At 43.9% G+C, this 135750-nt stretch overlaps 10 protein-coding genes and 3 long non-coding RNA genes across 28 annotated transcripts; 5 read left to right on the forward strand and 8 right to left on the reverse strand.

Moving 5' to 3' along the window:
• Nucleotides 4773-7633, forward strand: LOC8064878 (TATA-binding protein 2). Of its 2 annotated transcripts, XM_021451497.1 has the most exons (7): nucleotides 4776-5073; nucleotides 5621-5708; nucleotides 5824-5946; nucleotides 6111-6155; nucleotides 6248-6340; nucleotides 7116-7291; nucleotides 7393-7633. In XM_021451497.1, coding segments are annotated over exons 1-7 (657 nt in total). In that variant the 5' UTR covers nucleotides 4776-4942; the 3' UTR covers nucleotides 7394-7633. The 2 variants fall into 2 exon arrangements, with proteins under 2 accessions (XP_002464584.2, XP_021307172.1); XM_002464539.2 differs by lacking the exon at nucleotides 7393-7633 and having other exon boundaries at nucleotides 4773-5073; nucleotides 7116-7295.
• Nucleotides 27233-29041, reverse strand: LOC110436310. The gene is made up of 2 exons (XR_002454132.1): nucleotides 28805-29041; nucleotides 27233-28720 (listed from the first exon to the last, which is right to left on the reverse strand). It is a non-coding gene; the product is annotated as an uncharacterized LOC110436310 (long non-coding RNA).
• LOC8064879 (probable serine/threonine-protein kinase PBL16) lies at nucleotides 32574-35182 on the forward strand. The gene is made up of 2 exons (XM_002464540.2): nucleotides 32574-33184; nucleotides 33681-35182. The coding sequence occupies exons 1-2, from the start codon at nucleotides 33121-33123 to the stop codon at nucleotides 34766-34768; spliced, it is 1152 nt and encodes a 383-aa protein (XP_002464585.1). The 5' UTR covers nucleotides 32574-33120; the 3' UTR covers nucleotides 34769-35182.
• On the forward strand, nucleotides 42737-43324 carry LOC110431941. Its single transcript, XR_002449414.1, has 2 exons — nucleotides 42737-43039; nucleotides 43110-43324. It is a non-coding gene; the product is annotated as an uncharacterized LOC110431941 (long non-coding RNA).
• Nucleotides 54918-55592, reverse strand: LOC110431701. The gene is made up of 2 exons (XM_021451073.1): nucleotides 55431-55592; nucleotides 54918-55283 (listed from the first exon to the last, which is right to left on the reverse strand). Exons 1-2 carry the CDS (start codon nucleotides 55590-55592, stop codon nucleotides 54918-54920), a joined length of 528 nt encoding a protein of 175 aa, XP_021306748.1.
• On the reverse strand, nucleotides 60731-61988 carry LOC8064880 (transcription repressor OFP12). Its single transcript, XM_002467154.2, has one exon. It carries the CDS (start codon nucleotides 61843-61845, stop codon nucleotides 61096-61098), a length of 750 nt encoding a protein of 249 aa, XP_002467199.1. The 5' UTR covers nucleotides 61846-61988; the 3' UTR covers nucleotides 60731-61095.
• On the reverse strand, nucleotides 65979-67859 carry LOC8059425 (late embryogenesis abundant protein D-34). Its single transcript, XM_002467155.2, has 4 exons — nucleotides 67772-67859; nucleotides 66839-67031; nucleotides 66431-66767; nucleotides 65979-66355 (listed from the first exon to the last, which is right to left on the reverse strand). Exons 1-4 carry the CDS (start codon nucleotides 67857-67859, stop codon nucleotides 66104-66106), a joined length of 870 nt encoding a protein of 289 aa, XP_002467200.2. The 3' UTR covers nucleotides 65979-66103.
• On the reverse strand, nucleotides 68175-77179 carry LOC8059426 (E3 ubiquitin ligase PQT3-like). 4 transcript variants are annotated; one of them, XM_002467156.2, is made up of 15 exons: nucleotides 76159-76619; nucleotides 75170-75269; nucleotides 74887-74965; nucleotides 74589-74749; nucleotides 74229-74308; nucleotides 73898-73957; nucleotides 73666-73822; nucleotides 73417-73565; nucleotides 73061-73228; nucleotides 72697-72987; nucleotides 71820-71864; nucleotides 71469-71721; nucleotides 71046-71174; nucleotides 69741-70014; nucleotides 68175-68956 (listed from the first exon to the last, which is right to left on the reverse strand). In XM_002467156.2, exons 1-15 carry the CDS (start codon nucleotides 76322-76324, stop codon nucleotides 68408-68410), a joined length of 2661 nt encoding a protein of 886 aa, XP_002467201.1. In that variant the 5' UTR covers nucleotides 76325-76619; the 3' UTR covers nucleotides 68175-68407. The 4 variants fall into 4 exon arrangements, with proteins under 4 accessions (XP_002467201.1, XP_021319553.1, XP_021319542.1 ...); XM_021463878.1 differs by having other exon boundaries at nucleotides 71820-71870; XM_021463867.1 differs by lacking the exon at nucleotides 68175-68956 and having other exon boundaries at nucleotides 68985-70014; nucleotides 71820-71870; nucleotides 76159-77179.
• On the reverse strand, nucleotides 77544-78536 carry LOC8059427 (probable LRR receptor-like serine/threonine-protein kinase At1g12460). Its single transcript, XM_002467157.1, has one exon. It carries the CDS (start codon nucleotides 78534-78536, stop codon nucleotides 77544-77546), a length of 993 nt encoding a protein of 330 aa, XP_002467202.1.
• On the forward strand, nucleotides 85765-94199 carry LOC8059428 (serine/threonine-protein kinase EDR1). 9 transcript variants are annotated; one of them, XR_002449632.1, is made up of 13 exons: nucleotides 85765-86261; nucleotides 87972-88388; nucleotides 88847-88950; nucleotides 89111-90327; nucleotides 90560-90600; nucleotides 90728-90800; nucleotides 90915-91015; nucleotides 91427-91505; nucleotides 91583-91681; nucleotides 91772-91840; nucleotides 91943-91992; nucleotides 93261-93437; nucleotides 93580-94199. XR_002449632.1 is itself a non-coding variant. In XM_021452204.1 (13 exons), exons 1-13 carry the CDS (start codon nucleotides 85899-85901, stop codon nucleotides 93689-93691), a joined length of 2898 nt encoding a protein of 965 aa, XP_021307879.1. In that variant the 5' UTR covers nucleotides 85768-85898; the 3' UTR covers nucleotides 93692-94199. The 9 variants fall into 9 exon arrangements, 3 of the variants coding, with proteins under 3 accessions (XP_002464586.2, XP_021307884.1, XP_021307879.1); XR_002449628.1 differs by having other exon boundaries at nucleotides 85766-86261; nucleotides 90728-90796; nucleotides 91947-91992; XR_002449627.1 differs by lacking the exon at nucleotides 93580-94199 and adding an exon at nucleotides 92113-92340 and having other exon boundaries at nucleotides 85766-86261; nucleotides 90728-90796; nucleotides 91947-91992; nucleotides 93261-93398.
• LOC8064881 lies at nucleotides 94700-98339 on the reverse strand. 4 transcript variants are annotated; one of them, XM_021452236.1, is made up of 7 exons: nucleotides 98152-98339; nucleotides 97986-98024; nucleotides 97765-97882; nucleotides 96672-96715; nucleotides 95900-95985; nucleotides 95564-95681; nucleotides 94700-95423 (listed from the first exon to the last, which is right to left on the reverse strand). In XM_021452236.1, the coding sequence occupies exons 1-7, from the start codon at nucleotides 98215-98217 to the stop codon at nucleotides 95253-95255; spliced, it is 642 nt and encodes a 213-aa protein (XP_021307911.1). In that variant the 5' UTR covers nucleotides 98218-98339; the 3' UTR covers nucleotides 94700-95252. The 4 variants fall into 4 exon arrangements, with proteins under 4 accessions (XP_021307911.1, XP_021307905.1, XP_021307903.1 ...); XM_021452230.1 differs by having other exon boundaries at nucleotides 95900-96008; nucleotides 96650-96715; nucleotides 98152-98338; XM_021452228.1 differs by having other exon boundaries at nucleotides 95564-95789; nucleotides 98152-98337.
• On the forward strand, nucleotides 117250-119551 carry LOC110435539 (BTB and MATH domain-containing protein 40-like). The gene is given in 4 exon segments (XM_021461191.1): nucleotides 117250-117518; nucleotides 117670-118934; nucleotides 118936-119064; nucleotides 119230-119551. Coding segments are annotated over 3 exon segments (1617 nt in total). The 5' UTR covers nucleotides 117250-117289; the 3' UTR covers nucleotides 119059-119064; nucleotides 119230-119551.
• On the reverse strand, nucleotides 121333-123038 carry LOC110435541. Its single transcript, XR_002453265.1, has 2 exons — nucleotides 122502-123038; nucleotides 121333-121723 (listed from the first exon to the last, which is right to left on the reverse strand). It is a non-coding gene; the product is annotated as an uncharacterized LOC110435541 (long non-coding RNA).

The raw sequence follows: 135750 nt of genomic DNA on the forward strand, positions 1-135750 counted from the left end.
AATGTGGTTTCTTTAAGTTCTACCTCACAATTCTAACATAAATTACAAAATTATCATTACGGCTATTTTTGCTAAACATTTTCCAAAACGACTTTATCTCCACCAAAAAAAAAGCATTCGACATGAAGAGCACTGCCAAACATGTCCAAGTATATTATGTTGCAACTTGCCTAAGCTCCACAAAAATCTTGGCTCCGTCACTGCAAGGAAGATGGATCGAGTAACTATACAGTTAACAAGATTACCATCTCTATGATCTATTGTACACCTCATGCAAATATGTTGCTATTGAACTATATATATATATATATATATACACACACACACACACACACACACACACACACACACACACACACACACACACACACACACACACACACACACACACACACACACACACACACACACACACACACACACACACACACACACACATTTGAATTCAAACAAAAAGTTGTCAACTATAAAGTTTCATAACTTTTCAAGAACTACAACTTTTATATTGGTAGTTTCTCCATTTGAGGTCATTCTATAAAAAATAAATTTCAAATTTGATGAATTGAAACATATAGTTTTCGATGACAAGATAATTTGAAATGAAAAAATTATCAATTACAAAGTTTAATAACTTTTCGAGATCTACAACTTACATTTTTGGTATTTTTTTATATGAGGCCATTTGAAAAAAATCAATTTCAAATTATTTCTACAGAAGGTTTTCTTAAGAAAACACCACTAGAAATCTGATTTAGTGGTGGTTTCTTAAGAAAACCACTTTTAGAAATACATGATTTCTAGTGGAGATTTTGGTAGAAAAACCGTCCGTGCAAATATATTTTCATTGGTGGTTCACTTAAGAGAACCGCTACTGGAAATGCACCATTTTACCGCTAGTGAAAATGTGTTTCCATTGACGGTTCTTGAGTTGGGCCCGCCGATTTCTTTTCACAGGCGTTTTTTTATTGAAATCGTCTGTAAAAATTATACTCCACTACCAGTGTAGAGCTTTTATGTACTAGTGTGCAGAGCCTAGTCCCCAAATGTTACCCTAAAAAAGCAAAACATTTATTTTAAAATGCTATAACTTATGAACAATGTATCCATTTTTAATTTTGTTTGTACTGGTGTGTTTTATGTGATGAGGTGAATAAAACTAAACAATATTTTTTGAAGAATTTTTATTCTAATAACAATTTATTTGTAGTAAAATATAACATGTAACTTATGACTTATGCCAAAACTTAGAAACACAAAAGGTATGAAACACAACTTATGTACAAAAGTTATTAAACACAAAAGAACGAAGTTATACCAAAACAAAGAAAACAGAAAAATTATTACACACAAAAGGAATGAATTAACTTATAACTTGTACCAAAACTTGAAAACACAAAAGTTATAAAACACAATTTATGTATACAATATTATACTATCAAAGTTATGAATATATTTTTGTACATAAAAGTTCCGTGTATTACTTAGTAACTTTACAAGAAACACTACCGGATAGCAGAGGTTTGCCATGTGTCTGGCGCACACGGCAAAGTTCAAATTACACACGGCGAAGGCTTTGCCGTGTGTTGCTCACGGCAAAGAACACACGACAAACTCTTTCACGGTGAATCCTACTTTTACTCACGGCCAAATTATGGACACACGGCGAAACTTTGCCGTGAGTCAATCTTGACACATGGCAAAAAAAGATAACGAACGGCGGGAGACGGTCTAACGGCAGGGTTTGCCGTGTGTCACCATGCAGACACACGGCAAAGTCTCAATGTTTTCCGTGTGCCAGGGTTGGGCACACGGCAAACCTCAACGAAAAAAATTGAAAGCGTTTCTTTGCTCTTAACCACTGCACCACACTATGACTTGTCGCTTCCTCAAATATTATATCAAATTATGTGTAAATTGGTAATATGAGGTTCTAAATGATTTCCAATTAAAAAGTTATCAACTACAAAGTTTCATAACTTTTTATGATCTACAATTTTCATTCAGGAAGTTTCTCCATCCGAGGTCGTTTACAAAATTTGAATTTCAAAATTGAGAAATTCAAACGTAGTTTTTGCATAACAAGATGATTCCAAAATAAAAAGTTGTCAACTACAAAGTTTCATAACTTTTTGAGATCTACAAAGTTTATTTAGAGAGTTTTTCCATCCGAGGTTATTTAAAAAATTGAAATTTTAAAATTTTCAATTAAAATGCTAAAAATAATTAAGAAATAGTAAACAATTCCGAAAAATCCCAAACTTGGACACGACACAACCTATATGGTGTAGTGCCTATAGAAAAAGTTTTAAAATCAAACTCAAATATAAAAGTCGAATCTACTCCAACTCATGCTTCTTCACTCTTATCTCTGTGGAACTTCTTTTGTATGGTTTCTATACATCATACATGACAACTTGTTCGAAATCTTCCCAAACTTTTTTATGGCCTCTATGTATGATAACATGACATATGTACAAGTTTCAGAATTTATGGAATAAAATAACATTTATTATAATTTTTGAAAAGTACCGACGCACGTTTCGCGTCGTGTCTCCTAACCGCGGCATTCAAAAGTCATTTCTGTTTTGAACGTGTGTTCTCAGATAGGGTTGGGTAACAAGAATATCATTTTTTCGATATTTTTTCCAACTATTTCACCGACTCATAGTTCAAATTTAAACGCAACCGACAAAATGAAAATAAATAATGTTAATTGCAAAAATATAGCAAACATGTTTCAAATTTTATGAAATTAGAGTATGGAGTTACAAATGGTGAATGTGTAGAGAAGAAAAAATTTGGAGAGCAAAAACTAAAAAAAAGACAAATTGTTTGCCGTGTGTCGCACCCCTACCACACGACAAAGTTTGTGTTTGCCGTGTGCCAGCCTCAAGCACACGGCAAACCCAGGCTTTGCCGTGTGCCTAACGGCTGCACACGGCAAACATTGACGGCTGGAGGTGGGTGTTAGCGTGGGTTAGCTTTTGCCGTGTGCCCTGTTTTTGCCGTGTGTTGCTCACGGCAAAAGTTTAAGTTCGTCGTGTGCCTGGTGTTTGCCGTGTGCAACACACGGCAAAGGACAGATATACCGTGTGCCTGGCGTTTGCCGTGTGCGTGGATTAGACACACGACAAACTTGACCTTTGCCGTGTGTTGCTTACGGCAAATGGGCGGACACACAGCAAAGGCCGGCTCTCCGGTAGTGAAAGAAAAGTTAGAAAAAATTTATGAAACATAACTTTATGTGCAAAATGTTGTATTGTCAAAGTTGTGAATATAAGTTGTACGTAACTTATTAATTTTTCAAAAAAAGAATATTGCAGGAAACTTTTTTTTTGCCAAAAATTGAAAGTTGCAGAATTGGTTAATCCTTCATTGGATTTGGATCTAGTGAACGCTCAGAGATTGAAACTGGGCCCGTGCTAGTGTCGCACAACCTCATGGCTGCTGTTGGCACAATGTGCACCGTACCGCCACCACCCTGCGCAGCTGCGCCTCTTATTGCATGCATCTTGCCATGCCTCTTCTACACTGTATGGCTATGGTTTCTTCTCACATATATTTAGCTACTCACGAACTCGATAGAGATGTGGAGAGAGAAAAATGATGACAGATGGCAAGGAAGTAGATTATACGTGAAGCAAAGATGAGGTGTTTTTTGCGTTGTGTGTATAGTGATTTCTCCATATAGTTTTTCATTAGATATTGCCTTAAAGCTAGACGTGAGGGCGTTTAACGCACTACACACCCATGCCCCATCGTGCCCCACCTCTCTCTCCCCCTCTCTCTTAGAAGGCATCTGTCTTCACCGTCCCTCCCTTTTAGATTAATATATACATGGGCTATCAACTCTGGAGAGCTCCCCCTTGATGGCCATGCCCGCAGCCCGCGTGATGCTCGCACTCATCCCCCACCATGCCCGTGCCCTCACCAAAGTCGAAGAAGAAGAAGATGACTGCTAGGGTTCCAGTGAGGAGTTCGCCAGCGTCGGAGACAAGGAGTTCGCCACCATTAGGGTTTCGGTGATATAAGGTCTCCTTCTCCGACAAACTTAGAAGGGATTTTGGGGAGAGGCAGGCTAGCTCAGTTGGTGGGGACGGTGAGAGGGCGACTTTAGGGTCTTGGTAGCGACGGATGCAGCCAGTCCAAGTCAGGGCGCATGGCCATGGGCAGGAGGGGGAAGAAGGAGGCCGCCGTGGGTGCCACAAAGCTTCAGCGAAACCCTAGCACGACATATTTGGGTGACAGGCTGTGGCGGGGTGAGGACAAGGGGCGCCAGAGAGGGAGAAGACAAACGGAAGATGCCACACGTGCAGAAAAGAAGGCGGGGGAAGGGGGCGCAAGGAGGAAGACACCCCGTGCGGCTAGTTCCGCATGCTTGAGCGTGCATTAACCGCGCGCGAGCTTCTTATTAATGTGGCGAGTATGGAAAATAGGAAGTAGTTTCCAAGTTGAAACTGCGCTTAAGTCACTCACCCACACTAATTACCCTAGACCTTGCTGACATGCGCAAGGAACAGGAGCGACGCCGCGTGCTCCAGCTGTTCAGTCCAGCTTAACGGCATCCGGCCGCACCGCGTTTGCATTACTCCAACTCCATCTCTACTCGTCCAGAGTCTTATCGGGTCGAAACGCAACCCGGCCGCACCGTCAAAACCAAACTAGTTCCGCTTTCTCGACCCGTACTCCGACAACATCCCCTCGTCTATATAAACCAGAGACCCGGCTTCGCTTGCGCGTATAAATCCTTCTCCAACCTCGCGAACCAAACCCTAACCCGCCGCTCTCGATCCGCCGCCGCTGCCGTGACCACCACCCAAACCCCCTGCCGCTCGAACGCCTCAACCTCCCATATATAACCGGCCCCGTTTGAAACCTTTCCCCGCTGCAAATCCTCACTCTACTGCGGGGCTCGGGGTTTCGATCGGGGTCGGATCGGGCCATGGCCGCGCTGGGGATGAGCGGAGGCGCGATTGGGGTGGGTGCCGGAGGAGGTGGCGCGGCAGCGGTTGTGGACGCGGCGCGGCCGGTGGACCTCGCCAGGCACCCCTCTGGCATCGTCCCTGCCCTCCAGTGAGTCTTGTCTTGTGTGCCTTGGGCGATCTAAACCTGAACGCGTGCGGTAGGGCCGGTAGCTCCTGAATCGGACGTGTTTTACGGATCTAGGCGCGGTTTGATCAGTTTTATCATGGGCTTGCTGGTGCTTTTATAAAAAAAAAACTATTTGGTGGCACCTGAATCTGATGAGTCGCAGTTTACCGATCTGGACTGTTCGATCGCTCCTGGTTCTTGGTTTAATCTGTTTATATACATACGGGCCTCGCCGGTGTTTGATCTGCTGGTTTTGGTCTATTGGGGATGGTCGCGATTTGCGAGTTTGGAAATTCGTGTCTGATTCGGGCTCAACTTAGGGAAGTTTTAGGGAATGTGCTTGTAAACGGTGTGACAATGACAACGAAACAATTGGTTTGCGGATCGGATGAAGATACAATTCGTAAACGTATCCTGGGATTAAGTTGTTTGGATTTGATTTTAAGAAGAAAAGGAATTTAGACGATTAGTGACGCCTATGTGGCCACTTTTACATAGAGTTCTCACCATCCTTCCTTCGATGTCCAAGGAACATTGTCTCAACAGTCAATTTAGACTGCCAGTTGGATCTGAAAATGATCGCCCTACAGGCGCGTAATGCAGAGTACAATCCAAAGGTATAGTTCTTTGCCGCTGTAAATTTCCAGTTCATTGTAAATGTAAAACATAGAATTCATGTTACTCAAACTCATGTTACTCGAATCTGAAAAAATGCCATGTATTCTTTCACAGCGTTTTGCTGCAGTCATCATGAGGATAAGGGAACCAAAAACAACAGCGCTAGTCTTTGCTTCTGGGAAGATGGTTTGCACTGGAGCAAAGAGCGAGGAACATTCAAAGCTTGCTGCAAGGAAGGTAAAAGCCACTTCCGATACTGTTTCATTGTTACATATGCTTAGCAATGCGGGGCCTATCTATATATTGCGCAGGCAGAAACTGTTGATTGATCCTGTTTTGAGCCTTTTGATGAATTTTGCTATAGAACAATTCTTACCTGTTGTTGTTATTTCCTAGCGCAGTATGCGCGAATTGTCCAGAAGCTTGGATACCCAGCCAAGTTCAAGGTAATGCCTCTGCTACTCAGATTCATCTCAGAGTATAGTCTTCTTCCTGATTTCTCACCTTGACACAATGGATTATTCGTTCTGACAAACAGGATTTCAAGATCCAGAATATGGTTGGCTCGTGTGATGTGAAATTTCCAATTCGTTTGGAGGGCCTTGCTTTTTCTCATGGTGCCTTTTCTAATGTAAGTTGACACGCTTTCACAATCTGCATTATCTGAGGTTCGATTTCTACTGTCCTGTCATCATGTTAGTTGCATAATATATATAAGACCAAAAAAAGAGGCAGATTTATATGAACTTTGAAGCTTCTCTTTTAATTGCTACTGTCAAATCAAGATAGGTTTTGTCTGTCAAATAATTGACTCCTGTTTTTTGCGTCATGGCTCCTCAATCCTCATACACTGATACACTACATTAATGACTACATCTTATTTACTTCTAGATGCTGTTTGGTTCATGTATTTGTAATGTCATTCGATTACACCGATAACGGATAACGTATGATTGTGTTTGTTTCCCATCCGTAATTCGGTCATGCCGATCCCATACCGCCTTGTAGGAATTTATTACCCCTGCCAAAAGAGTCCATCCGTAATTCGGTCATGCCGTAATCTGCCCTATAGGAATTTGTTACCCCTGCCAAAAGAGTGTGAATCGCTACTTGCGCGTTTGTGGCCAGCTTCAGCTCTTCTCCCCTCCACATGTTGTGAGGCGCATGGCTGCATATGCGCCCTCCCTTTCCATTTCCGTTATCGTATGAAAAACAAACATATCAAATGATCTATTATTTTATTAACGTTACCGTTATGCCTGTTATTTTTATCACATTACTGTTTGTATTACAGTTTTTGAACTAAACCTCACCTTAGGTCATGGTGAAAGTGAAGTTCCATTCTGCATTCAAAATTTAACATCATATAGTTCTCTGTTAACCTTTGGGTTTCTTGATATTGGCAGTATGAGCCGGAGCTCTTCCCTGGGCTGATTTACCGTATGAAAAACCCCAAGATTGTGCTCCTCATTTTTGTCTCTGGCAAGATCGTTCTCACTGGAGCCAAGGTGCGGGAAGAGATATATACTGCCTTTGAGAACATTTATCCCGTGCTAACTGAGTACAGAAAGTGTCAGAAATGGTAAGTTCGGCGCCGGCAACAATGGCCATTTACTGTGCATTGAAAAGGCAAACTCAACCCCTCTTCGTTGTATCTGACAAAAATTACTTCTGTATCAACAGAGAGGAGGGAATTCATCAGCCACAGAGAAGGGAGTTCATCAGCCGAAGGGGTCTTCTGCTGCTGGAGCAGATGTACAGAACTGATCTGACTGCCAAAATTGTCATACCTGAGCTGTTGTTCGAGTCATTCTAATTTCCCCTTTGTACTTGAGGTGGTCTATGATATTAAGGCAATGAAAAAACAGACTTCTGAACAATCTGAGCAAAAGATGTGTCTTGAAAAAAAAAACCTTGTGAACAATTGGCAAAAGATGTCTCTTTTTAGCATGAGATCTTCCTGTGACCAGAAATGTTTTGCGAGTAGCTAGTGCTCCCAGATTTCATTTTACATACTGGCTGTGGCAGTGTGACCAGATCGTATGTAGAGCCAGTGAAATTAGGCTGGAAAATGTAGAGCCAGTGAAATTAGGCTGGAAATGTAGGTGGTTTGAATAAGTGTATGGTAATGCTAAGACAGTTTTTGGCAGATCAACTGAAACCGATTAAATTAAATCTCTGTAAATATTAATGATAAATTCTTAATGAGAATAATCAGTGATAAATAATAAGTAAATTGTAACGCAAAAGAAAACAGGTCTTCTACTAGCACATATACACCGTATACACTGCCTTGCTGCATATTGGTGACAGGATCAAAAAATAATAAAGATCAGATGTAACTTGAGGATGACACAGAGAGAGAGAGAGAGCGCATCAGAATGCTAAAGGTTAATAAATAATGTGTGTACTCATGTTCATTCAGCGCAGTGTTCTGATTAGCATAAACAAGATTCACTACTACAGAATGAGGCATTGGTCGATGCTCAAAATGGCCAAAAACCTCGGCCATTTTGCGGCCCGGGGTTAAAGAGCCCTTTAACACCGGTTCGTAACACGAACCGGTGCTAAAGGGTCCTGCCCAACGGCTACTGACAGGTGCTGTCGGGACAGAGACCCTTTAGCACCGGTTCGTATTACAAACCGGTGCTAAAGGGTTCCCTTTAGCACCGGCCAGAGCCACGGTCCGAGGCAAACCCTTTAGCACCGGTTTTTGTTACAAACCGGTGCTAAAGGGTGACCCTTTAGCACCGGTTTTTTCCCTGAACCGGTGCTAAAGTTCCGGTTTATAGACCAGCTCCCTCCTCCCCTCTGCCCATTTGAAACCGAGAGCACCATTGTTGTTCTTGGAGCTTCTTCTTGCTTGTTCTTCATCTCCAACGCCCATCGTTGATCTTCTTCGACTCCGTCATCGTCTCTTCGTGTTTGGAGGTGACTAACTTTTGTCTTTCTTGTCTTTTTATGTTGTTTTTGGCTTGTGATGTTCGCATTATTTTTAGCTCAAATCCACGTTGTTATTTTAATGATGTTGATCAAGCGAATGATCTTTCTATTATAGTTGGGATCGGACGCGAACTAATTATGTTGCTTAAGTGCAATTTAGTTTTGGTTTTTTTAGTGCTAGTTGCGATTGTATTTGTTGTAGCCAAGCTTTCCTAAATTAATCAACTATGTATCTTAGACATGTTGTGCAATAAGATGAGAAAGTATATGTGTGCATGGTTTTCATAATATATATGTTATATTTAATGCAGATGGTAACACGTAATTGGATGTATAATGCCGATCGGCGCTCCGAAGAGTTCATTAATGGCGTGCACTATTTCTTAAGTGTGGCCGAGTCAAATAAGAGGGACGGTTTCATGTGCTGTCCATGTGCCGTGTGCAAGAATTTGATGGAATATTCTAACTCAAGAACTCTTCATTCACACTTATTAAAGTCAGGTTTCGTACCAAACTACATTTGTTGGACCAAACATGGAGAAAGCGGGATTATAATGGATGAAGGTGAAGAAGAAGAAGAAGAAGAATTGGACCATGCCAATATTATTGCTCAGTACGGTCGCTTCAATGATGTTGCAATGGGGGTAGATAATGAAGAAGAGGTGGCGGCAGAAGATGATCGGGGCGATGATGCTTTTGGTGATGCCATCCGTGATGCACAAAGAGAATGTGAAAGTGATAAAGAGAAAGCCAAGTTCGAGCGCATGCTAGAGGACCACAGGAAATCGCTATATCCCACCGCTGAGGAGGGGCAAAAAAAGCTGGGTACCACACTAGAATTGCTGCAATGGAAGGCAAAGAATGGTACATCTGACAAGGCATTTGGGCAGTTATTGAAGATCATAAAAAAGATGCTTCCGAAAGACAACGAATTGCCCACCACAACGTATGAAGCAAAACAGGTTGTCTGTCCTTTGGGATTAGAAATCCAGAAGATACACGCATGTCCTAATGACTGCATCCTCTACCGTGGGGAGGAATACGAGAATTTGGATGCATGTCCTGTATGTAAGGCATCACGGTATAAGATTAGACGAGATGATCCTGGCGATGTTGAGGGTGAAGAACGTCATAGGAAGAAAATTCCAGCCAAGGTTATGTGGTATGCTCCTATAATACCACGATTAAAACGTCTGTTCAAAAATAAGGACAATGCAAAGTTGTTGCGGTGGCATAAAGAAGACCGTAAGATAGACAATATGCTGAGACACCCTGCCGATGGATCCCAGTGGAGAGCGATAGACAGAGAATTCCCAGATTTTGCAGATGATGCTAGAAACTTGCGGTTCGCCTTAAGTACAGATGGTATGAATCCTTTCGGTGAGCAGAGCAGTAGTCACAGCACTTGGCCAGTTACTCTATGTATCTACAACCTTCCTCCATGGCTATGCATGAAGCGGAAGTTTATTATGATGCCGGTGCTTATCCAAGGACCGAAGCAACCTGACAATGACATAGATGTCTACCTTAGGCCATTAGTTGAGGAACTTCAACTTTTATGGAGCAAACCAGGAGTTCGCGTGTGGGATGAGTACAAACAAGAGCACTTTGACCTGCGAGCATTGCTGTTTGTAACAATCAATGATTGGCCAGCTCTGAGTAATCTTTCAGGCCAGTCAAACAAGGGATATAATGCATGCACACATTGTTATGAAGACCTTGACTGTGTATTTTTGAAAAAATGTCGAAAGGTCGTGTACCTTGGCCACCGTCGGTTTCTTCATGTGAACCACCCAGTACGAAAGAAAGGCAAGCATTTTAAAGGGAAGGCAGACCACCGGATCAAACCTCTCAATCGAACCGAGGATGATGTACTCGAAATGGTCAAGGATATAAAAGTGGTATTTGGAAAGGGACGAGGCAGCGAACCTATTCCCAAGGATGCTAAGGGACACGTACCCATGTGGAAGAAGAAATCCATATTTTGGGAGCTACCTTACTGGAATATCCTAGAGGTCCGCAACGCGATCGACGTGATGCACATGACAAAGAATCTTTGTGTGAACTTGATCGGATTCATGGGTGTCTATGGGAAGTCTAAGGATTCACTTGAAGCACGACAAGACTTGCAGCGCATGAAAGAACGAGACAACCTGAATCCAGAAAAGACAGATGATGGACGTCATTACTTAAGCCCTGCTAGCTACACTCTGAGCAAAGAAGAGAAGGAAAGCATGTTTGAATGTCTTAGCAGCATCAAGGTCCCATCTGGATTCTCCTCCAATATCAAGGGAATAATTAATGTGCCAGAGAAGAAATTCCTGAACTTGAAGTCCCATGACTGTCACGTTCTAATGACGCAATTGCTGCCAGTCGTTTTAAGAGGAATTCTACCTCCACACGTACGTCTAGCCACCGTAAAGCTATGTGCATTCCTCAATGCAATTTCTCAGAAGGCAATCAATCCAGAGCAACTAGCTACTCTACAGAATGATGTCGTTCAATCTCTCGTCAGCTTTGAGTTGGTGTTCCCTCCATCCTTCTTCGATATCATGACACACCTCCTAGTTCATCTGGTCAAAGAGATTCGTATTCTCGGTCCTGTGTTCCTACACAACATGTTCCCCTTCGAGAGATTCATGGGTGTCCTAAAGAAATATGTCCATAGTCATTCCCGGCCAGAAGGAAGCATTGCCAAGGGCTACGGAACAGAGGAGGTCATAGAGTTCTGTGTTGACTTTATTCCAGACCTTGACCCAATTGGCATTCCTGAATCTCGACACGAGGGCAGACTCAGCGGAAAGGGAACACTTGGGAAGAAAACATATATTGGTACGGGAGACAGTTACTTCAATAAAGCACACTACATAGTTCTCCAGAACTCCTCATTGGTGGAACCATATGTTGTGGTACACAAAGATTTCCTACGGTCCCAGTGGCCCGGGAAGAATGAAGTTTGGATAATGCGTCAGCATATGGAAACTTTTGGCGATTGGTTGCGTAAAAAATGTCAAGGTGATGAAAACATTGATGAGCAACTTTATTTGTTGGCCAGGCAACCATCATGGCATGTCCTCACATACAAAGGGTACGAGATAAATGGTAACACATTTTACATAGTTGGCCAAGATAAAAGGAGCACCAACCAAAATAGTGGAGTACGCGTGGATGCCACGGATCCAAATGGGAACAGACAAACATATTATGGACGCATAGAAGACATATGAGAACTAGTCTATGCAGCTAATTTTAAAGTTCCTTTGTTCCGGTGCCAATGGGTGAAGATGACCGGAGGTGGGGTAACAGTCGACAAGGAGTATGGGATGACAACCGTGGACCTTAACAATAGTGCGTTCAAAGATGAACCATTCGTCCTTGCTGCAGACGTGAGTCAGGTGTTCTATGTCAAAGATATGTCTACGAAACCAAAGAGAGGAAAAAATGATGACCACTCAATCATCAATGAGCCAAAGCGCCACATTGTCCTTTCTGGGAAAAGAAACATTGTCGGAATTGAGGACAAGTCAGACATGTCAGGCGATTACGAAAGGGATGATCGAATTCCGCCCTTCATAGTCAACAAAGACCCAAGCATTCTGTTAAACAATGAGGATACTCCATGGTTACGGCAGGATCATAACCAAGGGTCATACGTCAAGAAGAAGTTCACTGTTGTGTCGGCTTGACTTTGTATGAAACTATATTTGAGAATTGTGAATTTTGATGTGTGTAACAAACTTTGTATTCATGACTTTTCCAATTGTTAGAGATCATCAAATGCAAAAATTGTCATGACTATATGTGTCAATTATGGATTTTCAACTATAGCTTCCCAAAACTTTGTCAAATGCAAAAATGGTCTATATATGAAATGTAAATTTTGATGAGTGGAACAATATTGGTATTCATGACTTTTCCATTTGGGACAATCTAGGGTTCGGTCAAAGGGTGTGTTTGTAGAAACCAATGCTTTGACTTTGGTCAAACTTGGTCAAATGGCCCATTTGATGACTTCAAATGAAAAAAGTTTGAATACAAAGTTGTTAGAGATCATCAAGATCTATATTTTATATATTGTCCATTTTTCCATTTGGATAATTTTGAGCCAATCCTAATTACATTTCTATAAAATCCAAGACGGGTTTTGGTCAAACTTGGTCAAATGACAAACTAAATTACTTCAAATGAAAAACTTTTGAATACCAAGTTGTTAGATATCATCAAGATCTAAACTTTTTATATACACAACTTTTCCATTTGAGAAAGTCTAAGTTAACAATACCCACCAAATCTTGAATCTCACACAAACTATATGAAACTATATGTGTCAATTGTGGATTTTGAACTACAGCTTCCCAAAACTTTGTCAAATGCAAAAATGGTCTATATATGAAATGTAGATTTTGATGAATGGAACAATATTGGTATTCATGACTTTTCCATTCGAGACCATCTAGGGTTCCGAAACCGCTGTGTGCCTATGAGTTCTATGAAAATTCAAAATTCAGTGGTTCAAACATTTTCAAATGAAAAGTTGACCATTAGACAAAATGTAGAACTTGATGAGTGTTGCAAACTTTGTATTCATGACTTTTCCATTTGGGACAATCTAGGGTTCGGTCAAAGGGTGTGTTCATCAAGATATATATTTTTATATGATTTTTTATTTGTTGAAAATTATACCCAACTAGCATTCCTAGTAATAAATAACAAAAATAAAAAGTTTTACGTCAATATGATGTGAAAAATAAATTTCCATTTCATTGGATAGAGTTTTTGTAAATTTATTGGAATAATATATTTTTACATTAACAAAATACTAAACATTTCTTACAAAATCATTGCAAATTATAAAAATACAATAAGATATTTAAGTTTAAAAATTTTCATGTGTACATTAAAACAAATTACAATATATGTCACTGTTTAAAAACATTATGCAAAATATTTAATTTACTATACAATTTATAATATAAACTGTATATATAAAACAATTGAAAAACCCTAACTAAAAAATGAGCCTTTAGCACCGGCCCATAGTGGGAACCGGTGCTAAAGGGTCGTGAAAATTTCAGGAGCCCGCCCTAGCGCGCGCTGGACCCTTTAGCACCGGTATGTGGCTAGAACCGGTGCTAAAGGGTCCCTTTAACACCGGCTGGTAACACGAGCCGGTGTTAAAGGGTGATCCTTTAGCACCGGCTCGTGTTACCAGCCGGTGCTAAAGACCCTTTAGCACCGGTTCCAGCCACGGACCGGTGCTAAAGGGTCCGCCCCTATATATTTGCGCAGAAGCCCTGGATCTAAACAGTTTCTTCGTCTTCGTCGAGGCCGAGCCCTTCGTCTTCGCCGCCGCCGTTCGTTCGTCGAGCAGAGCGACGCCGCCGCCGTCCACCACCGTCTCCAGCGCCGCCGTTGACCACCGTCGTCTCCAGCGCCGCCGTCGACCACCGTCTGCGCTGCCGCCGCGCGCCGCCGTCCGGCCCCACGTATACACTGCACGCGACACTCTATCTCTCCTAATTGATCATCACTGCATGCGCAGTGTATATATATATATATATATATATATATATATATATATATATATATATATATATATATATATATGGCACTACTAGTACTGCTGCACAGTTTTTTTATATATATATGGGACTCTACAATTTATTTAGTGATTTGCATGTATATATATATATACTAAAAATAATAATAAAATGCTAGTATATTAAGTATATATATACATAAAAATTAGAGTATACATGTAATAGTAAGAGAATGCTAGCTAGTATATGTAATAGTTTTTTAGTATATTATTATAGTATTGTTTTTTAGTATATTATTCTAGTGTATTACTTGGCTTAAAAGATTCTAGTATTAATTTTTAGAGCACTCCATTCTAGCTAGTATACATGTGTAGTGTTTTGAATTGTTATAAATTATAGTATATTTGTAGTATATTAATATTATTCTTGTATTATTTTGTAGTATTATATTTTAGTATATACTTTATGAATTTTAGTATATTATTCTAGTCTATTACTTGGCTTAATATATTCTAGTAGTGTTTACCTACCAAATTTATTCTAGGAGTGTTTTGTATATATTATTATTTGTACTATATAATTCTAGTATTGTTTTTTAGTATATTATTCTAGTGTATTACTTGGCTTAAAAGATTCTAGTATTAATTTTTAGAGCACTCCATTCTAGCTAGTATACATGTGTAGTGTTTTGAATTGTTATAAATTATAGTATATTTGTAGTATATTAATATTATTCTTGTATTATTTTGTAGTATTATATTTTAGTAAATACTTTATGAATTTTAGTATATTATTCTAGTCTAATACTTGGCTTAATATATTCTAGTAGTGTTTACCTACCAAATTTATTCTAGGAGTGTTTTGTATATATTATTATTTGTACTATATAATTCTAATATTGTTTTTTAGTATATTATTTTAGTGTATTACTTGGCTTAAAAGATTCTAGTATTAATTTTTAGAGCACTCCATTCTAGCTAGTATACATGTGTAGTGTTTTGAATTGTTATAAATTGTAGTATATTTGTAGTATATTAATATTATTCTTGTATTATTTTGTAGTATTATATTTTAGTATATACTTTATGAATTCTAGTCTATTACTTGGCTTAATATAATCTAATAGTGTTTACCCACCAAATTCTAGTCTAGTAGGGTTTTGTATATATTATTGTTTGTACTATATATTATTCTAGTATTGTTTTTTATTCTAATGTATTACTTGGCTTAAAAGATCCTAGTATTATTTTTAGAGCACTCCAACACTTTCATTTGTAGTAGTATTGTCTTACATAGAATATATATATATGTATGGTTGCAGACATAGAAATGGCTGACCGTCGTCATGATGATCCTGATTATATGGAAGATGCCATTTTAAATATGATCGACGACGGTAGTCAGTACTTTGTTGATTACCACGACATCATGCAAGGCAATCCTACTGAGCAACAAGAGGGCAATGCCCCTGAGGAACAAGAGGGCAATGCCCCTGAGCAACAACTTGTCATGCAACAAGAAGAAAATACTGGCGAGGTATGTAAATGTAAACATATATAATTAATGCATCTCTTACATTAGGTTCTAGACTTATTACTTGGTTATTAATTTAGTATTTTTGTTTCTATATGTACGTGTAGCCTTCTGGATCGACCTCTACGGGGAGAAGCGTACCTCCACGAGGGCCAAAGAAGCCGTTGGAGGGCCGCTATGTAATCTCTGAGTTTGAGATAGCTACAGGTAGACCACTTGGTGAGCATGCAAACAAATATGTTAGTCACTGTGGATATCTTGTGAGAGATCAAATACCGATCAGTTGTCGTGAATGGAGAGAGAAGCGAGGTGCTCCTGAGATCAGTTTTGTCTCTGATCGTGACAAGGAGTTAGTTTGGAAAGCCGTCACAGACGTTTTCTCCTTCGACACCAACGATGAAGAGTTGAAGGTGCGAATTTATGACTGGACTATGAAGAAGATGGCAGTACTCTTCCAGAATTGGAAGAAGTCTTTGTACAATAAATATGTCAAGAAAAACGAGACTCCAGATTTCAACCTCAAGCAATATGTAAAGCTGAGGGCCTTCTGGGATGACTTTGTGCAGTACAAAACATCAGAAGAGGGCGAGGAACGAGCCAATAGAAACAAAGAGAATGCCAGTAAAAAGACATACCACCATCATATGGGATCAGGTGGTTATAAGAGTGCTGTTCCCAAGTGGGACCGAATGGAACAGGAGATGCTTGCTAGGGGGGTCACACCCGAGACAATAGCAAAGAATTGGAGCGAGCGCTCCAAGCATTGGTTCTACGGTCATGGGAGAAGCGTGGACCCAGACACCGGGGCGCTAGTTTGGGGCCAAGAAATCTCTAGAGCAGCAGAGAGACTAGTCCGTGCACGAGAGGCGGTTCAGTCTGGTGAGTTCAGGCCTAACAGGGAGAAGGATGAACTCACCTATGCGCTTGAAAATCCTGAGCACGGTGGGCGTACGAGAGGCTATGGGGCAGTTCCGTGGCTGCAATCATTCCAAGCCGATCAAGATACGTACAGAAGCCGCCAGAGAAAGAAGGATGACGAGGCAGAGCGGATCCGCCGCCTGGAAGCTTTTGTTCTGCAGTCACAAGAGCGCGAGAAAGCTCGTGAAGAATGGATGCAGGCAGAGATTCAAAGGCAAGTGCAAGCAGCACTTAGTCAAATGACGAAAGGGCAAGGTACATCACAGCCTGAGGTCAATGTTAGCCCCCCAGGCCAGTTGAAAAGCAGCTGCGCATCCACGGAAGTACCAACCATTCAGGATGACACGAAGCTACACTTCCCCGTGGATGATGTCACAGAGGCTTTTACTACCTGTGAGCTGCATGTACCAGATGGGAATGCCACCAAAAAGGTGGCTATCGCTGTTGTCAACCCTATCCACCGAACGAGAACTCCAAGAATCCATAATCTACCAGTACCTGGTGGATATGCTAGCGTCTCGGTTGATAGGGTTGAGAAAGGTTGTGGCAATGTGCCACTAGACATAGAAGGGGGAGACGGAGAGAAGACCTTAGGTGAAGCTGAGAAGACATTTATTTGTTGGCGCAAGCGCTTCATAATTATTCCTCAGCATAGGTTTGTGTGTGATTTTACTTCTTATATTATTTATTATGTATTGAAATTAAAAAAAGTTTGCTCACAAAACTTGTAATTGTTTTCTTTGCAGGGACTCCTCCAACCTAAGTCCAGTTCTCTCCCAGCGCATCATAGTGCTGCGGGCGGTGACAATGCTGGATCTCCACCAACACCAGCGGTGGCCACACCGACCCCGCCACCGCCTCCACCACGGTCTCCACCTCCTCCACCGAGGTCTCCAACTCCTCCACCGAGGTCTCCAACTCCTCCACCGCGTTCTCCAACGCCAAAAAGATCGGCCCCACCACCTCCACCGCCTGCACCGCCCTCTCCAAAGAGTGCACGGTCGGTCCCATCGCCTCCAAAGCGAGGTAGTAAGAAGCGGTCCGCCCAAGAAGGACCGAAGTCATCGGTCCCACCTCCAAAGAAGGCTGCCTCAGCAAAGAGAGCTAAGACGCCAGAAAAGTTACCTTACGAAAAGAGTGAAGAGGAGGTAATTGCTACATCCAAAGCTGAGGTCAAGCAATTTTTTGATAAAATAAAGGAGGATAGGAAACAACGGCTTAACCCAGAGAAGCCGTACTTTTATGTGAAGCCATCGGAACTGAGGCAGAAGGTGGCGGACCATCAAAAGAAGCAACGCGAATCTCAGAAAAAGCCAGCATTTTCGGACTATGAGCGGTCTCTGGTCAAGTCTTCACAGCCTACTAAGAAGAGAGTAGGAAAGGGGGTCCCACAGCTCGGAGAAGTATCAAAACCGGTGCCCCCTTTGATTGTGCCAAATCAATACGGCTCAAATGAAGACTTGATGCCAAAGAAATCCTTAGCGTTGTCTGAGCTAGACTCGCTTGAGCGTTACTTTAGACAGAGCGGTTTAAATATGGAAGAAATTGCCGCCATTCTTGGATGCCAAACATTTGAAAAAGCCGAGGTAGTTGATCAATGGAGGGCAAGATATGAACCGGGCAGGAGTCTATTCGACCCTAAGCGTTTACACGAGCTCGGCACACAAATGTTTGCAATAAACAAATGGTGCATTGAGGCGTCTAAAAGGGGAGATAATTGGATTTCTGTTCGTATTAGATAACATCACTACTTCCGTGGAGATGACCACATATACGTGCAGTTCGAAGAATTGCACCAATTATGCCACCTCGACGCTCTTGACAAATCTCTTGTCAGCTGCTTTTGTCTGTAAGTATTTTTTTCTTTTTATTATACTTCTAACTTCTTTAATTACATGTATATAATCCACAAGTAAGTTCTACTAGCTAACAAACTTTCGCTAACTTTTAGCCTTCTTATTGTCGTGGTCATGAATATTTATATATATATATCATACAGTGGTGTTTAAGACAAGAAGGGGGGAACAATCTTTGTGCATATTACGTGTGCAAATTCATGATGGCACAAGTCAATCAAACACCCATAGAGACGCTCAGAGTACGTTACATGTCTCTTTTCATTATCTCCTAAATTATATTGAATAACTTAGATAACTAATACCTTTTTTATTTATTTCAAATTAAAGACGGAATGGCTGAGGGAAAAGGTCCTACAACAAGACCGAATCAAAGCTATCCAAGAGACGATAGCAGGATTTCTCCGCGAACAAGTGATCAATCCAAACGGCGAGTTTCACTTCAACGGCAACGAAACTCTTGTTCCAAACAACGATGATCATTTGTATCGTTTGTAGACATTGGGAGAAAAAACTCTATGTATATATGTGTTACGAATTTTGTACATATAAAACTATATATATATATAAAGCTTTTTACATATCTATTTAATTTTTCATGTGGTCTATTCATTTTATTATAAGCAAAGCTTAATTATTAAGCTAAGCCTATAATTTCTATTTATATATGCTTAATATGCTTAATATAAATATATTATTGTATTAGAAAAATATGTATTGAAAAACCTGTTATTATATATTATATATAAACAATAAACAGAACCGAAGAAGTGAACCAAAAAAAAAAGAAAAAGAAACCCTAGGGTCCTGCAACGTGGCAGCCCTGGCAGGACCCTTTAACACCGGTTGGTAATGTTGCCCGAACCGGGACTAAAGGGTGGGCCTTTAGTCCCGGAAGGGCAGCACCGGCTCGGGAACCGGGGCAACAGGCCCTTCCCGACCGGTGCTAATGCCCGAACGTGTACCAGTGATTATTGCCAAATCAATTTGGCAACGAAATCAAGATAGTTGTTGGCATTTGTCTTATAATGGTACATTATTACTGCTGTAAATAATCACTTTCGTCTAGTGCTTGCAAGACGAAACATGACCTTTTTTAGATTAGATAGACATAATACAAAGGCGAAACAAGATACTGGTGAATTGTCTCCACCCAACAAAAAGGATTTTTTTTTGAAAAAGCTAGAATACTCACTTGCACAAGTAATAAAATGGTAGTAGTAGGCAACAAAGGGAAGCGCGCGCAAGGGTGTTTGGCATATGGAGGCAGAACGGATCTAGAATTTCATGTTAATGATGTTGCAGTAAACACATCAAATTAATTAATGATCATAACTTATAGTAAACACATAATACATAAAAGTACTTACATAATATAGTAGCACTATATTATAACAGTAGTTAAAGCAACAAAGTGATATAGGAATGAACTAATTTGTATGAACTACATTTAATCCAAAACAACCAATAACTAAACATTGTAGACATCATTATAAGCTGACTTGGAAAGTCAAAGTGAATTATAAAGTAAACTAAAAATAATACATGTTAAAGTTTTTTAATTATTTTTATTTAATAACAATAATACTAAACTAATAAAAAATCTGCGGAGCTAGAGCGCGCACCGTGGCATGGGTGGCCAGCGGGGGCACAATCATGATGGGGTGCGATGAGGTGCGAAAGAGGCGGAGCATGGTGCAGTTAGGAGTGGGGCTGCGGGGGACGAGCATGGCAAAAGAGGGGCATGGTACAACATGGCTAGAGCACGACATGGTTGGGGGAAGACCTCGAAGGAGCAAGAAAGGGGCAATATACTGTGCATTTGGGAAAATTGAAAATAAGTGCTACATGTGTCGATGAAAGAAGAATTATATTATATAATATCTGAGTACATCAAACACGTTACAAGCACTTTGGATTACAATATAGTACTCACGCTGTGTAAAGCACAACTCAAAACCTAACTTGTTAGATGCTTTGCAGTATAGATGATCGCATAGGCAAACACTCGGCAAATGGTCTGAGAACAAATGCCCAACGAACGATGGCCAACATTTCAGTAGGTAGAATTGAGGACCTTCTTCTTTCTGGTGTTGTCCTTCTTCTTCTTTCTGCCATCGAAGAGTGAGGATGACTAATCTGAAAATTATTCTCCCTAGTCCTTCATCGTGGCTAGATCTAACCACAATAAAACAGAGAAGAGATTGGAGAAAATTATTCTATGGCGGCGACATCATCTCCGACTTGATGCCGCCGTCCGGAAACAAAAGTCTCCATGTCGTCATGTCGATGAAGATGCTAACACCGAAGTTGCCGTCCCTATCTTCAATGGAGCCGCCATGGAAGCCGATTCCATCTCTCTCCTTCACCGTCGCCGGAGAGGAGAAAGAGAAGATAAAACTCCAATACCAAAAAATTTGGCATGGAGAGACACTAACCCTAGACTCGATCTACTAAAGAAAAACTTATTAGAAACAATAGATCCTCACTTCCTTCAACCTCCGGCGAGATGCTGGAGGGGAAGGGAGGGGGACCAGCAGCGGCAGCAGCGGCGCTAGGGCAAAAAAACTCTTAACCCCTTTTTCAGTGCTACATGAATAGTTAGTGGTAGTGCTAGGTAATTTTACCAACTCTCCGAGAAGATATAGAACAAGTATTTTCAAAAAAAATCCCTTGAGTAGTTTCATGATATTCATGGATTTGGTCCCTAGATCTAGCTTTTTAAGATCTACATTTCATGGAACTGACGTTTGGGTAGTAATTCATGGATTGGAGCTGTTTTTTTCAGATTTAGAACAAGTGGAACTCTTCCAAACATGGCCTAAAAATCCTTTCAGTCACCTTTAGGCTTCGTTTGGCTGAAGGGGAAAGTAATACAAGCGAGAAATCCCCCACGCAGGGATTGGGTTGATCCCCTCCCACCACCCAATCCCCTCACACCAACGTGATCCAATCCCTTGATTCCCTGGCATCATTTGGATTGTGCGCTAATTAGCTCAGTTTGGCGTTTTATTGTGTTCGTGTACTACTAATGCTCATCAAAGCTAATTCAACGTTGACTTTACTGATTATTTAACCATAATTCAAAATGGTAGTGTTCTAGAATTCAGAACCGAACTATGGGAGAGCACAAAAATCAGAAAAACGAGCTCTAAAATTCAAGAAAATACTAGCAAAATCCATGTCTAAAATTCAAAAATAACAGAAAATGAGCAAGAGAAGCCATTTTTCATCAGTAAAAAATAAAAAATAAATGTATTGGAAGGTGCAGCAACGATTGAAACATTATAAAAAAAATATGTCGAATGTAATCACATCACATGGTCATATACCAGAACATTCTTCACCAAGTTTTGAAGTAGCTCACGGCTAAGTAAGGAAGACGTGACCATCAGCATATTGAACTAGGGCTTGCACATGCATACACAAATTTAGGAAACAAGACATTTGTTTTCAAGATTCTTAAATAAATAAAATATTGCTAACATCCCAGCGGTGCCGAAAGAAGTTGAACTGAAACCACTTAGACTTGCACTTGAAACGAAAGGTGCACTTTCACTTCTATTCCTGCAAGCAAAGTATTCATAAATTTGTGTATGCATGTGCAAGTCACTTGTCAACAAGATTACAGTCGGAAAATTATAGGCATGCAACGCATAGAGGTAGTACATCAGTGTATATATAATTTTTTATAAGAACAGTTATAGACTGCTTTACAATCCAACCCAATCTTATTTCAGAACAATCCATTTGTTAATAGAACTTCATAATCCAACCTAATCTCAGATCAGAACTCTAAAAATGCACAACAAAGAAACTTAGCAAGACAACATAGAGTGGACAGGGAGACCAAGCCAGACCTGATAAAGAAAGTACCCTAGTTGAGATGGTGTTGAGATGTTGGGAGTAGATAGCACCGCAGATCGTGAGCTGAGGAAATAGCAGCGCAGATCCTGGAAACGGTGTCATACGTTCAAACATCCATCCAGTGTCGTACTAGCAGGTTCGAGCAAATCGAGAGGGGGAAGAGAATTGAGAGGAAGAGATCCGCACCTCAGGTCCTGGAGTTGCCACCGTCTTCCTCCAAGCTGGCAGTAACAGATGCCGCCGCCGGGCACCTCCGTGGTGTACTGAAACCCTAACAAGGGGAATGAACTGGCTGAGGAGAAGGGGAGGGAGGAAGGGATGAGGCTGAGGAGGACTGGAGAAGGCGGAGAACATACCCACGAGCGGTGGCGGTGCCATTGACGGCAGACCTGGCGGTGAGTCGAGAGCGGTGGTGGAGTCGCATGCAGAGGGAGCGAGGCTCATGACTCGCGAACACGAGAAGGGAGCGCAGTCCCAGCCTCGGATGAGGATAATTATTTCTCCCTTGGATTGAAGTGGATCGGGCAGGTTTTTCTCCAACCCGGCTTCACCCAAATGCAGTTTCTGTGCATATCCACGTGGATGGAACTCCAGCGTGGGTTTGCTTCCATGAGAGGCCGGGATCCCTTCCGATCCCCGCAGATCCAAGGCTATCCAAACGAAGCCTTCAGGTATTGCAACTCGTGTGGAACAAAATCATGTGGGGGGAATTTTCCATGCAAATGACATCCCGGCACTCCAGTGTTATATTGCCTCTTTTCATTTGGAGCAGATGAGGAGGTGCAGGCGGGAGTAGAGGTGGCAGGCGGACGAGCACTCGAGCGAGCGACGTGGAAAAATTGTCAGGCTTTTTTTTTTATTTCCCCGCGGATCGACGGGGATGGGGAGGAATCGACCGGCCCGGGTTATTCCGCCACGTGATTGGTTCCAAACTGACACCTGGGCTCAGAGGGGGAGCGGATTCGCGCGCGAGGCTCTGTCCACCGGCAGATGAGGCCGGGATACCGGCGGGGTTTGGGGTATCTGAAAGAGCCCTAGCTGCCCATAATCACCGGGGTAACAATGGTTTAGGACATGGTAGCAGCATTCAGAGATGGCATATCGCGTACTGTAACTAGAGTAGGCAACATAAGCTTCACAAACTCCATCATAGAGTAGCTCTACAAAAACTTGAGTTTGTGGAGTACCTCTTTAGGTGCTCTCACAACTCTATATTTTTTCCTCGAACTGAGTGTATGGAGCTGAAACCGTTTAGCTAAAAAATATAGAGCGGAGCTGCAAAACATAGAGCAAACAGTCCCAAACACACCCCGTTAGTGCCGGAAAACCACAAAGTTGATAATTAGTGGAGTATACAGTCAAATGTGGTAACCAGCAGAAGAACAAACACAGTTTCGTGGGAGGAACATTTGTGCCATCATGTAGGGTGCTGTGCAAATTAAAGACAACCTCAATCTTCAAAGCTAGAATGAGTGAATTACTCATTTCGCTTTGCATATATGGCAGCATCATGGCCGCTTATCAAGTCAAAATGTAGACTATCATTTCCTTCAACAGACTACTAGGCATGTCTCCCATTACCCATCATATAACTGTTTATATATAATCCTATCTACTGTCTCCTCTGAATCTAGTTACTCTAGACAAAGTAAGATAATAATAACAAGAACAAACTTTCAACGAAAGTACGAAAGGCTATTCCCATCAACAAAATAAATAGGATGGGCATACGTATCTAGTATAACGAACCTTTTGAGATTTCCCAAAAGGCTAACACTCGACTTTGAGAATGCCTCTATCATTAGGCCTACAGAACCTAATCTGATTAAAACACAAACTGAATTCTTACTACTAGTGCCATGCAGCGCAACAGCATTGATGCTTACAAAGCATCTGATGAAATTAATACCTGGAAAGCATGGTAGGTGGCTCTTGTTTATCAAATGGAAAGGTTCTGATAAAATAAGAACTGGATAAGGCCACACTCATCTTATGAACAGCCTGCACCCCACAGACTTCATGAACTTTTAATCTCTCGCGAAAAGAAAAGAAAACAAAACAAAAAACATCTGCTGATATAATGGGCCATTGACAATATCATGTTGATCTTTAATAAAGAGATAACCAACAACTATTTAGGGCCTGTTCGGTTAGTGTGGAATGAGGCCATAAATTACTCCCGCTGACCAAGGCTATACAAATTAGACCATCATTCTGGCTGGGAATTGTTCCAAGTGACTATCCTGGATAACTGTGGCCCTAATTACTGAGATAAGTAGCTGCTGAGAACATCGTATAACTTCTCCAGAACATGAAGAATTATATTATATGTTGGATAGCATTCTTGAAAATATTTATGTACCATATATTTTTCAGACAATAATGTCAGAGTTCAGAATCCAAAAGAAAATATTAGCAACACAGTGAGAATGGATTTTTTTCCCACAGGAGACTTGTGTAAATTTTCATTAAAGAAAAAGTTTTTTTTTTGTGATGAAAGAAAAATTATATTAAATAATAGCTGGGTACATGAACATGTTACATGCACTCTGAATTACATAATATTCAGAAAAAGATTTTTATCTAAGTTATACCTATACTATAAATAGTTTCAAATCTCAATACCAAACATGTATGACACTCTGCAATATGGATGACCACATAGGCAAACACTCGGCAAAAGGCCCGAGAACTGATACCCAACGATCGACGGCCAACATTCATGTAGGCGGAGTTGAGAAACTTTTTTCTGGTGCCTTATTTCTTCTTTCTGCCACCAAAGAATGAGGAAGATGATCTGAAACTTATTCTCTCTAGTCCTTCATTGTAACCAGATCTAACCACAATAAAATGAAGAAGAGACCAGAGAAAATTATTCCATGGTGGTGACACCATCTCTACCTTGATGTCGCCGTCCGGAAATAAAAGTCACCATATCATCAAATCGGTGAGGATACCGATGGCGTAGTTATTACCTGCATCTTCAACAGAGCCATCATGGAGAAAATGATTTCACCTTACTCTCTTGCCATCGCCAGAATCTCCAAAACAAAAAAAACTTAATATAGAGAAACCTACCCTAAAGACTTGATCTACTAAGAAAACTTATTAAAATCGATGGGATCCCACTTCCTCCGGTCTCCAGCTATATGCCAGAGGAGGGAGGAAGGGGGACCGGTGGTGGTGGAGATGGGAGCGGCGGTGGTGGAGCCGAGTTGGAGACCTAGTGACAGATATGAAGTGTTGGATGTAGAGAACTCTCGTTTGGACTGGCCCTGGCCCTGGCCCTCATTAAAGAAGAAGATGGGACCAAATACATCAGTCAAGTCAAGGACATGCATGCTAGTGAATAAAAAGACCAACCCTAGCACCTGTTTGGCACCAGCAGCACACCACAAAGTTCCTAGCTGTTTTGTTCTAGACTCTGATCTGTTGTATCTCTCTCTGCTAACCCTTGCATCCCTTGATGCTTCTTTTCTTTGTATGTTCTCACATCTCAACCCCTTCTTTAATCAAAAGGCAGCGCTCCTACCATTTGTTTCCAATAAATAAATAAAAAAAATCAGCCCACCAGTTGGTATGAACAGCTGGCACCTGCTCCCGCTAGAGCAAAATGGTTGGCACCAGATGCTCTCTTTGTCAACAACGGCTTTGCTTAACAAGCACTTATTTCTAATCAAGTAGCAAGTGTTGTGTTGCTGACCCTTATATACTTTATTATATATATCATGCATTTCAGGTTCATTTCACTTACCAAGTCCCATTGGCAGAAGCTCGAGATAAACATGCTCAACCCTGAGTTCTAGATTACTGACTTCTGCAGTAATGCGTATGCAATTGCCAACTGGTAATATAACATATATCGGCTGATTCTTGAACCAGGCTTGAAGGACCTTTCCCCCTCTGCTGTAGCACTATGTGCATACAATCCTTGGAAAATCATAGTTACCTAACCTAATCTTAGTGAAAGCAATCTCGGCCTCTTGGGCAATGATAGCAATTAGGCAGAGGACGACTTCTGTTAAAAAAAAAACAAAGGCATATCTATGATTGCAAAGAGATGACGAACCATATTAAAATGGACAAAAGGAGAAGAGAGCAACATGAGAGTAGAACTTTGTCCGACCAAAAGATCTTCCGGAGTCCATTCCACATTTCCACATTGCAAAGTAGCTTTCTATGAAGCAGTAGCTAATATATGTAAAATTAAACGACATGTGTACATTAGTTTATTATTACTCCATTCTGGTCATTATGCGATGAAAGTTAAGTCTGGATTCAGAGAAGCAGCACGAGTATCTTGGAAAGTTTACTTGCATCCCAACCATTTAATAGACCTCTGTTTATCTACACTCTTATACAATAGCAAAATATGTGACCCACAATGGGTTTTGACAGCCATGAAGAACTAAGATACTCAAATTTGATTCTGTTGGTCTGAAATTAAAAGTGCAACCGGGAAAAGCGTAATTTTTAGGCCTGAACAACAGACTGAGTTCAGACCATTCTAACAACAGAAAACAACACATTATGTGTCGCTGACTGGAAGCAGGTGTCAGCTCAGCAAATTAAACTGAAACACTACCTTCAAGTCGAATCAGAATCTGCAGGATGCCATTGACACCACTTTTAATTTTTGTATTATTGAGAGCTAACTGATCTTTCAATTACAAGCTTAACAAATATTTTTCCCTCAAAATTTTTTATCCAGTCTTCAAGCATCATCATGGGTGAATTAAGGTAATCGCCTTTTCAGCGTTTTGCAGTTCCACTAGGACAGACTCAGAGCTCCTGCCACTTACGTTCAAACAAAAACTTTAGCATAGTTTAGCCTTAGACAGCTATGAATGCTAAGTGGAACCCATAGAATAAAAAGAGAATGCAATTGCTGCCTTTATGACCCACCAGAATTGCACAATAAAAGCATCGGAATCTGAAGTCATGACAACTGAACACAGAGTGACAAGTGATGCTTCTACTATACCATGTGAAACATTACAGTTTAGTTGCAAGATTATTGGTTCAATGTGTTGCAATCCTCCAAGACCATATGCAGTTGTTGGCAGTCCTTATCCTAATTAATGGAGTTACGATATTCTGCAACAGGTAATCTCTACATTAGCATGATAAAGACAGCGGCCCTTTGAATGCTTCTCCCGCAGCATATAGTGTGTTGAGTTGAGTGTGACCCAATAGAAGCAATATGCTTAGCCTGCTCCACTGAATGATCAAAACATGCACACCCTACCGCAGCGGTCAACATTTATATGCTGTTAGCAGCCAGGGACATCATTTTCAGTACCTTAAACATCCAAATTCCAAAACACGTACTACATGCTGACTTGACCAAGCACGGCAGTTGGCATATGAATACCGCTTCAACAGGTAGCAGTACTATATATTGAGCTTTTGTCTTTTGGCAACACATCTGAATGCATGGTTCCAGACAAGTGCTGGTTACAAGTCACAGCATCCAGAAATCAGCAATTGTAGCCTCTCAGCTCAGGCACTCAATCAAGCATGTAATGGGCACGTCAAACTCAAGGTGACTCGGCCTCACACAACCGCGCAGAGTAGTTTATAACTGAGGTGAACCGGTTCACACTTTTCCGAATGTAATTTTCTCATGGAGTCCGGCGTCTTTCTCATGGAGCAAACCTTCCATTTCAGCAACCAATTGTAACCACTCAAACGAGGCTGAATCCTTCACCAGCATCACCCTTTTGTTTACCACCTATCAATCTTTACACGGCACAAAAACACGCTTCCATTCATCGAACCGCCCTTGTATTTGTGTTTCTGGCAAATTCTACCCTTGTGGGGGCATGAACACCTAACACCTCCCCCAATAGTGCCATTCTCTATCTCACCAAAGGACAAATCAAAGAATCTGGGTCCAAGTATAACACAGTACTGGGATCACAGAACTCAGAATCTTGCAGGCCTAAGAGCTGCAAACTAATCTGATGGGGTCCATGGAATTGCACCTCACATAGGAGCCCAACAGATGATGCAAATCCTTTGCATGTGAAAAAGGAGGTGTGGCCAGCAGACAGGCAAAGCCACCTTTTATGATCCACCAAACCGGACAAAAGCAAGATCTTTTATTTTCTATATCCAAATACCAATCAGGAAGAGGGGTTGGTGTGGTACTGGTAATGGTGGTATAAGATCGAGTAAGACTGACGCTGGTCCAAGTCACCGTACATGGAGAGACGGAATGGAGTAGTAGCAAAGATCCAAGCAAGTCGCCGTCGCCGTCGCCATCGATCCGGGCAGGGAGGGTTCATGCGAGGATTGCAACAGCGGCCTGGGTCATCTCGATCCGGATCTCGATCTCCTCGCATCAGTTGCCTGGGAGATTAAACGCGAGCGAGAGGATGCTGAAATTTCTGGATCAGACAAGGCGGAGACATGGGTGGGCCGGGGTGACCTTACCTTGTGAGGTGACCTCATGATGGGCTGCAGCCGGAGCCACCCGCACCAGCGCCATCGTTTTCACGGCGCCTGCACAGATCACTGCGGTGAGATGAGACGAGCGCGCCTTCGTTGCAGGTACCAAGTACCAACCTACTATAAGGAGTATAGGGAGCGTCACTAAAAGCTTGCAGATCGAGCTGCTAGGAAGTGAGGTGAGGCGATCAGAATCAGAGACTCCAAAGCTACCAGCCACCACCCAACAGTGGGCAGGGGGTCAAGCCTGTTGGAATTTTTATTTGAAAAGAAAAGGACCTCGAGGCACGCAAAGCCACCAATTCAGACTTGGGTTGACCTGCCAAGACCCAGTACTGCAACCCAATTCATACACACAATTCACATTGTGGGCTTGAGCTTATCAGCTAGAATCAGCAATTACTTCAACAGTATTTTTTTTCTCTCACAATAAATCAGTATTACACCAGTCCAAAAACCATCTAGCGAAGTTTTTTTTTTTGGAAAAAGGGTTCTGAATGATGTTTGTAGCAACAACACTGTTTCATCACTTATAAAGGGAAAATTTGTCGGCGATAAGATTTCGATAAAACCGATAATCCCGTTCATCGCTGAGCTAGTACACCAAAATTCTAATTTTCTCTAGTCCGCCTACATGAAAGTGTGATACTCTAGTATATCAAAACTACCGTGTGCTAGTTTTTTATGTTAAATGCTTTAGAGACAACTTATGTAATTTTCTAGAGAAATTAGGTATTTTTTGTTTTATTTTTGGCCAAGAGATCCGATAAACCCGTTTATCGGTGACCTCTGGTATTTTTTTTTTGCTACCGTAAAGTGAGCTGTTATAATGTCTGCATTTCATACATCAATGAGATTATCACAAAATGAAAATTAGTTTGAGAGTTTTTTTTTGGAAAAAACACCGTTTCTCCCCCTCCCTTTGTTATAATATTCTTTAACAAATAAGTGGCCTACTGTCTTTCCAAACAAAAAAGCTACACACGAAGACGATGCGAGAAGGGTCACAATTAACAAAGGTGCTTGAGATGGATGGTGTGAGTGTAAGCAATGAACGAATGGACAAGGCATGGACATTTGTTGGGATAATAATAAATGGAGAACTTGGAGACTTCGTTATCCATCGGCATGGGCATGGGCTTCACTAGCAAGGCGATCCTCTCTCGCCCATATCATTTATTTTGGTGCCAAGCTACCCTGGAGGATTTCCTATAGCCATTAGTAGTATAACAAGCTCGGCATCGTATCTCCTTCTATGCTAATTGTTTGGTGGTGTTCATGCGGCCAAACGTTAATGGTCTCTCTCCCCCTACTTGCTTGGAAAGTTGGGATCTTTTGGCCGGGTTAGTGCAGTGGTAACATAATAGTGCAAAGAGCTCAGTTACACTTATCCTTGTAACTGACCTAATATGCAGAGGAGGACAAGAGTTGGTGCCTAGCTTCTTTGCATGTGAGATCAAGGACTTCCTTGTACTTGTTTTGATCTACAACATTAAAGATCATGATTGAATTGGCCCCTAACTTTTTTCTAAGCTGTTCCTAAGTGGGTCATCAAGCGGCATATAAAGGGCTGGACCCGACTAGTTTGGATCTTTGACATAAAAAAGGTGCAAGGTCTGGTTCCTACAATACCATTTTCCTTGGTCCCATCCTGTTTGCTCTCCATGGAAGCGAATTTGAAGATCATGGCCTCTTCTTAGTGTAAGTTATTTATTTGGCTACAGTAAATTAAAAACAATCATTATGCCCTATTCACTTGGCTGAAAAGCCATAGCTAAAAGTCTTATTCGCTGATTTATTGTGAGAGAAAAATATTGTTAAATAGCTAGCAAATTTGACAGATAAGTTGTTGCGTTGTTGGCTGCCTGACCAGCTTGCTAAGAGAAGACTGAGCAACCAGGACATCCCCCTTCTGTGATCAATAAGGGAACACTATACAACATGTCAACACCTATTTGTCTCTTGTGTTTTTGCTTGAAAAATATGGTGCATCATCTTGCAGAAAATTGGTTTGGTCACCATTGCACATCAACCGTCTACTGATAGGTTATATCAAGCTAGTGGTACTAGGCAAGACAGATAATGAGGTGGCAAAGAATTATGAGAAGAGGTTCAAGCAATTGGCAATATTAGGTCAGTCTTAGTAACAAGTTTTATGGCATTGTTTTTAAGAATGCCATGTCATATAGAATGAAATAAATATAGATAAGACACACACTCTCAATAGAAAGTTTTATTCTAGGGTTTCATAGACATTTAATTTCATGACTCAAATAGATGCCAAGAGAGTTTCATCCCCATAAAACTCATTTCTTCTTCTCTCTTATTAAAAACATTGCCACATCATAAAAAATACTTATGTTATGTGATAACTTATTAATACAAATAAACTATGATAAAACTCCAACAGAGACTACTCTTAGTAGCTCAGAAAATCTGGAAGCAGTAGAACAACTACTACATCTTTAATTAACGTCTCTAATCCAATCATCATGTCAGTGTTGTGGGCTATGTATGAGAGATAAGTCATGACTAATAAATTTATTGTGAGAAAAAAACACCGCTGAATATTCAACAGATAAGCAACCGAACAAGCTTGTTTGAAGGAGCGCCTGGACTAGAGCTCTAGCCTACGCAGGTGCATCTAACCCTAGCAAATTTTAAAATATACGCCTGGGATTAATGCTTGGACCAAGCAAGATTGCATCGAAGCAGCGCCTATATGGTGTCTACTGACAACGAAACAAACCTTATGTTCGTGGATAAATCGGATTCCCATATATGCATTATTAACATTATTAATATAAGTAAACTATTAGTACTAGTATTTGCGTTATACGCATTAAATCAAAAACATTTTGCATAGAAGAAAAATGGGCGTCCATATGTTTCTTCTTGGGTCCACCCCTGTGACGGCGACACTGGAGATAGCTAAGTTTTTATCCGAGAGAAGGCTGCAAACTATAAAGGTCCCAACAAAGACTCCGTATTAATTATCACAAGACACATTAGGAAAAAAAATAAAATCTAAAATTACAAAAAATCTAAAAGGTCTAACCATTAATTTAGTAGACTTATATCAAAATTAATATAATAATAATAATCATTAGATCTATTTTTTTCTAAATGGTTAATCACCTACGTCATAATAAAAATTAACATAAAGTAACTCTCTAGATTTGGATAAATATTACCAACCTGTACCATTATAATAAGACATAATCCAAAATAAAGCTCTAAATTACTCGCTTGACATTGCGATAGATAATCCAAGTCATGACTCCTTAAATTTGCATCTAAGTTATTGATTTTAATCCAAATTAATTACTAGTGTCTGATGTTATGAAAAATTAAATAACCATAAATTACACTTACATATGTTCTAAATTACCCACTTTTATTATTTAATACATAAAAACAAATTTAAGGAAACATATATTGTTTCCTTGTGCAGACCAATAAATAGATATTTTAAGTTTCAGTAGTCATGAAAAATGTTCTCTTAATGACTGATGAAATATACTAACCCAAGGACCTCAAACAAGCATGGCACAGGAACAGGGTTCCATCTGGCAATTGGGCACATGAGACACATGTGTCCTTATACTTGTACATGCCCTCCCGGTACGTACCACCATACATGCATAATTCCTGGTGTAACGGGCTACCAGCAAAGTGCGGTTGCCTTCCGTATGATAGCTGATATAGTACCGGTGCCTTTGCACATAATTGCGTAGCGTTTAATTAGCTGCTCCTGCATGAGTGTGTTTTTTTTTTGTGTGTGTCATGATGAAAGCTATGATATGACGATGCTGATGCTGATGATAAAGCACGGAAAGTGATGTCCCACTGGAAAAACGTCCTGCTCCGGCTACCTCCTCCTCCGACTCTTCTCCCTCCGGCCGTTGGAAGGGAGGAGGAGGACGACTGCACTGGGGGCTCAAAGCGAAATAGCATCGCCACCAGCTTCCATCTTTCTCCCTCCTCCATCCATCTCCCTCTCTTCCTTCCTCCTGACGGAAGCCGGTTCCGCCGTCCTGCTCTTGCTCACCTCGACAGCTCGGCAACCCCGCGGAAACCGAGAGGAAACCAGCCGTCATCTTCTTGGTTGCTCGGTGGTGCTCTGTCGTTTGTTTCGCTCCTGCAGCAACAGCAGCAGCAGCTGGTGCTGTTCTTGCTTCGGCTTCAGAGAGACAACCAGCGCCCAGCGGATTGGCTTGCCTCCGTTCGTTCTCGGTGCTCGGTGAAGAGAGGGTTGGAGATTGAGATCGGAAGGCACAAGGATTGTTGTTTTGTTTGCCATGGGGAACTGCTTGGGGGGCAGCCCCGCCTACGTCAACAAGGTCTCCTCCACTGCAAAGCCAGGTGAGTGAGTTCCTCTGCCGGTTCTTGCCTTGCTTTTCTCTCCATCCATCCACATGTCCGTATCCTTTGAACTTTGATTGAGCTCTGTGTTGTGTTCTTCCACCAATCCCCTGAATTTGAAGCAAACAAGTAGTAGTTGGAGTAGGAGTATATGCTTGTTGTTGCTTGCTAGGAACTCTGTTTCAGTGTTCCAGGAAACCCAAATCCAGAACCAGAGTCCATCCAGAGGATTAAAAATAGAAGCTTGTGTTACTGATTCTCAAATGAATCAGTAACAAAACTGCACTTTAATCCAATTTCCCCTCATCACATCACAGATAAAACAAGTTAATTACGAGCAAGAAGCTACTAATTAACTAATTGGACTCCCTAATAATTACTAATTAATTAGCCGGAGTTTTTTTTTTTAAAAAAAAATCTCCCGTTCTGAGTTCTGACGACGCTCTTGGTTTGGCGCATGAATTTCCTGTCTCGCGGGGATTCGGGGGGTGAGCAGAGGAGACTCTTCCTAAGGTCCAGAGCCCGTCGGAAGTGGACCGGAGCGACGACCGCAAGCTGCCCTCGAACCCCGGCGAGGTGGAGGCCCTGCGGCGGGGCGCGTCGGCGGCGGCGCGGAACCCGCTGGTGGCCTTCTCCTTCTCCGAGCTCAGGAAGGTGGCCAACGACTTCCGCAAGGAGGCGCTCATCGGCGGCGGCGGGTTCGGCCGTGTCTACAAGGGTTCCTTCGCGCCGCCAGCCGCCACCACCACCACCACCACCCTGCCGGTGGCCATCAAGGTGCACGACGGCGACAACAGCTTCCAGGGCCACCGCGAGTGGCTGGCGGAGGTGATCTTCCTGGGCCAGCTGTCGCACCCGAACCTGGTGAAGCTGGTGGGCTACTGCTGCGAGGGCGACCACCGCGTGCTGGTGTACGAGTACATGGCGCTGGGCAGCGTGGAGTCGCACCTCTTCTCCCGAACGTCGCCGCCGCTCCCCTGGTCGACGCGGATGAAGATCGCGCTGGGCGCCGCCCGGGGCCTCGCGTTCCTCCACGACGCCGAGCCACGCCCCGTGATCTACCGCGACTTCAAGACCTCCAACATCCTGCTCGACGCCGACTTCAACGCCAAGCTCTCCGACTTCGGCCTCGCCAAGGACGGGCCCGTCGGGGAGCAGTCGCACGTGTCCACGCGCGTCATGGGCACCTACGGCTACGCCGCGCCGGAGTACATGATGACGGGACACCTCACGGCGTCCAGCGACGTGTACAGCTACGGCGTCGTCCTGCTCGAGCTGCTCACGGGCCGGCGGTCGCTGGACCGGTCGCGCCCGCCGAGGGAGCAGGCGCTCACCGACTGGGCGCTCCCGGCGCTGCCGCACAAGAAGCGCGTGCAGGGCATCGTGGACCCAAGGCTGGCGGGCGGCGCCGGCGGGTGGGACGACCCGCCGCCCGCAAGGGCCGTGCAGAAGACGGCCATGCTCGCGTACCACTGCCTCAACCGCAACCCCAAGGCGCGGCCGCTCATGCGCGACGTCGTCGCGTCGCTGGAGCCGCTACAGCAGCCACCCGAGGACCCTGCAGACGCGCACGCCGCCGTGTGAGTGTTCTGTCCAGAGGCTTTGTCGATCGGAGAGCCAATGCGAGGTGGTGCTGGCCGGATGCAGCAGGAACGCCGCCGGCCGGTCGGGGCTGTCCTTGTCCTGTCCGGCTGTCCGTGGAACGAACGAAGCAGGGCAACGCCATCATCGATGATGTGACTGATAGATTGGTCGGTAGTACAGTAGCTTATTAGCAGCTAGGCAGCGCTTGATGGGCAGAGACGACGATACATGCATCATTGCTTCTTCATTGTTTCCAGTTAGTTATCGACGCGACCGGTTCCGGTTGCGGCCGGTTGTGCTCAACAACAACTAGCTAAGCTAGCGCTGCTGGTACACCAACACCAAGACCATTGTATGCACGCAAATCTGGAGCTTTTCGTCCATTACATTTCTCGAGCTTGACCCTCTAGCTTAAGACCGACTCCCTCCACCCTCCATCTCAAATTATAAATCATTACAAGAATCTTGAAGAGTCAAAGTATCTTAACTTTGACTAAATTTATATGATAACATAATAACATTTATAATACCAACTACGTATCATTAGTTTCTTCATTACTTATATTTTTATAGTAATATCTATTTGATGTCATAAATCTTTCTAATTTTTTCTATAATGTTAGTCAAACTTAAGATGCTTTGACTCTCCAAGATTTTTAGAATGACTTATAAATTGGGATGAAGGGAGTATTTGTGAATATAGATGTCAGTGGTCGGTGCCATAAGCTATGGTGCCAAGGCAACATGTCTCGGCGTCGACAGGCCATGGCGCTGACCCTGGAGGTTTTGATGACAATGGCATGACAGGGAGCTTAGCGTTCAAGGATCACGGCACCGAACTCAACACCACGATCTTGGCCACGAGCTCTGAGCCATCTCTTATGAAGCCAAGCTTTGAACTTAAGGGCGTGTGGCCAGCCTCTTGCCCGAGCCAACACTCATTTCTTACCCTCTATCTCTCCACAATCCATCTCACCCTCTCCAATCTATATTGGACCTATAGAATTTGGATTTGATCCATAGATCTTCGAGAGCAAGGTAGCCTCCCTCCCCTACTGATTTTTTACGTGTTGATTTGGTGTATGTGATGTATATTTTGCAAACCTTAGTTTGATGAGAGTTTTTTTTTTTGAATGGAATGTACACTACGGATTGCAAATTATTGGATGAAAGCCCTTTATGACCAGTTAGTTTTATGGGTTAGTTATGAGTACTTAATGGTGCATTATTCATGTATGCCATTGTTCAATTATAATTCTAAGTACTTTTTTCATTAGTTGCAATGTAGTTATGCGTTGATACTCAATGATAATGGATTTGATTTGTTAGTAGCCTCTGTTTTTTAGGATGGAGGACATGTGGCGTATAGAGAAGTGGTGAAAGAAATACCGTCCCCAAAGATTTATACCCATACACATCTTGCAAGGATGCACCCTAAGCAACCAGTGCTTAAGTGTGATTGTGATAACCCGGCCCACGTGTTTGAAACGATGCATCCGGAAACTATCGCACGTGCCTTCTACACATGTGACAATTGTCATGTAAGTAATCCTTTGCAAATAACTCATGTTGAGACTCTCCTTTGTTACACAAGTTTCATCTCATGAAACTCATTTTATCGCATGGACCTTTTACTTTAGCTTATCTGATATGCAGTGAACTCTTATGGAACTCCATTGAAACTGGTATAAGGGCCCGTGATGCTGGCATCGTAGTTTAGATTTCAGATTATAACAACTACACTGCAGGTTCAGTGGAAACAGACAATTAACAGCTTGCAAATAGTACTAGGCATAGCTGAATGCGGATCCACCTTTGCCATAGCTAGCAAAAGTTTAAGTTAAGTTTATTTTTCTTATGAAACACAAAAGTTATATATATATATATATAATAACTTATTTTGTAGCCACTTTGAGTTACGACAATTACTATATTAATTTACAAGATTATAGTAACTCCTTACTAAGTGGTTTACTGTAACATTACAGTAAATATCTCCATGTGTTATAGTAATCCAACTATCGTAAATATGTATACATATTATCGTAAATTAGTATATAAAATTATCGTAAATGGAGGTGGCTACAAAATAACATATTTTGTAGCTAGCTACAGAGTATATGCTATAACATTTCCATTTCATAATTTGGATTTCACATTCCTCCTTAGCTTGTCGTCTTTATGTCTGTTTTCACATGAGACAAGTCGCTACTCGCTAGCAGCGAGCCAGGGAACCAATAAAGAGCTATAGAGCTAAAAGTGGCCAAACGTATTCAATTTTACTATTTTAGCTGTGAATGCTTTAGTTGGGTTCGACTAAGATTTTCATCTTCACTAATTATATCGTAAAGCCTTTAACGTATCGTTTACACTTAAAACTTGTACAGCCTTGAGCATGTCTACACAAGCATCCGAAACAAAATAAGTAGATTGATGGGTAAAAGTCTGCAATAAATTAAACTGAAAATCATATAGGAAGATCTATTTGTAGGCAATTGGAAAACCTACTACCTCGCAATCCATCCAAGTATCGTCAACCAAAACCAATGCAAAACCCTCCAAAGAGCTTTGGAACCCAAGAAACGCTCGCTGCAATCCAGCATTATGCTGTCCATATCGCATCCTCAAATCCAGCTCTTCTATCACAGGGTCCACCGCCATGCATCCTCAAATTAGCTTGTTTAGTTCCCAGAAAATTTTGCAAAATTTTTCAGATTCCCTGTCACATCGAATCTTTAGACTCATGCATGGATCATTAAATATAGACAAAAATAAAAACTAATTACACAGTTTGGTCGAAATTGACGAGACGAATCTTTTGAGTCTAATTAGTCCATGTTTGGACAATATTTGTCAAATACAAACGAAAGTGCTACAGTGTCGATTTTGCAAAAAATTTTGAAACTAAACAAGGCCTTGAATGGTCTGTTGCTAAACATGCCCCTCGGTTCCTATGTGCTAAAATTTAATATTTCGATGGATAGTCCATTGCTATAAGTATTTTACTTTTGCGTTGGATCATCTATCGCTATTTTGCACTAACTGAGTTGGATCATCCGTTGCTAAATACTAGTGTCCACTTTTGGCGCACTCCCATAAAAATTTGGCCAAAAAGTCATGTAAACCCTAAGTCCTGCCATACCAAATCACCAAGGCATCATGTCTTGCCTTCTTGTTGAGACATGTATTGTTTGTGTATGTATGTACGCCTACGGGCACAGTAGACGCATGGAGTTTGTGCACGGTCTGCCCGCCCGCTCCCACATGCGTACGTAGTGCGCTGGCTGAGCCGGTTGCCAAGCCTTGCAACCGTGATGTACTCGACATATATTCATTGGAGATGAATATGATTCGTTGTTGGGCTCCCAAATCTATCTCTACATGGTATCAGACGCGCGGGTTCCTTCCTGAAACCGCCTCCTTCCTTTCGCGATCTCGCTCGCACCGCGATCGCCGTGATTCCAGCGCCGCTGCGATCACCGCGCCGTGCCCTTCCATCTCTGCTACCTTCGATCTCCAGACCCCCACCTCCATGGATCGCAACCCTCTCTTCAATCCCGAGGACTCATCCTCCAACTCCGATGGCGAGTCGTACACCGGCGCCGCCGCTGCTGTCCTTCCCCCTCCCCCTGCCGCTGTTCTGCAGATGGTGAACATCAAGTCTGAAAGGTCCTGGCTAGAGGGAGGTGAATAGCCTATTTTAAAAAAACTACAAAGCACTAGAGCAAAGGATTAATATAACAAACAGCGTAAAGCAATTTTGCTCTAGCTCTACAAGAGTTGCAAGCCACCTATTCAATAATTCTAATTACTATGATCTCTAGGCACAAGCAAGGGCTACGTCACTACTCTTTACAACTAGTTACAACTAGCTAAAACTAGGAAATACTAGTTACAACTAATTTGCAAGAAGGTAAAGAGATGAGAGATAATTATACCGATGTGTAGAGGATGAACCAATCACAATGTATATCAATATATTCAGCGGGAGAATATCAATCACAATATTGACACCAATATTTTTCTCCCGAGGTTCACGTGCTTGCCGGCACGTTAGTCCCCGTTGTGTCGACCAACACTTGGTGGTTCGGCGGCTAATAGTTGTTTCACAAACCTAGCCCAACAAATGGGCGCCACAAGAACCTACCCACAAGTGAGGTAGCTCAATGACACGAGCAATTCACTAAAGTGGCTTTTGGCACTCCGCCGGGAAATAAGCCCAAAAACCCCTCACAAATATCACCTCGATTGGGGGCGGACACAATCACCAAATCCCCACACCAATCAACAAATCCACAACCGTCTAGGTGACGGCAATCACCAAGAGTAATAAGAAATCCACAATCACAATAATCACCTAGTGCCACAAGAATATGCAGTTTCAAATGCACCTAGGGTTTCCCTCAATCCTCTCTCAGATGAGCACCAAGCTATGAGAGGGAGAGGAGAGGGAGGAGATGCTCACGAGCTCACTAGATCAATCACACAGGCCTCTCAAAAATCTCTCGTAGGATTAGCACTTTGGAGAGATAGGAGAGGGGAGCTCGAGTTCTCTCTTCTTTGGAAAGAAAGAAGCGAAGCGTTCTGTATTCGCAAGACAGAGAGCAGAGCAAAGAAGGAGAGCGCTCGGCCTATATTTCCTTGGCCAGCCAGCTTTCCAACGGGCAAAACAACAGTGCCGTTTGCCTCAACGGGCAGCACATGCACTGAGTGACCCTCTGCATTTTCTCAGCACTGGGTCCCATCAAATAAATGAGTGAGCAGCAAAGAGAGCGCATGCACTCCTGCTACTCTCCACTCTGAATGGACAGGCAGCTCCTCAAAATAAGTAAGTACCTCCATGTACTTGAGTGGACCACTATAAGAAGAGCAAAAGTCAATGACTGCCTCTTTTTATCAAGGTGTGTTCACATTTGCATGCATGCATGCAAATCACCTTTCTCTTTCTCTCTCTCATTTATTATGACAAGAGCTCCACACCAAGCATCGCATGCAAGCATGGTCCCTGACTGCCATTCATTCTTACGCACGATACAGACAGCAAGCAGCAGCTGTAAATTCTTTCAATTGATTCCAACTAGTTGCAACTACTTTCAGCTCTCTTTCACCTGCCTGCTGTTGGGCTGCACACTGGATTTAACTGGTTGCGACTGGTTGTGACTGCTTCCAGCTTCTTACAATTTTCTTCACTTCCTTGTTGTTGAGCTGTGCATTGATTTTAACTAGTTCCAACTGGTCACAACTGCTTCCAGCTTCTTGCAAAAAGCCTTCACTTGCTTGCTATTAAAACTGTGCACTGCTTTTAACTGATTCCGACTGCTTCTAACTCATTTCAGCAGCTCGTAGTTCTTCAGCAGTTCATCTTCTTTGAATTTTCAGCACCTTTTCAAGTAGCTAATTTTACCAAAATATTCCAAAATAAATTGGACATTTCAATTAGCTTTTCACAAATATTTTTTATAGGCTTTCTCATGCAGCTCACCACGTCACTAAGCGCTAGGTATATGCAAATGAGAAACATACTTAGTGGCACTAGATAACCATTGTAATTAAAGATTTCCCCTCTTTATAGTACGGTTATCTATCCTAAATCCACTCACACCCACTAGGTGTCTTGAGTGGCAAAACAAAATGACCCTATTAAAAATACCTTTGCTTTGAGCCCATTTTGTTTTTCTCATTCTTCTTTTCCAAGTTGGAGCACTTGAATATCATCTTTTGGTCACCTCCATCGCCATGACCATCATCTAGCTCCATCACTTGGTGTGTACCAATCTATCTTTATATTTTACTCATGACAAAGGTTAGTACACATAGGTTTCATCAATTATCCAAAACCAAACTAGGGCTTTCAAAGTCCCATATTCCTGACGTCCTTGCTCTCGCTGACACCAACTACGATGAGTGGCGCTGCTTCATGGATGCCTTTCTCGGCAAATTCAACCTCACCTCCCATGTCTCTGAGCCACCGACCGAACTCCATCGCCGTGATCCTGACTAGAAGGTTGAGGACCAGTGCATCCTCAGCTGGCTTTACATCTCCATCGCCAAAGATGTGTGTGATATCGTGCGCACCCCCAAGGCCACGACGTATGCGATCTGGACCGCCATCCAAGATCAGCTCCGCGACAACCAACTTCATCGCGCCGTGTACCTAGAAGCCGAATTCCGCAACCTCGTCCAAGGCGACATGGACATCACCCAGTACACCGGGCGCCTGAAGCAGCTTGCCGACGCACTCCGTGATGTTGGCCAGCCGGTTCGCGAGACGAGCCAAGTGCTCAACATGCTTTGCGCCCTCAGCTCTTGGTATCGCCATGCCATCCCTGCGATCACGTCGAAGCAGCCTCCTCACACCTTCCTCTCAGCGCGCTCTTATCTTCTTCTAGAGGAGCAGTACGACAAAGAACATGCTAAGACAGCAGCACAACATGCACTGTTTGCCGCCGCTGCACCTCGCAAGTCCACCACTGCCCCGGCAGATGGCAATACCAGCTCTGGTTCCAACTCCAACACCTCAGCGCCCAAGTCCATGACGGGTTCCAGTACCTCTTCCTCAGGCAACGACAATCACCGTGGCCGTGGACGCGGTCGTGGGCGCGGGGGCGCTCCCTATGGCAGTACTGGTGCACCACGACCAGCCATGGGCTGGGTGCCCGGCCATAACCCATGGACGGGCATGGTCCAGGCCTGGCCCATGTCGTTTCGGGCACCCGGCACTGGCGTTCTTGGTCCACGCCCCGACCCTACTCCTCATCAAGCATACTACGCCGGCGGACTACCTCAGTTCACCGCCGGACAGACTTCTTTGCCACCACAGCCACCGATGGATTCGTGGAACCACCAAGCCCTTCTTGCCGCACTGAACACGACACATGCCTCGCCAGCTGGCCCCCAAGCAGCCGAATGGTTCCCGGATACCGGCGCTTCCTCGCACATGTCTTCCAACACTGGTATATTTACCACAGCCTCCACACGCAATGTCGTGATGTGTCGACAAGTTTCAAGATTTTTGGACTTCGTTTGCATTTTATACAATTAAAAAGCTATTAGTTCGCAAGTTTAGGGTTATTTTTCGTGTTCAAGATGTTTAAAAATTCTTAGGTGTTCCTAGATAGGGCTTCAAAATATTCTAAGTAACACGAATATTATTTTTTAAATCATTAAATTCCATTATTCGAGGCACATGCAGTTCAGATATCTTTTTTTAAAAAATGCAATTAAATAAAATAAATTAAAAAATATAGCAAAAACATCAAGAAACGTGTCAAATTTGAACATGCGCTCTAAAATACTGCGTAAATGTAGCATAAAAAGTTTAGAGTAAAAATATTTTTGCATTTTTAAAAGATTTTTAAAATAAAAGAATTAGAGAAAAAAAAGAAAAATCTTTGTCGAGGGCCTCTGATCCAGCAGTCGGCAAAAAAATAAAAAAAATAATCTTTACCCTAGTGTCCCTTATACTCGACAAAGATTTTTTTAGAAAAAATTAATCTTTGCTACATGCTCCTCATTTAGCACTTGGCAAAGAAATAAAAAAAATATATAATCTTTGCTGAGCGTCGAATCGTGGTCACTCGACAAAGACTCCACTTTTACATATAGGGTCTGTTTTGTTTTTTGGCCAACTCCTAGACAGGTCCGACAGAGCTAACATGTGGATGTTTGGTTTGCTGATTTTGCGCCTTAGGCCCTGTTTAGTTTCCCACCTAAAAATTTTTCATCCATCCCATCGAATCTTTAGACATATGCATGGAACATTAAATGTAGATAAAAAATAAACTAATTACACAGTTTAGTTGAGAATCGCGAGACGAATATTTTAAGCCTAGTTACTCCATAATTAGCCTTAAGTGCTACAGTAACCCACATATGCTAATGACAGATTAATTATGCTTAATAAATTTATCTTGCAGTTTCCTGACGAGCTATGTAATTTGTTTTTTTATTAGTTTCTAAAAACTCCTATCGACATTCTTCGGCCCTCCCACCACCGTGTCTGTCGTCCGTTGCTGCACTTTTCATGCCTCGCCGCCGCCCAATGGAGAAGAGCTCCTCACCGTGCGAGATCTCCTGGTGCTCCTCCCTGCCGTAAAGATCCGCTGCTCCTCCCCATCGGAGATCTTCCAAGCACGGAGATCTGCTGCTCCTTCCCGCCAGAGATCTCTTGATGCATCTAGGAAGACGACGTCGGCTTCACGGTCGGTGTTATGGGGGTGGTCCTCTGCGTGCTCGGTCCGCTGAGGTTCTGGGTGCGTAGATGCGGTGGAGGTACGGGCTCCCCTGCCACCAATGCATGCTGCACAGCCTCGCTGTGGCTCGCTGACTGCGTGTGTTGCAGGTAGTGGATGTGCTGCGTCAGTCGGCCAAACTCCGACGGCTGTCGAGTTGCTGCTGATGATGCGCAAGCTCTGCTTCTTCCACACGACAGGTTCCTAGCAGTAGTACTAGATCATGAGCGGCAAAGATTGCAACTTGTATTAAACTAATCCCTTTCTACTGTCGTTGTTACTTGATGGTTTATCTTTTGCTTTGGTGAATTTGCGATGCCGGCCATCTCCCTTGCTTTGATTCACAGAGAAAAGACACTCACCACATGTTTGACGAATTGCTTCAAAGATAGTGAAGTTACGTGGACAAAGGAAAGGTAACTCTATCCGAGCTAAGTCAGCCAACCAAACAAACTACATGTTAGACAGACTTAGATTGCATAGATAACCAAACAAGTATATGTTGGCTTACTGAAGACAGTCTTAAACTAGGCTGGCTTATTTTCTAGCCAGGCTAGCAGGAAGCCGGGTAACCCCATAGTGCACCTTCCTAGCCGTCCGCGTCGTCCGGTTCGCACAAGCCTCCGAGCCCGCACAAGCATCCCGCTGCCGCCGTCCGTGCCGCCCGCCGCGCCCCGCCACCGGCGCAGGCCACGCACCAGTGGCGGATCTAGGATTTTAATTATGGGGGTACGAACGAAAACGATATAGTTCATCGATATGAACATAACATAATTAGAACACTAAACGGTGATAAAATAGTTGTGAATATAGAGTGTTAAGGTTGTTATATAAGCTGAGTAGACTAGCAATTATGTATAACAATGTATTATACATGTATATATTACTCCCTCCGTTCCAAATTATAAGTCATTCCAAGAATCTTGGAGAGTCAAAGCATTTTCAAGTTTGACCAAAAATATAGAGAGAAATATAAAGATTTATGTCATAAAATAGGTACACTATAAAAATATAACTAACAAAGAATCTAACGATACTTGGTTGGTACCAAAAATATTATTATTTTGCTATATAAATTTGGTCAAACTTGAAAAACTTTGACTCTCCAAGATTCTTGGAATGACTTATAATTTGGGACGGAGGGAGTATTAAAGAGTATACATATTAAATATTTTTCAAAAAAAATTGGGGGGACAGCTGTCCCCCCATGCTACTACTCTAGAACCGCCCACGCACGGCCAGCTGCCAGCGCCGCCCCTCCCCGCGCGCGGCGCGCAGTGCCTGGAGGTGGAGGCGGCCATGCGCATGGCAACGCTCACGGAGTGATGCACGCATGCACCACGGGGTGTTCATGGCGTCGTTGCTCGTCGGCGGAAACATCTGCATCAATGCGACAGATGAACATCATGGACATCGACACGTACGCGAAAGCTGACGCTCTTCAGGTTCTCTAGTTGTTTGCCTCTACATAAAAATGTTCAGAATTCCGTTCACTGATTCAGTTTTTCAGACTTGACACTTGAGACATGTCATTGTGTTCCGCACTGCAGATTGCAATTGTAAAGCCACTCAAAAGATGGAGGTTGCACATCCTACAGTTGAGCTCAATCGGCTGAAAGAAGAATTAAGCTCAGTTTAACATTTTTACATTTCAATTCTGTAGGATGTGGATCCAAGTCTGGAAGAGCAGATCGGGAAACTAGCACCAGTACATACATGCTGTGGATGGAAACATAGCTCTCCTTATTTTGTTCAGAGGTGAAGGCAGCTGAATATCTTTCTTTCTTTTCTTTTTTGTGTGTAGCGTTTCTGTTGACGTTATCAAAGGCTGGATAATGTGAATGAGTATAGTGACTTTTTAACCCCAATACCCTTGTAGATTTCGTTCAACAACTTGCCAGATTGATACTAGAAGTTTTTATGCAGACTTCAGTTTCCAAGCTGTTAGCTGTCTAGTTATCCAGTGATCAGACGAACAACCACCCCAATAGCCTTGCAGTTGCAGGTACTTAGGTTCATTCAAGCCCAATAGCCTTGCCTCCCTTTTCTTGTGCCTCTACCTTTTTCTATACTTTTTCATTCATGCGTGTCAAGTGAAACTGAATTGGGACGATACATGAACATTGCAGCATGTTTCTCTCACGCTGCATCGGCCTCGTGTGAAGGTCGTCCATGCATCGCCGACCCTGCCCCCTGGAGCTGCGAATGCGAGATTTGTGGCTGGCCGCTGGACCGAGCAGGGGCCTCTGCTCACTTTGCTCCGTTCCCTGCATTCAGGGATCGACGCCATCTTGGAACGCCTCCACCATCTGCTGCCAGCCATCCCAGTGCAGGGCACCCAGAGCTTGGGAGCTTGGGCATGTTTCGCCATCTCAGGATATGTTTTGCCAGGAAAAGTACAGGATAAGATTTTTTTAAAATCTTTTTTTCTTTGCCAAGTGCCATGCAAAAGGTACTCGGCAAAGATTTTTCAAAAAAAGTATTTTCTTTGCCGAGTGCCATGTGGTAGGCACTCGGCAAAGATTCTTTTTAAAAAAAATTATTTTCTTTGCCGAGTGCTCCACGGGAGACACTCGGCAAAGATTTTAAAATTTTTGTCTTTGCTGAGTGCCTCGTGGGAGGCACTCGGTAAAGATTTTTTTAAAAAAAAATATTTTCTTTGCCGAGTGCCTCACAGGAGACACTCGGCAAAGATTTTTCAAAAAAAAAATATTTTCTTTGCCGAGTGCCTTGCTGGAGGCACTTGGCAAAGATCTTTCAAAAAAAACTTATTATTTTCTTTGTCGAGTGCCCCGCGGGAGACACTCGGCAAAGCCACCGTTAACGGCGGAACCGCCATGACGGTGTCTTTTCTTTATCGAGTGCCCGACAAATAGCACTTGGCAAAGAGGTCTTTGCCAATAATTTTTTTGTCGAGTGCAATTAAGCCTTTGCCAAGTGCCTGGTGCACTAAGGCCTTGTTTAGTTGGCAAAATTTTGGTTTTTTGGCTACTGTAGCACTTTCGTTTTTATTTGACAAACATTATCCAATCACGGAGTAACTAGGCTCAAAAGATTCCTCTCACAAATTTCAGGTAAACTGTGTAATTAGTTTTTATTTTTATCTTTATTTAATGCTCCATGCATGTAACCAAAGATTCGATGTGACGGGAAATCTTGAAAATTTTTGCGAACTAAACAAGGCCAAGCAAAGACCCAGTCTCTAGTAGTGATTTACTTCTGCCCTCCACTTTGATTCATGGTGTAAATTGTTTCATTTTCACTAGCCACCTGTTCTTAGGGGAAAGGAGGTGCCTACAAACATTTGAAGTTTTCTAGACATCTAAAACAGTCATAGCAGCTGTTGTTGATGTTGTTGATAACTAAGGAGTTATTGGTCGAAGGAATTTGTGAAAGGTAAGATTTATTTATTTATCCAGTTTGCGTCATGAATGCCTGATTACCTTGTTCCAAGCTTTTGATGTGCCTTGTTGTTATTCTGTTGTGTGATGATTTAGTGTAAAAAAAATATATAAGAAAGCCTCTTGCTCTCCCCACAAAGGTCCATGGATGAGAATGAGCCTAGGTACAGAAGCTAACAGGAGCCACAAGGGTCATGTATACAATTTGAAATGAGTCAAAAATGTTAACATGCCAAGTCAGTATTGATATAACTGAAACCCATGGACATCTATGCCACACTACATCAATTAAAGTTCTATGACATAGACAAGGTGGCCTTTACATGCAATCAGAATACACAAAATTATATATACTCCTAGCAACTATAACTGCAAAAAAGCATCAAATAGTTAAATCATGATTTCTTTTAACCATACACATTGTATCTTACAAAACAACCTTCAAAAGTTTGTTTATATAGTTAGAGCATCAGAGTGTGTGGATTAAGCCCAAGAGGTCGGTGCATCTAGAACCGGGTTAAATAGGCCAACCGAAGATGGAGAAGTACAAGTAAAATGGTGATGTCACTATGTTGTGGGTAGTTGGAAAATAACTCACGCTGACTTCACTGTTGGTAGACCAAACAGTCGTGTAGGGTCAGCGGCCATAACACATAACCCAGTCGGCTCGGCTTTTCATATAACAGAGAAAATACCACTGCCGCATATATTATTAACCATCGATGGTAGAACTTTCAACTATCGGTTTCCTTCCTTGGGAGGCCTCGCTATCGGTCAACCAACGGTGGAAGTATCACACTGTCGCTTCTATCGCTATGGCAGTGAAAGTGGCAATAGTGATAAATCAATCTGTAGTAGTGTATGGGTTTTCACTCACATACTTAGTTACTCACATGTACAAATGCCTACTTGTGCTTGGGTTGTCACACACCCTTCTACAACACAAAGCATAAGGATTTTTCTTTGATTAGTATAATTTCTACCTCTACCATTCTACTTGTATTCTTTCTTTAGTGTACAATTGTATAAAACATAAAGCATAAGGCTCTTGCTTTGATTTGTATGATACTTATTAATAGTGCTCTTGCTCTCTTATATGTAGCATCTAGCAACATGCCAAGCCAAAGTCAAGCACATGAGTATGATCCTAAGATCGATCTAGCAATGGCGAAGTCAAATGATTTAGGCTGGAAATATGGAGGACCCTGCTAGGAGAGGCTGGGTGACATGTATCATGTATGGAAAGGGGGTTCTAGGAGACATATAGAGGATCAAGCAACATTTGGTTGGTGGATAATGTGATGTTGTCATTTGTCCAAAAGTTAGCACCAAAATTAGTAAAGAAATAGAAGCTAACTTGCAAAAGAAGAGAAGAAGGCCTTTTGTTCTTGGATGAGGTTGAAGAGGATGTGGGAAAGATGAAGTCGTGGAGGTGGCAGCACCTGATGTACAAGTGGCAACACATGGGGCTACAACACCACTTGTGCTGTAAAAAAACTAAGTTTTAGTATAGTCACTAAGAGAAGTCATGCTACCTGTCAATCCAAGGCTTCAACACCAAGCAATGTCAATTGAACACCTATATATGATTAGAAGAACACCTGAATACATAGTAGATCAAAGGCTTGCTTTGACCTACCATTTAGTCCAACATAAAGACTAAGGAGGAAAATTTATATGTGGATCTCTAATGGGCACTATGGTTCATGGAGTGTGGTGTATCCTTTAATGCAACAAATTCAAGGCAATTTGGAATTGTTTGTGAGGCAACAACGTAATATGATTCAAGGTACACTAATGTCACATGGATGGACTGATATGAGAGGGCACCACTAATTTCCTTATGAATAACCCTAAGTGAACGTACTTTTTGGAATCAATTTTGATGCATCAATTCAAGTTCATAGTGCAACAATATTAACTGATTAGTAATAGGAGAGGATTGAGGATGTTGGGAAGGACAATGTTGTTCAAATTGTGATCGATAATGGCGCTAACTACAAGGATTCTAGTAAGATTTTGATGGATTGGATTCCTACACTGTGTTGGAGTCCTTGTGCTGCACATTACTTGAATCTGATGTTGGAACAAATAGGGAACTTTAAGACTTCTAAGAAACCTATTGCACATGCTAGGTGTGTCACCACATTAATTTATAGGCATGGGAGGCTCATTAGTGCAATGAGGGCTTATATAGGTGGGAAGAACTCGTTAAGGCAGCAAAGACTTGATTTGCCACATCATTTAGAACATTGAAGAGTTTGTACAAGAACAAGGATGCTTTGAAGAGTTTGTTTGTTAGTGAAGCATGGTTCGGGAACAACATGTGTACAACTACAACTGGTCAACAAGTGCAAGACATTGTGCTATCTAGTGAGTTTTGAAACTTAGTAGAAGATTGCCTAAGAGCTTTAGCCCCACTCTTAATTGTTTTGAGGGATATTGATGGTGATGAGAGGCCCACAATGCTAGAGGCCACAACTCCAATACAACATGCAAAAGAGAGGATAAAGCTTAGCTTCAATATAGGAACCAAGCAGTGCCTGCTCAAGCATACCATGGGTATTATTAAGCGGTGTTGGGTGAACCAAATGGAACATCCATTGTATGGGGTTGCACTATATTTGAACATAGGAAAGTTTTTTCCTCTTCTAAAAGCTAATGATGATGCCATATTGGACACCTAAGAGGTTGTTTTCTTGAAGTGCTTGGAAGAATGGTACAAGATGTGGATACACAAATGAAGATCTAGGAGTATGAAGACCAACATGGAGATGCCTTCTCAAACAAAATGCTAAAGAAAAGCTATGAGTATAGGGACTGTGATGCTTAAGAGGTGGGTGAATGAGGCAATTCAAAATCTATTTCTAAAACTAAGGCCTCTAAAAACAACCTAGTCAAAACCTAAGCAAGAAAGTAACTAGGTTGTTTTTAGAGGCCTCTACAAACAACCTAGTCAAAATGTAAGAACTAGGTTCCAATCCTATGAACCAGCCTACCAAAATAAGCTAGGAAAGTAAGCACACAACCAAGATATATAATATAAATGTAGAAGCTTAATTGAGATAGAGATGCAAACTTCCATCGATGGCTCTGATATTTTTATTGAGGAATCAAGATAATGCTTCCCCCTAGTTCTCGTTGGAGACCCTCGCAAGGGCCAAGCTCCTAGTCAAGTACCTAATGGATAGCCCACAGACCTTCCTCATGCATAAGTGGGTCTCCAAGATGGCCTCTCCTAAATCGCTCCTCGCTATCATCACTATCGAGCTTTTAACCAAAATGCCACAGTCCTCATTCCCTCCAGTACAGGGTGACGGCCTCACCACAAATGTGGTTGGTGTGATCTCACAAGACTACAAGCTCCTCTGAGTACAACATTGGTGTGCAAGCACCTAATGGCAAGAGGTATGCAAACCGCACTAAACATTAGGCCTAAACCTAGAGCAAGGGTATAAACAGTGGTCTAACTAACATAAACACTTCACAAAACAATTATGCTAATCATGGAGTAAATCACTAAGCACTTTGGTTGCTGGAGCAACTAGAGATGAGCCTCAACTCACACAAGTCTTCCTTAAGCTCCACACACACTCAAATGGCCGGCCAAAGCGGCATATATAGCCCCCACTTCAAATATAGCCATCGCAATATGCATAGGCTTTCAGCGCAACCATCAAGTACCATCCAATGTAGGTCATCGGACTAGTTTGATGCTTGTTAGCTAGCTAGACATTGAGATGATTGTTGTTGTCGACTGTTGGGCTCTTTTGTAGCGTATAGTCCGATGCCTTCCATTGGCCAAATGCAATGCCCAACCTCCCTCTATGGAACCTCTCTATTCTCCATTGGGCGGGGAGCCTTTGGTCTGATGATGGTCCCTATTCTTCTTAGTCCGAGGCAGGTGAACAATGGCGGCTTATGGTCCAATGCCCACCTTCCCACCAGTCTAATGCTCCTGCTGACGTCGCTGCTATGGTTTGGTAGTCTATGGTCTGATGCCCTTGAGGGCTGGTCTGATGCTCAATCCGATGCTCCTTTTAACCCTTTTTAACTTGTTTCTTCATGGTATTCGTGTTTGGCTTGGTTCCATCTTATGTCTTAGACTTCTGCATGTCTTGTGGGTCTTGAACTCACCTTCTAATGTCTTGTTTGAGATGTCGATCATTTCATATCACCATTTTGCCTAAAGTACACTTTGCGTCTTTTGAACTATAACAAAAAACACTAGCAAACAATATTAGTCCAAATGGTTACGTTGATCATCAAACACCAAAATTCAAACTAAATAGCCCATGGGTCTGTTTTCATTATAGTAACGAAATGAGTCCTCGTTTAAGTGTTGTTAATCTCAGCTTGCAAATTTCAGCAATTTAATTGTAATTGCATTCCAAAATTATTCATTTATGATTTTAATGTATTCCCTCTTTCTATCAATGTAGGGCGTATTTTGGTTAACATCAGGCTGACATTTAGCATTACACGTGCGTACTAGCAGGTTATGGCGGTACTGTCACGTCATTTTTCAGTTGACAGGAAGGGAACATGACAGTCGGCATTGTGTTCATTAAGCTAAGGGCACCCGCAGTGGTGAACCGACTCATCCAAGAGGCAGGAAGCCACGTAGACAAAACAAAGGAGTCGACTCATAGCCCAACAAGTACTGTGGGGCCTACAAAAAAGATAAAGAATCAGATGCAAGGCGAGTCATACCTGTTTCTTCGACCTTGGTCCTGGCTCTACTGCCGCCGTTGCCGTCGGACTCGCCCCAACACCGCTTGATTTGCTGGCTGAAATCATTCTTTAATCGGAAGAGTCGACTCTCAATCCTGAGTCGACTTTTCTCTCTCCTCGCCATGAGTCGATTCCTCAATCGTTCTCCAATCGTTGGGTCGATTCATCTGGCTTCCACGTCAGACGACGAGTCGCTTTTTTTCCTCACTGGAGAAGGGCTAAGCTAATTACTGCGTTCACAATTTGGGTTGTGTGTTGCATTTTGTCGGTGTTCTTCTGTGACAGGCAAGCTCAATGAAATACGCCTTCCATCCTATAATAAATGCCATTCTCCTTTACTAATAAGTCAAAGATTTTTCACTTTGATTAACTATAATATAAAAAAATATTAATATTTATAATACATAATTAATATCATTAGATAGATCGTTGAATATATTTCTATAATAAACTTATTTGGAAATATAGATATTGCTAATATTTTTATAAATTTAATTAAATTTAAAGAAAATTTGACTAGCACGGGTCACTCTTTTTATAGGACAGAGTAGCATGCTAGTAGCATTTAGAGTTTGAGACGACACTTTGTTTTCTTATTAAATGTGAGCTGATGAACTGTTAACATGCTCATTTAATACATGCTGATGATGAATTGCGAAGGATCTACTGCAAGGGTGCTGTTACTGTTACTGTGTTCAGAAGCAACCAATAATGTTCCCCTGGCTGCTGCTTACCAAGCAACACTCAACAGTGCTAATGCGACAGTGCATCCTCTCCTGGAGGCTGAAAATGATCGCATGAAACCGAATGGAGATACAGTATCTATGAATCTATCTACCTCGCACTATGCGCTCAAAACTGTGCACTGCGTCTTTGTGACTACCTTCATAATGTTTCAGCTAGCTGATAGAGAGCATTTTATTTCCTATGGACTACTTTACTGCTACATTGTGGTTGCTCTGAGCGATGAAGCGGGGTTCCTGGCAATTGCATGACATTGCTGCTGTAGCAGCACTAGTGGCACTGCTGCTGCCAATTGATCGATTTCAGGGCTCTCCGCCATCGATGCCCGTGCTGACCGCGGTGAACGCCGGCGGCCACGCGCTCCGGTGCGTCGTCCGGAAATAATTCTGGCGTAGAACGGGCACTTGGGGTGACGGGTGCATCGTCAAGAAATGATAGCAAAAGGGGGGCAGAATGAGGGCATGTACTGTTGCATCATCGTAGAAAGGGGCGGAAAGAAAGGGCACTGTTGGCTTGTCCGGCTTGCAGCTATCTGCAGGCGTGGCATCATCATGCATGAGAGCTATAAGTGAATAGTGATATGATAGCTATATTCGTATATATGCTAGTATTGCCCTGATCCAAATATGCCATATAAAGTTTAGTCGCTAATTCTATGTGTGACACGAAAGGGAGTGCTCGAGCCACTAGTGAAGTAAAAGAAGATTGTTTCCTTTGACAAGCACACAACCATTGACATAACTGAAATAGCTCCAGAACACTAGTCCATGAACAACCATTGACACAACTGAAATAGCTCAAGAATATATACTAGTCCATAAACAATGGTTGTGTGCTTGTAATGGGAACACTAACTAATTAAGGCCATACATATATAATACCATAGAGTTCGCCTGCTAAAACATTCATACCATGTTCATTAAAAAACATCATACTATGAGTACAAGGTACTGCAATAATGTTGTCTGCTCTCTTCGTCCCAAAAAATGCTATGAATGTGAATAACACGATGTTTAAGATAGAGGAAGTAAATATACGACAACACTTGTTTCCTAGTTTATAAGCTATGAGCTTCGGCATTTTTGGAATGATGGGATGGGTTTATATGGGCTAAATTGTTCAGCAGAGGGTGGAGCATATACCAAAAAGTTCATGGGTCTATGTATATGACTACAAGTTCACACTTATGGATCCCACTCTACTTCAATTTACCATTAACAATTAGTAACAAACTTATGATAGCTAGCTCTAATTCATACACTAGTTTCAGATATAGTCATATTGTTCAGCTAAGAGAAATTGGTATGGTAGTAAGACTTACTATATATGTATCTAATATTTTTTTAATTGGTATTATGTTTGGTTCCTATATATATGTTTGGTTCCTATCACGTGTTGTGTTTATTTTTCCTTTAGCATTAAACAGACACAAAATATCAATCATCTTTATATTAATTGGTCGAAATTGGGTGGCCACCATCGCAATCACCTATTATTGTCTGATGCAGAACAAGGAATGGCATGGTGTTTGATAAAGGCCAACCAAAAACTTTTTTGCAGGTTCTTTGGTTTTGGCTAATTTCGATTTTGGGCTCTATACACCGCTTGGAGGAAGACAGAACAAATCACTAGGTCCATAGGCTATTAGATCTCATGGATGATCTTTCAGTACCATATTGGATTCTAGCTAGTTTCAAACCTGCAGCAAGTTTAAATTCTTGGTGTGTGTTTGTAATAAGCATGGACTGATGTTGCTTCTTTGAAGAAGGTGAAGATAGAATTTTCCACTATATCTAAAAAAATCTATATATAGTAGTCAAGAGTAAAAAAGGCTTTCCAATTGCATTGTTCCTAATGGCTTATACGCTTACCACACATTATCAGAGTGACCATCTGCCTTGTCCATTTATTTTCCACAACATTGGTTTTAATAGCTATGAGGTCCATCAATTATCTAACTCAGACCTTTCTCCATTGTATATGTACTATATGTACCGATATTTAGCCGTGGAAGAAAATCCGCGGCCCACACAATGTGAAAAAGACTTATCAACACTGCAAATAAGAATAGGCCTAGAGCTGCTCTCGAACAGGCTGACTGGGTAGCGATATCGACTATCTGAATTATTTTATTGGCAACGGTTGCAACGAGCGGACATAGCGAGGGCCGGAGTAAGCTTTCAGTGGATTTGCTGCTCGATGATTGAAGAGAAATGAGCTCATCGTCAAAACTAAAAAGGATGCTTATTGAATTAACCGTGCGGCATGGCTCAAGCAGAGTAACTACTACCTCATTCATTGGTAAACATTCAGGATATCAAAACCTTAATTAAGAATGTTGTAGTACATTATTACCTTCTCGCTCTTCACTCATTTATTTGATTTGTATAATGAGTTAATCTATCACCGTTTTATTCTTCCATAAGTTTATAGATAACTAGTATAAATATAAGGGATAGTACCATTCTACTAAATATGAGGAATGGACCAAACAATACACCATCTCATCACGAGGTGTTTTCTCAAGAAACCAAACACCACATAAATATAAGGGAGTCGCTATAATAACCCAAATGATATTCACCACCAAAAAAGCACATTTGCTAGCTAGCTCATGAAAAGATCCACACATAAACAAGCTTGATCAATAACCACAATTGTTTATAAACATAAGAAAACAATAATAATCATATGTTTCTCCTTAATTAAATGGTTGTCTATTGAATATGTTGAACACATCAACACAAATCATTGTAGTTGCCTTGTTTTACCAGAAAATGACAAATCAAAATGCAAAAGTCAAATAGCTTTAAATACACTCTCTCTTTAATTAATATATTAAAAGTCTCTCACCATGGGTATCTCCACCACAGTCTTTTGCGGTCAAAAAAAAGTCAACTAATAAGAAAATCCAAACCAACAACAGTAGGGGGATGAGCTGCGAGAGTCTCAAATTAAAATAGACAAAGCAAACTTTATTTTCTACGACCCATGTGTAAGCTGCTTTTGCATACAGTAACATGAGTGCACGCACCTTCACTAGCTTCCTCGAGAGCTTCCATGGATTTTTGTTCTCTCTATGTTGACACTTCCGCACCCAGAGTTATTGTTATTGCATGCATCATCACCGCAAGTTGTAGCCCCATTATTGGTACCATCTTCAGTATCAAATTTGGCATGACTCGAAGGAGAAGCATATTTGGATGGTTCCACTTCCACCGCTTCTTCTTTCTTTGGATGGTTCCTACAATGCCTCCTGCCACGAGATGGGTCAAACCCGTTGTAGTGGTAGAAGCCCTCGGTTGCATCGCAGTTATTGGCAGGCTTCTTATTTTGTGTGTTGGAGCTACTAGAGGGATTAGAGGCTATTGTTGGTACTACCACCATCACCTTATCTTCGACCAACTCTAGAGACAAAAATAAACCAAACCCCAAAAGCTACTAGTGTGCGCTTGGGAAACATGAACTCCTCATATAGAGCCACCAAGAGTGGAGTACTAGTTATAGATAGAGATAGAGTAGGAAGATATGTTAGAAGAGGGAAATGTTGACCTGAGGATCAGAGAGGGAGAGGTCATCCAAGAGGTCCCATGATGAGTGACTCGGCTTGTAGGGACCCTTAGGGGTAGTAGTAGGGCTCAATAAGCCATCAAGATCATGAGATATGAGCGACACCGGACATGGTTCCACGATTAGTGGTGGCGCTAGAAACATGGGAAGCTGAGCTGTGAGTGTAGAGTAGGCAGTGCCAAGGAGGTGAGATGTTCTCCTACAAATCTACATAGTTGGGATAGATGAGGAGGAGGAGGAGGAGGAGAAGGACGAGAGCAGATCTAGCGTCCTCGAGGCTCTAGGGTTTGTGATTTGGGGTGGGAGGAGGTGGAAGCGGTAGATGTTGAGGAGGAAGAAGGTTCTCTTGGCTCTGCTTTTCTTTAGGTTCTTGACTTTCACATGATGTGCCACTCGTTACTAGATGAAAGTGCACTTACTCACTTGGACTGGTAAAACTAGCAATATTTTCTTTGGGTCCATTTATATTTATGGCTTATAGAATCCATCACTTAGTGACTCACATGAAATATGCGATGAAACAACTTTTTGTGCATGTGGTGAGTTTTGTAGCAATATGAGCATGCAATTAAACCACAGGAAAGAGGGGATGAGGTTTTGTTCCATTTACTAGTCTAGAAGATATGGAGAAAATTCAAATCTTTCAAATCACAATTCTTTGTTTTAATACAAGTGACAAAAAGGAAGTTGTCAATGATATGGACCTAGGGTACCTCACCACCTGTATATCAGCCCAATACAAATTGGATGAGCTAGATATAATGTGCATGAGGCCCACCAAAACTAGTGTACGACATCAGACATGGTGGATAAAAAATTCAACAAGGAAGATTTATCCATCGACTCCTATGGAGATATGATAGATTAGTTGCTATACTTCCCATGTAACCAACTAGGAAATGTATCTATAAACCAATTGGATCTTGTAACCCTAACCCCTAGACAACATATGGAGGGGTACAGACCCTCGATCAATACATCACAAGCTACATTAGCACCCCTATAAACTTGAACATATGAGATAAAAGTATTTGGTTACGTTCATTTGTACTCTTCTATAAATTGTGTTGAACTCTTCATGCTACCAAAAGCAAGAATATAGAGATGTCACCTAAGTAATATTGGGCTTCTGTGCATTACCAATCACAAACACCTCGCATTGGTACCTAGAATTCAACCAAGCTTAAGGTAGCCATGAAGGCATGAGCAAAATGAAACACCACCCTACACTAACGAAGAGGGGAGCTCTAATTAGCGGATTCGATCATCTAGTGCCACTAGGTGTTAGAACTACATGCATGTGCATTTAGGCCTAGTGACACACATCAGAGAGAAAGAAAAAATGTTTGTGAAAACACTTTGAAAATGCTAGCACTTGCCTAACATGTTTGGCAAAACATTTGAGAGTTGGCACAATTGCAAGGAAATAGAGAAGTTCTCTTAGTGCTACTACTGAGCATGCACTAGTAGGCGTGTCTAGTGTGGCACTGGATGGGTGCACTAGACACGACAACAAGGGGTTTTCACTGCACTAGTTTTGCTAGAGCATAGTTGAGTCTAGTGTGCATCGGACCTTATCTCATTGAATGTGTCTGGTGTTGCACATGTCAAGTCTAGTGTGACATGGACTGAAACTCGAGTGTTCAAAGTTGAAAAATATTCTTCACTAAAATTACCAGACATGGGTTCTAGAGAGGTTGTTTTTTGGGAGTTTGAGCACAAAACTCATAAGAGAACTCACTGGACATGTCTGGTTACAATTGCTTGATTATAGCCGACAACAATCACCAACAATCGCTCAACGATCCCTCCAATCACTAGGCCGACTAGGTGATGGCAATCACTAAGAGTAACAAGAGCTTCACCAGCCAATGCATCCAAGTAGTGCCATGAGATGCAAGAACAATGATGCAAGTGCACTAGAGGCCCGCCAAATCTCACCTAGTTGATTAACAAAGGATGCGAGTGAAGTGTGTTTCTTAGTTCTCAAGGGGTGTGCAAATATGTTTAGAGGTCCAAGAGAGTGCCCATGGTTGACTACAAGGGGTTTTATTGCCCCTCCAAAGTAACAACTAAAAGATAGTTGTTAGGACATTGTTCACGTCTGGTGCAACCCACCAGACATGTCCACATTGGGACATTATTCACGTCTGGTGCAACCCAAACCCACATGAGAGATAGTGAAGAGCAATTCTAGTGGAATAAGAGCTAGTTGTGGTACACCATTTGAGTGGTTCTTGAAGCACCTTTGGTGGGTCTAGCTTGTCACCTTGTTAGATCGTGAACTATCAAGTGAAGACTTGCCATAAAAAGGATGTAGGTTTTCTGCATTCAACCAAACCTCAGGGATATATCTTGTGTCATTTCTTGCCCAAATTGGTTTGCAATACTACACTCTAGCTTTACATTTATACTTGTCCTTGTTAGTGTAGTTGTTGCTTGTGTAGCTTACTAGAGTAGAGTAGATAGTTAGTTTAGTAACTAGTTTTTGTTGCCTTTTGGTAGTTGCTCTCTAGTGTTGTTAGTTGTGGTAGTGGGTTGGGTGTTGTGTGCTCTAGTTAGAATCAAAGGTACTAAAATTGTGTAGGGGCTTGCATTTGGGTGAAATTAGCGCTAGTGCAAAGTAGAAGCTATTAGGGTCACATAGTGTTTTAACCAAGTTTGAACTAGCGTTTGTGGTTTTGTAGAATTTTTTATAGGATATTCACCCCTCTATACATCTAGATAATATTAGTTGGCACTCTCCACTGGTCCCTATTGAAGCACCCATGCAAGCGTATTGCTCTCCCTTGATCCGTGCAATGGACCAAGTACGCTCTATGTGTTGCCACTCTAGCACACTAAATCACCCACATCAATTTACACCAACTCAGTCCTCCCATAAGCTCCTCCTAGAGATCACAAAGTCATCAATCACCACTAAGCCATCTAGGCGATGTCGATCACCAACATTAACAAGCACAAACTCTCACTTGATCTAACCAAGCCTAATGAGAAGAGTGGATGCACACTTGCTACTCCCTAAGTACTTATGGAGTCCTTAATCTTTAACTATGGAATCCTAAACATTCCATTAGAACAAAACACTCTCTTGGACATCAAAAGGTGTATGTGTATGTTTAGAATGCCAAGAGAGTTTGATAACATGCGATGGAGGGGTATATATAGAGCCAAGCACAAAAACTAACGGTTGTCTCTCCATATAGCGAAAACGCAAGCACTAGAGTCCTTCGATGTGCCTTTGACCTTTGCACCAGAGGGATCTAGTGGCTACCCAATGGCTAGATTGAAAAGTAACTATTTAATGTACAGTCACTCCAGTGCGCAGCTCTAGTGGGCATTAGAGAGAACCAGTGGGGCCATAGCCCCTCTACAGACTCCTCTGGTAGAATGTTATGCTCCATAGCTCCGGTTAGCACTAGACAATAACTCCAATTAATATAATTTTGCTAGAACACTTCAGACATGTTCTTTGGTAAAATAGTTTAGTGTGACACCTCCGGTGCACCCTAGAGATAAAGGTGCAAGGCCCAGTTTTTAGTCTCAAAATAATCATCATAGGAAGCTTTGGTGCACACTTTGGTGCACTACTAGAGAGCTTTGGTGCTCTAGAGAGTTTTGGTGCTCTCTAAACAACTCCACACTCATCCAATTAAACACCTTTGAGTTTGATTTTGATTCCATTCATCACTGGGCCTCATTTAAGCTACCTAGTGCTAGTTTCACAAGTGTGCATCCCATTCACTCACTAGACTCATCTAGGTCAAGATACCCATTCATACCCCCTTAATAGTATGGCTAAAGGAGAATACTATTCTAAGCGCCTGTCAACTCCTTTGACACTTTGAACTAGTGGATCCTTAACCTTTGTGTTCATCCTTTGAAACTAGAAGAATACCATCAAATAGGTGTATGAAAACCATTATTGTGATCTAACTTATAATGTCTCTGCAAAACATGTGTTAGTCACAATGATTGTCTTATTAATCACAATAACCTAATTAGGGACCCAAAAGCTTTTAGATGCCCATGAAACTCCTTATAAAACCCTCACTAAAATTGGCCTTATGTAACCCAGAGGTAGGGTTCACAAGGAGATCTATTCGGATCTTTACAATTTAGAATACTCAAATACACCAGCATCCCATAAGTAAGTCCAGGACTTGTCTACCAAGTAGATGACATCCTAGCCAAGTTGGCCATCTCGAGTAGACAAACCAACCGACACCTGACTAACAAGTCAATTTTATTCTCAACAAGGATATGACAGGACCATATTGTTGACAATAATATTTAAAAATTAATCAATTACATTTCTCCAAAGTTTGAGTTTGGTCTCCATTTAAAAGACCTTAGACCCTACATGATCACCATTACTTGTGACTATTTAGCATAACATTGTAAAATGCAGATGCCATAGTTACAAAATGCAAATGCTTAACCCTGGTATGTTACAACTCCACCCCCTTAAAGAAATCTTATGGTGATATTTTGCAAAGACTACTTAGGGTTAGTTTAGCAGGTTCCAGCTTCTCCTAAAAGGGATCTAGCTTTGTCTCCTCTTTTGCAGCAGCTTCTCTCTAAAACGGTTCGCAAAAATTGTCCCAATGGTAGTTTTGTCATAACTTTTGCCAAGTCTGTGAGGCAGAGCCAGGAGAAGCCACATTTTCCTGGCTTTATCTTGGTAGAAAAACGGCTCTAGCTCCTTTGAGTTTCTTTGTTGGAGTAGTTTCTTGGATGACCATTTGGTAGGGCTTCGACTGGAATTAGAGACAGTGCCTCTCTAGAAGCCTTACCAACGTGCCCTAAGTCTATGCGTTTACAAAAAAGAGGATAGGAAATGTTGCCTTATCCTTGTGCCCTCATAAAATCTAGGTAGCTTGTCTTTGGTTAGGGGATATTTGGGTCCCAATTGGATTATAGTAATAAGATTATATAATGTGAGGCAATCCAAACCACCTCAAATTATATGTTGATTTTAATAATTCAAATTTTGTAATTATTGTAATCCTGCAATTCACCTCAATTCTCAAACCTTCTTTTTCGAGATTATAGGTCATTTATACTCCAACTAACAATATTTCACATCTATCATTTAGGAACGTGAAATGTCGAGATTATCATAATCCATGATTCAAATTATTATAATCTCATCCACAGTCTATATTTACTATAATCTAATTGGATCCAAACTGGCCCTCGATCTTTTCTCCTCCATCCTCAGACTCAACCTTAAGGCCCCAAGATTTCTGGTCCAATTCAGATGACAGTACATAGCCCCATTTTTTTCTTGCTATAATGATTTTGCATTAGCACGAGTATGTTACAATGGTCACGACCTACACCAAATCTACGACAGGTTTACTCTCACACACCCGTTGAGAAAATGTGTCATTATTATTGTTTTTTTTCTTTTATAGATATAGAGAAAACTAGAAGCCGGCAAGGAGGACACAACAACAGCCGGTCTTAACTCTTAAGACCTCAATCAGCTTTCTACTCTTTTCTTCTTCCTACAACGACCTCAGCTCGCCAACCCAACAGCTACTCACGATCACGATGTTCACGCGCACACGCGCGCACGGGCAGCGCGAGCCCCAGAACACGACGCCGTCGCGTGCGGACGCGCCGCGCGCGCTGTGTCTATCTACCCGCTCCCGCCTGCTCGATCGTCGGCGTTGCGCTTCTCCCCGCCATCGACGACGGCAGCGGTCGTGACGTCGAGGAGGCACATGAGGTCCGCGAACGCGCCGAGGATGTCCCTGAGTGCGTCGCGCTCGTTGAGCGCGATGTAGCAGAGCAGCAGATCGTGCAGGCGGGCCAGGTCGGCGTCGCGGCGGCGCGGGTCCAGCTCCAGCGCCTCCACCATCTCCACCATGGACTTGAGGAAGTCGGCCCGGGGCGCGTCCGTGGACACCGAGACCTTCCGCACCGGCTGCATGCCGCCGTCGTCATGCAAGTGTGGTTTGGTGCCGGACGCCGAGGAGGAAGAGGAAGCGGAGGAGGAGGAGGAGGCAGCGGCGGCAGACGCGGGGAACGCGGCGGTGGCCGCGCGCCGCAGCGCGCGGACGTTGGACGCGTGGGAGGCTGCCGCCGGGTGCTCGACGGAGTCGACGATGGAGTTGGAGAGGCCGGGCGTCGCGAGGAAGAAGCGGCGGGCGGCGATTGCGGTGGACAGCCCACAAGCGTCCGGCTCGGGCTCGGCGTCGTCGGGGTAGAGCGCGTCGTCGTCGTCGAGGAAGGCCGGGGACGACGTGGACGCCGTGGACGTCGGCGGCGAGGCCGTGCTCACCGACGTCGACGCCGCCGACGTGGAGCCCTCCTCGTACGACAAGGACGGCCGCCGGCCGGCGACCGGGAAGCAACCCAACATTGCGCGCTCCGTGGCCCTCGGCATCGGTCCTTGTAGGCGGAGAGAGAGAGAGAGAAGTCCGACGAGCGACGAGGTGGTGGGGATGGAAATAGACGGAGACTGGGTGACCACGCGTGTATATAGCGAGCGAGCGGCCGGCCGGGGAGGCCAACAAGGCCCAAGCAGGGACCGAGGGCGCGCGGGGTGATTAGGGAGGGAGGGTGCTTAGCAGGAGAGACGGACGGCGACCTATAATTGGTGAGATTAGCCTAGCTAATCCCTCCTGCTAAGACGCGCCCTAATTAAGCAACAGCGACAAGCGCGTGCCATTAACCCAAGTGATCGAGGCTCTTGCTAATTAATTACTCTAGCAGATATACAAACCTCAGCACGGATGGAAAAATTTGAATTCAATTTCTATCCCGTTGGACCGTCCACGGCCATCGGCTCCCAGAATCCACGGTTACGGATATGGCCAGGATTCATGAAGCGTGGCTGCGCCGTCCCACGCCTTTAATTTGGAGGGCTGGGATCGTCCTGGAGACTCGTTGGCACGATCAGAGCCGCCCAATTCTAAAACGGTCTAGGATTTTTTTGAGTTGAAAACATTTAGAATGTGATGAGATATGATGGTGTCATGCACGCGGCGATTGATTGAGGAGATATTTGCAAAGATATCCTAGGAAAGATGTTGTTTAGGGAGATCTCATTGTAGTGGGTTTTCAAAAAAAAAAATCTATTTATTATACTATCTTTATTGTTATTATTTTTGACAAATTCTATCTTTATTATTAGTTGTTGGGCATTGCTAGTGCCTATATGTACGTCTTTTCAAAATCTTCTTATAGTAGAAATCAATGTCATGCGCCCAGCAGATTAAATTAATCAGTAATCAAATATTGTGAGATCTTTCATGATTTTATTAAGATTATCTGGTTTGGGAGATTATTAATTACTTAGTTATTTTATTCCTAACGGGCATTCTTTTTCAAATTTTCATGCAAAATAAATTAATGCTTTAGATTTTGGGTTCTAGAGAAAATCTCTTACAATATCTTTAGGATATATTCCTCATTTTTTTACTTAAAAAATACATGGTTTCAACACCGAATCCGGTTCATAGCCCATGGTTTTAATCGATCTCTTTGCACTAAAGAAAAAATGGGAAGACATGGTTTGAAAATCGAATCCAAGCTATGGGCAAGATCAACAATAAGGAACAATTTAGATGTAGGTTCTTAAGCACCATATATGATTTTATTAAGATTATCTAGTTTGGGAGATTATTCATTACTTTGTTGTTTTATTCCTAACGGGCATTCTTTTTAAAAAAAATTCATGCAAAACAAATTAATGCTCTGCTGATTTCGAGATTCTAGACAAAATCTCTTACAATATCTTCAGGATATATTCCTTATTTTTTACTTAAAAATATACATGGTTTCAACACTGAATCCGGTTCATGGCCCATGGTTTTAATCGATCCATTTGCACTAAAGGAAAAACAAGAAGACATGGTTTGAAACCCAAATCCAAGTTATGGGGAAGATCAACAATAAGGAACAATTTACCATATATGTTTTCTATCCTTCTAGCTAATAAACCTAAGAAAAAAAAGCAAGAAGTAGATACTAGCACATTTTTTAATATGGGAATTTGGTTTCAAACCCAAATCTAGGTCTGAACATGTTGCACATGATTTTCTCTAGAAAAATTGTCAAGGGAGAAATGAGACGGGTCCTTAGCACCATGTTTGTTATCCTTTTAGGTAACATAAACTTAAGAAAAAGCAAGAAGTAGATACTAGCGCACCTAATTTGATCTATCCATAAAAAGAACATCTTGAGGAACTCAATCCTTCGGGCGAAAATGAAAGATTGTAGGGCACCATGAGCAAGAGGTCTTCGTGCAGCCAAAGCTTGATAAAGAAGGCTAAGTGGAGAGTGCGGAAAAATGAGGCGGAACAAGGCTACAAAGCAAGAGAGCACAAGACGCAACGATAGTGAGTGGAGGAGAGATTAAATAGGCAAATTGTGTAACGGGTATAGTGCTAGCAAGCCAAATGGCAAACAGAAGGGATATGTGGAGTCGTTAAGAAGGCAAATGTCACGCGACACCATTTACCACAACCCACGTGGAGTCTTGCATAAAAGACACTTGTCAACATCAGTGTGCATATATCCTTCTAGAAGGAAATGATTTAACGGCTAGAATGAAAGCACAAACGCAATTGCGTCAAGAGCAGATAATAGCACTTATATTATACTACAAGAGTCTGAAATCATGTTGCTCCTTAGGAAGACGGCGGATTTGGAATCGGAGGTTGTTGTGCCCTATGGCCATAGAAAGAGACTCAGGGAGGCAGACCAGCCAGGTGGAGGAGGTGAGGATGGAGCAGTGAGACTACCAACAGCTGGAGGTAGAGGAGGATGGCGATTGCGCTAGCTAGTGAGGGGTGTGATAGTTATGGGGATAGCCCGCGGTGCAAGTTTAGTGCGGCAGGGGGTGACGGAGGTAGGCTTACCAGTGGGGGCATCGTCATGGATGAGAGGCGGATGGCAATAGACGAGTTGGTTCACTGCAAGGAAGAGAAAAGAGAGGCTGGAGAAGAACAATAGCACCAAAGCTACGAACCATTAGATTGCCAACCAACGGCTCCTATTTATCATCTGAAAAAAGGCGTGTGTAGTATAGTAATTTCTAATACTTAGTGTTATCTTCATAGTTTGCAAATGTGGTTGGTTAGTCAATTAGGCAAAGCGAGGACATGAGATGTCAGAGGCTAGATGTCGCCCTAATTCACCCACAAGCGTGGAGGTTAAGAGGTTGTTTGTTGGTCTAAAAAGTCATAACTGAAAATATTATTTGCTGATTTATTATGAGAGAAAAATGTGTTGGCTGACAAAAAAAAAGTACGGCATGTACCTCAAGCAAATTGAGCCTAAGGTTCAAACCACGTCGGGCCTACCCCTACTCTAACGAGGGCACACAATTTCATAACTGCACAAGAAATTGAACCCTATTGCGATCTATTTTATATGTTCAGTAATGACCTCATCAAGTAACAAAAAGAGGAAGAGAAAGGAAGACTCGTTATTTAAAAAAATTTACAAATGGGCCTGATTTTGTAGAAATTTTTCAGGGGCGGTACTAGAGATCGTAACATCATCTGTAGCTAGGGATGTTCTTTTCCAACGAAATTGTAAAATCGACAGTTGTTAGGACACATTTGCAACGGTATGCTTCCTAGTCCCAAGAGTCATGTCACCCTCCCGGATATGTACTCTTATTTTTTTTACATATGTATATAAATTGTTTAAATTGTTCGTGTTTGGTGCATTTTTTTTTGCATATATAACCCTTTTATTAACGAACTAAATTTAAATCTCTATCACACCAAATGTTTTGACATATATATATATATATATATATATATGAAATATTAAATATAAACATTTACGAAACTAAAATATAAATTGAGACTAATTTCTGAAACGGCTTTTTTAAGTCTAATTAGTCTATAATCAATAAGATATTAATCCCTAATTGCTATAGTAAAAAATGCTAATTTATTTTTTTATTAATATTCAAAAACCAGACCACCTTATATGGTAACACCTCAAACCAAACGAGCAATTTGAACTCGCTTGAGAAGATAGCAGCAGCTCTCCGGTTCATAGTTGGTCCCGCACTACGCACCGCCGCGCGCACGGGGTACGGATGAGATGGGATCGGAGGCAGCGAGCGATGCCGGTCCGCAACCGCCAACCAACTCAGCTCCTCACCTTCACGCGTCTGGCGGGGCCGTGTTGCCTCCCCTCCCCGTCCCACGAGACGGGCACAGCACAGGGCGTCGTCGGCTCGGCTCGGCTCGGCTCGGTGGCGCCGGCCCGTAGGCTGTAGGTGCGCGGTGACCACCACTGCATGCCAGCGCCGGCCGATGGATGCGCCCGCGTGCGGCATGTGACCGCCGCTTGCCTCTACACCCTACGTGCCTTTCGCTGGCCCGTCTACATCCCATGCATCTGACCCGACCGCGACGACACGGTGGTGGTGCGGCGCTCGTCCAAACGCATAACCAGGTTCTCGATCTCCAACTGGAAATGGGCTGCAAAACTGATGTTCCCGTCGCGCTTCTCCGTCTCTCGATCCATCTTTTACTACTGCACTTTTTTTTTTTGACAAGTGCTACTACTGCACTTGTTATTCTTGCGACGGATGCATATATACATGCATGGTAAATAAGTACATGTTCTAGAACCCAGCTGCAATTGCAAACAAAACTCGATCGCACTGCAAACAGCTACAGGCAACAAGCTTGTAGTGTATCATCGTCGGTCGATAAGATCGTCAATATTGCCGCCGCGTCGCTCGCTTCCACAGGCTGGTCGCCTGCGGAGAACGCGGTCGCCTCCAGCGCCTCGCCGATCGTTATCTTGGTCCCGTCCACCACTCCGTGCCCGCCGCCGCCGCCGACTTGTCTTGCTGCTGTTGCTGTCTCGCCGCCGGGGGTGTCCTCCTCCTCCTCCGCCGCTGCAATGTACTGCCCGACAGGCTACATACACACAAAACATCTCATTTTTGTGAAGAACATTATATAGCGGACGCGCGGCTTCAACGCGATGACCACCTGGTCGGCCACGAACTCCGTGACGACGCGGCAGCCCGGCACGCGCGACTCGGTGACGGCGACCCCGCCCTCGGCGGCGGCGTCGCGGGGCACGACGCCGAGGCGCTCGTTGCGCCTGGCCGCGGACTGCATGGCGGCAGCGGTCCCACCCTTAGGCGCCTGGCCCAGCACGGCGCTCTCCGCGGCCTGCATCATGGCCGCGTCCTGCGGCGCGACGGGCGTCATGGCCAGCTCTCCCTCCACGGCGAACACGTCGCCGTAGCGGACCGCGGCGCCTCCGTCGTCGCCCTGTCGATCCTGGCCGTCGTGCTCCGCCGGCTGCTGCCTCCTCCTCCTCCTGGCTCGTCATGGTGTCTGGGGATGCTTCTTCGATCGTTGCTGGCTCAGGGAGCAAGTCAGTACTGTGACCTGAGATCTGGGGTGGTCGTATGGGGCGAGTCGGGAGCGGGTAGAGCTGGACGTGAGAGCACGGATTGGATTGGAAGGAGCCGAGCGACGTGGGTGACCGCGCCTGCAGCCACGTAGCGTCGGCACTGCGAGGTGGCGCATGCGCAGCTGCTCTCCAGACGGTGACTGGTACGAGGGACACTGAAGCGCCTGCCTGCAGACACGCGTTCCGCAATGGTTCCCAAATAGCGTCAGTTCCAACTTCCAACTAAAAATTGCGGGACTCAGGATTCACGAATGCTATAAATCCTTAACAGTACAACAAGAGAAGCTTAAATTAAAGGAGACTCCTAGCGCCGGATTCAGGTGCTAGTGTCGTGGACTAGAACTGGGACTTTGAGCCGTGCCGTTTAAGGACGGATCATGGCACGGTTTGTTACGATCTGAAGCATAGCACGACACGAAATATTTTAGGCTCTGCCAGCACGACATGAACATGAGGATCGTGTCGTGTCCAGAATATCGGCACGGCGGGCTTCATAGTCCAGTTTGTTTGGGCCGGCACGACAAAAAAATAACACGTAGATATTTCTACAATTATATAATTTTCTAGCACTTATTATAGTACTTCTCAACTAATTCTTCAATAGATTATAAAAAACATTAAAATTTTTTATTAAAATAGTATACATAAGATATAATATTTGATATCATCAGCGAAAAAAATAAAATTAGTAAAGATATTTTGAGAACCGTGCTTGAGCTGGCAGTCTGGCACGACCCGAAGACGTGCCGGCATGGCCGAAGAAAAAAGATTTACCATGCCGCGTCGACACAGTCCAACGTGCCTCTCGTGCCTACATAGCATGATAGTCCCAGCTCTATCTTGGACACTCGTTTGTATGCCCTCGTCCTCATGTCCGCTCTATTTCTCTTTTTTTTTTTTTTTAGCACCTGTGTCGGGAGCTTCAGGTGCCAGAGTAGGGCCACCGTCGGGGCCGCGAGCCCGCAATGGATCTACACCTGTGTCGGGGCCAGCCATCGCCAGGGTCATGCCCTAGGTGAACACCTGCATGAGACGTGCAAGCACCTGCTCAGTGGCCGCGATTGAGGACGGAGGCGCGAGGGATGGCGGGGCGGCGCTGCACGGCAGCCCCGAAAGGCCGGTGCTCGGTCACCCAGCCGTGCCAGTGACCGAGTACTGTGACAGCAGGCGAATGGATAGAAAGAGCACTGCAACGATAATAAGAGAAAAAGATAGGAACAAGTATTTGGATGACAGGATTATTTAGAAACGGGAGGGCAAGGCGGCCGGGCACCTGTTCACCAGCATTACCGTAAATTAAAGCGATCAAGATGGTCCATCAAATCAAACTTCTTATTAGAATATTATATAATTCCCATTAAGATCCGATCCGATTCGATCAAGCAAAACAGAATATTCGCAACAATGTACAGGGCCCAAACTCGACGCCAAATAGAAACAGAGCGCGCAGGCTCAATCTGCTCTCGGGAGGCGCGCGCGTCCGGCGACCACCTCCCAACTCAATCAAGCTTCTAAGGTTTTGGTACAGACGGACGGGGCGACGCTCACCGGCGCTTGTGGTCCCTGGACCGTCGCGAGTGCCGCGGCTGCTCTTCCTGCGCCTCCTGCTCGCGCTCACGCCGGGAGGACGAGGACGGCCGTCGCTTGAAGTGCTGCTCCTCTTCCTCGCTCTCCTCCTCTTCGTCCGTGCCGCCGTAGTACTCGCCACCAGGCCTACGCTTCTCTTCCTCTGCCGCCGCGCCCTCACGGTGGTTCTGCTGGTGGTGGCGGTGGCCGCGGGCGTCACCACCGCCCTCTGCCGCGGCGCTCTTCTTGGAGGAGGAAGAGGAGTGCGCTGGGGGCTTGTCGGAGGCCCTGCGGCTGCGCTTGGCGTCCGAAGGGTTGGCGCCGTCTCCGGGGAAGCTGATGCGGGAGAAGACGCTGGCCTTAGACTTGGCGGGCTCGGCCTCGTGCCGCGACGCGGGCGGCGGGGGAGGTGGGAGCTGGACGTCGTCGTAGCGGTCGGAGGAGGAGCGCTTCTTGCCGGAGCTGGAGGAGCGACGCGACTGCCGGTCGGGGCTGCGCTCCGACCTGTCCGGCTGGGACCTCGACCTCTGAAAAGAACACAAAAAATAAAATAAAATAAAGCACGTGACAAGACAACCTCTGAGTTTATCCTAGCCAACCAAACCAAATCGTATGGTCAACAACTGCTCAAGGCTCAAGCCTTGCCACGTCAGCTTGCTGCCCACCACACGCGTCAGCAGCCTAGCATCATCGTGAAAATTTGAGATCGCTCTCTTTATCGTGGCCTAACATTGGTTTTTGGGCTCCACTAGTACTTTTTACCTTAAAAAGTTGTCCTATCCACTGCAAGCAATTATAGAAATGTAAAAGTATATATAACAAATAAAAGCTATGAATGAAAGAATAAAGCAAAGCGCCATCTTTCAGAAAGCAAAAGACATGAATGGAAAAGAAAGGAAAACACAAGGGGAAAAAAAGACAAACCCAATCCCAAAGTAAGCATAAATATAAATACATAATAAACAAACTAAACATCTTTCCGCCATAGCGATGACATCCTGTAAACCCAGGAAAGCAATAATCACAAGGGCAGGCAATGCTCCCGCTGGTGACTGCTGCTTGTAACCTAAAGCAAACCAAACCTCTTACTGGAATCGGATCAAGCAGCCCAGGCGCTGAGAACATAAGGCATAGGAATTCAACAGAGTGCCTCTCTTGTTCTGTATCACCAGAAGCAGGCAGGACTCCGTCTGGATTTCTTCCTGCCCTGTCTAGTGTCCCAGAGGTGGCGGCGATGATCCATATGTCTACCATGGAACTGATAACAGTACAAAACATGGCATTATAACAGGTTGACAGGAAAAGACATACATCCTTCCGCCTCATCGAGGTACTATCATTAATGGCCCCTGGTGATGCTCTGGCCTCTCTGCGGGAGTCCCTGTCCCTGGCTCGCTGCCGCTCACGGTCACCCTCCCGGGAACACTCCTGCTCCCGCACCCGCTCTCGTTCCCTCTCCAAGGAACGGTCACGCTCCCGCTCCCTCTCCCTCTCCCTCTCCCTCTCCAGGGAACGACCACGCTCCCGCTCCCGATCCAGGGAACGACCCCGCTCCCGCTCTCGAGAACGGTCACGCTCTCTTTCCCTGCAAGAACACAACTCAACAGATTAGCTTTGAGAGGAATGCAGTAAAAGAATGACTAAAGACACTGAATTCATAACTCAAGGGATTATGCATAAGCACCATCTCTATAGATCATGACACTGGACTAGCAGCATTACAATTTACAACCAGCATTTACATTTTATAGAAGTTTGATAAAGAAATGAAAACCAAGCAATGGCATGAAACTTCATCACACATTGAAAATAGCACTTGCAATCTCTAACTTTGTGTGGTTCTGCCATTTCAGATTCTTATATGCAACAAAACTAACTATAATAGGACCAAATGTTTCACAATTTCAGTCATTCAGTTGTTCACTGAAGCAAGAGATTTAAGTGTGGATGAGCTTTTAGTGAATCTAAAAAGGGACATCCATGGATTAAGTGTTTGAAAGTTTAGGGGCATAATCACATAAATGGCATGAGCACATCACTAAAACCTAAACTAGCTATTTTGCCAAGCACTGACTTGGGTTTCATAAATAAGAGTTTACAAAGCACCAACGGATGGCATATGCAAATAACAATAACTACAGAGCTATATTTTTTGAGACAGAAACCGCAAGAATGACTAACGCAAACAACGATGGTCAAGCTCAGGACATGCCATATCATCTAAGGGCAACTTGTACAAAGCTTAGGGAGTAGGGACATTGGATGCAGTTTACTCTATACATGGTTCTTATGTGTCCTTCAGAATTTATATGATGATGCAGTTCAAAACAGCCCATGTCTCTGTGAGACCAAAAGAAATCTACGCTCAAGGTAAAGGGGAACATTGCCAATTCCATGCAAGATATTTTAGACCAATTTCTCACTTATCCTGCATCCACTCAACACTACATTTGGATGATCATTACGGGCCTGTGCATTTGAAAAATGGTGGATGGTTCAAATTAGTATCATCCACTGATTCAACTTAAAAGAACGTGACTTCAGGGATCTAGAAATGCCATGGAACTACTGTTCAATTTGTTCAAATATAGAGGGGCATCTGAAGTGTCCAATCACCTTTCATTGAACCGATCCATTTCACGCCGCCTCCTATGTTCAGGTTTCCTGGGATCAAATTCTTCTCTGCTCACAACTGGCGGGCCCATGTTTAGTCCCATAGTGTTAACAGCTAATTCAGAAAGATCCCTGAAATGAGTAATACAAGATTTCAGAAACAACCATAGTAAGTCACTAAGTCGTTGTTCACCTGTTACTCAAAGAAGTAAAATCCATACAAACTTTCATTGATACTGGGCTGTTAACCAAAAAGAGGCAAACATCAAACTAATGCTCATCTCTCACCAAGAAAGAGAAATACAGCCACAAAGTTTACACTTCCACAATCCTCTTGACTTTCAGATGTACAAAGAAGATAACCGGTACATGCAGAATTGGGCATGTTTCTTTTGCATAAAAACCAACTGGTGCTAAAATATATACCTAGGAACTCCTGGCATCATGTATCCTGGGGGCATAAATGGATCTTGTGGGAGAACACCCCCACCAAAAGGGTCAAATGGACCTGGTGGATAACCCATGTAGGGCATGGGACCGGGAAACGGTGCACCCATGTAATCCATTGGCAATGGCATTCCTCCGCCCCAGTACGGGTTGAATGCTCCAGTTGGACCCAAGGGCATTCCCGGAAAATTTTCAGCTCCAAAATCTTGAAAATTTTTCCATTGCTCCTCAGCTGTCAACAGAATAATAATTCCATTTATTTAAGCCATTACTTGCACTTGCAGCTATATCTTGATGACAAATTATCATGATCAGGTACAAGGACTTTACCATTTCCAGGAACACGTGGCTTCTTCTTTTTCTTCTTCTTCACCGCTGAAGCTTCCAAAAAAAAATCAGTATCTCAAAGAACAGAAATAATTTGACCAAAGAAAGAAAGACAATTGGTGACAGTCACTTTATTTAATTCCAAGAGTTACTGCCATTCTCTGAAAATCTATTCTTAGACAAGATCAAACGCACAAGATAAAGCAGCCATGCTTCTTGTTACCTCATTAAATTCAATTAACCTTCTAAACTTTCTATCCTTTAAGCTAGCAAATCAGTGAGCTCAGTGAGTTAGTCTAGATTATTGTATCAAATGGTTTGACTTAGCTGAGTGTCCAGAACTAGAGTTTGACTATTATATACTACAGTCTTTGTAGCAACAAAACCTTAACCACAAGAAAATGCATTCAAATGATGTGAATCCAACAAAATTCATATCAAATGAGGGTAACTGTAAGTTGAAGATGACGATCTTTGACTCCTAGAATGTGTGCACGCCTTATAAAATGAAATGTATAATAACATCAAACAAATTACAACCCTTCTTCATTCTTAGGTAATCCATGCAGTCACAAATACTCCTAAGTGACATTTTGAGTCGTGCAGTCAAATCATTTCAAACATAGTTACAAATTACTTTTTTATGTATTGGATTGGGACATTTGAAAGAGTAGGTTTGTCTCAGGAAATGCTTTCACAAAAGTATACAATACAACAAAACATAATAGTAAAAGTAATGTTTTGGAGACCATATATTTTCCAAAATGTTATTTGTGACAAGGAAAACTTAAGTATAAATTCTTCAGGACTTATTTTTAAGGGAAGCTACAATACAGGAAAGAGCAAGCTACAAACAGAAACAGGAACGAAGGCTTTTCACCTTGTTCCCCTGCAGGAAACTTTTCTTGAGAATCTTTTGCCACTGGAGTTGTTTCCACTGGTTTATCTTCTTTCGCCTTCTTAGAATCCATCGTCCCTTCAGCAATATCCGGAACTGTTGTGGCTTTCTTATCTGAAGAACTCGCATCGATATTTGTAGCTTTTGCTCCATTGAGGCTCTCAGCATCTGGAGACTCTTCTACAGGTGTGGATGCTTTAGCCTCTTCCTTTGAAGCAGCAGAAACAGCAGGAGACCTAAGCTTAGGTTGCACAGGTAGAGCTGACTCCGTGTCTACAAAACATACATCATCATTTTCCAATTGCGATCAAAGCAAATCCAATGACAAGCGAATATATAAGCGTACCCTGTACTTGCACCATGCTTCCCACATTTTCCGTACTGCTAGTTGGTGGTGCCTCTAATATGCGGTTGATGGTTTCTCTTAGAGTTTTGTTAGGGAGAAGATCATCGGCTAATATGCTTGTGGCACCACAGACACACATTGACTTATTAATTAGGTAATCCCTGATGCCTGCCAGAAAAATACAAATAGCACTTAACTCCCTGAACAGTATCATATTTTAATGAGAAAAAGGAAAGGAAACACTCTGCGGTATAATAAAATATATAAGAAAACAACAGGGCCAGTCATATCATACGATGGCAGTATAAATAGTAACAGCGCGAAACACACAACCAGGAACTTAAAAGACAACTTACATTTATCGCAGAAACTCCTAAAGCAGCATTTACTAGTTAGAACAGCATCCTTCATTACTTCTTTGCACAATGGGCAGCGTAGCTCTGGTGGAAGATCACCAACAGAACGTGTGGTAGGTAGGCCCTCTATCTCCTTCTCAAAAGCAGCTCTAACACAAAGAAAAATATGATGCCTATTTTTTGCCCAAAGTACATATGCACTCATTATTATACAATCACAAAAGCTGATCAAGAAATGTGGGTACTCACTCATTTGGCTTCAAAACAGCACCAGCCCCACTTGGTAGTGCATATGAGCCATCCGGAGTTTGCATTAGCATTGATTTTGGAATACCAGTTGGGGGTTTCATCCTTTTCACATCATATCTAGCATCACCATTTGTGGGGCAATGTTGAATAAAATGACCTGCAAAACAAGTTCCATTGAGCGGAAGAACAGTGAAACATACAATGCTTAAGATTTCACAAGCCACCAACATACCAGGTACTTTACATCTGTGACAAACATAACCTGGAGGAGGTGTCCTGCGTTCCAGCCGTCCTTCAGAATAACAAAGGAAGAGATATTAAGAGGCATAGTTTTTCTTCTAGAAACAAATGGAAAATATTCACAAAGAATACCAAAGAGCATACAATCTTTTATATATGTACAAGTATTTCGTATATCAATATATATCAATAAAACTTTTCACACAATGGAAAGAATATCCATGTTACCAAGGTGGATACAACATTTTCCTCACAAAGATATATTTTGATAATACCTCAAGCTCTAACACTTTAATTGCAAAAGAAAGGGCACAGAGCATTACCAAAGCCACGGCCAGGCATCATTCTGCCACCCATCCCTCTACCATAGCCTCTTCCAGAACCATAACCATCAGGGATTTGGCTGAAAGCGTCAACCATCCAATTAGATTATGATGATTATACAACAAATATTTGATTAGCATACACTGGCATAGTAAGAGCAACAGATCTATCAGTTGCCTACAGAAAACAGGGTCAAAGGCATCAACCCTCGACCCGGGAACGTTGCCCCAGACCCGGGTACATGGGGTCATTTCGACCTGGCCGTGTAAAAACCTCTTGCACGCAGTGTACCACATTCCCCAACCCCATTGACCTAGGAATTTTGTGAATAGGGGGGTCTAATCCAGTAGGTTACTCACCTATAGTCAAGGGCGGATGTATCAATAAGTGCTTTTATTTTACTATCCTCATCAACTTTGTTTTCAGAATCATCAACCGCCTGGCAAGCAGGCTGCGAAGGAACCGAATCAGAAACATATAATTCGTTGCCAAACTCATCATCCCACTCAGATTCTTCATGCTGCAGTTTTAATATTAATATCAGCACCTCAAAGTAAATATAGGAAATTCTAGTAGGTATATGAAAATTCTAATGCACTTCCAATGGCCAACCTTGGCAAGATAAAGAGAGAGCCAGCAAGAGATTGTCAATCTTACATATTTCATAGATGAATCACCAAGAAAAGCACTTGCAGTGGGCATGACTTGTTCTACACCATCTTCTGCAGCTTTTGACCTGCAGAATTGGATACATATCTCAAAATATGCTCACCAACCAGCAAAGCTCCTGAACATTTTCAGTGACATGGTCCAGCCAAATAATCAAATGTAATGCACCACATTGCACACAGCCTGAAGGTGGTGAACTCCTAAAGATTCACTAAGAATAATTAAGAGATATATTGTTAATTGTTCAAGTAATCAGAGATCAAGACAGTACTCGTCAGGTTCTGTGACAATAGGCTTCCTTGGCCGTCCTGGTATCCGCCGAATCAATACTGACGTATTTTTTGGTATCATAGTGGCCTCATCAGCGTACTCTGAAAGTGAAAATATCACCATGAAACATTAAGCAAGACCTTGATAGCATGAATCCATCACAAATCCACACAAGAAAACACAGTACAAACTAATTCATCACATGACAATTTGAATGCTTAGGGTACAAGTAAATATTATTTTGAATGTGTCCTCTTACAATGCAATGTGGTATGAATGCTTGCTTGGAAACAAACAAAGCACGACTGCAATGGAACTAACTTAATATGCATCAAGACAATAGTTGGGTCATGCTCTCGACATATTAAATCAGGCCTTGTTTAGTTCACCCCAAAAACCAAAAACTTTTCAAGATTCCCTGTCACATCAAATCTTGCGGCACATGCATGGAGCATTAAATATAGACAAAAACAAAAACTAATTAAACAGTTTGCCTGTAAATCGCGAGATGAATCTTTTGAGTCTAGTTAATCTATGATTGGACAATAATTGCCAAATAAAAACAAAAGTGCTACTGTACCCAAAACCAAAAATTTTTGGAACTAAACAAGGCCGCAAATCCAATACCTAAGGTTCACCAAACAAAATGCAAGACTATGTATCAAAAATTCCCCAGCATACATTACAGCTAATCCTTCATATCAACCCTGTAAGCCCTGTAAGGGATAGGGCTGTCTTAGCAGGTTCAGAATGCAGGTAAAAGAGGAACACAAGATTAAAACAATTGATACCAGCTACCTAAACAAGATTCAGTATTCAGCATTCAACATGCTTTGGTTGAGTTGACACAGAAATATAGTGCATGAACCAAATAGTCTCTGATTTAACATAAAGATCATACAGTTCTGCAACCTGGTCCATCGCAATTTTTACCAGGACCTATCAACTTATGCATATTCACCCACACAAAAAATCTGAGAAAGTACCAACCTTCATCAGTCTGAGCATTTGAGATCATAAGGTCAAAATCTGTGCCCCTGCCAAGATGCTTGGACTCAAAAATCCGCTCCTTCAAGTTGGCAACAGAGATGAATTGCCCCTCGATCGGAATTGAGTCATAGTCTCTAGCACTCTTGAACTTGTAATACACAGCCATTTCGCTTGCCCACTCAAATTTTCTCTTTTTTTTTCCTTCTGGTTTTATCTTTTTTGTATTTTATTTTCCTTTTTTTGTTGCTTTTCCACTCCTTCTGTAATAGAGATTATTCCATAGAAACCAACAAGGGAAGAACAAAAAAACTGTCTTCGCCCTTAAATTGAGCGGAAAATTGATGCTTTAAACCAGAACAAATAGCAGGAACTAATGAACATGAACAAGTGTACAAGCAAGCAAAAAAATTTTTAATCTCCACCGCCTTGTCGGCTCCTGCGTTCCAGTCCTACACCGTCGCGGAAGAAGACAAGCCGCACGCCGCAAGGAGAAATCTGATCACCCGCCGAAGGCCCGAACCTTTCCGCCTCTGCCAGCAGGAAACCCACCGGATTGGGGGTTACCACTGAATCGCCTCATCCATCGCCTTCCCCCTCCCAGATCGCCGTAGATCCGGGCTCGGGGCACCACGAAACCGCCTTATGGAAGGCCTCCAAGAGCGAGGACCCGCCGAGACGAGGTGCTTCCTCGAGCGCAGCGCAGTCGTCGCGGCGTCCGCCGCCGCCGTCGATGCTGATGCAGCCGGGGAGCGGTGGAGCCCTAAGCTGCTACAGGAGCCGAATCGCGGCGGCCCCTGAGGAATCGACGGCACCGGGGCTCAAGTTAGGAGCTAGGGTTTCGAGCTCCCAGAATTGCGTCGCCTCCTCGCGTTGTTGAGGCCCGGAAGGGGAGGAGTCGGGACGCGCGGATGGGAAAGGGATCGGATGAGGTCATGGCCTCATGGTCATGGGACTAGGGAGGCAGCAAGCCACCAAGGCGAACTATCGTGTGTGTTTCAGTCGGGCTTTTGGGCTTGAGGCTTTTACACCGTTAAAAAAAAGATCGCAATTATACGGAGGTCATTAAAAAAAGTTGATCGCTTATAAGTATCACTGCTCTTAATTTCTTCTTTGGCACAAATGTCATTCCGTTAGCATCTTTATCTAACGGTGTCAAACAGATAGGTGAAATGACCATTTTACCCTCAGTGGGGTCCGTTTGTCAGCCACCCAAACTTTCTTTTTTTTCTCCTCTCTTTCATGTGCACAAGAAGAGCCGAGGGAGTACTGAACAAAAACTTACAGTTCAAGCAAGAATCGGCACTGGCTGACGGATTGTAAGAGCCAGGCCCGCGAGGTCGAATGTGACAAGCATCTCAATTCCCCAGACTCAAACTCAACTAGAATCAGACCAAAAATGCCAGAATTGCCCACGAGCCGGAGAACGTAGAGCGACCGCAGTGTCCCAATATAGCTCCAGCAAGAGCATTCACCCCCAAATCCAAAACCCTTAGGCCACGGCAATTCACCATGCACTCCGGCATCGGCCTCGTGAGCCGGTTGTCGGACGCGTCCAAGTATGAGATTTTAGTGCCGCATGTTGCAATGCTGGGGATTTCGCCGTTAAAGGCGTTAGAGGAGACATTGAAGTAGGTGATGTTTACCGAGCCGAGGAGTGCAAAGGGCGCGGCTCCGGAGAACTTGTTGCTGCCGACGTCCAAGAGGTCAATGCTGCCGCAAGAGGTGAGCTTGCCGACTATATCTACGGAGAGCGCGTTGCTCCGGACGGAGATGTAGTTCATCTTCGGCGGAGTGCAGACCTGGTCAGAGAACTCTCTAGAGAGGTGGTTGTAGGAGAAGTTGAAGCCAACGAGGCGAGAGCAGTTGGTAATGCTGGGCAAGACGGGGTCCGTGAGGTTGTTGTGCGCGAGCAAGACGTAGCGGAGGCGGAGGGAAGTGTCAAAGAGCGCGGCGGGGATCCCGCCGGCGAAGCGGATGTAGGAGAGGTCGAGCAAGCGGAGCCATGGGAAGGCACCGAGGAACGGCAGGATCTCGCCATCGAGCGTGTTCCAGCTAAGGTTGAGCTTGTGGAGCATGGGCGCGAGCGCACGGAAGCTGGAGGGGACGCCGCTCGTGAGTGCGTTGCCGAAGAGCAAGACGGACTCGAGCGCAGGGAAGCGCCCTAGGGAGGGCGTGAGCGTGCCCGCCAGCCCCGTGCCGTTAATGCGCAGCCACGTCACGGCTCCCGCGTCACAGGTCACACCGAAGAAGTTGCAGGGGTCCCTCATGGGCGTCCATGATGCCTGCACACCCCACGGGTCCGCCGTCACCGCCGCCTTGAAGTCCAGCAGCGCCCGCCGCTCCGCGTCCATCAAGTCGTTGGTGGTGGCGGCGCCCATGCCGAGATCCGGGCTGAAGGGGTGCGGTGGGGAGTGGCGGAGTGGTGGCGAGGTGGAGCTGAGCTAGGGGAAGACAGAGGGCAATACGGTCCTCGTATGTGGCGAGACCCACCTATAACAGCGCCCAAAGACGGAAATCACACGGCACACGGACGGAATGGCATATGCGATAAAGAAGTTGTGAGCAGTGGCACTTATGAGCGCCCAACTTTTTTAATGGCCTCTATGGAATTGCAATCTTATTTAATGGCACTCATGTAAAAGCCTCTTAGGATTTCTTTCGCCCCTTATAAGCTTTTTTCCCCAATTTACCTCCCTATCTCTACAACTAAAAAGACACGAATATTGTAGCCTTACAAGTCCCCGAGCGTAGCTTGTTGACTGGACCAAACTCCTGAAAAATAATATAAAGAATAGATAGTACATGATGCATAAATAAACTCTAGATATAAAATCAGCACTGAGATAAGTTTTAGATTTTTGTTATAAAATTAGCACGAGTAGTTAATTCATCCTATAGCTTGTACCAGCTCTGGTCTAGCCAACAATCAGCATGAGGTGCGGAACCTAGGCACGCGTAGGATTGTCAGCCTCGCCAGAGAGCTACTGCCGACCACTCGGAACGCAGAGGGCGGATCTCATGCACGTGTAGGGAGGAGTCGAAGACAGTGCCGGCTCTGGAAAACTTGTGTAGGAGAAAAAACTAGTCGGCTAAAAAAAGTTGTTTTGAAGGATAATAATATTAAAAATATTATGTCATAAATAAATAAAATATTAGAAATGTACTTATCTTTGGACAAAAGTCTGGTCGGTGGTGACAAAATTGTCTGGCCCTCGAGCTTTTTGACTTATTGTCATGACGGTGGTGGTCGCGGTTATCGTAGCGCCATTCTTCACAGCGATTATTATTGCGACATGGTAGGAGCAAGTAGGCCGAGAAGCTCGCTAGGCAGCTCAGAGGATCGCTTGCGAGCTCACAGCTGGATGGTTTGCATGCATAATGTACAGCTTGGACGGATTAACATGGCTCGTTTGATGGCTCGACGTGGCTCGCTTGATAGCTTGACAGCTGCTTGGACGTCTTTATGTAGTCGGAGTCATGACGATTGTCATTATAGCTTCTCAACAAGCCGACGAGCGTGTATGTATTTGCCTTGCATGATACTGTAGATCGAATTTTGGCCCCGAGTGCTTGCTTGACAGGTCAAGAGGTTCTCTTAGTATATAGCTCTGTACGTCGCCAGACCTCCGTGTATTAGACTCTAGCTGCTCGAGTTGTGCTTCGGCATCAAATTCGATGCTCTCACGAATAAGGGCATGTACAAACAGCCTCCTGTCTATATGTGACAGTTAAAAAGACAGGTCATACAATGGTTTGTTTGGCTGTCTCTAAGCTGTTTAATGCTTTATATGTAGCTAAGATCAATTATGAATACCACTTTATATACTATTTTGTTGCTATTTGATAGAAAATAAATGAAGCATAAATAAGATGAACATTCTTATAAGATTTTTTTAAAAAATATAAATATAAGTCACATATTATATATAATGGTAACATTTTTATCTTATTTTTCTTTGTTTCCACAACACTGGCATATCAAGTCTTAATGAGGTGCACATCATCTATGTATACTATTTTGTTGATTACAAATAAGATTAAACATAGATCAAACTTAATTGCAATATTTTTTAATTAAAATCGTCAACACAATGGCCTTGTTCATTGTAATTTGTGAGACAAATCTTTTGAGTCTATTTAGTTCACGATTGAACAATAATTATTAAATATAAACAAAAGTGCTATAGTAGCTAAAGCTAAAAATTTGCACGGCCTAGCCTTGTTTAGTTCGCGAAAATTTTGGCTTTGGATACCGTAGAATTTTGTTTGTATTTGATAATTATTATCTAATTATGGATTAACTAGGCTTAAAAGATTTGTCTCGTAATTTAGGCAAACTATATAATTAGTTTTTATTTTTATCTATATTTAGTGCTCTATGGATACGTCTTAAAAATTCAATGTGACGATAATTTTTTTTAAAAAAAATAACTAAACAAGGCCTAAACAAGGCCATAGGGTCATGGCCATCACCATTTTCACTACTGTTGTGTCACATCATCTCACATCGATCGAATAAAGCTGATATACTCTGTCAGTTCTTATCTTTTTTTTTCTTCTGGCATCACGCGTAGCGGTCTAGAGAGGAGCAAGTTGCCGGAGCAGGCCGCACGTAACCACAGCAGGATCTGTGTGCGTCAGACTCAGGAAGACGTTCTCGTACAACGGTTGTTCACCCGGCGACTACGCATGGGAGCACGAGCCGTCGTCGTCGTCTCGCGAGACGACGACCTCGGCCTGTCTACTGCTCGCAAAGGCTTTTCTGATAAAATTATGGCCTTGTTTAGTTGGCAAAATTTTTCGTTTTTGGCACCGTAGCACTTTCGTTTTTATTTGACAAACATTGTCCAATCATATAGTAACTAGGCTTAAAAGATACATCTCACAAATTACAGTTAAACTGTGCAATTAGTTTTTATTTTCGTATATATTTAATGCTCCATGCATGCGACCAAAGATTCGATGTGACATGGAATCTTAAAAATTTTTGCGAACTAAATAAGGCCTATGTCTTGCAGACGACTCTTAAAGTCCCGTTGTACGTGCCCTAAGCCGGCCGGACGTTTACCGACGAATCGAAATCAGTGCCATCAATGCGAGACGACCACGACGAGCGCAGTTGGATTCGAGGTCAAGTGTCGAGCCGGTGAATCGCCGTGGTAGCCGAGAGACCAAATAATAAGTGTTGGCAATGGTTGCTGTTGCCGGCTGCAGGGAACACCTGCAGGCACGGTGGCCCCACTTTAGCTTTTAGCAAGTTATTATACAAAACTGTTGGAGAAAGGTAAAATTTAATATTGCTATTTTTTATTAACTTGCTAGATTTGTTAGTTTAGCAAGTAAATTATACTAAATTCTTAGAAATGCTCTTAGCTTCATAGAAAAGTTACTTGTGAAGTTGTTTTTTCAAAAAAAAAACAAGTTCAATAGGAAAGTTAAGCTGTGCTAAACATTTTTGGCAACTCCAACAGTTTGGCAAATGCACTTGGCAAATTGAGATTTTTGGCAAAATCACAAAAAAGCTCCTCCAACAAGTTGAGAAAATCACTTGGCAAAAATCCAAGGTCGGCAAATTCTCCCCCAACCGGCGCATATATGCGCGCTTCGGTGGACTTGGCAAATCGCGGTTTTCGGCCCGTGGCCTGTTCTCCCGCGCGCGCGAACTGTGACAGGCATCACGTGCTGACAGCGACGTGTTCACCAGCTGCTGCTTTTTGTTTTGTTCACTGCCAAACAACGACAGCGTGAGGCCAGCAAATCGACAGCAGCAGCTGACATGCTGATCTCCTCTGATATAAACATGATGGTCGCGCGCGTGGAGAAGATTGGCAGTCCGATCGTCCCGTGGAGAAGTGAAACAGCGCGGCGACCATGTACGATGGACCGGGCAACGGCGACGAAGTGAAATGGCGCGGCAACGGCCCAAATAATTCATACATGTGGGCCACGAAATTTTAATTTGCCAACTCCAAATAGCTCACTGTTGGAGAGGCCTTTTTTTTTCCACTTGACATTTGGGGTTTAGACTTGGCAAAAATAGAGATTTGCCAAATGCAATTTGCCAAACTGTTGGAGTTGCTCTAACAGGGTTAATCCGCCGATAATATGCCGCCGCAAATCGCCTGGAGACATCCAACCCTCAACAGGTGTATGAAGCCGATTTTGCGACGTGTTAATGTTGATAAACAAACTCCCATCTTGTTCGCGTGAGAAGCTGTACGCACACCCCCTACCTGGTGTGCCACTGTCGACGAAAGCTAGTCGGCAGTCTACCTTGGGGTATACCCACGGTAGTAGTTTATCGGTAGACGGTGCGCAAACTACGAACTCGATGGTGACGCAAGACACGACAAGTTTTTTATCCAGGTCCGGCCGCCGTGTGGGCGTAATACCTACGTCCTGCGTCTGGTTGTATTGATTTGCATTGAGATAATGTGTGTATGACTTGTCCTCTAGGGGACCCTGCCTCTCCTTATATATCGTGAAGGGACAGAGTTACAAGTAAACTATCCTATTTGGTACAATATCTTGTAGCCTTGCGATGCACGTCGACCAGCGTCATGCGCCGCACGTCTTCATCTTGTGAGCCGAGCCACCTCTGATGATGCGGCCCATGAGGGTATAGGGGTTTATACACCCATAATTATTGTCTCGGCAAAACTAATCGCCCCCCCCCCCTCTAATCGCCCTCGCCCTTCCTTCCTTCGCGAGCACGTGCGCAAAACCGTCGCAGGCTGATAACTCCGCGTGCACCATCCTGAGTTTTCACGATCGTGCTCACACAGCTCTAGCCATGATCCTCAATCTTTTGCTCTAACGCACATCAACCCCATCTCATTGTTGTCCTCATCCCCAATGCCCCATCGCTGCTACCCGCTGCCCTGCATACCTCCATGTCCCGTTCGGCCCCTTTAGCTACCTTCGTGCCTGCTCATGGTATATCCCATCTCTTTGCGCCATCGGGCCAAGGATGGTGGTGGATCTTGCGCACCGGCCGAGGAAGGAGCGGCGGACCAAGGAGGTGACAGCGGAATGATGATGCGGCGGGATGACTGTGGAATCGAGTTTACCGCTTTTGTATCACGCGTACACGCCCAAGACGAATTGTAGTCGTCCAGTTCTGCGTCAAGCGACCACCTTCTATATGAGTTGCAGTCAAATCAAAAGTGAACGGGGTAGCTCGCCGATGTCGTCCAATGAGCATTAGTCACCACGGACATGCGACAATCTCCTTCCACCTGTTTTGAAATTTCTTCTCACTGGTTGCACAACTTTATTTTTAGCAGCCTCAATTGTACACCTCGGACTCTAGGTCATCGTTGAACTTTTTCTCCACACCCTTGTGCTCCTCTTCCTTCGCACTGTCATCCATGCCCACGAACACATGTTGTTTGCTTGCATTGACGCATAAAGAACACTACACAAACAGCCAGCAAGTAATGACTCATGGACCAATGATTGAAAACTAAACTTGGTCACAACAAGAGAGGAAATCGATTGGTTGTGTAAATATTATTATATAAGCAAAATACAATGTATATCCAGTTAGTTCACAAGACAACAACCTACGGTCCTGTCGCTCCCTTCTTTAGGCCTTCACCCTAAAAACCAAAAACTTTTCAAATTTATCACATCGAATCTTGCGGCACATACATAGAGCATTAAATATAGACGAAAACAAAAACTAATTGCACAGTTTATCTGTAAATCACGAGATGAATCTTTTGAGCCTAGTTAGTCCATAATTAGATAATATTTGTCAAATAAAAACAAAAATGCTATAGTACCGAAATCTAAAATATTTTCAGAACTAAACAAGGCCTTAGCATAGTCGTTCCTCTTCTGATTTTGGTCACCAACTCCACCTCTACGTACCTAGGATTATAGTTTGATCTTTCTCTTCAACCTCTAGCGATGGCATCAATACCGGTGTGCTGCTCCTCTCTTGGCTCAACAGACACGCTTTTAACCGATGCTTTGCACAGTTAGTCCATCCAAGTACATTCGTCTACGGCCCCCACTAGTGGATTTGTCTTCGCCATCGTCATCGAGTTGTTGTCTTCCCTTTTCAGATGCAGGGCTTCATTGTATTTTAATTTTCTTTGGAGGACATCTTTTGTAATACATCTGTTGTGATAATATAAAAAAACTAGAATCTTCTACAACTACAACTAATCTACTCTAATGAACTAAACAAGCATCCACTATACAACCAAACAAAAGATACGAAGTAAAGGTCAAATATGTTGTTTGCAAACCACCCATTGTAAGAGATGAACGCGAGATTTATCCCAAACTATGTTCTCATTTTGGCGAGTTCCCAAACAATGATTCACATACTAACTTATGTGACAAGATAGACCCATGACTTTGGTGATTTAGTAATCAATCAAGTGGGTCACTCCAACTAGACATGAGCATTCCACTACGAGCACAAAGAGTCGACATGAAAGGGTAATAGATGGTGAAAAATAGAAAGCTAACAAATTTAGGAGGTATAGTAGGAAGCGCCTAGAGCTACGTTTTTTTTGCCTCCACTATCCAAATTAGGGATGAGAGGTCATTTAGATAGTGTTGCTAAAGATACACTTATAATCCTTAACTTAAGCTATAAATCCACTTGTTGCTATGAACCATCTAGCCTAGCTAAGGCACCATATGCTACTAGCACGCGGTGAAAGAACATCCAGTGTGCCTCATCCGATTAGCGGTGTTTGATTGAACAAAAGTCGTTTTTATATCTTTTTATCCCCACAACAACTTTTCTAAATCTTCTACATACTCTAGAGAGACATTTCCGTTATTTATTTTACTGTATTTGGATAACTAATTAAAGAAGTTGTTGGAGAACGTTTTCATCAAAATCTCTATTTCTTATAATTAAGAAAATATGGAGGATTCTTTCTTAAATTCGCTATCTAAATCATCATTAGAGATTCATTTGTATAAGAATTGTTTTCATAATCTTTCCACTCTCTAATTTTTTTATATCTTGTGTGCATTTCAGAGAGCTATTCTTGTTTTTTATATTTGGCTAGTGAGAATTTCGTAATACAAGATGACTATATTTGGTGTTGGAGCATATATTTTTTATCAAAATCTCTATTTCTAGCAATTATAGAAAGGATAAAAAGTCTTTTTAAGTTGCTCTAAGAGTTTGTTTATATCCTTCTTAATCGACATGAATAGAGATTTTGGTGAAAAAATACTACATCCTAACAGAAGCTTAAATAGACCTAAATATTGTTATCCCTTAGTACCCATTTAAGGCGGTCAAAGATGATTTTAAGTGAGTTTAAAGAAACAAAGAGACTTTTTAGATGCTTTCATTTGGTAAAAAGGTTATGGCTAAAATTACTGCTGATTTATTACGAGAAAAAAAAACTTACAAAACCTGGTTTAGTTTCTAAAACTTTTAAAGGTTCTTTGTTACATTAAATATTGCGACATAAATTTGCGAGACAAATCTTTTAAATTTAGTTAATCTATGAATAATAATTATTAAATAAAATAAAAATACTATGATATCTCGAACCAAAAAAATTTCATCACGAGGTGTGAATGGGAAGCTCAAGTGAACATCTCCATTTTTTTCTTCTCATCAGTTGCTATCCCTACGTCCCTACCTCACTCAGTTCCGAAGTCGATCACATCACGCAGCGAGGAAGAGAGGGGAAAAAAGGGCAGAAAAAACCTTTGAAAATCCCAAACCCTAACAAGGCTATAGGCGAGCGGGATCCATGAAGATCCCGTTCGTGTCCAAGCGAACGCACCGGTCGAGCGAGGCCGCGGGCCCGTCGAACCCGCCTCCGGCTGTGCCGCAGCAGCCGCGGTCCCCGGCGAGGTCGGCGTCCTCGTCGCCGCCCGGAGCGGTGACCGGCGCCGCAGGGGAGGATTTCATTTCGCAGGAGGAGGAGTACCAGATGCAGCTGGCCATGGCGCTGTCGGCGTCGGCCTCGGTGTTGGGCAGCGGGGGCGCCGGGGACCCTGATGGGGAGCAGATCAGGAAGGCTAAGTTGATGAGCCTCGGAAGCGGAGAATCGGGTGCTGCTGGCGATCGGGGCGGGATAGACTCACCGGAGTCGCTCTCACGGCGGTATCGGGTAAGCTCCTAGCCAATTCAGTTGTTTCGCTGTGTATATCTGGTATATTGAATTATATCTTGGATTGCATGGTTAGACTAAGAAATGCTACTGGAGCCTAAGGCCATGCACGAAACTGGGCATGCCCATACCATCAGTTAATTTTCAGGTACAATTAAGCTAGATTGATACCTTAAAACAGTTTTAGCACTTTAGTCAATTAGTTACCAATAATTGGAGTGGAAGATTTGGTGTAAAATATGCAGATTTTTATACCAGGATGTGTAGCTGTTTCCACATGACAATAACGCTAAGCATTCAAACAAGCATTCAGTGTTATCAAGTCGTCTGACTAATCGTGATTAGTCGGGTTGATCGGTGCCATGGCGATCAGCTATGCACTACGATTATAATTGTGACTAATCATGATTAGTCGGGCTGATCGGTGCCATGGCCACTAGGATCGATTAGACGATTTGATAACATTGCAAGCATTTCTCTATCATTGTGTTAGAAGTACTAATGATCGATTGAATGGATGGGAGACTGTCAATGTTCTAGATCTCAGTACCTCAATGTTATGTGGTTCCTTGCTTGTGCAGTTAAAGCTACACCTATTTTGAAGTATATAAAACATATTGCATCCAATGGAAGCTATGATTTGAGTGTTTTGTTCTGAGCCCATACACAGTTATTCATAGTGCAAACAAACATAGTTATTCATAGTGCAAAATGTGCAAACAAACATGAATAGTCCAACTTCTATTCTCTTCCAGCAAAATGTGCAAACAAACATGAACAAAAACAAAAGGATCTTGAAGCTTTTAAGATACACAGTTATTCATAGTTATAACTTATAACTATAAGGTACACGAAGTAGAGTAGTGAATGCTAAAAAGATTGCTTTTCCCAAACAAGTAGAAGTTGGACTTGAAATTAGTGCTACCTGTTAGCATGCCCAATATTGAAGATTTGAAACCAGTCTTTATTTTTGCTAGATTTTAGGAGTGTTCTCAATGCAAGTCCTGGGATTAAATTGGAAAAAACAAGTGTTCTCACACGATTTCATGTATTCTAATATAAGTGAAAGTATTAGTAGCACTTCTATGGCATATTAGTTTCCTCCTTGATTCGACCCGATGAATATGACATGCGCCAAAAGTAACGTATGTCAATTACTTCCCATGGATGGTTGCTATAAGTAATATCTGCTCCTTTTTTTATAAAAAAAAAATTATGGTTCATGACAATTGCCTTGCATTATAGCTGTTTATACTGGTGCCTTGCATAGAGAACAAGAAGTCGTGTCGTAGGGTACTCTATTAGATTTAGAAGTTTATAGTGTCATTTGGAAAACAGCTGGTTTTCACACTACTGGTAACTACCAAGATTTTCTGGTTCCTGCTTCTTTCTATACCCTGAGGAGCAGTGCACTGAAAACATGTAGACAGTATCCTATAGAGGGAAGCTGACGTAGCAATCATGTCAGGTTTATATAAGTAGTAGTGTCAGCTTATGGTGTATCTTAATGGTGAACCATGTGGCATAGGGTACTCTATTAGATTTAGAAGTTTATAGTGTCAGCCTATGGGGTATCTTCATTGTGGCCTATGTATCATCATAGGGTACTCTGGATGCTGTCTTAGCTCGTATTTTGTTTTGTTTTGGCAATTGGCACTGAACCCTTGATGTATCCTTTTCTTACTCTAATATTTATTCTAACTTATTTAGGATTACAACTTTGTTGATTACAATGAGAAAATTATTGATGGATTCTACGACATATTTGGCCTCTCAGCGGAGTTGTCCAGGCAGAAAAATATTCCATCGCTTGCTGAGCTTCAGATGAGCATTGGGGATCTTGGATTTGAAGTGATTGTGATTGACCATAAATTTGATAATGCCTTAAGGGAGATGAAGGAAGTAGCACAGTGCTGCATGTTGGGCTGTGTTGACATTTCAGTATCGGTGCGGCGAATAGCTGAAGTTGTTGCAGAACATATGGGTGGTCCTGTGATAGATGCAAATGAAATGTTCACGAGGTGGTTAGGAAAAAGCATTGAGCAGAGGACATCACACCAAACAAGTCTGCTGCCAATAGGCCGCATTGACATAGGCTTGTCTCGCCACCGCGCCCTACTTTTCAAGGTTGGCTCCTTAAAGTAAGCATTATGTATTTAAGTACCATTCATGTTTCTCATGGAGTATGTGCTACCAACTCTTCATTGACCTGTTCGTCCAGAATTATGATGGATATATATAAAGTAAAGTTATAACAGTTTTATGCCAGCATATAAAGAACCAGATTTTACATTAAATTGAATAAATCAACTTAAGTATTAACCTTTATGTAGATACTTTTTCTTTCAGACCTATCAGTAAGTTGCATTTTAGCAATACTGATGCTGTTGAGTAATGAATCAAGAGACATCTTATTGCACACAGAAACATGAACAAAATAAACATGGGATTACCAAACCTGGGGAGTAGTGTATAACTGCAGCAGAATAATTAATTAGCACACTTCCATATGGCTTTTGCAATATGTGGTGTCTAGAAGCAAGCTTTCTCTGGTCTTGCTGATGCAAACTTTTGTATCCATGCAGATTCTTGCTGACACTGTTGGTATTCCATGCAAATTGGTTAAAGGGAGTCATTACACTGGTGTTGAAGATGATGCTATTAACATTATAAAGATGGGCAATGACATGTATATTCCTACTTATTCATCATTTTAATCATTAAGCATCCACACTTTCACTGTGAAAATAATCCACTCGTGCATTATGAGTCAGTTGTTGAACAATGTAGCTAGATTATTTGTATCTTTTCCTGCTGATTAGTTTCATCCAATTATCTTTCTCCCACAGGGAATATTTGGTTGATGTGATGGCTGCCCCTGGCACTCTTATTCCAGCATATTTCTTTAATTCAAAGGGCACTTCGTTGAAGCCCCATCAAACACTGATTCAGAATCAGAGTAACATGGACAATGAACCAGTTGCGTTACATTCTGAGTGTAAACATAACCAATTGCATATGCCTAGCAATATCAATTGGGTATCAGGCAATCATTCAGGGTATGAGAAGACAACTGCTTCATCTGCTCAGGATCCTTGGGCTGCGATGTTACCAGTGAGTGCTGGATGTAGTGCTAGCGCACCCTGTGCATTGACAACTCAGCAGCCATCAGATCAAACATTAAGTGCAGGTGCACTTTCAAAGCAGAAAGAGGACATGGAATTACTTCCTGACCCTCAAGACAACGTGTCCACAAAAATATTTTCGGGTCTTAATCCTGTGAGGGCTATTGGATCTGGGAAAAGTTCAGTGGCACTAAAGAGACTAGAAAACAGAAACAATGAATTCCAAAGACGTAGAGAGAATGTAGCCCCAGTCCCTGCAAGATCACAACAGCCACTTGTGATAAAAAACTGGTCTGCTTTTAATGACATTTCCAACAACAAGCAGTACAACTTTGCTGAGGGGTTAGTTCCTCACAGAAATACTGTCGACAATGCTCCATCATCATCTCAGGTGGGCTGGTCAGCTGCGCAGCATTATAATTCCAATGCTGTAGAGCACAACAATAAGTCATATGTAGCACCAGTTCATAAATATAATAATGGAACGATTGTTACCTCAGATGTGACCACAGCCTCTACCTCCACAGAACGCCTTGATGGCTCAAACATGGAAGCTGCTTCTGATTATGACATGATTGGTACCCCTTCTGTGAACACGAGTTGTATGTATGGAATTGGTAGTGTTGTAATAAAGGGCCCTTGTGGTGATGTAGAGAAATGCCCCATGCATTCTAGATACGATAGTCAACTTTCTGTCAATGCAGATGGATTTGGTTTACAAGTGAATGAGAACAAGGAAAACTATGGCAAGCCTGACCACAAACAGTTATATCCTGATCCAAGGAAGTCTTCTGAAAGATCCATGGGTGCACCAAAGCAGCATTTGGGGTCTGTCTCTCCATCTCAAGTTGGTTCTAACAGGGTTGGCATAGTGTTGGAGGATGTATCTGAATGCGAAATCCTCTGGGAAGATCTTGTAATTGGTGAAAGAATTGGATTTGGTACACTAAATTTTCATCTATCCTCTACTGTTTTATCCATTTGAACTTAAATAAATATTTATCCAGCATTATGATAGAAAGCTATACTTTCTCTTTGCTCAGTATGTCAAATCATAAGTATGTATATTCCATTCTGTTGTGTCATCTGAGCTACTATGTTCCATTGACTTGCATAGTTATGTTCTTGATGTGTAATGACTAAATGAATTTTCTCCTTTCAATATGTTTATAGGTTCATACGGAGAAGTGTACCATGCTGATTGGAATGGAACAGTAAGCAGTTTTGCATTTTAACTGAAACTTACATTAAGATAAGCACACTGCACACACGTCCTATAATTGTTCTATCTTCTGAATGGATTTCATGATTTCTTTTGAGTTGTATTCTGTTTATTTACAGGAAGTAGCTGTAAAGAAGTTCTTGGATCAAGAATTCTATGGTGATGCTCTGGATGAGTTCCGTTGTGAAGTAGGTGAAGAATTTGCTTTTGATACCCACAAGTTTTTGTTGAATGCTGCTTTTTTATTTCAAATACAGCTCCCTTTGCTGCAATATTTGCTCATTCAAATATTGTCTTTTTTAATAGGTGAGGATTATGCGCCGTCTTCGACATCCAAATATTGTGCTCTTTATGGGTGCAGTAACAAGGCCCCCAAATTTGTCCATTGTATCAGAATATCTACCAAGGTACAACTAGGTTTGCTGTAATGATTAATGAAACTCCTTGACCAAGATATGTGTAGTTCAGTGATTTAGCAAAAAAGGAGACTTGGTAGATGTAACATAGAACTTTTTGAAGCCGCTTAGCTGGTACTGGTGCAACACTTTATGCATGATTATATAACATGAAAAGATATAGTATTGAAAATAGTAAATTTGTAAATGTTATATTGCTATGGTTGACTAGCTTGGCACAAATTTGCCTACTAGTGTACATGATACCATGGTCTACATAGACGTGCTCAGTTTTCCCAACAAAATATTCTGTTAGGCTAAAGTTAAACTTGTTATCATGTATCTTTTGTGAGACTTAAATCAGTGCTGGATCAAATGGGTCTTCTTTAATATTGTCTTTAATCCAATTGTTCCTTCTTTCAGGGGAAGCTTACATAAGATCATTCATCGTCCTAATTGTGAAATTGATGAGAAGCGTAGGATTAAGATGGCTCTTGATGTGGTAAGAGTTATTTTTTTTCATTGTTTATTTCCATTTATTTGTCCATGCTCCATACTATGGTTCTGTTCTCTCAATAGGCAAGAGGCATGAATTGCCTCCATACAAGTGTACCAACAATTGTTCACCGGGATCTAAAATCACCAAACTTACTGGTTGACGATAATTGGACTGTTAAGGTATTTAAATTCCCTTTGGGAATTGAAGCCTGAACTCTTGTTGCTTACTATTTATGGATTAGTGTTGGCTAACAAATTTGATATACATAGGTCTGTGATTTTGGACTTTCTCGTTTAAAGCACAGTACATTTTTGTCATCTAAATCCACTGCTGGAACTGTAAGTGCCTTGATTTTTAGATAGTAGAATAATTCTTTATGTTTAGCTGTGGTAGGAACACCAGGTAAATTTCTTATATAATCTAGTTTCCCCTTGTACCAGCCAGAGTGGATGGCACCAGAGGTATTGCGGAATGAGCAATCCAATGAGAAGTAAGTGATTTTCTAGTATCATTTTCAAATGCTCTTATTTGTTAGCTTAGGGTGAGACAAAGTTTCAGTGTTTCAACTAAATGCCTTAAGGTAAAACCTGAAGCAGGTTTTGTTCTACAGGTAACGAAATCACTAACTTGAATTTTATGGATAAGCGACTATTGCTGGACGGAGATTAATTAACTCATAACTCCGCTTAGTGGAATGTGGAATCAATGGCTTTATAAACTTGATATAGTACAATGGAGCCATTGGCTGTTCATTTTGGCTCTGTTTGGCTGACATCCACAACAAGCCACATCTAAGCTGCGGCAAATTGTGGCACTCAAAATATGCGGCAAACATTTGGTGAGTTTTGGCCACGCAGAACACTGAAGGGACGCCGAGCCAGCCAAACTTTGCCAGAGCTTAGTTAGCAACCAAACCTGAGGCTAAGCATGCCACAACTTAGGCGTGTATGTCTTCTCACTCCCTCCATTCCAAATTGTAGGTCACCTTTGGCTTTGTCCTATGTCAAACTTACTAACTTTGACCACTTTTTAAGAAAAAGGTATCAACACCTAATTTGATGGATTGAGAACTTAATGAAACTAATTTGATGTTGTAGATTTTGCGTGTTTTTCTACAAATTTGGTCAAGTTGAAGCTTGACATAGGACAAAGTCAAAGCGAAGTATAATTTGGATCTGAGGGAGTACCTCCTAATTCATTCATGGACTGTCCTGGAAAATATTGTTTTAGGCTTGTAGCTTCAGTCTTCACATGGAATTCTACAGCTCTGCAGTTTAATTCTTGCTTTTTGTTTGACAAATGTTGAATTGGATACCTGTGTTCACAGCTTTCTGTAGTACAATGTAATATGTAGTTTTCATGGTTAGGCCTTATGAGAGGGATTCCTAAGAGTGATGGCTGATGATATATTTCTAATATCTAAGTTAGTCACATTTTTCATTGATGTCTTAGTTCATCCGTGGTTACTTAATTATTTTTACATAACCAGTATCTTACACTAAAGGGTGCACGTAACGCTTGTGATGCCTTGGAATGATCTGATTGGTCATTGTCGCCACATGGAGCACGTAATCATTAGACTAAACATCAGTTGTGAATTATCTTGTAGGGATCAGAACTTCCATACAACATGACTGAACACTGTTATTTTCTTTCTGAAGAATTGGACTCCTGTTCCCAGTCTTTGCCTTTTCTTTCTGTTGGCACATTAAAGTAAAACATTTGCAGTAATACACATTCATCTCCTGAGTTTTGCAGGTGTGATGTTTATAGCTTTGGTGTCATCCTGTGGGAACTTGCTACGCTAAGAACACCCTGGCAGGGAATGAACCCCATGCAAGTTGTGGGTGCAGTTGGCTTCCAGGGTCGACGGCTTGATATTCCCAAAGAAGTTGATCCTTTGGTGGCAAAGATCATTTGGGACTGCTGGCAGAAGTGAGTTTCAGATGTATACGTTTATTTTAATTCGTACAGGCCGAACATGATTACTTCTAGTATCATTTGGTTGAACATATGATGTTTTTGTTGTGCATGAACTAATACATGCTCTGCTTCTATTGTGATTCACAATTTCCAGGGATCCAAATTTGCGCCCTTCTTTTGGCCAGTTAACAAGCTACCTCAAGCCATTGCAAAGGCTAGTAGTTCCTTCTCATCAGGAGATGCCGAGCCCGCCTGCCCCACAATAAATATGGGTGAATTACACCCCTTGAGGTTATCATACAGTGAATGAGAACAAAGGAATATAGTTTTGTCACCATATACTAGGGTTCACTAGTCTGCAAAGGCATGACTTGATTGAGAACCCCAAGTATGTACAGTAGTATAGGCCCATCAGATAATAGCCAAAGAAGAGAAAAATGGTCTGTGTGGATGAGGGTGTTTCACTGGAAGGTTTCTGGATCTGGTTCAAATTCGAATGAGATACAAAACCTTCCAATGAAAGACCCCCAATCCAAACATGCACTAAGTCGGCAATTGTATGTCACTTCAATGCTTATATCCCTATCTTTCTTTTCTTTTTTGCCCCACTGAATGCAAGCATGCTAGAAGGCAGCATGCTCATTCTGTTTGGATTATGGCATTAGAAAAAGCAAATGTACAACTCAGCTTTAGTCAATCAAATTTCACTTAAAGCTGGCAGTCTGGATTCTTAACATTGTGCATCGCCTGATTGATTATTATGTGTTATGTCTAGCAGTCTACTTATGTTATAATGCTGTATAATACGGAGACATTGATTGGCTTCCGCCTGTTAACATGTTCATTTCATTGGTAGGTATAGGGTATCTTTTGCAACTCATGTAAAGGCAAAATCCATGCGGTTTGATATGTTTACCGGCAAAACTGCCCATGCTTTATTATGGGTTGTACAAGTCCGATATGAATCCACTTACTGGTTTAACCTTTGTTGTATATTATACAATCGTCCTGTAGCGGATTACCTAAAGCCTCGTTCGGTTATGTCAGATTCCAGCAGGAATTGATCATCAATTCATCATCAAGGACTATATATAAAATAGAATAACATTTCAGCTAGGAATTAATCCTGTGAACTGTTCTCTGGCAAACGAACATGCCTTTAATAATTGCAGTTACCAAAAGAACTGATCAATCCTCGCACCGTGGCTGTAATATGCAAAACTCACAGCCCAGACACGACGCAATTTATCAGGGGTATATGAGTACATCTCTACTATCCTCAGGTCGGTTTCCAGACATCAATGTTTCATATGTTTATTCAAAACAAATTTACCTAATCGCATAACCTTGAGTAACAAGAAAACACGATGCAATCTGGACATTTGATCGAGTATCTGGCGGGCGTACAACGGCTACTGCCTATTGGCAGGCGAGCACAGCAGAGAAAGCAACAGTAACTTAGAGCTTGCAGTGCACTCCATTTTCAGAGTTAGCGGACTGAAGAAGAGAGATTGATGGTGTTAGGAAGGAGCACTCCTACCATGTCCCTGAGGTAGCCTATGATAAGAATTGAAACTGAACTGCCATCTGCTCCGGTTCCAGTAGCCTATGTGGATCACGAACTGCAACAACCACAGCCCCCAGCATTTTTTTGACAACACGACTGACACAGCATTGTCCAGCCTACAAATTTTGAACAGGCACAGCAGATTAACTCCCGCACGAATGAGAGAGCGTCCCAGCAACTGTGGGGCATGAGGCTCAAATAGAACGCTAACGTCTACGGTATTCCACAGCACTTCGACCGAACATTCACAATACAGCAAACTAGTCATCAGCATGCCGATGATGATGCCTGCGACCTCTTCTGCGAGCTCGCAGCTCGCTTCGCTTCAGGACAGTGCCCGTCTTTTCTGGGGGATTGTTGCTTTCCAAGTTGCATCCGGAAGAACCTAGTACACAGGCTAGTGAGTCCTCCATCAGATCTCCAAATGGTGTCTGCAAGCACAATATACAAAAAGAAAAGGTGTCATCTTGCAGTGGAACATTCTAAAGCCTAGATAGACAAACTGCACCTAGAAAAATAAATAGTCGCATTTCTGACAAACTGTATACTTATTGGTAAACTAGTAACTCACAGTGTTCGCATTTGTCTCTCCTGCAATTGATCTGGCCACGCCATCAGAGTTGGCAGCTTCAACTTCCTTCATTCTTTCTACAAAGGTGCCGTCGATATACGAACGGCGTGGGTGCCACCTGAAAAGTGGTTGATCTTGATGCAGATCATCGAACAGATGCTCGGCAAAAAAGTGTCTTTTCACAGCATTAACCAGGTATGCATCATCACTATGCTTATTGAGTATTCTGTTAATGAAGCAAGGAAAAGCAAGTATGATGTTAATGAAACAAGTAGTTGGTTGGAACTCCTGAGTCCCGATGCCAAAGAAAAACAATTGCTAGTTAACAAACCCCACATGTTAGCTAGCTCCATCTTCATGCGTCCTTCTTCCGTGTTTAAAAGCATTGCAGGGCATTGATGCATGATTTCACGAGCCGAGCCCTTTCCAACAAAATAAGCACAGCCTGAGAAGTAGCTCCAATAAATTCAGATTTTCAATGAAAAGGATGAAAAATGATTCTTTGGCAACATATCAACATTGAAGGGTCGATGCATCCAATATTTTAGGCCAAATGGTTCCATCTACTGCTGTGTTAACCTAACAAGCTATCTGTTTGCTTTCAACTACAGCATGGATCTATTACAACTTCATGAAATGATGGCAACATAAAAGGTACATGACTTCGGAACATAAAAACTAAACTATCTTACAGAATGAATCGGTAACATACATTTAATTTCAGTGTATTCTACATGCTACCTGTGCTTTCTCTTTTAAGATGTATAAGTATTGAATGTTAATAACAATTGTATCACATTCCAATAGCTGTATTGTTTATGGCTAACTGTTCATCTGGGGCCTACCAGTGCAGTGTTTGTTAGAAATAAGATATAAGAATAATCATAACAATTTTTTAATTAGGTAGGTTTCATTGTAGGTATTCCCTAATCATGTTGACTCATCCTGCCATCAATACGAGCCACATTCACTATGAATGATGGAAACATTATTAATTTGTCTATCGTCTAAACATAGCTTGGCTATGCCTTTGCATGAAATTATTGTACAGAGATCACTACCAGGTCAAATATCCTTGAGATTTACCAGAAGTTGCACAAAATCTTACAAACCGAGGATTAGGTGGAAGTGGAAGCCCAAGCAATTTGAGTCCTGCACAACAGAATTTTGTAAGCATGCATCTGGTACCAATAGCTATTGTCTGCAAGGCAAATTTAACAATGAAAGTTTTGCGGTTTTGTTTATACAGCACTTAATTGAATCAACTGTAGTCAAAATCAGATGACTTGCATTGTCCCTCTCCACCAATAAATGCATCGACCATATAGAGACTTATTTCACTGATTAAGAAAACAGTGATTATAATGTGGAAGCCCCACTACTAATATAACATTGCTACAACAAACTCTACAACCCAAGCATGACTGCACTCAGGAACAAATCACAGGAGGCAACAGCACTTCACGTGGCCCAAGGCTACACTCAAATGTGAGGGAGCCGTGCCTGCATAGTGCATACATGCATCATACGCACAGTAGTATAGCTAAATTTGTAAGCATAAACTAGGCCAAATTGCTCCTAAAGTAACATATTCACCGTGGCTAGTAAAAGGATAGGGTAGGGACATACAAATATCCTTGAACTATAACAATGGCAGAATGCAGACGCAGGGTAATGGGTAAGCATATAAATATACTTGAAAAGTAGGAGTAATAACAAAGGCAGAATATAACTTATTTGCCCTGACGTGCCCACTTGATAACAGCAAAACAACAGCATCCACTGTGCAACATTTAGGGAAGGAGCTCTCAAAATACAGCAATAATAATGGAATAATGTTGCTTGTCGATGACACACAGTTCTTTAGAAAAGAGAGTCCTATTTACCAGCGTTTGAACTTTAATATTCAATGGATTATCAAGAAACATTCTCCTCCCCAGTCCCCATCCTGGATGGTTTGCACGAGTATGGCTATTGAATACTGTACTATTGTAAGTTTGACCTTTATATATACAAGGCCTCAACCATGCTCCTGGCATGTTTTCAATAGGGTTACAATGGTGCTCCCAAATTGTTGACACAATATTATCGCTTTCTCAGGAATGCCATGTTTTAGCTGAATGTTTACCAAGATTCAAAAATAGCACAGCGCATATAATAACATTATCAAATATCAATCGAGAGGTGAGGGAGTGAGCAACCTTTGCCGAAACTGAACCACCCCACCAAAGTGCCCCATACTGAACCCGCGAAGAAGGAAAAAGCTGGAAGGAATTTGTAAACCCGGAGCGTCTTCTCCTCCTCGGGGGTCAAACCGCCCTACAACATCAGTATTCAGTAGCAAAAATCCAACTCAGATTCTATTGTTTTTAGGGCGCGGCGTGGGGGGGTCATGGAAGGGTATTGTTGCAGAAGAGCCTACCTTTGTCCTCATGGCATACTCCAGATCTTGCATCACCCCCTGTCTCATTACAACAAACAACCCCGTTAACCCCCAACCAAAGAAGTGAAAAGGATTTGGGGAGAATTGTTCAGGAAATGATCTTGGGAACTGCAGCCAGAACGTTTCTGGGAGCGATCCGGCGAACCTTGGCAGGTGAGGGGCCGAAATAAAGGCTCTTTATGTGCTGCAGCTGCGCCGCCAATCCCGCCATCTCTGCTCTCTCGCTACTCGTAGTCGTAGTAAGGTCGAGGCAATTCCCAAATGCAAGAGAGCGGCGACGGCGAGGGAGGAGGAAGACGAAGGAGGAGTGTCCTGACTCCTGTGTGTGATTTGGGCCTTTCTTTCCTCGGAGGCTCGGACCCTTTGATGGAATTGGGCTCAATTTGCTTCCTGTTAATTGGATCATGGCCGTTACCTTGTTGGACCGCGAGAGAACAGGGCCTCCAGTTGGCCAGGACATATAGAAACCTTTTCTTTTAGGTTTATAAGAAGGGAATATATCTGTGCAAACCACAACATCCGTAAAAACCTGTACAAACCATGGTAAAAAAGTCATCTAAATTCACCAAAAAAATCACACATGTAGATGATATGATGATACACAATCTTGTAAAATATCTTATCCAAACTCGAATTCATTTGTGAGATATAAAAATAACAAATTTCTAGCAAATCCTGTGGACACCTTTCTGGTTTAAAATTTGTTATTTTTATATCTCACAAACAAAGTTGAGTTTGGACAAGATATTTTACAATGTTGTGTATCGTCAAATCATCTACATGTGTGATTTTTTTGATAAATTTAGACAACTTTTTTACTATAGTTTGCATAAGTTTTCACAGTGGTTGTGGTTTGCACTAGATATGTTCCCTTATAAGAAACCTTTAGGCGCTGTTTGGTTCACGAGAAGAATACAGGAAAAACGAAGGAATGAACGAATGAAAGAATGAGCTCCTACCTCATGGAAATCTTTCCAGTGGCTCTCGCATGCCCTCTCACTCACTAACCAACTGTTCAGTTCTCCTGCACTTATGGTGCACATAATTCTCAGTGCTCTATTCTTTAAACACTGCCTCTTGTAATCTTACCAGATGTACAGTTACTTATACCTTTATGCTGTTAATGAATATAATTTATGCTTCTCGTAGGAAAAAAAGCTATTTCTGATAGGTGTAGGTGCTGTAGTTTGGATGGACAGGCCACAAGTCCCAACACAGCCGATGAAGACACGTCAACTCATATATGTCACTTTTTAAAGTAGTTAGATCGTATTTACGCTAAACAACCATGCTTAGTACAAACAAATAGATTCATATGTAATTAGTATTCCTATGTTCCGAACACCAATTCCTATAAAAATCCTGTATTTTTCAATCTTCTATTTTATAACTCTATTCCTTTCCTATTCCTATATTTTTCTTCCGTTCCTACGTTTTACATTCCTCCGTTTTAAACAGGTCCTTATATTAAGTAGTCCTTGTAAATCTCTTCTCTTCGTGTGTGCGTTCATTCTATCGGACATCCCTTCCGTGGCCTTCAAGCACTTCATAAGGGTCTAATCTGGCACACAGGAGATGGTAACCAAATCATAATTTGGGAGGACCCATAATTGCTAATGGTGTCACTAGAAGGCCGATCACACCCAGGCGTCACACTTGATTACACATGTTGTAGAACTGCTGGAACCAAAATTGGGAGCACGGGATGAAGCTCTAGTACGTGATATGTTTTGGGAGGATGTGCGATATATCCTAGGTGACCCCAACACAGGCCATGAATATATGATTGCTTGGCATTTTGATAAAAGTGTTTTTTTAGTGAAATCTGCATATCATGTACTTTTTTTTGAGGGGTGCATATCATGTACTTGATGATGTGAAACATCGTTCCAAAACGAGGGAAAAAGGACAAAGAGGGTGTTTAGTTTCTTTACTATTCCAAAAAATTCTAGATTTTGGTTTACCATTTTACATAATGAAATTAAATATCATGCAAATTTTTGATAAAAATGTGGTTATTCTTCATTTTAGATTTTGGCCTAAAGAGAGAAAAAAAACCCAAAAGAGCCTCAAGAGGCCCTCATGAGGACAATAAGCATTTTGGATGGAACTAAATATAACCTTGAAATTTTGATATTTTACATTCCATCCTTCCAAAGTAGTTGGCATTTTGCATTTTGTATTTTTTTGAACTAAACACCCCAAAGTAGCAGCAACGGCAATGCCACAAATCAGGCGGGTGTTTTCTGGTGCAAAAATTGGAAATTCCCTTATCCTTCAAAGGTGAGACAATTGTTGTGGCAGTTTGCGTGCGCGGAATAGCCTTACTCTTTTTTTTCGAGAACACGACTTCACGCATATTTCATTAAGCAGAAGGGACGCCGAATGAACAACAAACAGGTAAAGTACAAAGGATTTACAAGTAATCCATGGATTACCAAAGAACACCCACAACACAAACGAAAGTAGGAAAAAAGAGAGGGACCCTCCACCGCACTACCCCAAGGAACCTATACAAAGGACTCAACACAATGGTAGCCAAAAGTGAAGTAAAGGCGCAGAAGATAACAACAGCAAAGCATCCGCTAGAAACTCTAGACAACAAAGCGTCCACCGAAGCAACGAAAACTCATCGACACGGCAAAGCGTCTGCGGATGGGGCCAAGGCGCTCACAATAGCAAAGTATCTGCATGCAAGGGGGCCTAAGCAACATCGACGACAAAGCCTCCGCCTAAGCAACAAGACCATCGACGCGACAAAGCGTCCGCGGATGGGGCCAACACGCTCACAGCAGCAAAGCATCTGCATGAGAGGGGGCCTAACAGCAGCAAAGCATCCACTACAGCCAACAAAGCACCACCCAAGCAACGAGAACCATCGACGCGGCAAGGCATCCGCGGAATGGTCCAACACACTCACAGCAGCAAAGCATCTGCATGCGAGGGGGCCTAGGCAACACTGGTGGCGAAGCGTCCGCCTAAGCAACAAGGCCATCAACACGGGAAAGCATCCGCGGATGGGGCCAACACGCTCACAGCAGCACAACATCTGCATGAGAGGGGGCCTAAGCGACGATTATGGCTACACTACCACCAACTAGACATACCAAAGTGAAGAGAAGCATGAAGCACACGAAGTTGCAGTGGAGCAACCATGGCGACCACACGGAGACAAAGTGACAGTTTGTGGGAGATTCTTTAGCAACGCCTTCAAGAAGAAGGTGACACCCAAGGCGCCATCGCTGCTGGACTTAGAGGCTTCTAAGACGGGGCTTTCACCCAAAATTTGACAATGGTGGCATAGGAGCATGGCTTAGAGAATGATGCCCCCAAGAGGGTACGTAGCGCCAAGATGTCACCGTCGGGCTTGGCTTTCACCCGGAGCACCAAGCGTGCCCACTACCACCAGGCCGCACACACACGGGCGCCAGACCGAAGCCGCGGACATCCACTTGTGCCGCGCGCGGATGACAGCCGACACCTAGATGTCGGGGCACAGTAGGAGGGGGCACACCAGCCATGGACCTGGCCAGCTACCAACAGTCGCCTAATCTGGCCCGGGTCACCCGCCATCACCGCCTGGACGCCTCCACCAAACATCGAGGGAGGGGCGCCAGATGGTGGATCCAGGCATGAGGGGCCTGGATCCGACTGGCCAAACGCCAGGCCAGACACACCACCGGCCACTAGAACGACGCTGACAGCTAGAGGAAGGGGGTGCGGGGGCCAAGGAGCAGATGGATTGTCGTCTGTCCCAGCGTGTGCGCACTGGAGAGCGCGATGATGTCGCGGACGCTGAGACCCCGCTTGGCCAAGGAGTAAGCGAGGAACTCTGATCTGGGCAGGTCCATGGCATGCGCCTTGTCAGAGAAGCGATTGTCGCGGTGGCTCGTCTCGACTTGCCACCAGGGGGTGGATCTGACCCCAAGGGGCTCGGATCCGGCCAGCCAGACGCCTACCGCCGCTGACAAGCCGGAGGTGAAGAGGATGGAGAGTGGAGAGGGGAGGGGTGGTGGGGAGGAAGAGGGGGGAGTGGCTATTGTTTTTTGGGTGCCGCCATTGGTCGCCGCACGCTAGGGGGCGCGGCCGGGGGAGGCCAGGTGGAGGGGGGTTTCGCGCCGACGGCGGGCGCCCCCGAGTCGCCCGTTGGGCCACTAGATCCTCAAGCAGGCTCTAAGGGGTGTTTGGTTGGAGGTGTTAAAGTTTAACATGTACTGTAGCACTTTCGTTTTATCTGGCAATTAATGTCCAATCATAGACTAATTAGACTCAAAAGATTCATCTCACAAATTATTTTCTAGCTATGTTTTTAGTTTCATAAATAGTCTATATTTTGTACTTCATGCATGTGTCAAAATATTCGATATGATGAGAGTTAAAGTTTAATAAACACAACCAAACAGGGTCTAAGATCTTCCTCCATGGAGCTTGTGGCATGTTGATTTGTGATATTCACAATCTACTGCATGATCATTTTGCATGTAGATTATATCCATTTCTCAAACTTGTAACTTGGTTGCACATAATTTGGCTAGAATTGGTTTGAGTTGAGACGCGGGTGAGCAACACGTGTGGGCGAACCTCCTCACTGAATTTTTAAAAACCTTTGTTGCTCGTGATATTGTAGAGAGTTCTTAATGAGAAGGCCATATATAGAGCCTGAACTTGCATCAAAATATATGGATAGTTATGGATCGATCTCCAAACAAATACGGAAACAATTGACTGCGCCACCGCCTTCCATGTACCTCGACGCACCTCCTGGCCCCTTCTCGAACCGGAGCACCGCCACACCGACCCACTACTCTGCTGGCGCAACGGCCCATGGGACCGGGCCACCGCTAAACCAGTCTCAATGAAAGTTTTATTAAAGTTTTATACATATTAAATCAGTAATGCTACCTTACGGTCGTCCGCCCCCATCAGACGGGTGTGTGGGCAATCTGGATGGATGGTAGGCAACTGCTCCATGGCTTATCCTTTCCATCTCCACCTTTTCTGCTCTCACCTCGCTAGTCCTCCACCCCTCCTGTTGCCCGTGCCTATGCGTCCGCATGCCGCTCCTCCTACGGCCCGCCCCATGCGCCTCTCTCCACTGCGCGCTCTCCATGCCACGACGGCCGGTGAGCCGCCCTCCCTCCCCTCTGCAATATCCGTGCTCTCCATGCCAACAGAGTGGATGCCACAACGATGGGTGAGCCATCCTCCCCCTCTTTGCGACCTCTGCGCTCTCCATGCCACCAGAGTAGAGGCGAAGGAGGCGGCTTCCAGCGAGTCGCGCACCTCCCTCCCTGCTCTCTCTTCCTCGCTCTCCTACCTCCATGCATCCGGAGAGGAGAGAAATGGTGGTGACTTTCGGCAAGGTAGGTAGGGTCCTCATCTGGATCTGAACTTCTTCTTCTTCCTCCTCCCTCTAGACCGAGCTCTCCTCTGCTTTCTCCTTATCCTCATCCTCCTCCTCCTCCTCATCTGGGTCTAGATCTAAGAGATGCGACAATGGCTAGGGTTCCGGCGAGCTCTCGGGTTCAGATCTCGCCGTGTTGCAGTGGTTCTCTGTTGACGTTGCAGTATGTTTAAGTCGATGTTGAAGTACTGTTTTTAGATGTTTTGCAGTATATTTCAGTTGCTTCAATCTGCATGTTTTTGTAGTTGTTGCATGTGTGTTTTAGCAGTTGCTCGGTGTTATTGTAACAATATCTTCTTGGTGTTTCAGAAGCTACAGCTTAATATTTCAGTTGTTTTTCTTTATTGTTGTAACAATACATTCAAGATGTTTCAACTTCATCATCGCAATATTGGAGTTGTTATCCTTTCCTGTTGTTGCAATATATATGTTTTATGGTGTTTCAAATGCTTTCACCCATTGTTGCAGCAGTTAGTCTGTGTTGTTGCAATAACATGATCATGGTGTTTCGAACTGCTTCAATCTATTGTTGCAGCAACTTATTCGGTGATGTTGCAACAATATGTTCATGGGAATAGAGAGAATTTCATACCTATGAAACTACTATGCGCAAAATATGAATTTGTTGGAAACTGTGTCATGAAATAAAGGCTCTTTATGTGCTGCAGCTGCGCCGCCAATCCCGCCATCTCTGCTCTCTCGCTACTCGTAGTAGTTGTCAGATGTTTTGGGCCTTGGGCCAAACAATTCCAAATAAATCTCAAAGGTCCACTCATACATGCATATATATATGGAAAGGTGAGGGACTTTAGTCCCACTTTGCTACTTCAAGTGGAGTGATGCCAACTTAAAAAGTTGAGTTATCTCCATCTTGTTGAAGCAATTAGGGAGAGGAAAAGGAAGAACCATATGCGCGCGCGCTCGCTCGCCTCGTCTCGCCGGGTTGGGCGGGGCGGGGCGGGGCCAATGGGCGCGCATGCACGACATGCGCGTGAATGGTCCGACGATTTCCCGCTTCAACCCTTGCGGGTGCGCGGCTTCCTTTTGCTACTTGGAAGTTTTGCATGTATGGAGGAGATTGCGCTGGCCTATTTGGTAAGCAATTATTTTTGTATTATGGCAAGTGCGTAAACGGCAGGTAAAGTTTCCATATTACGGTGATTGATTGCTTGCCTATTTGCTGCGTGCGACGCGTGTATAAATATGGGGCGAGACGTCGTCCTTTGTACCTAGAGATTCATCTCTTCTTCGCCACACTATTGCGCTGCCGCCGTCTTCCCCATCCCGCCGCCGACGTGCCATCGGTGTCAGGAGAGCAGGCTCCGAAACTTACGTCTCCTCGCGTCCCTGCACGGGGTAGGGGGCGTATCAGGTTTTTGGGAAGCGCCGTCGTGACTGCTCGCTGGACGTCTTCTTCCTACTACGCCCAGTGTTCGCCGATCTCCACCGACGATCTTCTTCTTCTTCTTCCTTCGCACCAACAACCCCACTGTAAGGATGTCTATCCTCTCTCTGTTGTTCGGTTTCATATCATTTCTGTTGCTAGCACTAGATCCCGTGAACTTGATTCAAATCGTAGTGCTAGTTTTGATTCATATATCTGTGATACATGTTGTTAGTCTTTTTCTTATTGTCGGAATTAATTTATGCATCGCTAAATTGTTTTTATTTCCAACAATCCAAAAACCTGATAGGCATTTAACTATGACTAAGGGATATACTGATGCGATGAAACCGGAGAAGTTCACTGGTGTGAATTTCAAGAGATGGCAGATGAGGGCACAGTTGTGGCTCACGGCTATGGGCGTGTTTTGGGTCGTGGGTAATCCTCCTGCACTACCTCTCGGATCTGAGAAAGAGGTGGAGGAGTTTACTGCGGCTACGATGATTTCCGTCGGATGCGTTCTTAGCGTTCTCTCTGACCAGTTGTGTGATGTTTATATGAACATCAAAAGTGCTGCTGAACTGTGGGAGGCACTTGAACATAAGTTCGGTGTTGCAGACGCTGGACACGAGTTGTATGTGATGGAGAAGTACCACGACTTCAAAATGGTTGAAAACCGTTCAGTCGTGGAACAGGCTTATGAGTTCCAACTTATTGTGAGGGAACTTGAACAACTCGGACACGTCTTGCCAGACAAGTTTGTGGCTGGTGGTATAATTGCTAAGTTGCCTCCGTCATGGAGAAACTTCGCCACAGCTCTGAAACATAAAAAACAAAAGATTTCAGTTGAGGATTTGTTGGCTGGTCTTGATGTTGAAGAGAAGGCTCGGGCAAAGGATGCTTCACCAAAAGCCCCAGAACAGTCTAGCGCCAATGTGATGCAGCATGCTGGCAAGAACAAGCAGAAGGCTATTCAGACTACTCAGTTCAAGAAGAAGAAGATGAACATGGATGAAGTTGTGTGCTTCGTTTGCGGTGAGAATGGACACTTCGCCAAGAAGTGCAAGAACCGCAAAGGCAGGAAGAATCAGTAGGGGCAGAAATCTGCCAACGTGACTATTGGCAATCCTAGCGGATCTTGGTACGGTAATTATTTACCTAGTGCATTTTCTGTATTTCAATCTAATGATTGGTGGATTGATACAGGAGCCAATATTCATATTTGTACTGATATTTCTATGTTTTCATCTTACCAGATCGCACGAGGTTCAACCGTCATGATGGGGAACGACTCGTATGCTTCTGTTCTTGGTGTTGGTTCGGTCGATCTGAAGTTCACTTTGGGAAAGATCGTGCGGCTCAAGAACGTGCAGCATGCGCCCTCAATAAAGAAGAACCTCGTTAGTGGATCCCTCTTGTGTCGAGATGGGTTCAAGCTGGTGTTTGAGTCAAATAAAGTAGTCGTCTCGAGGTATGACCAATTCATTGGCAAAGGCTACGAGAGGGGAGGCTTGTTCCGCTTTTCACTCTCCGATTTCTGTAATAAAGTTGTGAACCATGTGTGTGATTCAAACAATTCAGTGGCTGATATATGGCATTCACATTTGTGTCACATTAATTTTGGTTGTATGACACGTTTATCCAGTATGAGTTTAATTCCGAACTTTTCTATTGTCAAAGGCTCTAAATGTCAAGCATGTGCGCAAGCGAAGCAACCTCGTAAGCCTCACAAGGCTGTAGACGAGAGGTGCACGACATTATTAGAGCTCGTATATTCTGATATTTGTGAAATGAATGGTGTGTTGATAAAAAGAGGAAAAAGATACTTCATGACTTTAATTGATGATGCAACTAAATATTGCTATGTGTTTCTTCTAAAAACTAAAGATGAGACGTTTGAATGTTTTAAGACTTATAAGGCTGAGGTAGAGAACCAATTAGAAAAGAAAATCAAGCGTGTTAGGTCTGATCGTGGTGGGGAGTATTTTTCCAATGAGTTTGATCTTTTCTGTGCGGAGAATGGAATAATTCATGAACGGACACCACCATTTTCGCCCCAATCTAATGAGGTTGCCGAAAGAAAGAATCGGACGTTAATGGACTTGGTGAATGCCATGTTAGGAACATACGGTATGGCTAAAGCATGGTGGGGGGAGGCTGTTTTAACAACATGTCATGTTCTAAATAGAGTTCCAACTAAGAATAGTGAAGTTACTCCTTATGAAGGATGGAAAGGAAGGAAACCATCACTCCATTACTTGCATACGTGGGGCTGTTTGGCCATGGTCAGCGTACCAATTAATAAGAAACGCAATCTTGGACCAAAGACCGTTGATTGTATCTTTTTGGGTTATGCGCACCATAGCACAGCTTATAAGTTCTTAGTGATAAAATCTGAAGCGCCTGATGTTTTAGTTGATACACTGTTGGAGTCATGGGATGTTACTTTCTTTGAGAATATTTTCCCGATGAATGTTGCTTATTCTTTACCGAGTTTGTCTAATGAATTTATTCCTGAGCCCACACCTGCAATAGAGCCATTTATAGACCCACTCGGTATTGAAGAGGATAGCAATGTTGTAGCTCCTAGAAGGAGTAAGAGACAAAGAGTTGAAAGATCCTTTGGTGATGACTTCATTGTCTATCTCATAGATGATACTCCCACGACCATTGCAGAGGCATTTGCATCACCAGATGCAGATTATTGGAAGGATGCAGTCCGTAGTGAGATGGACTCCATCACTGCAAATGGAACATGGGAAGTAGTAGATAAACTAGTGGGTTGCAGACCAATTGGCTGTAAATGGGTATTTAAGAAGAAACTCAGGCCTGATGGTACTATTGGAAAGTACAAGGCAAGGCTTGTTGCTAAAGGTTTTACACAGAAAGAAGATGAGGATTTCTTTGATACCTACTCACCTGTTGCCAGATTAACTACAATCCGAGTGCTATTATCCTTGGCTGCTTCCCATAAGCTTCTTGTCCATCCGATAGATGTGAAGACGGCTTTCCTTAATGGAGAGTTAGACGAAGAAATTTATATGGATCAGCCTGATAGATTTATAGCACAAGGACAAGAGGGCAAGGTGTGCAGGTTACCCAAATCCTTGTACGGCTTAAAGCAAGCACCAAAGCAGTGACATGAGAAGTTTGAAAAGACGTTGACCTCTGCTGGGTTTACAATAAATGAAGCCGACACTTGTGTGTATTACCATTATGGTGGGGGCAAAGGAGTAATCCTTTGTTTGTATGTTGACGACATACTAATTTTTGGGACGAGCATCGATGAGATCAATGATGTTAAATCATTCTTATCCCAAAATTTTGACATGAAAGATTTGGGAGACGCCGATGTGATCCTCAATATTAAACTTAATAAGGGTGAGAATGGGATTACTCTTTTGCAATCTCATTATGTGGAAAAGGTTTTGAACCGTTTCGGTTGCAAACCTTCTCCAACACCCTATGATCCTAGTCTAATACTTCGAAAGAATAAAAGGCTAGGAAAGGATCATCTAAGATACTCTCAAATTATTGGCTCATTGATGTATCTAGCTAGCACAACCCGCCCTGATATCTAATTTGCTGTAAGCAAGTTGAGTAGATTTTTCTCTAATCTAGGAAGTGATCATTGGCGTGGTATTGATCGGGTAATGCGTTACCTAAAAGGTACTATGAGTTATGCAATTCACTATTCAGGGTACCCAGGGGTACTTGAAGGATATAGTGATTCAAACTGGATTTCAGAAGCTGATGAGCTTAAGGCCACTAGTGGATACATATTCACTCTAGGTGGTGGTGCTGTCTCTTGGAGGTCTTCTAAGCAGACAATACTTACAAAGTCCATAATAGAGGCAGAGCTTAGAGCTCTGGATATAGCTGAAAGCCCAAGTTTTGTTTTGGTAATTAATGACACCAAGTTGCTAATGCCTTGTGTTTAAAGTGATTTGAGTTAGCCATAGCAACACATGTCATGAAGGTGCATGGTGGCATGGAAAGGTGGCCACATGATCACAAAGGGATGAAGCATGAAGTGAAGATCATGGTGATAGACGAGGAGCAAAGTTATCAAGGCAAAGGTATAAACATAGGATCTTACTTTTGCTGGTCTAAGATGAGTAGAGAAGTGATTGATCGGGTTTAGGATAGATAGCCGACTATCAAGAGGGGAAATCACGGTCATCTCTCGAATCAAGTGCTACTAGGTCCATATCTTGAGCATATGCATTAGGATCTAGTAAAGTGCTAACTTAACTCCTTTGGTGAAAATGTTTGTGAAAAGCTAACACACTTGCACTTTGGTGGTGGACACTTGTTGGTGTTAGCACATTTTCAAAGGAGGTGGAGTTCCTAGGGTTGAGAGGGGTGTGGGTTCCTCTCTCCCTCCCGCCGAGCTTGCGAGGCGGGATTCGACGCTTTTGAGAAAATTAAGTGCATATTTTCTATTGCGCCGATGGGAAATTTGGAGAAGTCGCGGGAGTGTTTTCTCACTGAGAAACACTCACCGGACGCTGAGTGTGGAGGCATCGGACGCTGGCCTCAGAGTCCGGTGTGCTTGACCCTACTAGGGTTGAGCACCGGACGCACTCTGAGAGCGTCCGGTGGATAGCGTCCGGTGTGCGGGTGTTTTGCGACCCTCTCTGCGCATGGGTCCGGTGAGCACCGGACGCTACCGGTGCTTAGCGTCCGGTGACCCGCAGGTTTGCTGAACTCTCTGCGCATGAGTTCGGTGTGCACCGGACGCGTCCGGTGATCCACAGGTGACCGTTAGGATCTAACATGCGAGATTCAAAGAGGACACGTGGCCTATCCCTGAGCACCGGACGCTGGGGGTCCAGCGTCCGGTGATCACTTAGTAGCGTCCGGTGCCCCCGATTTCAGCCCAGTGAAAGTGGCCAACGGCTAGTTTCTTTGAGGGGTTATAAATAGAAGGTGGCCGGCTTTGGGAGGTTCTCTCTTGTACATTTGATTACTTGAGGCATACTTTGAGCTAGAGAACACTCCTTCCACTCATCTCCTTGCTTGATTGCTAATCCTAGTGAGATTGAGTGAGATTCAAGTGCATTGCTTTGAGAGTTGTATTTAGTGGCACTTGATTCTTGAGTTTGCTGCGGATTTCTTGTTACTCTTGGGTGTTTCCCAACACCCTAGACGGCTTGGAGCAGCGGTGGTGTTGAGCTCGTGATTGGAGATTGTTTCGAGCCTCACCAAGTGATTTGTGAGGGGTTCTTGAGCCTTCCCCGCGGGAGATCGCAATTGGCTACTCTAGTGGATTACTCGTGGCTTGGAGGATCCCCATATTGTGAGTGGATGTGCGGCACCCGCTGAGGGTTTGGCTTTGGATTGCCAATTAGCTCGTGATCCATCAAGTGGGTGTACCGCCACAACGAGGAGTAGCTTGCCGGGAAGCAAGTGAACCTCGGTAAAAAATCTTGTGTCATCTCTTGCCGAGGTTTCTCTTGTAATTGTGCATGTGATTGATTGGATATATTTGTACTCTACAACGTCGGTATAACAATCACTCCCCTCTCCTTTACCTTTGTGTATACCTTGCTAGTTGTGTAGCTTGTTTAGCTTAGCTATCTTGTTTAGGAGTGTAGCAAGCTTCTAGTTGTGCTTTCTTGTTGTAACTAGTGTTTAGCTTTCTTCCTAGACTTGTGTAGGTGGCTTGCATAGCTTAGTTGTGCTAGTGCTAGAATAGCTTTGCCTTTTGTTTTACTAATCAACTTGTCTAGTTGAAGTTTGTAGAATTTTTAAATAGGCTATTCACCCCCCCTCTAGCCATTTGGACCTTTCAATAGCCTCTACTGAGGCTGAGTGGCTAAGAGATATGTTGATGGACTTACCGTTGGTTGAGAAACCAATTCCTGCTATTCTCATAAACTGTGATAATAAAATAGTGATCACAAAGGTGAAAAATAGTTAGGATAATGGGAAAAAGTCCAGCAAACATATAAAGTGTAGACTGAAGTCTGTCAGAAAATTAAGGAGCTCCGGAGTAATAGCTGTGGACTACATCCAGACAGCTAAAAACCTGGCAGATCCCTTTACAAAGGGACTATCACGCACCGTGATTGACAATACATCGAAGGAGATGGGATTGAGACCCATGTGAGTTAACCTCAGCAGTAACCCAACCTATGTGATCAGAGATCCCGTGAATTAGGACCTGGGAAGAACAAGTTGTTGGTTAATGGGAGAGTACAACCGTTTCATTTGACCCACTCTGTTGGAGATGCAGTACTCTCATTTCTGTAAGGCAGGTTGACTTTATCTTAATGTGTTCTGAGGCTTTATAGCAAGATACTGTCCTACAGAGTATTCTTGTAAGAACACACCTATGTGAGCCCAACTGTTAATCGCAGTTTATAAGAATTGGGTATTCTTTAATAGGCTCATGAAGTGAGTTTGGAGTATGACTTATATGCTCCACTCGCGGGGTTGGCTATGGCAGCCTAGTACCAATCAAGACTTCGAGTGAAGCCTATTCGCACCAAACTGCCAATTCAAGGCCTAGTCCATTATGCAGTTGCGGATGGGTCTATCTTGTTGTTCTAGGTGGATGTTCAACCTTAACCGGTCTCCACTGAATAACTGGTATATTAATAGTACTGTGGTACAGGGAGTATGACTCGCGTGCCCTTGGGATGTGGTGAGGGATTGTTAGATGTTTTGGGCCTTGGGCCAAACAATTCCAAATAAATCCCAAAGGCTCACTCATACATGCATGTATATATGGAAAGGTGAGGGACTTTAGTCCCACCTTGCTACTTCAAGTGGAGTGAGGCCAACTTAAAAAGTTAAGCTATCTCTATCTTGTTGAAGCAATTGGGGAGAGGAAAAGGAAGAACCACATGCGCGCTCGCTCGCCGGCGGGGCGGGGCCAATGGGCGCGCATGCACGACATGCGCGTGAATGGTCCGACGATTTTCCGCTTCAACCCTTGTGGGTGCGCGGCTTCCTTTTGCTACTTGGAAGTTTTGCATGCAGGGAGGAGATTGCGCTGGCCTATTTGGTAAGCAATTATTTTTGTATTATGGCAAGTGCGTAAACGGCAGGTAAAGTTTCCATAATACGGTGATTGATTGCTTGCCTATTTGCTGCGTGCGATGTGTGTATAAATATAGGGCGAGACGTCGTCCTTTGTACCTAGAGATTCATCTCTTCCTCGCCACACTACTGCGCTGTCGCCGTCTTCCCCATCCCACCGCCGACATGCCATCGGTGTCAGGAGAGCAGGCTCTGAAGCTTACGTCTCCTCGCGTCCCTGCACGGGGTAGGGGGCGTATCAGGTTTTTGGGAAGCGCCGTCGCGACTGCTCGCTGGACGTCTTCTTCCTACTACGGCCAGTGTTCGCCGATCTCCATCGACGGTCTTCTTCTTCTTCTTCCTTCGTGCCGATAACCTCACTGTAAGGATGTCTATCCTCTCTCTGTTGTTCGGTTTTATATCATTTCTGTTGCTAGCACTAGATCCCGTGAACTTGATTCAAATCGTAGTGCTAGTTTCGATTCATATATCTGTGATACATATTGTTAGTCTTTTTCTTGTTGTCGAAATTAATTTATACATCGCTAAATTGCTTTTATTTCCAACAGTAGTCGTAGTAAGGTCGAGGCAATTCCCAAATGCAGCGGCGAGGGAGGAGGAAGACGAAGGAGGAGTGTCCTGACTCCTGTGTGTGATTTGGGCCTTTCTTTCCTCGGAGGCTCGGACCCTTTGATGGAATTGGGCTCAATTTGCTTCCTGTTAATTGGATCATGGCCGTTACCTTGTTGGACCGCGAGAACAGGGCCTCCAGTTGGCCAGGACATATAGAAACCTTTTCTTTTAGGTTTATAAGAAACCTTTAGGCGCTGTTTGGTTCACGAGAAGAATACAGGAAAAACGAAAAGCCCACTTACCCCACTTCTATATAAAATATTTATTTATCGGTCAATTCGGCAGACATACGCTCGACGGTATCCATCCGTCCTATACCATTCAAAATTTATCTTTAAATATAATACATTCTAATTGATAAAATCTAATTTTATATTAAATACTTTTTTTATTTATCAGCCAATTATTATTAATCAAGTTGATGATAGTGTCTGATTAAAAATTTAGGTTCTATAGTGCTAGTGTGCTATGCATCTTAGCACTCCCAATGCAGAAATCAGTATGGTTTTTATAGACATTAGCTGTAGTGTCGCCTAAGCATTTTGTTGATGTGGAAAGTTAGTTATTAAAGAGAGAGAACAAAAATCATAGAAATCGGGTCTAAATTAGAAACCATGTCTACACAAAATTCAAGACATGAAGTGATATGATTTGTTGGGAATGAAGAACAAAAATATGATTGGATAAAAAATTATTCTGTACAAACTATAGGCCAGTCTCAATGGAGTTTCATTTGAGTTTCATGCACATTAAATATATTATGTACAAACTATGTTGATGCACTATATTAATGAAGAGAGAGATGATAAGAGTTTTATGAGAGTAGATAGAGTTTTATCTTCATGAAAATCTTTTGCACTGTTTCCAAAATATAGATGTGTTAGAAACTGTATCATGAAACTTGCACTGCAAGAAATACTGTTGTTCCAAACCAAACACCACCGAAGCATGTCATTTTTAATATCTGTTGTACTTAAGCGCTCATTTAGATTACACCTCAATTTCCTCTCAATGTACTGTTTTGGTGTTTTGCCAGCTTTTATTTTAGTGTTGTGCTACTTAATTTACATGCATGTTGGAATATGAGTCCCTGCCACAAAACATGATCCAGGAAAATAAGCATGGTGACCAGAGATGCTCGGGTAATACACAATAGTATCATCTGAGTTAGCAAATTAATTTCGATGGCATGCTAATTTAGTTCATTTATCCCCTCAATGAATTAAGTATTAGTACATAACTATAGTTGATTTTAGCAAGTTTTCGAACAAATTACCCAAAACTAGAGTGGAACTTTAATCCCTAGTGAAGGTTGACAAACATTTTGTTAGCATCGGATGCCCCTAATTATGCACAATAACGATTTGATCTTTGAAAGGATATTGCGAGTACTCCTTCGGTGTGTGAATGAATCTATTCCTAGAGTTCCTAGAGTTCTTTAAGTCAATCTTTTTTAAAAAAATCATACAAAATATTTGTGATGCCACAGATGAGCACATTAAGAAAAAAATAGTTAACTTATCTAATGGTATTAATTTAATGTCATAAATATTGACGTTCTTTTCTATTAATTTAGGAACGATATTGGTTCAATCACCCGGTTAAATGCACTGGTACTCTTGCATTTTAATGCAACCAGAAATGAAAGTTTTGGTGTATAATTTAACTATATTTTATACTACGGAGTTTAAATAGAAGGGTAATAAAAACTTGAAGTGATAATTTTTTAGTTTTATTTGCAAGGACCGCTGAATAAAGGTTTATAAAAACTTGAAGGGCTCAAGAGGTCGATTTGGATTGATTCTCAAAAGTCAACTTGCCAAGTTGATCAAAATAATAGTGAACAGCCTCTCATATTGAGGTTGACTAAAAGCCAGGGCCGATTCACTAGTATATGCATCATGAGGTAATAAAGTGGCATTAGGAGCATCAAACATTCTTTCCTCTAACTCATCGAATTATACATAATCTTATTTGTAACATGAAAAAATAGGGAAATTTTTTGCTATTCCGCTAGCTTTTAGCTCAGGTCTTGATGATGCTCCCCTGACCCATTGAATTGGTGAACTCGTCGTTGCGACCGTCGTTCCAAATCCTGATAGAGGTGATCAATACTAGATGCAGTTGACCTTTTTGGCTAGATAACACAATGGTAATGAGAACACAAGAAAGATGGATTAAAACCAACAAATTGGCTATATTAGAGTTAGAAAGATCGGCTATAAGATATAGCCGAACCAATCATCCCCAGCGAAGTTGCCAAAAGAGTATGTTGACATCGAGTTGGATCACCACACCGGTAAGGAGCTAGAACGATGATTTAGGGCCTAGTTGACTTTTAGGTCACCCAACATCTAGGATTTGTTCGCACCCTGACCTTGTGCCTCCAATGATGAGCCTAATATGCAAGACACATCATTGAAGGAACCTCGCTGCGAAAGCGATATGCAAGACACGTTGGCGAGGTCTCTTGAGACCCGAAACTCCACATGCCCGAGAGACACCCCATTGGGGCATACGGCGGCTATGGGTTACTCTAGCCAGCCTGACCACTCTAGAGCTTTGTCATCATCAATCCTCCAGCCATGCACCACTAATGAAGAAAGAGTAAAATAGATAGATGGAAAATAGAGGGTAAAAGATGTAGTAGATGTGTTTTTGATAATTATGTATTGGACACCTGAATCGACCATGATCCTCCAACATATGTAGAGGTGATCAATATTAGATGCAATCGACCTTTTGGGCTAGATTATGCAATAGTAATGAGAACACAAGAAAGATAGATTGAAATCAACAAATTGGCTAGGTTAGAGTTAGATAGATCGGCTATAAGATATAGCTGAATCAATTGTCCCCAGCGAAGTTGCCAAAAAGTGTGTTAACATCGAGTTGGTCACCACAACGATAAGGAGCTAGAACGCTCGATGTAGGGCCTAGTTGACTTTTAGGTCAGTCGGCATCTAGGATTTGTTCGCACCCTGACCTTGTGCTTCCAACAGATGAGCCCAATACACAAGACACATCGTGGGAGGAGCCTCGCTGAGAAAGCGATACACAAGACACGTCGGCGAGATCTCTTGAGACTCGAAACCCCATATGCCCAGGAGAGGCCCCATCGAGGAATGTGGCGGCTATGGGTTGCTCTAGCCGGCCTGACCACTCTAGAGCTTCATCGCCATCAATCCTCCATGCAGCACTAACGAAGAACGGGGAAAAGAGATAGACGGAAAAGGAGAGGGTAAAAGGTGTAGTAGATGTGTTTTTAATTTAATAATTATGTGTTGGATACTTGAATCGGCCATGATCCTCAATATATATAGAGGAGGTGGGTGGTCTTATAATAGTAGGAAACAGTTTCAAGGCATATTTTTTTCAAGTTTTCCACTATTATAAGACAATTCGGATCGTAATCCAAAAGGCCAGATCTGAACATGGTCTTTTATTAGATCTATCGACGTTAGAATTTCCAACATAGGGTAACCCTGTGCATCCAAACAGAGTTTTTTAGGTTTCTCGGAAGATCCTTCATCCGTCGAATCTTCCGATATGGGTTCAGAATTTTTCGATACTAGAACATCTACTCGAAGGTATCCGGACTTTGAATCGAACCCATATATGTTATTTTATCATCTCGACAAGAGAAACGAACTAGTGAGATCCATTTAGCATTTTCACAACTTCATAAAAATAGACAAATTTAGTTGTCAACACTATGGTACACCGATAGCTTTTAGGATTATGAAAAAAAAATCAATTTTATTTACAATGAGAGATCACTGTATTTCGATGTCAATTATAATTATTCTCTGCATCTACATGCCTAGAGAGATGTTTTTGTTATTTTATTTTATTTTATTTTATTTTTCAGTTCATTTTTACGTTGGCTTTACAAGTTATTGCTAAGCATTCTCAGTAATATGATGCGTCTGTAAAATAATTTTTTAAAAATAAAATAAAAAAAACTGGTGCGTGAGTCTGTTTGCTAGTGTCAGTTTCTTGTTTTGTTTTTGTGCGGATGTGGAGGAAATCGCTTCATCGTTCAGCTGTGCTTTGTTTTTTTCCACATCTTATATTTCATATATTTGAGTTCTTGCTTCCCTCCCCTTCGTCCTCCTTCGGTCTTTCCTGCTTCTCTCTCCTTCCTGCTTCACAGCGCGCCGACACTGTTCCTGTTCTGCGCCGCCTGCGCAAGCGCCCCGGCTGTCCAGGCGCCACCTCCACTTGCGTACGCGCGCCGACTGCCCAGGCGTCGCGCCATCGTCCGCACGTTGTCTGTGTGCCTCCGCTGCCGTCGTGTCCCCTGTGTCTTTGTTGGTGCTTTGTTACTAGCCTCTTGCGTCAGACGATCTCCCTGTGCTGTGTGCTGGTCGCCACCACCACCTCTGTGGCAATCGTTGCCGCGGGGCTTCCTCTTCGCCTCCGGCGGCCCTGAGACTGTGTCGTCCCTGCCTTCTCCTTCCTCTCCATGGTCCCCAACTGCCGGTTCCTCTGTCATTGCTGTTCTGTGCCCTTGAACTGCTCGATGAAATGTCCAAAAGGAGTCTGCTTTGCCTTCATGTATTTCTAGGCCATCCAGCACACAACACTCTCTGGTCCCGTATGCCGCCCCGAGCTCGGCCTTCGGCGCGTGCTCCGTCCTTTGCTGTTGCTAGGTGTGCTGCCGCCCCTGCCTGCCACTGCCACTGCTAGAGGCTGCATCATTGGTTTCCACTTGCTTGCCATTTTTCTTCGAGTTCCATCTTCTATAATTGCGGCCGTTACTATCTTTGGAAAGTGTTAGCCATAGAAGCAAATCAACTCGCGAGAATCACAGTTGATTTTTGATCTGGTATGTCATTCACCGGCATCTCTTTCATCGGCAGTGGCAGACTGTCTGGTCGATCTACCCCAGCCACCACGGCCTCCCTCGTCACTGACAGCGGATACCACCTCCTTGTGATCGATGGGTACTCGCGCACCAGAGAGACCACCCCGAATGGCTACTGGATAGAGTCTCCCCCTTTCAGAGTCGGTGGCCATCGCTGGTGTATCCGGTACTATCCCAATGGCAGTGTCCAAGGTGGCTGACTGCATATACCTTGCTCTCGCACTTGATGAGGAAGACATCGCGGAAGCTGTCAAGGTGCAGTTCCAATTCAACTTGGTTGACAAGGCTGAGAAGCAGCTGCCATCAAATATCCATGAAACCGAAGTGACTAACTTCAGTAAAGAGATCCTGTGTTGGGGTTCTGCTTTCATGAAAAGAAATGAACTGGAGAAATCAAAACTTCTCAAGGATGACAGTCTCACCATAAAGTGCGACATCATGGTCACCAAGGATGTCGATATCAATAGAACTGGAGCTAACACTGCCCCTTTTGTGGTGGTGACAGCATCGGACATGATCCAACATCTCAGCAGTCTCCTTCAGTCTACAGAGGGGTCAGATGTGACATTTGATATCGGCGGAGAGATCTTTGCTGCACACCGATGCGTACTTGCCTGCAGGTCAATGGTCTTCAAGGGGCTGCTTCTTGGCTCCATGAATGAGGGCACGACGGCAGGTGTCGTACGCATAGATGACATGGAGGCACAAGTGTTCAAGCTCCTCCTTGGGTTCATTTACAGTGACTCGGTGCCTGAGAAAGAAGCATAAGACGATGATGTCATGTGGCAGCACTTGCTTGTGGCGGCAGATAGATATGATCTCCTGAGGCTGAGGCTGATCTGTGAACAAAAGTTATGTACATACATTAACACGACTACAGCAGCAACGATTCTTGCGCTAGCTGAGCGGCACCATGGCCGAGGGCTCAAGGATGCTTGCTTGGACTTCCTTACTAGGGCTCATGCCAATCTGCAGGAGGTAACGGTGCTTGGCGGCCTGGACCACCTAGCAAGCACCTGCCCTTTAGTCCTCAAAGAGCTCATTATCAAGCTTGTGTCACCTAATAAGAAGGCTAGGATTGATGTCAACACAGCATTTGTCACGGTGCCGGCATCTGATATGCACCAGCATTTCACTCACCTCCTCCAGTCTGGTTAGGACACCGATGTTGTATTTGAGGTCAGCGGAGAGAAGCTCCATGCACACCGCTGCATTCTTGCAGCCAGGTCAGCAGTTTTCAGGGCTGAGCTTTTTGGCCCCATGAAGGAGGGCACCACCACTGGTGTCATACACATAAACGATATGGAAGCCAGAGTGTTCAAGTTGATGCTTACTTTCATTTACAATGACTCGATGCCAAACATTAACGAAGAGGAAGACATGGAGGAGGACGAGGAGAAGGATGACGACGTGGATGACATAGAAGTGATGTGGCAGCACTTGCTTGTGGCGGCAGATAGATATGATCTCCAGAGGTTGAGGCTGATGTGTGAAAACAAGTTGTATGGGTACATCAACGCAACCAAGGTGGCAAGCATCCTTGAGCTAGCTGAGCAACATCATTGCCGAGGGCTGAAGGAGGCATGCTTGGATTTTCTGAACTTCCCTCTTAATTAATCTTCAACAAGTCATGGCGGCCGGCGGCCTCAGCCACCTGAGTAGTAGCTGTCCCTCTGTCCTGATAGATCTCATTGCCAAGCTTGCATACCTGAAGCCACCTGACGAACTCTAATAATTTGTATGTACAATATACTACGCTTGAAAATGTTCCTGCATTCAAATATATAAGTATATACCATCGATTACAATTTTCTACTCATATATATATGCTCGATGTTGTTATGCAGTATTATGAGTTCATTATTTTCCGATGAAATTAATTTCTCCCCTTCTGGATATGCAGGACAGAGTAAGCTATATCTACTCTTAGATGACGTTGATCAATGTACCAGAGGACCCAAAATGATACAGTAGTATAACAGTGTGTCGCTGTTCAGATCCCTTTGTCTTTTATTGTGCCGTGGCTCGTGCCTGAGTTTTTGTGCTGTTTCGTTGGCTGGTTCCAGCTTCCAGTCCTAGCTGTTGTAGTTCCTTGTCTTCTGGAAGTAGTACTTGCTCCAAACCAAACACCACCGAAGTATGTCATTTTTAATATCTGTATATATTGTACTTAAGCTCTCGTTTAGGTCTTATTTGGCTGGGCTTCTCTTCGGCTTTGGCTCCGGAGTAGCTCTACCAAACATTTTGCTGGAGAAACTTTTTTGAGTAAAAATTAGAGGAGTCAGAGCCATTTTGATAAAGCCACAAGTTTTGGCGAAGCCACAATTTGTGGCTTTACCAAAACGGCTCCGGCTCCTCTAGAGAAGCCCCTCTTAAGGAGCCGTGCCAAACACCCCCTAGACTACCAACTCAGTTTCCCCTTAGGTGCTGTTTGGACATTGGGACATAGGGAGTGGGATAGGAAAAAGGAAATAAATAAATGGCTAGATTTAAATGAGACGTGAAGAACGGATAGCTAGAATACAATATCTCCTATCTATGGCCTTGTTTACTTCCACCTTAAAATCTAATTTTTTTTAAGATTTCTTGTCACATCGAATCTTTAGACACATGCATGAAGTATTAAATATAGACGAAAATAAAAACTAATTGTACAGTTTGATCGAAATTAACGAGACGAATCTTTTAAGCCTAGTTGATCTATGGTTGGACAATATTTGTCACATACAAACAAAAGATTTACCGTAGCAATTTTGTAAAAAAATTGCCAAGTAAACAAGGCCATCCCAATCTCTATCCCCATCCAAACGCATAGCGTTTTGCCAGTTTTTATTTCAGTGTCACACTACTTTACATGAATTTTAAGCGAATAACTGAACATACACTCCACTCCACGGTGACACCACACGCGTACACACTGAGAAAATGGCGATTCTGCCATTATGAAAAGTTGGCTTCGCAATTTTGCCATCCCACAAATGGAATTCGCTCATTTGCCATTATCAAACCGTGGACCCACAAAAATGCCGCGCAACACAAATTTAATTGTTTTTTTGCTATGGCATATTTTTCTTCCCGATTCGCCCCTCTGCCTTATCCCTTCCATCGTTTTCATTCATCTCCGAGACCGCCATTTTCTCCAACTCATATATGTCACTTTTTAAAGTAGTTAGATCGTATTTACGCTAAACAACCATGCTTAGTACAAACCAATAGATTCCTATGTAATTAGTATTCATGTGTTCCAAACACCAATTCCTATAAAAATCCTGTATTTTTTAATCTTCTGTTTTATAACTCTATTCTTCCTATTCCTATTTTTTTCTTTCATTTCTACGTTTTACATTCCTCCGTTCCCAACAGGTCTTATATTAAGTAGTCCTTGTAAATCTCTTCTCTTCGTGTGCACGTTCGTTCTATCGGACATCCCTTCCGTGGCCTTCAAACACTTCATAAGGGTCTAATCTGGCACACAGGAGATGGTAACCAAATCATATTTGGGAGGTTCCATAATTGCTAATGGTGTCACTAGAAGGCCGATCACACCCAGGCGTCACACTTGATTACACTCGTATAGTGCCCGTGCTAACGCTACGGTTTTATTTTAAGGATACACATGAAAACAATTATGTGACAATATTTTTTTTTCCTATAGTTCAACTTTCACACAATTGTAGTAACCAGTATATACTCCGGAAAACACATATGCATAACAAAATTAATTCTATCAAATTTATGTATTTAGCTAATGTGATTAGCCAGCAAAGATAATTCCATAGCACTGAGCACTAAAAGCTCAGTGTTTTGCTAATATGACAAGACATTGCATAAACCAATGGTACCCCCAGAGAATGTTAGAAAATAAACTTCAAAATTACTTGGCATAAACCAAGAGATAAAAAACAAGGCATTGCAGTTACTATAAGTTTTCATAGTTAAAAATAAAATGAAATTACGCTGTCGGCATTGCATTTACTGAACCATTGCCAAAATGCCAAAACAATGATATCAAAGACATGACATCCGGAACCTATCATTCACACAGTTTGATCATGTCACATACGGGAACCAATTCCTGATTATTCCTAGTTTCCATTAAGTGAACCAATTCCTGATCACTGTGATCTCTTGCTCCATCGTTAATTTAGTTAAAAATAAAATGAAATTACGCTGTCGGCATTGCATTTACTGAACCATTGCCAAAACGCCAAAACAATGATATCAAAGACATGACATCCGGAACCTATCATTCACACAGTTTGATCATGTCACATACTGGAACCAATTCCTGATTATTCATAGTTTCCATTAAGTGAACCAATTCCTGATCACTGTGATCTCTTGCTCCATCGTTAATTTATTCGAGATCCTTCGCATGAGTGATTTTGATGATTCTCCTACACATCAAAGATCAAGTATAGGAACTAATATTCAAACGAAAATCATGCACAATAAGTCAGATAGTACACAGATTGTTTGAAACTTGAAACCAATGTTAAAAAATGGCTTTCTTTGAATTGGCATTTTCCGTATGAAAAGTAATAAACAAACATTTTGTAAAACCTATATATTTCTTTCGTTGCACAACATTCCTCAATCCTAAATCTAACAATTATTTACTTCTACTTTCATCAAGGCTGTTTCGCAAAAAGTTTACGCTACATTAAAAGTTTAAAACTGAAATCCCCATCCTTTTTATTGGCTGGCCTGAAGACACATCCATGTGGCGGCATATCCACAGGAGCACAATCTTGGTGTCGGTGGATGGTGGCCGATGGATTCAGTCTCAGCCTCAGCAAAATCTCAAAAATAGAATAAATTAAGCCAAACCATATATGATAAAATTAAGAATTTAAGAATAAATTCAACGATTCAGACATTTGTTCAGCAAGTTTGTGCTCAGCTTAAAAAGTAGCAGTTTGTGTTTATGGCTTGATGCGATGTTTGGTCACAGACCCAATTAATTCTAATGTGTCCATGCATCCAATGATGCAAATTTACGAAATAGCAGGCACCCTAGAATAAAATTTAAATAGTTTGCATGGGGCTCCAGCATGCGAAATAGAGAGTTCGATCCATCAGCATGAACCAGATCAATTGGATCCGATCGCATGAACCAAACACACGTACAGAGAGAGATGGAGCGTGGGAATTGGGAGGGCACACATTGCTTACCGTAACTCATCGATCGGCAACGCGGCGTGGCACATGCCAGAGCTGCGAACAGGTGGGGATCGGATCCGAGCAGCGCGAGGGTGGTGCTGCAGCAGAAGATGAGCGCACGATACTCAGCGGCGACCACACGGAAGCGGGTCTCGTCCCCATCCTCCGCCCCAATCTCCTTGTCGCACGGATTGAGTGACGCTGCAGTAGCGACAACGGGTGGCAGATCGAAGTATCCAACCCGCTCCTATCTCCTTGACATCGCCGCCGAGCCGTCCGGCCACGGGCTGCTGAGCGAGCGCAAGGGGCCTAGGCGGGGACAGCAGCTGTTCGCCTGCCCGACGCCGCTCCGGTTGGCCACGGGCCACCGACCGAGCGTAGGGATGAGCCAGTCAGCCGCCGCTGCTACAACCCTACGGACGAGCGCAGGCCCCGTAGGCCTAGCCGGCTGCCGCCTCCTTCCTCCTTTTCGTGCGGTGTTTCCTGAAGAGAAGATGATCAGAGAGGGGGGAAAAGACTACCGAGGGTGGATTCGATCCCTGGTTGGTTGCTCCGTGTGTGGGGGTGAGGGCGTGTAGGGGCTAGCGCGCGGTCGTGGAGATGGGAGGAGGAGGTTGATACACACAACATAGACCGTTGGATTTGAGTGAGTAAAGAGAGAGAATGCTCAAATTAAATCTGAACAGTTCATTTTAAAGACGTTGTTTTTTTGTGTTCACTTTTCTGTGTGTATAGAGAGAGAGCTTCTCAGCGGGGGACATTTTTTGTGTGGATCTAAGAAAGAAAATGTTGGTGAATTAGTAGGGTAGGGTGGATATGTTGTAGAACTGCTGGAACCAAAATTGGGAGCACGGGATGAAGCTCTAGTACGTGATATGTTTTGGGAGGATGTGCGATATATCCTAGGCGACGCCAACACATCCAGGGCCTAGTTCACCCGAAAATCAAAAACTTTTTAAGATTCTCCGTCACATTAAATCTTGCGATATATGTATGGAGCATTAAATATAGATGAAAACAAAAACTAATTGCAGAGTTTATCTGTAAATCGTGAGATGAATTTTTTAAGCCTAATTACTGTATGATTGGACAATGTTTGTCAAATAAAAACGAAATTGCTACAATCTCAAAATCCGAATTTTTTTCGGATCTAAACAAGGCCCAGGCCATGAATATATGATTGCTTGGCATTTTGATAAAAATGTTTTTTTCCAGTGAAATCTGCATATCATGTACTTTTTTTTGAGGGGTGCATATACTTTGATGATGTGAAACATCGTTCCAAAACGAGGCAAAAAGGACAAAGAGGGTGTTTAGTTCCTTTACTATTCCAAAAAATTCTAGATTTTGGTTTATCATTTTGTATAATAGAACTAAATACCATGCAAATTTTTAACAAAAATGTGGTTATTCTTCATTTTAGATTTTAGCCTTAAGAGGCCAAAAAAACCCAAAAAAGCCTCAAGAGGCCCTCGTAAGAGCAATAAATTCTGCATTTTAGATAGAACTAAATATAACCTTAAAAATTTTGACATTTTACATTCCATCATTCCAAAGTAGTTGGTATTTTGCATTTTATATTTTGTTTGGAACTAAACACCCCAAAAATAGCAGCAACTGCAATGCCACAAATCAGGTAGGTGTTTTCTGGTGCAAAAATTGGAAATTCCCTTGTCCTCCAAAGGCGAGACAATTGTTGTGGCATTTTGCGTGCGCGGAATAGCCTTGATTTTTTTCGAGAACACGACTTCACGTATATTTCATTAAGCTGAAGGGACGCCGAAAGAACAACAAACATGTAAGGTACAAAGGATTTGCAAGTAATCCATAGATTACCAGAGAACACCCACAACACAAACGAAAGTAGGAAAAAAGAGAGGGACCCTCTACCGCACTACCCCAACAAACCTAAACAAAGGACTCACACAATGGTAGCCAAAAGTGAAGTGAAGGCGCAGAAGATAACAACAGCAAAGCATCCGCTAGAAACTCTAGGCAGCAAAGCATCCACCGAAGCAACGAAAACCCATCGACATGGCAAAGCGTCTGCGGATGGGGCCAAGGCGCTCACAACAGCAAAGCATCTGCGTATGAGGGGGCCTAAGCAACACCGGCGACGAAGCATCTGCCTAAGCAACAAGACCATCGACGTAACAAAGCGTCTGCGGATGGGGCCAACACGCTCACAGCAGCAAAGCATCTTCATGAAAGGGGGCCTAACAGTGGCAAAGCATCCGCTACAGCCAGCAAAGCACCACCCAAGCAATGAGAACCATCGACGCGGCAAGGCATCCGTGGAATGGTCCAACACGCTCACAGCAGCAAAGCATCTGCATGCGAGGGGGCCTAAGCAACACTGGTGCTGAAGCGTCCGCCTAAGCAACAAGGCCATCAACATGGTAAAGCATCCGTGGATGGGGCCAACACGCTCACAGCAGCACAACATCTGCATGAGAGGGGGCCTAAGCGACGATTATGGCTACACTACCACCAACTAGACATACCAAAGTGAAGAGAAGCATGAAGCACACAAAGTTGCAATGCAGCAACCACGACGACCACATGGAGAAAAGTGACACGTTGTGGGAGATTCTTCAGCAACGCCTTCAAGAAGGAGGTGACGCCTAAGGCGCCATCGCTGCTGGACTTAAAGGCTTCTAAGATGGGCCTTTCGCCTAAAATCTGACAATGGTGGCATAGGAGCATGGCTCAGAGAACGATGCCCCCAGGAGGGTACATGGCGCCAAGACGTCACCGTCGGGCTTGGCTTTCACCCAGAGCAGCAAGCGTGGCCACTACCACCAGGCCGCACACACACGGGCGCCAAACCCAAGCCGCGGACATCCACTCGCACCGCGCGCAGACGATAGCCGACACCTAGATGTCGGGGCGCAGTAGGAGGGGGCGCCACCGGCCATGGACCTGGCCAGTGGCCAGCTACCAGCAGTCGCCTGACCTGGCCAGGGTCACTCGCTGTGGGGGTATAAACCCCTATACCCTTACGACTAGACTTGGGCCAGGAGGCTTGGCCCATTACAAGACAAGTTCGAGGCTTGATCTGGTTCACTCAGAGTTTCGCGCAAGGAAATAAGACGTGGAGATCAAGCAGGATTCTAGTCGGTTAGAATAGGAATTGATATCGAACTATCTATGGCAATTGTAACCGACTAGGATTAGTTTCCAGATCTGTAACCCTGCCCTTCGGACTATATAAGGAGGGGCAAGGGACCCCCCTAGGGGACATTATTCTCTCAACACAAATGAATACAACAAGACGCAGGACGTAGGTATTACGCCAGCTCGGCGGCCGAACCTGGATAAAAAGCTTGTCCGTGTCTTGCGCCACCATCAAGTTCATAGCTTGCGCACCGTCTACCGATAAACTACTACCATGGGTATACCCCAAGGTAGACTGCCGACTAGCTTTCGTCGACAGTGGCGCGCCAGGTAGGGGGTGTGCGTACAGCTTTTCTGGCGAACAAGATGGTCATCGTTCTAGCTTCCGCGGCCGTGCCTGAAGGCCTCACGTTCACCGTCGGCCAGATTACGTGGACAACTCGCGGCGGTGGCCTCACGGCCACGGTTTCGGAAGAAGCCCAGATCCAATCTGGGATGACGGCGGCATCGGCTCCGACCACGCAGACGCTGGCACCGAGCACCCGACCACCGCTTCCGCGCTACAAGGGAAAGAAGATCGATGGCTCGGACCTTCTCCGAGCCCTTGATCGCGCCGATCTCAAGCTTCTCGAGGCTTCCCGACTAGTGGATGGGATCTCGCGCCAGCCTGATCAGGCCGCGCCAACGGACTCCTTCAACTCTCACCGGCTAACTCGTGTCGTCACACACGAACAGCTTGGAACGTCTCTGACGATAACCTCCACCCCCTCAGGACGGTCCGTCAAACTCGAGGCTGATCCAGATCAAGGTTATCCTTACGGGCTGAACAACTCGGCCGTTCTCTATTCACGGCACATCCAATCCCTTTTCAACGAGGCTGGTTGGTTGCCAAAACAGAGCAGTCGGCCGGCTCATCACTACGTCAACATGGTGACGATCCGGGAACTGCGGGACGACCAGACTTCCAGCACAAACTCCAGCACTGGATCCGTTCCCACCGAAGTCATAAACTCCGAGGACGAAGACTACGACCTAGATTTACCACCGTATCCTCCGGGTTTCTCTCGCTTCCCGGTCTTTCCACCCCGGCGAGGAGATCTCGTTTTCAATGTCAGCGCCGATGAGCCGATCGTTGATGGAGAGACAAACGAGCAAAGGCAGCTTCGCGAGCAGCGTAATACCGATCGCGCCCGACGACGCGCAGACGAGGAACGACAACTCCCGCCACATAACCTCACCGATGCTTTTGACATGGTCGGGGATCAACAAGTCTACAAAACGCCAAGCGCTAACGTGGCTGTCGCCATGGCCAACTTAGATCGACTCCCTGACACTCCCGAGTGCCAGGGTGTTCGGTCCAGCGTGCGCGCGCATCTGATCGCCGCGATGGGACAGACAGCCACACTGCTCAAAAGAGTCCAAGCTATCTCCTATGCAGAGGTCTCCTCTGACCAGACCAATCGCAGCCGGACCTCACCACAACCCAGCGACCACCACCGCAGCCGTTCCCCCACCAATCGTCGAAAAGATTCACGGCGTGACGATGGCGGTCGGGACGCTGGCGGCCACCGCGAGCAGAATCACCGGCGTGGTCAGGAAGTAAACCAGCACAGGGATCTTCGATACAATATCCCTCCCAAAGATGCCCGGGACCGCATCAACAGGCGCGCCACAGAGAGAGCAGTTCACGAAAACCTGCGTCACATTGAGTACGATGCAACGCACGGTCCCCCAGGCCTGAGACAGTTCTCCTCACACCTCCGCCAGGTCGTGTGGCCTCGCAATTTCAAGCTCGAGAAACTCAAAAAATACGACGGTAAGGAAAACCCAGAGAACTGGATCACTCTCTATGAGATCGCCGTCCGTTCAGCAGCGGGGGATGAGCACGTCATGGCCAACTACTTCCCAGTCGTCCTCGACCAGGTTGGTCACCAGTGGCTCCTAGGCCTGCCCGAGGACTCTTTCGACTCCTGGGAAGAACTACGCCAAGCATTCATCGACAATTTCATCGCTACCTGCGAACAACCTGGGAACAATTACGACCTTGAAAGTACTACCTGCGATTACATCCGACGATTCTCGAATATGCGCCTTAAGATACCGAAAATTTCCCACGACGAGGCCATATCTGCTTTCATCAAGGGGCTGCGCTTCCATGAAGCACTAAGGAACAAGCTGCTGCGCAAAAGACCAACAACGATGGCCGAGCTCCTTGCCACGGCTAAAAATTACGCCGACGCCGACGACGCAGAAAAACTCATCCGGGACGATGCGAGAGGCCCCGACCAGCCCTCTCGACGAGATGACAGTCGAGGTCGTTTCGACAACAGGAACCATCGTCGCCCCAACAACCGGGACCACAGAGAAGGCTGGGACAGGCGGCGTGACAACCGCGATGACTTCAGAAGCAAGCGCCCTCGCGACCACGACCACGAGGTGAATATGGTCAAGCGTCCCAATGGGCGGCGAGACTACCAGGAAGACTACAACAAGACGTTGAAGGGACCATGCCAGCTGCATCCAAAATCCAACCACACGATGGAGGAATGTCGCAGCCTAAAAAGCATCTACACACGGCGGGCTGCTCAAGACGACCCAGCCAAGAAAAATGGGAAACTGGACGGGCGCGATCATGAAGACGAGGACGATGACCAGGATAGGGACCCACGAAACTAGTATGTCAGTCCCACCGACGTGGTGCACTCCATCTTCGGGGGCAAGGTTTCCATCGAGTCTAAGCGAGAAAGAAAGCTCTTAAAAAGAGCCTGCCTCAATATAGACAGCACGGATGGCCTAATCGCCGACCCGAAATTCCCTCCCTGGTCGCATAGGGAAATCTCCTTCAGCAGGAAGGACCAGTGAGCCACCATCTCGGAACCAGGACGTTAACCTCTAATACTGGATCCTTACATCAACAACATCAGATTCGAGCGCGTGTTCGTTGACGGGGGAAGCTCCATCGACATCCTCTTTTGCAACAGCTTGCCTGCTCTCAAGATAACCCCGGAACAGCTAAAACCCTACGACGCTCAATTCTGGGGAGTCTTGCCAGGTCAAAGTTCAGTGCCCCTCGGACAGATAACACTGCCTGTCCAATTCGGCACATCCGACCACTTTCGAACAGAGTTCGTCAACTTTGTGGTCGCCAACTTCGATGGAACTTACCATGCCATACTGAGCCGACCATCGCTGACAAAGTTCATGGCAGTTCCACATTACTCATATCTGGTCCTCAAAATGCCTACAGAGAAGGGCGTCCTAACTGTCAGGGACAATGTCTACACTGCATACACTTGCGAGGAGGATAGCTTCAAGATCACCGAAGCAATCGACCTTTCAATTCGCATGGCAGAAACAGCAGCCCAAGCTGCACAACTCCCTCCCGACCAGCTCTGACTACTCGAGCAGGAGACCGCCAGGAAGAATTCAAAGTCTAGGGAATACAAGGAAGTACAGCTGGTCGAAGGCAGCCCCGAGAAGACGGCCCTCATCGGGGCCAACCTGGATCCTAAATAGGAAGACGCGCTCGTCAGGTTTCTAAGGGACAACGTGAGCGTTTTCGCATGGAAACCCGCAGACATGTCAGGCGTCCCACGAAACCTGATCGAGCACTCCTTAAATGTCTCGAAGACCGCAAGACCCATCAAGCAAAAGCTGCGACGGTTCGCTCGTGATAAAAAGGAGGCTATTAGGACAGAAATAACACGGCTTCTAGCAGCCAGATTTATAAAAGAAGTGTATCATCCCGATTGGCTCGCCAATCCGGTTCTTGTACCCAAAAAGAATAATGAATGGAGAATGTGCGTTGACTACACTGATCTCAATAAACACTGCCCTAAAGATCCTTTTGGTCTCCCTCGTATCGACGAGGTGGTCGACTCAACGGCCGGATGCGAACTCCTCTCTTTTCTAGACTGCTACTTTGGTTATCACCAGATCTCGCTAAAGGAAGATGATCAGATCAAAACGTCTTTCATTACTCCTTTCGGCGCATACTGCTACACGACCATGTCCTTTGGACTCAAAAACGCCAGAGCCACCTATCAACGGGCCATCCAGCAATGCCTCCACGACGAGATTCGTGATGACCTCGTCGAGGCTTATGTAGACGACGTCGTCGTCAAAACAAGGGATGCAAGCACCCTAATCGACAACCTAGACGGAACCTTTAAGGCACTAAACAAGTACAAGTCGAAGCTTAACCCCAAAAAGTGCATCTTTGGGGTCCCTTCTGGTCTACTACTCGGCAACGTCGTCAGCCGCGACGGCATACGACCGAACCCTTCAAAAGTGAAAGCAGTGCTCGACATGCGACCACCTAAGAATGTCAAGGATATTTAGAAGCTCACCGGATGTATGGCCGCTCTCAGCCGCTTCATCTCAAGACTAGGAGAAAAAGGCCTTCCTTTCTTCAAACTTTTGAAGGCGTCGGAAAAATTCTCCTGGACAGAGGAAGCTGACGCTGCGTTCACCCAGCTCAAGACTTTCCTCACCTCACCGCCTGTTCTCACAGCGCCTCAGCCCAATGAAGACCTACTCCTTTACATTGCAGCAACCGACAGGGTTGTCTCCACGGCAATAGTGGTCGAGCGAGACGAGCCAGGTCACGTCTACAAAGTCCAGAGACCCGTTTATTTCATAAGCGAAGTCTTAAATGAGTCCAAGGCCAGATACCCACAAATACAAAAGCTTATATACGCCATCCTAATAACGTCGAGGAAGCTAAAGCACTACTTCGACGGCCATCGGGTCTTGGTAACCACCAGTTTCCCTCTTAGGGATATTCTGCGCAATAAAGACGCCAACGGTAGAATCGTAAAATGGGCAATGGAATTATGCCCATTCTCCCTGGATTTCCAGAGCCGTACCACAGTTAAGTCTCAGGCCCTGGTCGATTTCATCGCAGAGTGGACAAATCTCAACGAGCCTCCCGTTTCCGATGTCTCTGACCACTGGTCAATGTTCTTTGACGGGTCCTTGAACATCAATGGCACCGACCCTGGGATACTTTTCGTGTCGCCTAACAAGGACAAACTGCGCTACGTCCTTAGGATCCTCTTTCCGGCGTCAAACAACGTCGCTGAGTATGAAGCATGCCTGCATGGCATACGACTAGCCGTTGAGTTGGGAGTCAAATGCCTCTATGTCCACGGCGACTCGGCTTTAGTTATCAACCAGCTCAACAAGGAATGGGACGCAACCCACGAGAAGATGGATCTCTACTGCAAAGAAATCCGCAAATGGGAATCCAACTTCTATGGCATAGAGTACATCCACGTGGTCCAGGATAAGAACCAGGCAGCGGATGCGCTGTCAAAGTTAGGGTCATCTCGGGCCCAGATTCCGCGAGGTGTTTTCGTCCAGAACATCCATGAGCCAAGTGTGGGCACAGACTTGGTCGAAAAGTAACCTACTGAGGCAATGCTCATAGACGACGCTACTCCGACAACCAGCAGCCGTGATTGGCGCACCCCGTTCATCAGGTATATATCGGACGGGTCGGGCTTTCAGGATAAAATGGAGAACGAGCGCCTCATTCGACGATCAAAGAATTACATACTGACGGACGACAAACTTATGCGAAAAAAATGCAAGTTCTGAAGTGCTGCTCAAATGTATATCCCAAGATGATGGCATCAAGCTCCTGGACGACATACACGCCGGATCCTGCGGCAACCACGCAGCCTCCAGAACACTGGTCGGGAAGGCTTTCCGAGTAGGTTTTTACTGGCCAACCGCGGTCACCGACGCAGAGAAGCTGGTCCGACATTGTGAGGGATGCCAGTTCTTCGCCAAAAGGACCCACGTACCTGCTCACGAGATTCAAACTATTCCGTCATCCTGGCCTTTCACCTGCTGGGGACTCGGCATGATCGGGCCATTTAAACCGGCTCCCGGCAACTTCAAGTTCGTCTTCGTATTAATTGACAAATTCTCAAAGTGGATCGAATACATGCCACTTGTCAAAGCAACCTCCGAGAAAGCCATGGAGTTCCTTAATCAAATCATACACAGATTCGGGATCTCCAACAGTATAATCACCGACCTGGGCACTCAGTTCACTGGCACCACGTTGTGGGACTTCTGTGATGACAGAGGCATAGTCATAAAGTACGTATCAGTAGCTCACCCACGAGCAAACGGTCAAGTAGAACGCGCGAACGGGATGATTATTGACGCCCTAAAAAAAGGTTGTACACCGAGAACGACAGAGCGCCTGGTCGATGGATGAAAGAATTACCAGTCGTGGTATGGGGTCTCCGAACACAGGCCAATCGCAATACGGGCGTATCACCCTACTTCATGGTTTATGGCTCCGAGGCAGTGCTCCCGTCTGATGTAACCTTCAGATCTCCAAGAGTTGAAAACTTCAACCAATCAACAGCCAACAACGCCAGGGAACTCGAAATCAACTGCATGGAGGAAATACGTCTAATCTACTGTCTTCAAACAGCAAAGTATCTCGAAGCCATCAGGCGGTACCACAACAGGAACGTCAAAGACCGATCTTTCGTGGTCGGTGATCTGGTACTCAAGTGGAAAACAAACCAGGAAGGAGCGCACAAGTTATCCACGCCCTGGGAAGGACCCTTTGTGGTCGCCGAAGTCACACGTCCTACATCCTACAGACTGGCGTATCCAGATGGAACACGCGTGCCTAATTCTTGGCACATAGACAAACTGCGTCGTTTTTATCCATAAGTTCCAGTACCTTTTACTTGTAAGTTTCTTATAATTAGCAATAATAAAAGCTTTCCTTTTTCGCTATACATTGTTTACACGCAGAGCTTTCGACGAGCACAACAATCTTCCTCTGCGGCGAAGATTCTTAACGACTATCAATCAAACACAGTGATACATCACTCAGATAACATTACAGCGCTCAAAATCATGGTCATGACAAAATCAAACTTTATTACAAACTTTACATACAGAGTTTACAATAAGCACCCCGACGGGCGGTTACTAGTCTACTCCTACAGACTATCCTACAGGCCTACTGCTCGGGCTGATCACCCGCTTGGCCTTGCTGCCCAGACGAAGGGGTTGGGGCCACCGGCGCCTGGCTGGTCGAGACCGCAGGCGTCGACCGCCCATCTCCGGCAATGGACGCTCCCGACAACTCCCTGGCCGATCTGTCTGACCCCGGCTGGTCGGGGGGAGTGACCGTCCCGCATAGGTTGATGTCGCCGATCACCGTCGACGACAAGTCAAGCAGGCCAGCTCGAAGGTCGTCTGCCTCTTGCGGGCCAATTTCCTTGGGGTACCCCCTCTCCAGCCTGGACAGGTCGACCAGGGGATAGTGGGCGCACACCATGCTGAGGACGTGCGCGCCGGCGAACTCCCCGGCGTCCTTGACGAACTGCTGGAGCCAGTCCCACGCCCGTTGCGCCTTCTCGACTGGCGTTAGTCTCGACGCGTGGGGCTGGTCTTCAGGAAGCTCGGGGCTGATCAAGTCCAGAACCGGGGCCACTCCTTTCCAAAGCTTAATGCAGTTGGTCTTCCAGGAGTCCCGATCCTTGACCAGATCGTCTAAATGCCTCTTGGTATTCACCTTGAGCACTACAAACCAAGCAGGAGGTCAGAACAAGGAAAGGAATGTGAAGCAACCAAATAAAAAAGGGGGTGGCACGGTTATTACCAGACAACTCCCGATTCCTGTGGCTTAGCTCCTCGCCTCTTCGGCGCCCGGCCTCCAGCGCCCCGGCAAGCTCTTGGCTGAGCTGTTCCTTCTCTTGCCGGAGGCGCGCAACCTCCTCCTCCAAGTCTACAGGAACAATCCTCTGGTCAACACCACTAGCCACGCGGCTACATACAGATGCTCGAAGTACGTGACTTACCTGTCCATTGCCGATACTGGTCGGCTAAACGCCGAGTGAGCTCGAGACGACGCTCTTCCTGAGCACTCATCTCGGCAACCTTCTCTCCAACTTCTGACCGAAGCCGGTCCACCTCCGCGGACAGGGCCTTGTTCTCGGCCACAATGCCCTCAATTTGGTCGAAGCACCTCTTCCGGTACTTTGCCGTTTTCATCGCGCCCTGCAAGAAGAACACATGTCGAAACCAGCAAAACAGCACATAAGTGTCGAGTAGCACAAAGGACCACTTACCTTAACCTCGTCCATGAGACGCTTGGCCGTGCGCTCCACCCTCGTGGCCTCTTCCGTCTCCGCGAGCTCCTCGTGTCCGATGACGTGGTCCCCACGTTGGCGCCACACGTAGACGTGCTGGCGGCCATCACGGGGACGACCTTCAATCTCCTCCATGTCGTTGTCAGAGGCCGCCTGGGTCTCCTCGTTCGCCGCACTGCCACGGGCTGTGGTCGCAGGCATCACTGGCCCCTGGTCCAGGCTAGGGGAGCCTGCGGGCGAAGAGGCTCCTTCCCGAGGCGGCATTGGGACTCCCCTCTCTTCGGCTGGGGGAGGAGTCGGGACTCTGTCTTCCTCCTCCACGACGTTACTCGGGGGAGGGGTCTTCGTAGCCTCCTCATCCCTCGTCGGGGCGCTCGCCGCGGTCCTTGCTGAGGCCGGATGCTCCTCGGCGCCCTCGGACACGGTTGCTGCCGCGGGCTGCTCCGTGGTCTGCGGCGCGGCGTCCCCAGCGGCAGCAACGGGCTCGGCCACCCTCTGGCCAGCAACGTGGTCAGGATCGACATCCGACGCCGCGCTAACAATAAGACGACATTTAAACAGTGTCAGAACGCAGCAATAAAACGCAAAACATCGCAGCACGAAATTAAGAATGCAAACTTACAGGTCAGAGCGCCGGTGTGTTGCGGTGAACCTCCTCCTTATCCTACCGGTCGGTGCCTGCGCCGCCGTCTCTACGACGCGCGTCGGCTCGATGTGCGGAGCAGGCGGGTCACTAGTCACCCGACCAGTGGTGGCCGACGCAACGTCCGGACGACTGCGGGGCCTCTGGACCAACGACGGCGTGGCCTCCTCCTCCTCGTCGTCGTCATCGACGATCCGGACGAGCCGACGGCGCTTTGGCGCCTGGCTGCTCTCTGCCGGCAGCACTGCCGCAGGGGAGGGGTCCGCTGCCAGTGGCCTTTTCCCCACCACTCTGTCCTCGGTGATCGGGGCGGGGTGGTTCTACTCCTCCTCACTGCTGGTGTACCGAGTACACCGAGCAGCGTCGTCCTCTGGCGGGTCTTCCCCCGCGGGATTCTCCATGCCAGGTGCCAGTGATATATACACTGTGCACCGGTCAACGTCTCCGATCTGCAACAGTAACAAGGACAAGTCAACAACTAGGAAGAACAAGAACTAAGGAGGTAACATCAGTCAGTAATATTACCTTAGGAGCTGGTCGCCCCAGCTTGAAGGCCTGCACCTGATCACCGCCTCGAACGAAGCTGTTGTCTGCAAAGTTGAACAGCTCGTTCAACAGCTGTTGCACTTCTGTCTTCTCTAGAACTTCAGGACTCATCCTGGTCGGGTCCTGGCTCCCTGCGTACTCGTACGCCGAATGTACCCTCTTCTGGCAGGGCATCACCCGACGACAGATGAAGTTGCCGACCACTCCTAGCCCGTCTAAACGCGACCAGTCGATCAGCTTTATCAGGTCTTCTACCTGACCGGCTAACTCTGGGCGGTCCGTCCAGCTGACCCTCTTCTCGGGAATGTACCCCACGTCGCAGAACGTGGAGCTGCCCGGCTCTTCCTTGACGTAGAACCACTTCTTGTACCATTCGGTGAGAGAAGTGTTCCACGGGCAGTTAAGATACCGGTTCTTCATCCCGTCACGAAGATTGAGGTGTACTCCACCTGCAATCTTGCAGCCTCCAACCGCTCCCTTCTTTCTCAAGCAGAAAAGGTAGCGGAAAAGATCGAAGTGCGGCTCTATCCCAACATAGACCTCGCACAGATGGATAAAAGTGGAAATAAGAAGAATTGAGTTTGGGTGCAGATTGCAGATCCCGATCTCATAGTAAAGAAGAAGCCCCTGTAGAAAAGGATGGACGGGAACCCCAAAACCCCTCTTGAAAAAGTCTTCGAAAACCACGATCTCACCGGCACGGGGGTCGGAGTAGCTCTCCCCCTCTGGCGCCCTCCACCCGCCGAGCTCTTGGCTGTGCAGTAGCCCCATGCCGACGAGGTCGTTGAGGGATCTCACGCTGCTTCGGGACTTCTTCCACTCC

Source organism: Sorghum bicolor, chromosome 1 (genome assembly GCF_000003195.3).
Source record: "Sorghum bicolor cultivar BTx623 chromosome 1, Sorghum_bicolor_NCBIv3, whole genome shotgun sequence".
In the NCBI taxonomy this organism is placed as follows: Eukaryota; Viridiplantae; Streptophyta; class Magnoliopsida; order Poales; family Poaceae; genus Sorghum; species Sorghum bicolor.

Excerpts from the sequence above, each read along its gene's own strand:
- LOC8059428 (XM_021452204.1), top strand. The coding sequence starts at position 85,899 with ATGAAGATCCCGTTCGTGTCCAAGCGAACGCACCGGTCGAGCGAGGCC. Across the intron at positions 90,797-90,914 it reads TGGATGAGTTCCGTTGTGAA|GTGAGGATTATGCGCCGTCT; the intron begins GTAGGTGAAGAA and ends CTTTTTTAATAG. Across the intron at positions 91,993-93,260 it reads AATGAGCAATCCAATGAGAA|GTGTGATGTTTATAGCTTTG; the intron begins GTAAGTGATTTT and ends TGAGTTTTGCAG.
- LOC8064881 (XM_002467158.2), bottom strand. The coding sequence starts at position 98,217 with ATGGCGGGATTGGCGGCGCAGCTGCAGCACATAAAGAGCCTTTATTTC. Across the intron at positions 97,883-97,985 it reads AGTATGCCATGAGGACAAAG|GGCGGTTTGACCCCCGAGGA; the intron begins GTAGGCTCTTCT and ends CTGATGTTGTAG. Across the intron at positions 95,424-95,563 it reads GAGAGACAAATGCGAACACT|ACACCATTTGGAGATCTGAT; the intron begins GTGAGTTACTAG and ends TTGTGCTTGCAG.
- LOC8064880 (XM_002467154.2), bottom strand. The coding sequence starts at position 61,845 with ATGCCGAGGGCCACGGAGCGCGCAATGTTGGGTTGCTTCCCGGTCGCC.
- LOC8059426 (XM_021463867.1), bottom strand. The coding sequence starts at position 76,324 with ATGGCTGTGTATTACAAGTTCAAGAGTGCTAGAGACTATGACTCAATT. Across the intron at positions 74,750-74,886 it reads GTGATTCATCTATGAAATAT|CATGAAGAATCTGAGTGGGA; the intron begins GTAAGATTGACA and ends TTAAAACTGCAG. Across the intron at positions 73,566-73,665 it reads GCTGTTTTGAAGCCAAATGA|AGCTGCTTTTGAGAAGGAGA; the intron begins GTGAGTACCCAC and ends TCTTTGTGTTAG.
- LOC8064879 (XM_002464540.2), top strand. The coding sequence starts at position 33,121 with ATGGGGAACTGCTTGGGGGGCAGCCCCGCCTACGTCAACAAGGTCTCC. Across the intron at positions 33,185-33,680 it reads CTCCTCCACTGCAAAGCCAG|AGGAGACTCTTCCTAAGGTC; the intron begins GTGAGTGAGTTC and ends GGGGGTGAGCAG.
- LOC110431701 (XM_021451073.1), bottom strand. The coding sequence starts at position 55,592 with ATGTTTCTAGCGCCACCACTAATCGTGGAACCATGTCCGGTGTCGCTC. Across the intron at positions 55,284-55,430 it reads TCTCCCTCTCTGATCCTCAG|TTGGTCGAAGATAAGGTGAT; the intron begins GTCAACATTTCC and ends TTGTCTCTAGAG.
- LOC8064878 (XM_002464539.2), top strand. The coding sequence starts at position 4,943 with ATGGCCGCGCTGGGGATGAGCGGAGGCGCGATTGGGGTGGGTGCCGGA. Across the intron at positions 5,947-6,110 it reads CAAAGCTTGCTGCAAGGAAG|TATGCGCGAATTGTCCAGAA; the intron begins GTAAAAGCCACT and ends TTCCTAGCGCAG. Across the intron at positions 6,156-6,247 it reads GATACCCAGCCAAGTTCAAG|GATTTCAAGATCCAGAATAT; the intron begins GTAATGCCTCTG and ends TCTGACAAACAG.
- LOC8059427 (XM_002467157.1), bottom strand. The coding sequence starts at position 78,536 with ATGGGCGCCGCCACCACCAACGACTTGATGGACGCGGAGCGGCGGGCG.
- LOC8059425 (XM_002467155.2), bottom strand. The coding sequence starts at position 67,859 with ATGGCTGGCCCCGACACAGGTGTAGATCCATTGCGGGCTCGCGGCCCC. Across the intron at positions 66,768-66,838 it reads ACGACCACCCCAGATCTCAG|GAGGAGGAGGAGGCAGCAGC; the intron begins GTCACAGTACTG and ends ATGACGAGCCAG. Across the intron at positions 66,356-66,430 it reads CGGAGTTCGTGGCCGACCAG|CCTGTCGGGCAGTACATTGC; the intron begins GTGGTCATCGCG and ends GTGTGTATGTAG.